At 45.1% G+C, this 144179-nt stretch overlaps 4 protein-coding genes across 12 annotated transcripts in view; 2 read left to right on the top strand and 2 right to left on the bottom strand.

Annotated features, from left to right (window-relative positions):
• LOC144944455 (stannin-like) overlaps positions 1-46364 on the top strand; it is a 50242-nt gene extending 3878 nt beyond the window's left edge. The window contains exon 2 of one of the 2 annotated variants that reach the window (XM_078872607.1): positions 35418-46364. In XM_078872607.1, the coding sequence (XP_078728733.1) occupies positions 35744-36073 (330 nt within the window). In that variant the 5' untranslated portion in view covers positions 35418-35743 and the 3' untranslated portion in view covers positions 36074-46364. Of the gene's footprint in view, positions 1-35414 lie in introns of both variants that reach the window. The other variant, XM_078872606.1, reaches the window with a different exon arrangement.
• An 18717-nt stretch (positions 46365-65081) lies between these two features.
• On the bottom strand, positions 65082-95023 carry RSAD1 (radical S-adenosyl methionine domain containing 1). 2 transcript variants are annotated; one of them, XM_078872604.1, is made up of 9 exons: positions 94202-95023; positions 89111-89244; positions 88411-88615; positions 84883-85257; positions 78703-78766; positions 76496-76643; positions 74177-74231; positions 70182-70282; positions 65082-67612 (listed from the first exon to the last, which is right to left on the bottom strand). In XM_078872604.1, the coding sequence occupies exons 1-9, from the start codon at positions 94418-94420 to the stop codon at positions 67414-67416; spliced, it is 1500 nt and encodes a 499-aa protein (XP_078728730.1). In that variant the 5' UTR covers positions 94421-95023; the 3' UTR covers positions 65082-67413. The 2 variants fall into 2 exon arrangements, with proteins under 2 accessions (XP_078728730.1, XP_078728731.1); XM_078872605.1 differs by lacking the exon at positions 74177-74231 and having other exon boundaries at positions 67532-67612.
• A 489-nt stretch (positions 95024-95512) lies between these two features.
• On the top strand, positions 95513-115848 carry MRPL38 (mitochondrial ribosomal protein L38). 3 transcript variants are annotated; one of them, XR_013639592.1, is made up of 12 exons: positions 95514-95657; positions 96977-97156; positions 98162-98320; positions 100164-100375; positions 101001-101073; positions 101559-101604; positions 102863-103021; positions 103393-103529; positions 107747-107899; positions 109946-110126; positions 114507-114590; positions 115288-115848. XR_013639592.1 is itself a non-coding variant. In XM_078872601.1 (10 exons), exons 1-9 carry the CDS (start codon positions 95576-95578, stop codon positions 107881-107883), a joined length of 1185 nt encoding a protein of 394 aa, XP_078728727.1. In that variant the 5' UTR covers positions 95514-95575; the 3' UTR covers positions 107884-107899; positions 109946-110293. The 3 variants fall into 3 exon arrangements, 2 of the variants coding, with proteins under 2 accessions (XP_078728728.1, XP_078728727.1); XM_078872601.1 differs by lacking the exons at positions 114507-114590; positions 115288-115848 and having other exon boundaries at positions 109946-110293; XM_078872602.1 differs by lacking the exons at positions 114507-114590; positions 115288-115848 and having other exon boundaries at positions 95513-95657; positions 107747-110205.
• FBF1 (Fas binding factor 1) lies at positions 111199-141896 on the bottom strand. Of its 5 annotated transcripts, none has more exons than XM_078872596.1 (23): positions 141610-141896; positions 140247-140381; positions 138931-139078; positions 137644-137768; positions 137083-137197; positions 134711-135220; positions 133373-133462; positions 132160-132236; positions 131308-131586; positions 130249-130301; positions 129476-129556; positions 128206-128306; positions 125066-125272; positions 122675-122782; positions 118438-118577; positions 117697-117815; positions 116160-116282; positions 115108-115293; positions 114426-114602; positions 113796-113933; positions 113255-113384; positions 111982-112085; positions 111199-111368 (listed from the first exon to the last, which is right to left on the bottom strand). In XM_078872596.1, the coding sequence occupies exons 1-23, from the start codon at positions 141737-141739 to the stop codon at positions 111285-111287; spliced, it is 3360 nt and encodes a 1119-aa protein (XP_078728722.1). In that variant the 5' UTR covers positions 141740-141896; the 3' UTR covers positions 111199-111284. The 5 variants fall into 5 exon arrangements, with proteins under 5 accessions (XP_078728722.1, XP_078728724.1, XP_078728725.1 ...); XM_078872598.1 differs by having other exon boundaries at positions 129476-129550; XM_078872599.1 differs by having other exon boundaries at positions 131308-131427.
• Positions 141897-144179: the final 2283 nt, after the last annotated feature.

Here is a 144179-nt window from a genome sequence, read left to right as displayed (position 1 = left end):
AAATATTACAGCAGACTGCCAACATCAACAGGGTTGGCAAGTATGCAATCTCCTAGTTTACACACTAAATATATATCTCTCATTTAAGGAAGAGCACGTCTGAATGTAAAGCGTAATCATCGGAGAGCACTTAAACAACCTGCGAGCAATCACAACGTCTGCTGCACGTTGCCATGGAAGGGGCAGACATCACCTGGCCTCATCTACTGGGCTCGACGGCAGCAAAATGCAATAATGTCAGGTGATTGGGGACGTGGTTAACATTGAGATTTACAAAACGACCCAAGTGGACCCCATTAATTGACCGGAATGAGAAAACATTTCAAAGATGGCTATTTTGTTAATGATCAGTCATGTTTCCAAAAAATTAATATTTAAGTTGCTATGTTGAAATATAAAGTGTTTGGCCTCAAATGAGGTAAAATTTAAAAGTGGGATATGTTGTACTTAAATTCATAAACATGAATACAAAATATGAATATTCATGGTAATTTTTTTATATTAACATTTTTGAAATTCATGATATTATCAATATCTGTATCATATATTTCACCCGAATGAGGTGAAATTTGAATATTATCGATCTTATTGGTCGTATTCGTATCAAGAAAGCGCAGATGCTATGCATTGTGTAGTAGCTCTCGTCCACAGACAGCAAAATAAGAATTAGCCTGAGGCACTCACCCAGTAATAATCTGTTTTGATATTTTGGTTGGAGTGCAGGGAAGAGAGAGTGGGAGGGTGGACTGGGGGTTCGAGGCTACTTAACAAGTCACATTTGCAGCCGTTGAACTCTGGTACATATTTCCATTATCACCTTTCCCTTTATACCCTGAAATGGCATCGCAGAAGAAAAACAAATTCTCAGTTCTCCAAGTTCCACGAATGGATGAGGCACTCCCCATGACATCCATTGATGGTATCCCAGGACTATTTTGATATTACTTTCCACTGATTTTAGCTGCATCTAGGAATCAGACTCAGGTCCATGCGTTCATAGCGACTGCACCGCCACTCCCTATCATTGCAGGCATATGTGGAAAAACTATGCCTATAGTTTTTTTATGGAATTGTCTTTTCATTGGCTTAAAATCACAATCCATTGTTTACAATAACAAAAAATCTAAATGTGTCCTTGCAATGTTCATAGTAGGTCCATGCTCACAAGGAAATTAAGTTATTGATGTACATTATTAAATTATTAATGGCCCTAGAAATAATAACTTTTTTCAGGAGGGTTCTCAAAAAAGGTAATACCTGTTTTGGGTATCTTATTACTCGGAATTACAGCGCTTTCCATTCACACCACAGAGCAATTTTAAAATCGGCAAATTAGCATGAAATCACAATTTGTAATAATAGTGCTTTAGCATTTAAAAGGTCATCGCAGCAGTTAAGAGGTTGCCTTGGTAATTAGTGTTTTTTTCCGTGCCAATGTAGGATGTGTCAAATGTGTCCGGGCATTCCGTGTGAAGCGGTGGTGGTACGATAGCGTCTCTGTCTGTGTGCGGCCCGTTCCTTACCCATGGCAATGTGATGCCAGCTGTACAGTCGTGCGGTGTGCATTCCACGCTTGTCGCACACGTACGAATTGTATTACATCGTGGGTGCACACAAGTACTCCACAAACATGTATTTTGTGCGCAAAGACAATAAATTGCAAACTCATTCATTAATTATTTTTAGATTTGTGGTTCTGTACTGTATTTGAGATGTATTTGTTTGTAAACGAGTACCATTGAGGTAATGATCAGTCAAATACAGCATTGTTCAGTTTTCCCTGTTATAGTATTGGAATGGTGGCACAGTGGTTAGCGCACTGAGAAACGATCCCAGCGACCTGAGTTCAATTCCGCATCGTACCCAACATCAGTGGCAAGCGATATCTGAATTGGTCTTTCCCCCCCTCCCATTTTCACCAACTTGCATTGACCAGCAAGGTGAAGTATGGTCAAACCCCCATGGCAGGCACAGAATCTTGCAGTGGAGTTTTCTTAACCCGTAATTAATATTATTATTGATTAATCATAACACATATGTAACCTGAATTTGGGCAGTTTGTATGCCATAATATACATTAACTATGTTAACCTGTTTTCAGGTGCTAAAGTAAAATATACAAATTAATCATCACGAAAATGTGTGACCTAACAATATTTTATTTACTTTTGTTGACGAGCATATTGTAACATTTCATTTTGCAATATTAACTGTCCATTGCATTGATCTTGTGATGTGCACCATTAATAAGGCAGGTTGAACTTCCCTGTTATAAACAAATATAACCTTTACATTATTATGAATTAATTTTCTGGTCTGTACGAGAAGCCATACCAAATAAACATACCAATGTTCCTACGGAGAAGCGTTTTTAATCAGTGCAGATTACCTGCCATGTGGTACCCCTAGTTCAGGCCACACGAGCAGCTGATTAGAGTAGAAGAGAAACGTGGATACTCGTTGAATGAGCCAGACTCTCGCCAAGCACGTTCTCCGGGGAGGATGCGTGGTTATTTTTTGGGCTGGAAAACGCGAGGTGGATTCCACTGCCAACCTGGACCTGGAGTTACTACACATGACAGTCACCTGACCCTCGGATCGGGTAACAAATCACCATGAATAGATTTGCTCTAGCAATGTGTAATGGCTTCCAGACTCGTTGGTTCTTTCGGTAAAGTCACGTAGTTAGAAATAAAATAAAACAAATCACGACGTTTCGATCGCAACACAAGCGGTCGTCATCAGGCAAATAAGGGGGAACCCATGGGGGGGTACCTTCATTTTGTTTGTAGAAAGTACCATTCCAGGTGAAGTAAGTGTTGGTAAGACAATGCATAACCAGAGCAGGTACATCAGAATTCAGTCCATGTTAGACGAAATCTTTAATTATTGCTTAGGTGTCAGGTCCAGGAACCTTGGTGAACAGAGAAACTACATCAAAGCTGACAAGCAAATCATCTGGGGACAGTGAAATGCCCTTGATTAGAGAGACCAAGTGAGCTGAGTTACGTACTGCCGAGGTCGTCTTGCCCGTGAATGGAAGCAAGGTATCAGACAGAAAACGGGCCAGTTTGTAGGGAGGTGAGTTGATAGTGGAAACGATGGGCCGAAGTGGAGTGCCTTCTTTATGGATTTTTGGAAGACCATAGAATCTGGGTGGTCTAGTAGCAGAAGGTTTTAGGGAGAGCCGTTTGCATGGTTCGATTAGTTGTTTTTGTAGCCAGGCTGTTAGTAGGCTCTTTGTTGATTTTGGTGTAGCTGCCATCATTAATAAAGCCCTGGATTTTGTTGTTGTTGTTTTATGTGGTTTTATCCATGATGACAGTAGCATTGCCCTTGTCGGTTGAGAGGATGACTATGTCCTCTCTCTTTTTCAATTTGGCGAGTTCAGAGCACTCGTCTTTGCTGATGTTACTAATGGGTTTCTTAGCATTTTTAAGGATGGTGGCAATTTCAGATCTTGCCACGTCTGTCGGGATGTGTCCCAAGCCTTTGAGGGCTACATCTACCTGGGCAATTATATCATCCACTGGGATGTGTTTGGGGGTGACAGCAAAATTCAGTCCTCTAGCTAGTACCGATTTTAGGCTATCGGGGGTTGTGCTGTTTCTCTGATTGATAGTATGGATTCCTGCAGTCACGAAAGCTTCAAATCAAGATTGTAATGTCTTCTTGGTTCTTTCGGTAAAGTCACGTAGAAGGGAAGTAATAAAATAATAATAAAAAATGTAAAACATAATAAAATAATTCTCACGACGTTTCGGCCACAACACAAGCAGCCGTCCTCAGGTGAAAACCAGGTCTGTCGAGGCGACAGCGTCTGAATTCTTATTTTTTAATTTTATTATTTTATTACTTCCCTTCTACGTGACTTTACCGAAAGAACCAATAAGATGAATCCCTGCAGTCACGAAAGCTTTAAATCGAAATTTAAGATTGTAATGGCTTCGTTGTAAGCCTCATTTACATATAAAAAGCATAAGCTTTGCCACGATAGAAGTGACTACACTACATTTAAATGCAAAGCAATATAAGTAAGCCTCCATCAGTGGCAGTGCGAGGCCGAAGTAAACCAAGCCACAGCTTAGATCCCCCAGGAGCTCAGGGGGGCCCAGATTTATGAAGAAAACAAAATACCGGGTCAAATAAAAATTCAAATAAACATGAGCCAATGAATGTAAACATCAAAACCGCTAATATCTATAATGTCTGTATCTCCTCTCACGTTACTCCCTATTTATTGTTGTCCACATTAATTTTCGATCACTACATATCTATCTTTTGTCCATGTCTCTTCTGTCCATTCACTTTGCATTTTAAACGTTGAAAGGGGGCCGCCAAAATTTTACGTTTTTCGGGCCATCAATTGGCTACTACCATCATTACAACTTGGGCATGCATACGACATTTACAAATACCACTGCCTACAAAACATATCTTGACCAGCCCTTGTATTCCAAGTCTTCTTCTTTCGTATGGCTGATGTAGATGCAGAGCAACTACAATTTCACGTTCAGGTGGTCAAACCAGCAACGACGTCAGGAGCAGCGGAGTGTATTGCTGTGATGACTCATTCGTATCTGTAGATTGGGCATTGTGTTGTTATACGTTGTATCTTCTGTCCTGGATGACCAGGCGCACACTGGAGAGTTTTTAATGTTCAATTTGTGCATCAGGTATCCGCGGATGCGGTTTAGGGTGGACTATGAGCTTCGTGGAAGATCAAATCCAGGGATCTTCTGCCTTGGGTATTTCCCAAGGTGGTGTTTGAGAGTTCTTTTGAACTCCATTCAGCTCTCCAAGCTTCATCGGGGTTGAATTTGAATCGTTGAAGATTTAGCGCATGGGTCCAAAACGGCTTGCGTGACTTCAAGCGATGATGAGGGCCGTTAGTAGAGGTCTTAATGAATTGCAAGTGGCACACTCAAACTCGGTGGTATCAAAGTGGTCGCGAGGAATGGTCCACCCAAAATATTCATAAATACTTTCAAACTCCGACCCCACCGATTGTCTCCCTGGCTTAGAGCTGACGTGCCGGTCATGGGGCCTTGCTTAACAGCAGTTTCAACTGTGACAGACACGTGGTATATGGAAAGCCACGGCACTCGAGATGGAACGCGTCGCTTCACCGTCGCCACACACCCATTGCACTCGCAACGCTCCCGCTCTGCAAGCAGAAGCGTAAGTTGGTAAAACTCACGCAGCTACCGTCATCAGCATCACCGGTCATGATCTATCCTCTGCTGGGTGAAGGTCTCTCCACGTCTTTGCTGTCCCTTACTCTCTTGCGATAGCATGGTCCATCTCGTTCCTGCGCTACAGCTTACAGGATCGCTCTATATCCATCGTGGTTGTCTTAGGCACATTCTCTTCTTGGGCCACCATTCCATTACTGGTTTTGTCCATGGGCCATAATCCCCATTCTTCAATGGGTTGTTCTTCCAACGTCCAATAATTGTATTGCAGTGAAGACTATGTCCGAGTTTTTTTTTTATCCTCGATATAATTCTAAGCATGCATCACCACACTTCCTTGCATAATATTCAGCTTTTGTAACATTTTCTCCATCAGTTTCCATGTTACATCAGGGAAAAGCACTAAAACACAGGCCCCCCAAGCCTTTTAGGCTCCACCAGCCATAGCAGCTCTGGTAAGGGAAGACACTTTAGAGCGCTCACTGTTCAAGTTGCGTGACTTAAATACTTAACCACGGATGGGACGCGGAAGACAAGTCCCAGCCACAGCACCGGACTGCAGTTCACACAAATGTCTCCCCATGTGAAATCGCTTTGGAATATACAAACACACACATAGAGTAAACTCATCCTCAGCACATCTAAATATTCACCAGTGGTTTCTCAGAATGCTGAATAACCGAGGTAAAAAAGTGTAAGCATTTATTGAATAGAATACAATGTATACATTGAGGCAGCTTGGTAGCACTGTGGCTAGTGTCCGACTCGTAGAAGATTGCGTGGTGTTCAAATCTGTTCCACTAAGCCCATCACACATTTAGGGAGAGGGGGGGGAGATGATGAAATGAGTACCACTTAATTGAATATAACATTTCGTGGGAACTCATCGATGGTAGTCCCATTTCAAAACTGACTTCCTGCCATGGGATTGTGGAATTTCCATCACAGGCACAGGCCCATCAATGAAGAGCAGCACCGCACTGTTGTTCCTATAGGTAGGGCGAATATAGATGTTAAGATGACATGGGGTGAGAACACATCGAGTGAGACGGACGAGGGACGAACCATGAGTTACGAAGGCAAGGTCCTGTGTTTTGGATGTAAACTGGAAGAGGGAACTTTTAGTGCAGAGACACAATAGGGGGAGAGAGAGACAATAGGGGGAGAAAAATTCAACTATCCCAGGCAGCAGTCAGCAGAGAAGGAACGATCTCTCATTGAACCTATTTTTAAAATGGGGGAGGGCGGAGTTGGTGAAGTGGTTAGCACACTACGCTAAGAACCCGGCGACCCAAGTTAGCTTCCCGCTCACGACCAACATTGGTGACAAACATCAGTTTTGGGGAGACAAAGGCGGTCGGGCGTGCTGCTGGAAACTAACCCCCACGTGTGTCGTGTGCCAGCTTTCATAGGTGCTCACTAACAGCAATTTTATTGTCATTCCCCCGCACCTCCGATTAGCACGTTTGGCTACGTACGGTGTGAATGAAGTTCAACATACATACGTACTGTACTTGCCCCAACAGTCTTTTAAAGGCCATACGTGAGAACTTTGTCTTTGTGTTGAGAGGAGGCAGTGGGTGTGATTGAGCAATATAGGAGCGATGAGGTTAGAGGCACGAAGGGAGGGATCTGGAGGGTCACTGAGAACAAAGTCAATCTCGTTAGAATGCACATGGCAGTTTGGTGTTGCGATAAAAAAACATTTAGAAGGCGAGTAGCTACGTATTTCACAAAAATATAAACTCAACATATTCGTCAATAACACCGTGCATGGCATTAAAATAGAAATGTATCATCATCGCCGTGTTGGGCAGTGGCCCCCCTCGTTCCCAGCACTGAGGCCAGAGTGATGAGAGTTGACAAGGGTGAGAGACTGCACTTTACACCATGGGGCCTGATGAGAATGACATTTGTTTTTAATCATGTTTCCTGACGACTCGTTTTTAAAATCGGCTTAAGAATAGTGACATATATAGTAGCTAATGGGTAGCTACTTATCGCTGTGGTTGTGCAATGAATGCCATGAAAAAAGGGCCAATGCCTGAAATGTCGGTAATAAGATGCTTTTTTAATTTGAATGCCAGTGTTATTGATCAAGGTGGAGTTTTTTGTTTATTGTGCCCGTGCACCACTGCCAATGAAGCGTCACCAAATAATACATTTGTAGTGGCTAATCGAGTAGTCTTTGTGAAGTGAATCTTTGAGTATATACAAGTAACCTTTAAAACCTGGATGAACTAGATCTCGAAATGACCCATGTGATAAAAGGACCACGGGCCAGAGGAATTGAATTGTCTGTCGTGTCAACATGTCAGGTTGTGGTTGGATGTAAAAGATTCTCAATTTCAGGAATTACTGTGAATCTGTGATAAAACAGCTGTCCAGCACAGCGAATGTCTATCACCATAATCCATATCTACATATGCGATGTTACCCTTCTTATGCCGAGCCTGCCAAGAATGAAATGCTTCCTAATCTGTAGAACCGTGAATAGTGTAAGACTCCACTATTACCGACTCCCTAGTCAAAATAAGCGTTGGGTGACACTCATCTCCATTTGATCAGTGCCAATGGTGAAAATGCCACATTACCATGTTGGAAACCAGCCTCTCTTACATAGTCCTACCCAACTTCCCACAAAGCGGAATTTGTTTTGTGGTTGCTGAAGGGATGATGGGCAGAGGGATTCCACCGAGACCACTGTGGGAGCCATCCACCAGGCAGATTGACGGCTGTATACCGTTTGAATCAGGTAAGGGTTGTTTTCTGTGGTGTTCTGTTGTGGGTATAGCAGTCTCAGACGTCTGGGTAGTTTTACGTTTTTGGTGCGCAAACCAGGCAATTTATGCCGATTGTCACAAAACTAGGCATGCAACCTGTAAATGATTAGTATAGAGTCATCACTGCCAACACAATATCATTTCAACAACCTAAGAGAACAATGCATTGCAGTTTTCCCAGCTGGTACACGTCAGACACTACAATCTAGTGTAGCGAGTCGGTGGCGAAGTTAATCCTGTTCATCAATGATCGCAATAAAAAATAAATGATAATGGTGATTTTCAAATAATTTAGCCTAGCTCATCTAATGTGCTCAATAGATATTGTTTGCTTTTACAAATACATAAGTGGTAAAGACTCCCCTTCTCAGAGCCTGAAGCAGTGGCGTCCCGTGGTGGGCGAGAGCGAACTATCGACACCAAAAGGGCATCTGAAGTGTCGTCTTCAACACTCATTCCCCGATGTCATGTGATGCTCGTTTGGCTGCGACATCTGGCAGGACTTTTATTCTAGAATAAAAAAAGCAACAGCAACGATCCCTGCCTGACCGTATCAGTGCAAGGGCGAGCTTGGGTCATTTCATGAACAGACTCAGGACAATTTTGTTTTCTAATTAGCAATAAACAGACTCGTGTGCATTGTATGAGGTAGCAAATTTGTTCCAATTGTTTATTTTATTATATTTAATGTATTTACATTTCTTTGTACAGTATGTGGTTCTTGTATTTATTAGATTTGTGGGCATTTGGTCCACATTAAACGAGTATACAAGTGTAGTGGTGATACGCGCTGGGGTAGGGATCGTGTGCCAGCGCGTAGTGATTGGCTGTGTGTGTTGGTGACGCGCGCTGACGGTGAAGGATCAGGGGTCAGCGCGGGGTCGGGGGTTATGAGGCAGTGATTGATTGGGTATCAGTGACGCGCGCTGACAGCGATGGGATCCTGGGGCAAGCGCGCGGGGATTGGTCAACTAAGGGGGATGCTCACGTCGAGGTCCGCATACGCGCTCCGTCTCCCGTGAGCGGGGGCTATATAAGGTGGTGCGCACAGGCGCACGGGGAGCGAGTGACCAGCGAAGACTGAAGACGGAGGAGGAAGAGATAGGGCCCTGCGGTACCTAGTCCCGCTGTCCTGTAGGGGCTGGGGCTCTGTGTGACCCAGAGGCGGAACCCTGGGACCCGGGGCCGAGCGTCCATGAGAGGGCCGGCCCTTGGGACTCAGAGGTTGTGGCCCACGCCCAAGCTGGGGTGGGCCTGTAGGCTCCACGGACGTTACGGGGCGGAGTGCAGTGTGAGCATGCAGTGTGAGCCATAGTAACTACACGTGTCAAGTGAAGTGTGTGTAGTCAGAGGCATAGTAACTACACGTGTCAAGTGAAGTGTGTGTAGTCAGAGGAATGTGACCACACGTGTCAAGTGAAGTGTGTGTAGTCAGAGGAATAGTGACCACACGTTGTATCGTGACAAGTCAAGGTTTAATAAAAAGTGTGCTACCCGTCAAGTGGTTTCCTGCCGTCATTCCAATACTTGAACTGGCGTCAGAAGTGAAACAGTCTTCCAGGCATGGATACAAGGAAGACCCGTCGGACTCACGGGATTGACCGCGAGGATAACCTTGACGACTCGGGCCAGCTGGCATCGGGGGTAGAGGACGAAGAAATGCCGACGCCGCAGGATCTGCCGAGGGCGCCGGACGAGCGACTGGGGACCGATGCCGTACTCCGCGAGGCGCACTCCCGTCTGGCAGAGCTGCTGCTCGCCGCCGCGTCCATCCTGGCGGAAATCAGCACGTCAGGAGGAGCGGGGACGTCGGCGGACATTCAACAGGGTCGCCCCGTAGATTCCCGCCAAAATGACTGGGCGATTCCCGCCATTTCAACTGCGCGGACATCTTTTGGCGGGAACGGCGAGCACCACGTGGCGGCGGTTCTCCAAGCACGCCCGCTTACGTCATCAACGCGCGCTGCGGACCGCCATCAGCCACCCGCCATTGGGGCCGCCATCTCGCACACCGACGGTGCGGCGGAGAGGAACCACGAGGCAGAGGACGACTTCATCTTTCAACAGCGCCTTCCCACATTGTCAGCCTTCAAGGCGGAAGGCGGGGACTGGGGCGCATTCCAGCGCAGGTTTCTGGCGCATCAGGAAATGTCCGCCTGGTCCGACGCTACGGCGCTGCGGGCACTGCCTGCCATATTGGACGACAACACGCTCGCGGCCTTCACGTCCGCACAGAGGTCGGACCGCTCCACGCTTAAGGCTGCGCTGGGTCTCATGGCCAAGGTCTACGGACCTCCCTCGGCGTGTCGCCATCACTTTTACGCCCGGCGGAAGGCGGACACGGAGACCGCGCTCGCCTACCGCACGGCGTTGTTGGCTCTCGCCAACGCCGGGTTCCCTCGTATGGACGAGGAGGGCCAGGACGCGATGGTTTTGGAGCAACTGCTCAAGTTGGCGCAGGACCTGGGGGTCCCCATCAACACGGCCGACGAGGTCGATATTTCTTCTTTGCGGGTCGCAACAAGTATACAGGCGCACGAGGTCCTCCAGCGTAAACAGGGGGTCGTCTGCAATGCTGCCGTGGCCTCAGCTCCGGGCCCGGTGGTCACCGAGCCCCAAGTCGTCAGCCCACGAGAGGAGGCGTTCACCGCGGGACGACCGGGGGACTGGAGGTCGGGGGGTCGTTCGCCTCTGCGATCGGCCCGCAAGCTGGAGCAACCGAGATCTCCGACGACCCTCATCACGTGTTACAACTGCGGCCTCCGGGGCCACGTGGCGTCCGGTTGCCGCGCTCCACATCAGCGCGCCATGGGACCTCGGCTGGACGACGACCAAGACCCCAAGTCATCCCTACTAACCCCGGCAAGTCGCGGCGCTTCACATGCTCGGCCTACATGCACGACACACATGGGCCGTCGCGTTGCGGCGGAGGAGAGCCGGTTAGGGATCGGGGATTCGGTTCGGCGAGGGGGGTTCGTGCGGAACCGAGGGGACATTAAATGGTCGGAGTTGGGGCACAGTATAGTGGCTGCGTCGGCGGGATCATCGGTCGTTACGGGATTCATTGACGGGGTCGAGGTCAGGGTGTTAGTGGACACGGGGGCGTCGGCGACTATTATATCGGACCTCATTTACAACATTCTCCCCGTCCAATGTCGACCTCTGCTCCCGGTGGACGTGCCATTTTACGCGGCTAATGGGGGCTCGTTGGGCATTGTCGGTCAGATTAGGGCGTCCATTTGCATTGGAGATATCAAATTGTCGGGACCCGTTTTCGTTTCTTCTTCCTTGGCGGTTCCTTGTCTGTTGGGCACAGATTTTTTGGCTAAAATGCCCATAAAAATTCTCATCGATCAGCGTTGCATTGAACTACCATCGGGTCGCCGTATTTCATTTTTGACGAACCCTACCGAAATTCGGACGGCGTGCACTACGATACAAGCGCTGGCGACACAGACCGCGCACGTGCCCCCGGGTTCACAGATGTTAATTCCCCTCCGGTTGAGGAAACCATGGGTGGGGGAGACCTCGGAACAGAGCATGCTTTTGGGTCCACACTTTGGTTCGGGCTGACAAGGACCCGTTCGTGATGGTTTTAAACGCTGGGTCGCGGCCGGCCGTTATTCAGCAGGGCACTGTGCTAGCTCACGCGGCACGGGTGCCTGCGGAAGAGCGGCTGGTTGCGCATGTTGATCCAAGCCCGATGCAGAACAATCCAGTGAGGGAGGACCTTGAATGGGTCGATTCGCTGTGCGCGGACTCGAACGATTTGTCAACGGTACAGTTGGGTGCGCTGCGTGCGTTGCTGATAGAATTTTCTGATGTGTTCAGTAAGCATAAATATGACATTGGGTGCACGGACCTGTTGCGCCACCATATTGAAACAGGCGATGCGGCACCGGTCAGGCTAAATCCCTTCCGGCTGAGTCCTGCTGAGAAGGAACACGTTCAGTCGGCCGTCAACGATATGCTGGCGGCCGACATTATTTCGCCTTCTTCCAGTCCTTGGGGAGCACCTATTGTGCTGGTTAAAAAGCAAGACGGGTCCTTGCGATTTTGCGTAGATTTCCGTCGCCTGAATAAAATCTCCGTGGCTGACGCGTATCCGCTCCCCAGAATGGACGAGTCCCTCGATGCATTGTCTGGTGCGCGATATTTTTCTACTCTTGATTTATTATCGGGATTCTGGCAGCTGCCACTCGACGACGAGTCTAAACCTAAGACAGCATTTCGGACTCCAGGGGGCCTATTCCAGTTTAACCGGTTACCCATGGGACTTCACTCCGCTCCCGCGACGTTTCAGCGCCTTATGGAATTGGTTTTGTCGGGCTTGCAATGGGATACTTGCTTGATTTACCTTGACGATGTCATTGTTTTCAGTAAAACGTTTGAGGAACACCTCCAGCGATTGAGAGGGGTGTTCTTGCGAATGCGATCGGCTAAATTAAAGTTTAAACCGGCCAAATGCCACCTTCTTCATAAGTCCGTGAGATACTTGGGCCACATTGTCGATTCTTCGGGGATCTCTACCGATCCCGCGAAGACGGACTGTGTCAGTTCATGGCCAACGCCCACGTCGGTTTCGGACGTGCGCAGTTTCATCGGTTTTGCTTCTTACTACCGCCGATTCGTTGAGCATTTCGCCACCATTGCAAAACCCTTGCACGCTCTAACGGCAAAAGGAGTCAAGTTCCGATGGGGACCAGAGGAGGAGGCCGCGTTCTGCTCCCTCCGGGACGCCTTGGTGGGTGCCCCGCCCTTGCGTTATCCTGACTTTACAAGTCCCTTCTTGCTAGACACGGATGCTAGCAACACGGGCATTGGGGGGGTGCTCTCACAGGTCGTTGGGGGAGTCGAAAGGGTGGTCGCCTATGGTAGCAGGGTCTTGTCGCCGGCGGAGCAGCGCTACTGCGTCACCCGTCGCGAGTTGCTTGCTATTGTTTTTTTTGTACAGCAATTTAGACCGTATCTCTATGGCCGTCACTTTACGGTCCGGACGGACCACGCGGCGCTTCAGTATTCATTGAGGGTCGCCCAACCCTCGGGCCAATTGTCACGGTGGTTGGAAATCCTCCAGGACTATCAGTTCACGACCACATACCGTAAGGGGTTGCGCCACACTAACGCCGATGCCCTGTCGCGATTGTCGCCTTGTCACAAATGTGCGTGCTTAATGGGATCGGCGCGCTGTAAACCGCCAGCTGCGGAAAGTATGGGGGCGTTGGCTGCGACCGCGGATGCACCAATCCGGGATGTTCCCGCTACCCCTGAGGGAGAGGACTCGCTGCTCTCACTGTCGCTGATTGAGTGGGGCCGTCTCCAAATGGCTGACAGCTCCCTGCTAGCGTTGCGCCGCAGGGTGGGGGATCCCGAGGAGGGCCGGGAGCGAACTGGCTCCTGGGTACTTAAGCAGGGCCTGTTAATGAGATGGGACAATTTGTCCCGGCGGCACGCACTCGTGGTGCATTCCGCTGTGCGGGGGAAAGTTGTCCTGGCCGCACATGAACGCCTCTTGCATTTGGGAGTAAACAAAACGCTTGCTCTGCTTCAGCGTGACTATTATTGGCCGGGGATGGGGAGTGATGTGGTGAATATTCTAAAGGGGTGTGTTGATTGCGCCAGACGGAAACCGCCGCCCATGGCATCAAATCCACCGCTGCAATCTATTCAGGTCTCGCGCACTAACGAGCTCGTTGCGCTCGATATTTTGGGGCCTTTTCCAGTCACGCCTAGGGGTAATAAGTACCTGTTGGTTGGTGTCGAATACTTTACCCGTTGGCCTATGGCATGGCCACTCGCCAACCAGTCGGCGGCGGCTGTGACGGACGCCTTTGTCCAGGGCTACGTCCTGGACAAGGGGGCTCCCTAACGCTTGCTGACCGACCAAGGGAAAAAATTTTCAAGTAAATTGCTGCAAGAGGTGTGCGACCTATTGGGTACTAAGAAGGTGCGTACCTCCCCGTACCACCCACAGACAGACGGGATGGTGGAGCGACTCCACAGGACTTTGACTTCTATGCTGTGCCAGCAGGTGTGTGAGGCACATGTTGATTGGGACCTGCAGGTCCCGGGGGTCCTCGCCGCGTATAGAATGGCCCCCCATGCAGCAACGGGATTTTCCCCATTCTATCTGATGTATGGTCGGGAAGCCGACCCGCCCATGGAAACGCAGCTGGGACTGTCCGCACCACGAACAAATTCAAAATTGGCAGAACATATTAAATTTAACATTCATAAGCTGACCGAGGCACGGGAGGCCGCACGGCTTAATTCGCGGGCTCGCCAAATTGCCAACGAGCGGTTGCGTGCACGGAAGGTGTCCGTGCACAACTGGAAACCAGGCGATAGTGCCTGGCTGCACTGCCCTCAGGCACCTTTGGCTACGTCGCCTAAATTGTTGAAGCCATGGCGGAGACCCGTGGAGGTCGTGCGGGTTGCACGCCCCCAGTGTGTTCAAATAAAATGGGGAAAGCGCCCTTGGTACGTCCACCCCTCCCGACTGAAACCGTTCTCGCCTCCATATGGCCTCCCTTTGTGTCGTGAGGGCCGAGCATGTGACGTGACCGACGACCCAAGGGTGGAAATGTCTCCGCCTGATCCTCACATGTCTCCGCCTGATCCGCTCCCAGGTGTCTCGGAACTGACAGCTGCCGACCACCGGCGGCCGGATCCTCACGGCGCGGCCGGTCCTTCCAGGCCCGATCCGCGCCGTCCAGGGCTGCCGGAGCCACCGGACGGTCGTCAGCGTCCCGTCCCATACGATGGACCGGCCAGGCGGACTCGCGCTAAGTCGCGCTACTTTTCATGACCAACCGAATGAGGAGCCGATGCGGCCGGAGCGCCTCGTCACTGCGTTCCTCATCCGCTCGACCGCTCTATCACCCCGGTGGAGGAGCGAGCGGAGGGGGGAGGGATCAATAGTCACAGAGACACTGGACACGTTCATTTTCTGGGATTTGCTTTTAGTGTGTTGTTCGTCGGGCTGTACATAGCTTGTTGTCTAGGTGTTGTGTGTTGTTGTTGACTTTTATTGTGTTGGTTGTCGGTTTGTACATAGGTTGTTGTCGGGTGTTGTGTCGTTGTGTTGTTGTTGTTGCGTTACGGGGCACACTGGGGGGTGGGGTTTTTGTTGTGTTGACGTTGTGTTGTGTTGTTTAGCAGCCGGGCCGGCTGCGAGCTATGTGGGAGGGGGTGATGTAGTGGTGATACGCGCTGGGGTAGGGATCGTGTGCCAGCGCGTAGTGATTGGCTGTGTGTGTTGGTGACGCGCGCTGACGGTGAAGGATCAGGGGTCAGCGCGGGTTCGGGGGTTATGAGGCAGTGATTGATTGAGTATCAGTGACGCGCGCTGACAGCGATGGGATCCTGGGGCAAGCGCGCGGGGATTGGTCAACTAAGGGGGATGCTCACGTCGAGGTCCGCATACGCGCTCCGTCTCCCGTGAGCGGGGGCTATATAAGGTGGTGCGCACAGGCGCACGGGGAGCGAGTGACCAGCGAAGACTGAAGACGGAGGAGGAAGAGATAGGGCCCTGCGGTACCTAGTCCCGCTGTCCTGTAGGGGCCGGGGCTCTGTGTGACCCAGAGGCGGAACCCTGGGACCCAGGGCCGAGCGTCCATGAGAGGGCCGGCCCTTGGGACTCAGAGGTTGTGGCCCACGCCCAAGCTGGGGTGGGCCTGTAGGCTCCACGGACGTTACGGGGCGGAGTGCAGTGTGAGCATGCAGTGTGAGCCATAGTAACTACACGTGTCAAGTGAAGTGTGTGTAGTCAGAGGAATAGTGACCACACGTGTCAAGTGAAGTGTGTGTAGTCAGAGGAATAGTGACCACACGTTGTATCGTGATAAGTCAAGGTTTAATAAAAAGTGTGCTACCCGTCAAGTGGTTTCCTGCCGTCATTCCAATACTTCACAAGTACTTATATGATGCATTATAAAATATAAAAATGGCGACGATGAATATGATTGGTGATAAAATTGAAAACACAGTTTAAACAGTTGAATTCCTGAACATTAATGCGTGTATCCGGTGTGTTTCGTGCTCGTTTACTTCGTTGAGATCCAGCTCCAGTTCAGATACCGCTCACTGTAGATGCTGTAGATCACAACCAGGGAGACATACCTGAATTCACAAGAATGCAGCGCATTGCGTGCCCTATCATGCCAGAATAACAAGCACATTCGATTCCCAGTAGCTCATCAGCGGGTGTACCTTACAGAGTTTCCTTCCTTGCCTCTCTAGCTATACGCTGTCGAAAGCAATTGGCGCATTGCCAAATCCAGCTCACATTTTTTCAAGATCCAACTGGAGTGGAGGAGGATGGGTGGGATCTACAGCATGGTAAAAAAATCATTGTACATTTGCTTGTTGCTTAAATATTGTGTGAATTTCCAATCTTAAGCCAATGGAATTCTGACTTTATTTGGGGGGAGATTTAGAAAAAAGAACCTCTCCATTGAAACGTAGCGCCTGCCTCTCGCCTGTGTCGCGTTTCAACACGCGGAGGAGCAAGGTGCGTGCACCGCTATAGGCCTCCTTGTGCAATACCATGACCAGCGGCTTGGCTCTAGTACGTGCATGTCCCGTTTACATCTGCACATAAAAGTGCCAAGTCCTCAGTCAATTAGGACGCATATTTAAATCGAAACCTATAGCGAATGATACGATTCTGCATGTTAAAAAGATGAGCAATTTAATATAATAAAAATAAGAATTGCCTCCCCCCTCCAAATGACCCTTTCGTACGTCACGTTTCTGCATGCCTCATTAGGATGAAATTTGCGCGTTTCAAATCGTCCGAGATTAATACACGAATATAATGGGGTAGCGAAATGTAATGCTCCAGGCAGTGTGGTGTTGTGCTTTGCTCCTCTGTAGTAGATTATACTGCTATGTATGATTGCCTCCAAAACATGCTTGGATGATGCGATAATATGAAAACGATAGCATTCCACTCTTAATGAAATGTAACTCAGAATTTTCACATTTCAAAAGCAATGCAATATTTAGTTTTAAAAAGCTTCAATATATCAGTTTCATGTAATGACATTGCATGTGTAATATATTCATCATCCGTGCAATCACAGACATCACGATGGGTCAGATATCACTCGCCAGTCATTGTAGCTGTGATTGGGAATCAAACTTGGATCACCGGATTCATATAACAGGCCGCAAACCACTGCCACTACAGACACTGTTCCACCCCAAAGGTGTTTAATAATTGCAGTTATTTGTATCTTGGTCACATGATTTAAAATGTGAAATAGTTTTTTTTTAAGATTAAAGTATTGTATGCTCACTGTGTTGTGTCATTTACATTGTTTTTGCTTCTGTGTAACCTTTCATCCCCATTGCCAGAGAGACTGTTTGTCTCAACGATCTCCTACCCGATTCTATGCGTCATTAATTTACAACAATTGTGCACAGTGCCCAATACGAGCGTGCATACGGGACATGCACACACGCAAGCGCCGCACGAGAAACAACAGTGAATGCCACAAAGAGCACAGGCACTTGGCAATTAGTGTCGCACTGCCACAAGAGACGAGGCCCTCCCAGTCTTGGAGGCACGTGGAGCGACGGGGCTTGCGGGGAGACGGCGCACGCAGGCTACGAACACAGGCGAACACTTAAGCTTGTAAATGGGAGCGTGTGTTTCACACAATATTCAGCCATTGTGTTGAGGAGTCAGCCAAGCTAACACGCACACGCGCGCTCATTTTTCAGTGCATCACTTGAAAATATAATTCATCGGCCCCGCGGCATTCTGGGAGTGCAAGTTCCTTGCCTGTAACATCTGGCACTTCTCCATCATTGGTTCAAGCGAGGGGGAGGGTTAAAATTTCACTTGCGACTGCTGGCCAAGAATTGAATTCAGGTCAGTGTTCACAGCGGATTACTGGTCACCGCGCTAGTCACTGCATGACAAAAATCACCACGCATGATACAATATGAACTGCACAATGCATAAACTCACTGCCATAATGCTTTACCGTGTATTTTAGACAAAAATAACTACAACAGCAATGAAGTGAATTAGCTTTCATCCAAACTGAAAATGTCATGTAAACAAAAAAACGAATCATCTATGTATGTATATTCATTTACGGACTACAAATTTGCTTGTTTTACAAGACCACGTTGCCAGCCTGGGGGAAAAATTGTTGCTTGTTACCCCTTAAATGAACGTCCGCCAGCAAGGTTCTCGTGTTATTAAAGAAGAGCAACGAGACGCGCTTTGACACGTCCACGCGGCGAAGCCCAAAGGCGCGGACTCGTAAAGCGCGTTTGTGCACAAAGGCCGTCTAGACAGATGGACCCTAATCCTGATCCTCTGACCAATACTTTGCCTCCTGGTAGGCACTTAGATAGCAGAGGGATTTACCACCGTGGTGGCGAGACAATCTATCAGTGACGCATTTCACGATTAAATATAAAACATTTTTTAAGGGACTGCGTTTTCACAATTGCTGCACTTCCCTTCCATGCTTTTGTCACATGTAATTTCAGTGCAGCCATATCCACTTGAAAACAACAACACACCCAGCCAAACAATGGACAAATGGGAAACAGGATGAGATTTTACTTTAAAAATACAAAAATTGCCTACATAGACTGTTGGGGTAGATGCTGTTAGTGAGCACCTATTTAGACAAATACAGCAGATGGGGGTGCTGTGACCAGCAGCATGCCTGGCCAGCTTTGTCTTCCCGATGCTGACGTTTATATACTGCATCAGATAATAATTTGAGGCCGAGTTGACACAGGGGAGTCCCAGGACCGATTCAGATAATTGCCACCAATGATCACTATGTCGCCGGGAATCAAACAGGTCAGCGGAGTTTTAGCAAACCACAATGCCATTGCCACTATACTATCATCTCGCAGGCATGCAGGAAAACACACGAGCACACATTCACATCCGTGCATCATTCCGTGCTTAATTGTTTGGCTGCTGAAATGTTGATGTCATCCTCGCCATCAGCTGGTCTAGCGGCAATAATTACGGGCAGAAAAAGAAAAGAACAGGCGAGCTTGGGGAGAGGCAGTAAGCCAACGCTTTAAATCATAATCTGACCACTATGGCAACCGCCTGTGAAAATACGTCTGTCAGCAGCAGGGAACTGGTAAAGCACAGTCCAGGCCAGGGTAAAACAACAGCGACGAAATAACACATCTCTTATTTCGGCTCATCCTTGACCAAATTGCTCAGAGCGTTCCCGATCTTATCAGTTCTCCAAAACCAAAGCAGGGCCGCGCCTGGAGAGTTGTTTGGGATGGCGGTGACCGCCATGCTGGTCGATTGTGCTGTACTTTCTATGGTGCCACGTTTATGCTCCACTCCAATCTGTGGATTACAAGTGGAATATGCTAATCATTACATCACTGCAGTCATCGCATTGCTAAGGAGACAGAGACACGATGCTGCCAGCTGGTATTTGTTCCACAGTCCGGCACACAAGGTTTGAGGTTGGAGGAGGTAGCCCAGTACCGCGTGTTGTTCAGCACGAAGTTTGAAATTTCGCAAAACAGAATTGACATTCCAAGTTGGTTAAAAATCTCGCAAAAACACTGACAATTACCTCTATGTCGTTCAATCGAGTTTATGAAGAAGCTCTTAGCAACATGGAGTGAAACGTCGGACACCGTGCCAAACCAGGAAACACATCGGAGAGCCGTGTAGGGCAACTGTGGAAGAAACCCAACGCCGATGCGGCGGTCATGCAGTGCGAGGTAATGCCTCCGCACTGCACTGTATATGCCACTGCAAATAACAGAAGTGGAGAAAAATAACATAAATGTCCCACGCATGACTGACAATGGGGGGGGGAGGCGGCCTCATTCCCAGACACTCCAGCATTCACATCCACAGCTGTTTCCTCAGTCGTGTCACGTGTCACAAAATTCACAGTGGTATTACTGCGAGATTATTGCTTTTTTTTCATGATTTCATTCATTTTTCTTTCAGAAGCACCAAACGGAGTGCCAAATAGACTCCATGTTGCGAACGAGATGGCACATGCCACCGATACAGTGGTGTTACATGTGATGAGACCAGTCGGCCAAATTGGACCGAACATTTGATCCTAATGGCGATACCCCGGGGTACCAAATAATACAAAATGCCCGAGGCAATAACATTTTATTTCTGGGACACTTTTTTCCAGGGGTGTACTTAACTCCGCGACTAAGGTACCAATCAATCCACAATCAGTGCTACTCCGCGATGTTGAAACGCCAAACATTACCATAAAAAATCCGTTATCGAAAAATTCAACTTTGAATAGTGCATCGTGCACAGCTCGTCGAGATGAGTATCTTGCCGCATCGCCGACCATCAACAGACTAAAAACGACTGCATCACGGACATTATGCGAGAGCCGGGGTACTATGGTACCCGGTGGTACCGCCATAAGGTTCATTTCACTCCTGATTAAAATGTGGGCGATTGTGTACGCATCCGTGCGATGCTTACTAAAGACTCTACGTATTTCATTACGCAGTGTTTATTGTTATAATAATACCTCCAGGTAATTGATCGTCAGATGTACATTTTTTAGAGGGATTTATTTGTGTGAAAGATAAAAGGAGCAGCCCTGGTGATTGCTCGCTCGCGCTGCTGGTGCCGGAGGGGTTCCCACTCGAGGTAGTTCTAGACAGCCTCTCTATACGGTGGAGTTTGACCTCTTCTCTGGTGGTCGGATGTCTTGGAAGAGGTAGCAGTACCCACGTTTTACCCCACCACATGCAACCCAACGATCGACTAAGTGGTAAACCCTTTTTATACTGCTGGGTCGCGAGAGGCAGGGGAATTTAATAAAAATCCACTATGGTTTCAACTGTCACACTGGAATATCAACCCAGACGCCTCTGTTTATAAGTGATATTAAAAACAATAATCTGGATGTGCAGACAAAGAAACGGAGTTGCCACTTTTGTTTAAATTTGTAGTGGGTTCAACTGAGACGTACTCTTCAACTCAGAGGCAGCGTATTTTATTCTTGAACACAACAGGACAACTTAACACAACAACCTAGGGTGGTGACCACCCTGGCTAACTACGTAACAACTGCTAATTTGGGCCGGGGATAACAGCATACTGCCCGGACCACGTGCTTGAAGACTCGCGGACCGTAGAACGTAGACGAAGGGTTTCTTCCCCGGGATGGACAGCCCAGAGCCCTCTCGGTGTTCGGCTTATATTCTCTCCACCCCTGGCCACGCCTCCCTTCCAGAACCTTCCCGAGGAACCTCAGTTTCATCACGTGACTCTCAGTGTCCACCCGGGTCAACTAGACTGTCATGGCCTTACCCAACCTTCCCTTCGGGTCGGCGCCCACCCTGCCCGCTATGGCCGGTACTGTTCTGACAGCCTGGTGACATCCCTTGATGTCATTACCCGCATGCCGTGCCCCCCTAGGGCCGGTACTGCACCCACAGCATGGTGACATTTATGAAGTCACTGCACATTTACACGCAAAATGTTACTCTTTTTAAATTTAAGATGACGCCTCTCACGAGTAATTTGTACACAGATTACATCTGGTGGGATAAACCATAATTGGCTTGTGGCTTCTGCTGAACAGAATGGTAGGACTATTTCCTGTGTGGCAGCGTGACTTTCTTCAAATGGAAAAAAGTGTTTTTGAGATAGGTTAAACATCTGTTATTGTACAGATCAGAGTACTGGAGAACTTAGCTGAGCAACCAGAGAAGAAGAGTCTTACATTTCAAAAGAGGCGTATGCTGGAAATTTAATGGCAAGATAGTGTACAGAGGTTTGGAAAATAATTTGGTGGAAAAGTGTCGACAGATATATGGAATCGGGAAGAGGAGATTTTCATGGATGGCACGGGTTGCCATTTCTGAGGATACAAGAAAACTGGGACATAATGTGGGACGAGGAATATCTTACAATACCAGAAAAGCGGGAGAGCGACGTGTGGTGTATTGGTGTTACACAACAAACAAAGACTTACAGATGTCATAAAACAGCCACCTCAATAAGAGGATGTCCTGGGATAGGGACAAGCTTGGGTTAGACACGCAGTGTGCAGGTTGGCGCAGGCCAGGTTACAGAAACAGTTATTGGAGTGGTACCCGAGGTTGCAATTAAAGGAATGACTGGCACCTACGTGTTGGTTGTGGCAGAGCAGACCTTGAGGGCCAGGTGTTGACTGTGCAACACTTTCCAAGACCCACTGGAAAGGAAGCATTGGCATTTTACTAAAGACTTTATGAATATTGTTAATTCAAAGTTTCAAGCAGTCAGAAATATAGTCTTATTACGAACCAAATTAATTATAAACTGTTGCCGTCTTCATCATAGACTGGGCCTTTACACGAGGGAATGTGGAATTGCCACCCATGGCTCAGGGATGCCCACTGAAGTGAGCACTGCAGAACACCCATTGGAGCAGGGACACGTTGACATTGATGCGAGACGCATGGTAGAGCGATGATTACAACCAATTGTAACTGCTAACTGGTACTAAAGTTGTTTGTACACAGTTCTATGACGCTGGCGATACGAGTTTCATTCCCAGCCATGGCTCATAGTATCTGAACCACTCCCAAACACCATTCACCAAAAGCACCAACATTGACCGGTATAGGTCAATCAATCCCCGTAAACAACCTGCCATTGGGGAGGCTTTCATGTTAGGCAGTATATTTACAAAAGGAATGTAAACTATTTAATGTTTAACAATAAAGCCGTAAAAAGAGTCTGTTCAGACATGAACAGAGAGACTGAAATGACACCGATGACCGGTAATTTATGTAAGTGGTGACCTGTGATGAGCCTTTCAAAATTTGTGAAATCCTGACGATTACAAATCCACAACAATAACAAATTACATTTGTCACAGCGCTCCTACTCGCTTAGTGCCAGATAAAGTGCACCCGCATGACCACACGAAAGCTATTCTCTGATTATTTCGGGGCGAGTGACAATTAATGACTAGATCTGCTGGTCGAGCTGAAACATATCAAAGCGAACGTTGCACAATTTCGCTCTCTGCGGTGCTGTTAATTTTGCCACTCTTTGACGGCGATTCCGGGGATGAAAATGTAATAAGTGACCGTGCATCGATCATTTCCATTTTTTGTGCACCCAAATTGGTTGCAAGCACTAAGTGCCAATTAAAGGGCGTGCAAGCTGTGCACTGTACTCTGTGCTCAGAGCCCAGAGCCATGTGCAATGAAGACCGAAAGGGGATTTTACGGATGATCCTTCCTGTGACTTAATCAGTGTGAGCTATACGCATGCACACATTTAGATGTGTTTGTGTGTGTGTGTATATACCTCGTGGTATCTTTACTCACGGGTGCTTCTATTTGCATTAGCAGGACTTCACTTCTCATGCAATGTTCATGATGCAAGGTTTCCTACCCTCGTAACCCTCCCAGGGTTATTGAGCTTGGAAATATTTTCCAAAGCTCAGCCTTGGACAACTCCAGCTGAAATTAAGCCCTGGGCATAATGGATACTGGTATAAATTAAGTGTTTTTTTTATTTTAAACACTACAGTAGCATAGGTATTCTAATTTGATGTTTTGTTTTCTATTACTAGAGGAGTCAGTCATACGATAGAATACACTATGAGTGTTTAAAATGCTGTGCATTCAGGACTCGTAGATCGTGAAACTTCAATGTAGTTGATGCGTAAATAATCATAGAGTCTATTCACCGAGGGGATACCTACCGAGGCTCATCTTCAGGAGGGGGCTGCATTGTGTGATTTTGCTTAATGTGGAAGGGAGGCGATGGGGGCACCCAGAGATACCCCACGATTCATTCGAGCGGCTAACACTAAATTCACAAGGCTACTCTTCTATTTAAGTCTCATTTAAAATCATTTTTGTTCACCACGCCCGTTAATTGGGTTTGCGATATTTCTTGCGAGGGGCAATATAAAAATGTTTGCTGCCATCTTGTAGAGCATTGTGAGATGCAATTTAGCATAAACTATTCTTTATAAAATTGTATTATTATTACTCTTGTGCTTTTTGTAGCATCTACAAAAATATATATTTTTTAATTTTATAGCGAAAGTCAAATCATCGGTAAGTGAGAGAGATGTTGAGTCTTTGGCAGGGAATCAACATCACGGATGGCTGGGAGAAGGGAGTTCCAGACTCGGGGTGTGGAGGAGAATAAGCAACCTCTCTGTTATTGCAAGTTGAAAACGGACTTTAAGAGGAACCCTCCCAGCTTAGCTGCTGGAGCTGAGCGTGTGTCGACGGGGGAAGGGGGAAGAGGGAGATGAGAGGCGAGAGGTAGGAGAGTGTACGGAGAGGAGTAGAGCAAAATTAGACAAGGAGACGTGTGGTAATCTTGAAGGTGGTGGGTGCAATCTGGAAATAGTGTTCTTTTAGCAAGATGTATTGCACACATCGACGGAAATAGTAAAATTGAAACGCCGTGTTTCACTCGCCGAAAAAACCTCTTCGACCTTTCAACAGAGATGCTTTCAATCAGCACCATTTGAGATACAGGAACACTTTGCTTCATTAGCCAACCAGCCATGCCTAGCAAAGAGCAGACTGCCAAAAGCAGTATATTCCAAAGTGTTATATGGCTGAGGGAGTGCACGACAACTATTGTAGGTTTCTGAACGCGACAATGGTCATCAATAGGGTTTTCGTTCCTCCGTGAGGTTTATAAAACAAAGCGATTCGGTCAAATATAGAACATGGTAAAGTTTCTCAAGTCAGGTGCTCGGGTTTGTAATTAACTTTGTATATATTTGGCTAAGTACCATTCATTGACATGCTCATCTCTCACAATACAATGGCCACCTCCACAGCTTCGTCATGGAGCTCCGCTCTCCGATCTTACATTTACATGCAAATTTCATCTTTAGCCCCGCCCACTTCGCTTATGACCCTTGGGCTACACCCATCTCCAACCTTTATAACACCCTGCCTCAGCAGCGCTCCAAGTATATATTTTTCCTGCCTCAGTAGCTCTCCCGCTATATTTTTCACCTGATGACGATTACTTGTGTTGCGATCGAAACGTCGTGATATTTTATTATTTTTTATTATTATTTTTCTTATTATTTGGTTCTTTCGGTTAAGTCACGTCTAAAGATAAAATAATAAATTAAATCAAATAATAGAACACGACGTTTCGATTGCAACACAAGCAATCATCATCAGGTATAATGAAATAGCGACATAAAATCTAACCAGAAAACTATAGACAGACATATTAGCAGACAGATATCACCAAGATACATAGCGGGAGCAACACAGGTGACAGAGAGGGGTGATCGTCTCTGTGGGGTGGCCTTAAATAGACAGAGGGGGGGCGGAGGCAGAGAGAGGGAGGGGGGTTAGAGAAAAAATTAGCATATCAATGAGTGGTCAACAGACGTGGTGCTGCACGGCAAGTAAGCCTGAAAATCAGGAGGACACACTAAAATTAAATAACCTAGTAAAATATCGAAATGTAATGTAATACAACACAGAGGGTCGGTCAACACACAATTAACGCATAGCCTGGTTGATTACGTATTTCAAAGATTGCTAAGTTAGAATTTAAGTGTGAACATTCTAAAGAGGACACAGGCAGAGAAAACAAGTCGCCAGAGCGAGAGAAAAAAGATAAGCTTAAAACTTCCCCGTAGAAGTGGTTCAATCTTAATTTTAGAACTTTCGTGACTGCAGGAATTATTATTTGGTTCTTTCGGTTAAGTCACGTCTAAAGATAAAATTGTGTGTTGACCGACCCTCTGTGTTGTATTACATTACATTTCGATATTTTACTAGGTTATTTAATTTTAGTGTGTCCTCCTGATTTTCAGGCTTACTTGCCGTGCAGCACCACGTCTGTTGACCACTCATTGATATGCTAATTTTTTCTCTAACCCCCCTCCCTCTCTCTGCCTCCGCCCCCCCTCTGTCTATTTAAGGCCACCCCACAGAGACGATCACCCCTCTCTGTTACCTGTGTTGCTCCCGCTATGTATCTTGGTGATATCTGTCTGCTAATATGTCTGTCTATAGTTTTCTGGTTAGATTTTATGTCGCTATTTCATTATACCTGATGATGATTGCTTGTGTTGCAATCGAAACGTCGTATTCTATTATTTAGTTTAATTTATTATTTTATCTTTAGACGTGACTTAACCGAAAGAACCAAATAATAATTCCTGCAGTCACGAAAGTTCTAAAATTATTATTTTTCTATCTACGTGGCTTTAATCGAAAGATCCAAAGAATATGAATACAACTCTTCGCATTCGCAAATAGGATAAAAATACACGAGTCTTAATTTTTTTTGCTGAATAAATGCATTTATAGGATTTGTCGAGTTAAGGTGTTTGTTGTCCTTCCCCCCACACCTCCGATTAGTGTGGTTGGCTACGTATGGTGAAAAAGAAGTTCAACATGCATACAAGATATTAATAAGCTACACGTGTCAGATGCCATGCAATTAGAGCATAATAAATTAGGATGTCACTGTGACAACAGTGCATACATCACATCACACAATGCTAGTGTGGTGGGGAATTGTCAGGCGTAATACGCCGCCACCACTACGGGAAAATATGTACCTCCAGTCAGGGCCCAACAGGGGGCAAGAGCGGGTCCGGTCTGTATTAAGTAGGACTCGTGGGTCAGGCAATCTGGGGGGCGGTTAGGAACCGGAGGGGGACACCCCAGCCCCCCAGTGGCGGCTGGAGGATTGCGCAACAATCTAGGTCCCTCCAGAAGGTTCCAGAGAGTGGGCGTGGCCAGGGGCGAAGTGACCCTGGGAGCCCCGTGAAAGCCGGACCCCCCAGAGCGGCTCCAGCAGTCAGCGTCAAGCCGAAGACCCAAGAGGTCGCCTGAAGATAGGACCCCTGGACTCCAAGCTCCGCCGTTCTTCTAAGGGTCGGAGCTCAGTGAGGCCAGTGATCAGAGGGCTAGGACCCTGAGGATCCCCAGACACGACGTCCTTCTCAGGGCCAGGTCTGAGTGGGCCAGTGGTCGAGATCCGAGGACCTTGGCTGGGTCGGGTCAGCCTCCCTTAGGTCCCGTTAGCCGGAGAGCTAAGAGTCGGTGGTCCCAGTGGTTCGAGCACGTTAACCCGGAGGCTATACCTCCTCAGGTCGTTGGGTAGAAGGGGCCATTACCCCATTCGTGTTAGGGACCCCGTGTGTTATTGTTAAATAAATATGTGTTGCCTCCTAAGAAGACTCCGTCTCCATACAACCCACTACACTAGTAGTGGCGGTTATCAAAGAGAAAGTTACATTTTGGAAAACAATTACTCAACTTATTTCGAATAAAAAAAAATGGGTAAGTGTGATTCAAACAAGATGCAATATTTATCCTGCTTATTAAAAGGTAACCCAGTTAGTGTGGGACCAGTGGTGGATGTTGTTGTACATTCCTGTGACAAACGCTGTTCACTCTAAAAAAACAAGCACTGGTTAAACTCAATTCATCAACCCCAGATGTGCAGCCCTTTGTCAATCCACTGCTGGTCGATGTCCTCCCCACATACACGCTGTGAGACGTGGGTTTTATTTGACCATACTTCAGGGGCACAGATGTACAATACAATGCATTTCACTACATTTTATTTCGCTTCCCATAATGTAGCTACTATTATGCATGGTGGTCACCTGTTCAGGTCCTATCCAAGCTCAAACGTGCTTAGCTTCTGAGATAGTGAGATTGGGCACATTTCAGGTGATTTTCCCACAGACTGAAAGCCGATGAAGACTGCTATATTTTTTAGACAGCATTTATATTTTTTAATTTTCTTCAGATATTCTTCAGCAGACTGGCCATGGAGAAAGTCAAGGCAGTAGTGTACTTACGGTCTATACAAGTTCACTGGACACCCCAACAAATGACTGCTGTATAGGTGCTTTGGAGACTCGTTGTGCATACACTGCCCTCAGTCATTTTATTAATCCATTTGCCATCATCTTTATTCATGTGAGGCTCCGGTACATATTGGCAGTTCCCCTGTAAAACTGTGAGCTGAGCCAAAGAGAAATGAGCCCTGTTGTTGTACTGCTCCAGGGCTCCACCGGCGTCACAGGTGATGAATGGATCCTCTAATACAATTCTAATTTGCTGTTACCTTTTGTCCATGTCCTGCAGTCTAGTTTGGTTACAATGACTGATGCCACATGTGTAATTGATGGCCTTTTCACTACCAACAAATGACGATGTCATTCACTTTAGCCTTTTACCCCCCTCCTCCACCTTTTCTCGCAGCACTATTTTTCCGGCGTATTTACACGTGCTTCGTCATCTTGGTTGCGGGTTTGCCTGTCCCACAGATTTCACGGTTCTGTCCTCCACGGAATGACTTTGGCAGGGTGACCGAGCCTAATTTATTTTCAGCCTTGGTGGCACAGACAGTGGCAGAGCAGGACTTAAATTCGCGTGAAAGAGCAATATGACAAGCTGCCCGTGTTTGCAGCTGCTGCAAATGTCCGTGAAATAAGGAAAAGAAAGCGGGAATCTCCACTGGTGCTGCCGCACCTTGCCGTCGCTTCTTACCGTGTGCGAGGTCCCACAGCCGTGGCGCGGTGTTCACCCAACCTCAAGGCCCACACCTACAAGGTCCCTGCACCTGCAAAGGTCCTATCACCTGCCATTCATTCACTGGTATCCGAATGTTGCTACATGGCGTGCCCCTGCTTCCTCCAGCACACATCCCCCTCTCATCACAGCGTCAGCTTGGAGAGTACATCTACCATGGATTTTTTTTGCCACATTATTCCAGACCTCCAAGTTGCTTATCCTATCCTGCTATGACATTCCTAATATTATGCGGATACACCGATATTCAAAGGCCAGAAGCCATTTTCTTTTTCAAGTCCAACTGTCAAATGAACACAAACTTTACCCAGAGGCGGAGCCAGGATTTTCAGGTAGGGGGGGGGCAACCCCTCCAGAAATAAAAAATGATAGTTGTTAGTAAGTAAGGACTTGTCCCTTGCTCTTTATTTGACGCGTGTGCGGCGATGGCGCATGGCCTGGAAATATGACATGATTTGATAGTTCGTCACCGTCGCAGCAGTCTCTCTTTTTCGACATGGCGTCATTGAGGTAGTCGGAGCCCACTGCGGTGCGCAAACGCGTCTTGATGATTTTCAGGACGCTGAAGACCAGAGGTGTGGACTCGAGTCATGTGACTTGGACTCGAGTCAGACTCGAGTCATGAATTTGATGACTTGCGACTCGACTTGGACTTGCATAACAATGACTTTGTCCCACCTCTGAGATGTGGACTCGAGTCATGTGACTTGGACTCGAGTCAGACTCGAGTCATGAATTTGATGACTTGCGACTCGACTTGGACTTGCATAACAATGACTTTGTCCCACCTCTGCTGAAGACGCGCTAGACCATGGCCGTCGCCACCGACAACGTCAGTATCAGCCGCAGCAATCAGTATACAAGGTGGTAGCCGGCCATGGCCCGGCCGGTCTGCACCAGCATGACCGAAAGTTCAGGGAGCGTGCCCACATTCTTCAATAGCTCGTCCTTTTCTATCTCCCTGCCAAAGTGGACCAGCTGCTGATCGAGAAGCATTAGGTCGACGTCAGGAAAGTCGATCATGTAGAACTTGCGCGCCAGCTCCACGAGCTTGTCGACATTTAACGAGGCAAACTGCTTGCGTGGAGAGATACATGCTGCTAGGCGGAGCATCTCCATCGACTCGGCGCTGAATCTGTTGGCGAACTCAGCCAGCATCTTGTCGATCGCTGCGTACAACAGGTCGACACAGAAAACATGATCATTAGTGTTTATGTGCCCATCGCGACGAGGCCGGCCAGGTCGAAGTTGGCGGTCATATTGAGCACCTCGATCTTGTGGGTCTCACAGAACTGCTGCACCTTGTAGAGCAGGTCGTCGTAACCGATAACGCGCATCTCCATCAGCGCTTCGACGATGCCACACTCACGCCAGTCTTGATCTCAACGAAGCGGTTAACGACGGCCAGTTGCTCCTTCTGGCTCGCATCGCGCGTCTCGTCCGCCATTATGCAGTAGAAGGCGTCGGCTTGTTCATCATCGAGGAGTTTTGGGACAATCTGGGCGTAGGCGTGGCTGATGTCCTTCTGGATGTCGGGACTAGTCATGATGGCGTTCTGCGGGGCATTGTCAAGCGCGACGTGGGCCAGCTCGACGTCGCGTTTGCACAGGAACTGAAGCAGCTCGAGGAAGTTGCCGTGGTTGAGCGACTCGTCCGACTCATTGTGGCCCCGGCAGGCCAGCACCTTATTCATCAGGAATCGAATCACATCGACTGACCCCTCCAACCGAGTCGATTGTCGGCGATCACCTGGGCCATCTGCTTCTCCAGGCCGTGCTTGCCCGTGATGATGTGCATCTCCGTGTTCATCATGTCTCTGGCCTTCTGTACCGCCTGGTTGTGGAGCGACTACACGCCGCCTTTATGTTGGAGAAGGCAGCAATTGCGGCCGCCCATCTTATTCCAGGCCGAGAACCCATTCGAGACGAACGCGTCCGAGCGATTGCGGGACAGGAAAGTGTGCTTGGGCAGGACACATCACTCAAGGGATGAAAGCGGATGGATAAGAGTGGTGATGGAATGACAGCCGGAGAAGGTGGAGCAGTGATATGCGTATAGTTGCGGAAGTGAGATGGATTGTGGCATCGTAGGACTGAAAGATGGTGATGGCATGAGGCTACCTTCATCAAGTGGTGGAGAGGGAAAAGCTGATGATAATAATGATAAATCCACGTTGATAATCTTAAAAACAATGTCTTCCCTTTTCAGAATATTTGGAAGATATGTCTTGCCTACAGCAGTCACAAGTCATGTCTACTAAATTACTATAAACACATCTCTTCGCGATGGCGAAGATTATATTATAGTTCAGGCATACAAGATTACCACCATAATAGCCAGCCAATGGCAAAACAAGTAATTGTGAAAAAATATAATTGTTGCCAATAAAACCACCTGTGCATGGACACTTCAGAAGTATTGCACATCTATGTGCTGGTCTTATCAATGCTGATACAGAATAATTGAAAAAAAGTATTCAACATTTTCAATAAACTCACATTTCGAAAGCTCCTGGGAGCAATGTTAAAATATTCGTTGAATCTTTTGAATTCTGTCCCATATAAATGTTGCATTTTTTACGGGTGGCTTGCTTCCTTTGGTAAATAGCCCCACGGGCTGCTGGGAAATGCACTTTGCCCGTTGATGTTATTTTCAGATGGTTTCAAGTTGACCCACAGCTGCACTAAAAGGCAGAGTCAAGCGCGGACATTAAGCTAGTGAACTTAAAAATACATGGGCACGACATCAAAATACATACTTCGCGCCACCAATTGGAGTTAAGGAGAGTGTGAAAAACCGTCACAGTAGAAGTGTTTTAAGGTCACATAAAATTAAGACTCTGTAACATTTGGATCTTTCATCCTTATAGGAAATAGTTCTGCAAAGTGAATGTTAATTTTTATACACAAAAAAATCATAGCATCAGCCATAGTTATGATGCGTGCTTAAAAATCATAGAATATTATTCAATAAGTACGAGTCTTTTTGTAGGTGTATACGTTCCCGGTCTATTTTTGGTTTTCCTCACTGTATCACTTAACTTTGAGCAAACAAACATTACCGTTTGCGAATTTGTAGAAATGTGTTATACAGCCACACAAAAAATATACATTAACTCTCCTGATGGGTCTTTCGGTTGTACCTCGTGGTGTCGGGCACAATGCCACGCCTCTCGCTGCACGTGCTAGTAGCTTCAGGAACTGGGCAGCATAATCATGAAAATCTACACCGCAGCAGTATTAATGCTGAACTTCTTTCACACCGTATGTAGCCAATCATGCTAATCGGAGATGCGCGGGAAGGAGAAACTAAAAGAGAAATGGGTTCCAAAGACATTACTTTTCAAGCTAGATTAAAAGCAGATAGCTCCAGTGGCTTCCTAATATTGGAAGCGCGTTCTAAGATGGCCGCAGAAACGCATCTGAATGCGCGCAATGCAATCACCACCGTCTTTGTAAGTTGGCTAGCCAAATGCTGCTGCTGCGAGGATGACTGGAGGTCGCGGAATTTGTTATGCTCCTTAACGAGATCTGCAAGGTACTGTGGTCACTACTATGAGACATCTCCTTTACCAGTGGCAAAATATAGTAATAGGTTTTTACCCTTTCAACCTGGTACAAAAACTGATACCTTTATACAAGGGATCATGTTTGCAATAACCACAATACAAGCAGTCAAAATGCAAACAAAAAGAAACAACTCTGATAATGAGTTGTTTCTTGTGCAAACAAAAAGAAACAACTCTGATAATGAGTTGTTTCTTTTTGTTTGCACTTTGACTGCTTGTGTTGTGGTTATTGCAAACATGATCCCTTGTATAAAGGTATCAGTTTTTGTGCCAGTTGAAAGGGTAAAAACCTATTACTGTATCGTGGTTAATTTGTGCCAAGCACTTTGTGTTTAATGAGTGCGACTTTATAATGCGGTGTTTTTCACTAATTTTCAGAGGGAGGCCGCCACACATTTGAAACCATTGGGTTTGACAGCACGGCGATGGGGTGTTTTGACATTTGTGTATTGTCGGGGCCGCACGTCAGGTATCGCTCTAAAGGCCACCAGCGGCCTGCGGGCTTTGCAATGAAGAATACTTATGTATTTGTTCGGCATGCCTTCTAAATTACTCTGCACTTCTGCCAATGTAAAAATATACATTGGCATAAGCGCAAAGGATTTTGCATTTCACTGAATTTTGGGAACGGGTTCAGAGAGGGCACGCACAGCATTCTTCTTGACTTTAATGAACACGATTTGGGCGAAAGCTTTTCAGTTGGCTGCATTTAGGCAGAGAGCATTATTTGAGCCCAGCAAAATGGAATATAAATTTCGATTTAAAGCTTTCGTGACTGCAGGGATTCATCTTCTTGGTTCTTTCGGTAAAGTCACGTAGAAGGGAAGTAATAAAATAATACAAATAAAACATAATAAAATAATTCTCACGACGTTTCGGCTACAACGCAAGCAGCCGTCTTCAGGTGAAGAATGAGACACTACCAAGCTAGGAGCTTATATATAAGCTGGGTTGGAGGTGGAAGAGCGCCTTAACAAAAACAATGTGCATATGAAGAGGAATTTAGCATATTCATGGGAAATGCGTAGGAGGTGGGTGGGGGGGGTTTCAAAGTCATATTATGCCCATGCATTATGCAGGATCAGCAGCACCAAGGGGGGGTGCAGGGAGTAGCATTAACAAAGGAAAGGAATGTTAATGATATGTAGCTGCAGTTACTAAACAACCACGTAGAAAACTAAAGTATAAACTACATAAAAAACTGAAGTTTAAACTGCATAGCACCATCAGTATACTTACTACACTCTACAATAAACTGAGTTACTAACAGCAAGTAATACATTACACTTCTACATCGTAAAAATTATATAATATGCTTCCATCTAAACTTTATTCTCTTACACCACACGAGCATATACCGTACTATATACTGCCATCGATAAACCCAACATTAAATTATATACTGTATTGCTATAAACCACCCTATACCTTATACATTTTAATATAACACTATGTATTATTCTACCCACCCTAATGTGTATCGAAATGGTTTATTACGTCCTTCCAATGATTGCTAAGCCAGAATCCATCTTCTCGGTTAAAATTGTCTCTGTGTTTGTATATGTGGATCGCCTCATGAACGAATCTCTCATGATAGCCAGATGGCTTGCAGAGAACCTCTGTCTTGGAGAAGTCAATGTCATGTGAGCCCACTGAGTTGTAACAGTGATCTGCCACGGCTGAGGTGTTTGTCCTACCGTGTTTCAGGTCAGCTTTATGTTCACGGATGCGGTCCGAGACATGTCGTTTGGTTTCCCCAATGTAACTGCTACCACAGAGGCAACTTAGTTTGTAGACGCCAGGGTACTGTATGTCTGGAACCACATCTTTTACAGACGGTACCAGATCACGGATTTTATGTACTGTGTTGAATCGGACCTGGATCTTGTGTTTAATCAGGATTTTGGAGATGTTTTTTGTGACCCCAGCAATGTAGGGTAAGGTGATGGTCTTGAAAGGCTCCTCAACAGGATCCTTCTTGATGGTTGGAGTGATGGCTTTGCGGATTGTGTAGTCGGAGTAACCATTAACCTTAAGAGCTTGGCGTACGTGTTTGAGTTCACTGGAAATGTGTTCATGGTCGGAGATGCATTGGGCTCTATGATATAGAGTCTTGATGAGGGAATTCTTCTGGGATGGATGGTGGTGGGAATCCGGTTTTAGGTAAGCATCCGTATGGGTGGCTTTCCTGTAGACAGAGTGGCTCATTGAACCATCAGGTCTCCTTTTGATTAGGACATCCAAAAAGGGTAGCTTGCCATCTTTTTCGACTTCCATGGTGAATCTGGTGGCTGGGTGTATGGAATTGATGTGGTCGAGAAATTGGTCTAGAGCAGGCCGGCCATGTGGCCAGATGTAAGAGAATAAAGTTTAGATGGAAGCATATTATATAATTTTTACGATGTAGAAGTGTAATGTATTACTTGCTGTTAGTAACTCAGCTTATTGTAGAGTATAGTAAGTATACTGATGGTGCTATGCAGTTTAAAAACTTTAGTTTTTTATGTAGTTTATACTTTAGTTTTCTACGTGGTTGTTTAGTAACTGCAGCTACATATCATTAACATTCCTTTCCTTTGTTAATGCTACTCCCTGCACCCCCCCTTGGTGCTGCTGATCCTGCATAATGCATGGGCATAATATGACTTTGAAACCCCCCCCACCCACCTCCTACGCATTTCCCATGAATATGCTAAATTCCTCTTCATATGCACATTATTTTTGTTAAGGCGCTCTTCCACCTCCAACCCAGCTTATATATAAGCTCCTAGCTTGGTAGTGTCTCATTTTTCACCTGAAGACGGCTGCTTGCGTTGTAGCCGAAACGTCGTGAGAATTATTTTATTTTATTATGTTTTATTTTTATTATTTTATTACTTCCCTTCTACATGACTTTACCGAAAGAACCAAGAAGAAAAATTGAATATATTTGGATAGGAGGCACAACAAATACAATACAAAACGATTTAGATTCATGTCACGTCCAAATGCAACCGCATCTCAAAAAGCTGTGCAGAGCAGTGGGGACATGAGCATTCTGCGGAAAGGAAGCAAATTCACTAATGTATTTATAAACATAAAAACACAGTCTAGTCCTAGGAAGAGATGAAGGTCTCGACTCGAAATTGAACAGGGGTGACGAGTTAAACACACAGATGGCTGCTGGGTCAAGGGACTGCCAAACTCATGGAGTAAATGATTCAAGAAGGTATTGTTTTCTTGTATCTGACTGCACAAGAAAAACCGCTGTATGCCAAGCAGCTATTTGCACAACATGACTAACAGTGAAATTTTTTTTATGTCTTTCAGGAGGAGGAGAAGCCAGAAGTAATCATCCAAAAACAATGACCTTGTGCCATTCCTCTATTCCTCGACTACATCACAGTAAACACATATTTAAATTTTAGACTTCATCGCGCAAAACATCAGCAAACAAAAAACAAACGATGCTGATAATGGACTTGTCGAAGACTGCCATGCGTAAATAAAAGACGTGGAGAAATACAGCAGACAACTACCAAGGAATTGGTCGGTAGTTCTCCTGAAAACAAACGGAGGGGGCACAGCGTCTTTCGCAATACAGCCTCAGCCTCACTCACTCTCCTCACTAGCCCACGCCACCTGCTAACCCTGACGCGATGCTGCCCATGGACCACAGCCCCACGACTGGCGTGGTGACGGTCATTGTCATCTTGATAGCCATCGCGGCTCTCGGCGCGCTCATCTGCGGCTGCTGGTGCTACCTGCGCCTGCAGCGAGCATCGTGTCCCTCCGAGGACCAGGAGAGCATGGTGGTGGAGCCGGGCCGGTACGAGGGAGGCCTCAACGCCGGCGGTGGCGGTGTTGGGGGAGGACTGGGCAAAGGCAGCAGCCGTGAACCTTTCCTCATGGTGCAAATGCCGGCCAAGGGGCCGTGTCCGGAGCGCCAGGCCATCCTCATCTCCGACCAGACAGGTGGTGGCGGCTAGACAACATCGTTTTACGACGGTGGCCCAAAACGACCGTTACAACTACCGCTTTGGAAACGTGCGACGCCTAAAGTAAAAAACCACCAAACCAACCGCTTATTATAAAGTAGCATATCCAGTCCCCACCGTGCTGTCGTACACACTGTAGAATCTCTTTGCAGAATTAAAAAACCCGTAATGCTTCAACAACCACATTCAAATGACATGAGAGGAAACTTCAAGTGCATCTATATTTAAATCGGAATCTACAAGACATCTAGCACAAATACCGATCAGAGCTCAATAGACCATAATGATCAGAATGACCAAGATAAATTCATGAACAGAATTCAACTGGACCTTATGTTATTCCTACCCAATTTACGAAATTTAAATTGTAACATTTCTCCGATTGCCGTCAACAAGTAGTGAACAAAATTGAAAATGCATTTGACTGTACGATATTGCCACTTCCGTGCGGCGGTGAGGAGCTGCTGCTGGAATCATATTTTGGGTGGCTCAACGTTGTTGGTTTCTCTCATGCCCACACAGGTGGGGTGGGGGGGACCTATCACGTGTGAAAACATTCTGATTGCGCAGTGTATTTGCTGCTTCAGTATTGAGGTTCGCTTCGGCAAACGCTCTGCAATGACTCTTGTCGAAAACAACAATGGGGGTTGTCTCCACGTCACACCGTGGAATGCAACACCGTGGATCACTGGCGCTCGAAGAAAGCCGCTTCACTTTTGTTGTACTACTCAGCTTGCGAGGATGAGACGAGCCCGTGCCGTCTCGCTCTACGTTCATTGCCTCCCTCAAGCCCAAGGGACTGCTCCTTAAAAATAAATGGCTCACTTTGTGGCGCGGTAAGGCTGATTAGAAAACCGTGGCTCGAGATGTCACCTTTCTGAGATCAACACTTGACGTGGTATATTAATTACTCTCCAGCTTCCCAAATTTCATGACGATGCAAGACTACAAAATTAACTGGATCCTTGATTATAAAAAAAGTAACGTGGATCAATATTCGAAGACTGTTCTCCGTTCAAGTAGCAGACTTTCCAGGGCAATTAAAACAAAATAACACCTGCACTTGGTGGATGGAAGACTGGAACCCGCCATTGGGAGGTTTACTGTGGTACATGCTGTTGCGTGTAACTTCTACTGGAAGTGAAACGCAACATTCAAGGGACCAATTTGGCAGTGGTCTACAAGAGCAGATCAGATTGAAACTCACAACTTGTTCAGTGAAACCGCCTCATACCAGGAAAATGCACAAGTGGGCAACGACTGTGCTGGAGCATTTCTTCGCGGTGGTGAGATGTTAACTCCTTCGCTGGTATGCAGAGGATTGTGGGTTCGATCCCCACCCCGACGCCTGTATATTTGGAGTTTGCGTGTTCTCCCCGTGGTTGCATGGAATTTTCTCTGGGTCCTCCGGTTTTTCCCTCCAGATTTAGAAACATGCATTTGGGGTATTTGGCCGCTATAAATTTCCATGTGATAAGCCACTCTTTTGAGCTATCATTTGTGACCAGGTCTGAAAAAGAGCTATTTAGCTCGGTAGGTCTTCCCTGGTAAAATAAAGAGAGAAAATTTGTTTTGGTCTGGGCAGGGGCCCAGTGTCCCAGTGTCCAAGACGTTACCCTCTGTGTGTTTCTGTATAATGCAGCATTGACGGAGGTGGAAAGAGTATTTTTTCAATGCGTGTCCTTGTACTCGAATACATTATTGAGACGGCTCCAGTTATGGCCGAATTGTGTTCCGACTGAGGCCAGCGGTGATTGCTTGTTGACTCCACTGTGGAGACAGACGTATGATCTATAGCTGATGACCAAGGGGGATGCCACAGCGCCGAGACAAGGCCCAAGTTTTCCATATTTATCACCCAGCTCTGGTATGGAGTTTTACGGCAACACAAGTAATGCATTTAAAAAAGGAAGCTATCTACTGCACCCGGGCTGCCAGAGCCATGATTGGTAATTGATAATTGCAAATAATTGCCATCCTCAAAAAGTATGAAGAAATCTATTTTCATCTCTCGTGAGGAGAGCTTGGAATGTAGGATATATAAAAAAAGAGTGGATTCATTTGATAGTTGGAATCGAGTGCGGTATTGCAATGTAACAATGTCTTCTGTCTGTTACAAGTTTATTTTGCAGTTATTTAATATATATAGTGGGGGAGATACGTTTAAGCAATGAGAAAGTTTTAATTATAATTCTTAAAAGCCTGCGTTAATAATTATAGCACTTAGACACAGCGTCCCTTGTGAGAGGCCTGGGTAAGGAGCCAACTGAAAAATGAAACCAGGTGGTTGACTGGATATTGACCAATAGTGAAACTGTTCTTAGTCTACAGACCCACAAATTTTCACAAATAGACAACTTAACATAGGACAAAGGTCTTCCCCCGTCCGCCTTTTCAGGCTGTTGTGACTAGTGCCGTTCACGAGCAACTATGAAGGCAAACAGACACACACACATTCAAACATTCACATTGCTAAGTTGTATGTCGGATATAAGTTAAGTGCTTTTGGTTTGTAATTAGCAAGGCCATAATGGGCCATTATGGGAGTGCATAAGTGTAAAAAATACATTTGTTTAAAGTGCAGTGACGTGGCATATTGTTTGCTTATTTATTTAGTTACGTATATTCTCCACAACAACGCCGATTAGTAGTGTGGCATGTACAGTATTATATGATTGTGTCGAACAAGGACCCATATTTTATAATCTGACAGTTCACCAGCACCGTTTCAAGCAAAACCGGTCCAGAGTTTTGCTTGTATTGTATCAATGCTGCTGAAATTATGCACTCCCACAGGTCGTTGTGGTTGATGGCAAGTGTAAAAAAAAGATTTCATTTTGTACGTGGAAGGACAGCTATATATGAAGGAGATGCACTATATTGTGTGCTTATTTACTCTGTCGTCTCCCAGGTGTTGTTTACACACTGCACTAGGCACTCATTTAAACCCAAATTGACCTTTTCAAGGCCTTGAATAGGTTGGAATTGAATCCAGACCTCTGGTATTGCAATGCAGCACAGTGTGTGCAATACTACGTGCCCACTCCATACCACAAATACAAAGATCGACGTGAATGCACACGTGTGGTGTGAAGGGCGAGGGAAGGAGTATATGTGGGTGGAGAGAGGAAGGGGACGTTTTCTGCTGCGAGTTTGACTGCCATGCCGCACAAAAGCGTGTTGGTGTCCTATCATCGTTCTGCCGCGCTTCAGGTCTCCCCTCTTGTCGATTCGTCCATGCGATGGGAGAATTCATATTTGATGCATAATTGCTCGGCGCACGCCATCTGCCACAAATTATAGGATTCAGGAAAACAAACAACAATGGCTGCCGTTATGTGAGAAAAGGACCGGGCCAACAGACTTCACCTGCAGCTGCAAACGTGGGTCTGAGTAAGTACGAAATTAATACCACAAATCGTTTTAGGATTCTGAAATACCTACATGGAACTTAAATGGAGTAGGATCGTAATAAAGGATAGTATCCACAGTGATCGTGTAGTTTTGTTCGGGTAACCAAGCTTAAAATTATGCTATTTGCACATTGTTAGATACTTTCCATGAGTCCTGGAAATATCTATGACCAAATCACCGAGAATATGTCTAATATTGTAAGGCACATTTAGCTAGGTCACCGACCCTTTGGTGATCCTAGGGCTTGCCAGGTGTTTGTTGTTTAGAGGCGGCAAGGTGGCCAGGAGATGGCAGTGCTGAGTGTCACCCCCTCGTTTGCGTTGTGGTGCGTGTCTCTGGGGCACTCCAGTTTCTCCTCACATGGTCAAACATCCCAATTTTCAGGACTCTGCTGGAAAAGTATTGAGACTTGCTGAGGCCGTCATTGGTAAATATTTAGTTTTCTTATTACAACATTCTCATTTACGATCCTTTATTTTTATAATGTGATGCACAACAAGGGTGGGGAAGGTCAGTTATCTGCAATAATCTAGTTCTCAGTTAAGTGCAAGAGAGCATTTCAAATTATTTACAGTATAACCTCTGGTCAAGAAATCTGTCACCAAAACAGAAGCACAATACAAGAATAAGTCTTACAACAGGTCAGAGATCTATTTAAAGCCCATGCTATTGACATTAATTGTATATGTTCTTGAAAATACAGCAGTAACGTATTAAATTGGGTCCCTGTTCCATACTGTTGCCATTTATAGTATGTTGAAACAATCCACTGTCGTAGTAATAAAACACCCAGGAAAACAACAAGATACCTTAATGGCCTAGCTCTAAGATCGTTTGTTAGAAAATTACACCAATATATGATGCTGAAATTCTGCACAGATAAATCAGAAATTCACGTATGCATGTTTAACTTCTTCCGCATCGTATGTAGCCAACCACCCGCGAGGTAGACGCTGCAACACACATTGCTGCTCCCGTCTCTTGAGTGGCCCACCAACCCTGCCTCTAAGTTAGCGGGCTACAGCTGCCAATTGTAGAACACACCTTGAGTAGGGCATTTAAACCAATATGTCGGGGAGGTGGGGGGGGGGAATAATAAAGATATTTTATTAGAAATATTAAGTCTTCATCAGAACAATACATTTAGTAAAACTATAATTGTTTATGAAGCCAACAGTGTTTTTGCTCTGAGTTGACAATGAATCGGCAACTTCAAGTGACTAAATACTGTTGTGAGAGGTTAGATATTATCACCAGAACTCATTGAAAGCTCGCTTACCCGACCTGATTCTTCTATGTGGAGACAAATACGGCAAGGAGGAATATTCATATTCTTGGGTATTTTCGTTAAAGCCACGTGGCTTTACCGAAATACCCAAGAATATGAATTCCTGCAGCCACGAAAGCTTTAAATCAAGATTTGTGGAGGAATATTGTCTGCTTATTTATGTTGTTGAATTCAAATATTAATTTGCTAACGACTGTGAATTATCAGAAATAAAAATCGCATTCCAAGGGTCTTCAGCCTGGCAGGGCAATTGCTCAATAACTTTTCCAAACGCAATTGGAAATGTCAGATCTCGCGAGTTATTCAAGTTTTGTTCTGAACCAGAGTCTACAGCAACAAACACCACCGATATATATTAACAAGGACAAAAGGAATGCATTCCACACTCGCCATCATGACCACAAACGTCTTCACATGGCACGTGTTCGACTTGTTACAAACACTAAAAAGGTAGTTGAAAGTCAGTCTTCAAATTAAGCAGTGCCTGGGCATTGAGACATGGCAGTGTACACATTTTGTGCATTGCCACATGCGAGTTATAACATAAAAACTACGTCCAGAAATTCTAACAAATCGGCTCATTAAAACGTTGAGGCCCTTTTTGCAGATATGGCAACATTGTAAGTAGAAACAAAGAGTTCAGGTTTCTCTCTGCAGTCAAAGACGTTAAAATGCGTTATTTTACAATCAAGCATAAAAGCATTTTAATTTGAAGCTTAAGAGATGATTATATTGCACTTCTGCGGGACCAGAACACTACAGATACTTACTGCAGACGTTTCTGCGATGACTCACAACGCAAACATTGGCATTGCATGTTTGCCCCCATTCTGAGTCCTGCTTGATCAAGAATAAGAATTTAACTTATCAATTCCAATACTGTTGAGTCAAGTCCATTGGACTCAATAAGGTCACTTCGAAGCAAATCCATCAATCAGATAACAGATATTCAAGCTTTAACTGCGTATTCTTCATGGATATAATCCATTGGATGGACCTTGCACTTGGATGATTTAAACATGGGTTGGGGGTAGCCCTTCCCACAATGCTCCATTCTCAATTGAACGTTGGGCAGAGCTCAACTGCATTACGGCACCAGGCATTTCTCATTCCCATGGTGGGGTTGGGTCCATCCATTTTACAAGTACATTGCTATTTCCCAAGCCGTGCTACCTCTTTCCATATGATTGGGCAAGTCATCTCACAGCTAAAAATCTACCAAAGTGATGCAATTCACGCATTTCAAGTGTCAATTGATAATTTACAAAACTAAAACGTTGCAACCGCCAGTCGCTTCACTCTGCATCTATTCAAGCCACGTTCATAGCATTGTTTCCCAGTGTTCATAATACACCAATGCTTACATTGGTGCCGTGAAAATACGAACGGCATGTTTTATAAAACAATGCGATGGAATAAATACAACAGTACGCATTAGAAATGGCTTCAATAGTGCGCCGTGAACGCGATTGGATTTGCTGTGAGCGTTATGAATGCGAAGGTCGGTGCGCTGCACCACGAACGTTCGTTTAGCGGCCGTTCAGGTGACAGCAGCAATGGTGCTTTTAGAGAAATGTCAACACGCAGCAGGCGGATGGCGGATGGCTCAGATGATGTATCTTTTAACTCCGTTCACAGCACAGGACCGATGTGATATTAGCACGTTGTCATGGAGAATTTTTTTTGCGAAAGGCGAGGAGTTGATCTGCGGCGTTTATGCTGCGCTCACGTCGAGGTTGGCTAGCGAGTGCAGTCGCCTCGCGGTGGAGACCTGAAACGCCGCCGCCAGTGACGCTTCTGTGTGGTCCACGGTGTGAAATTGGCGACCGCACTGTGGGTTATTCTTAATCGTGCATTGGTGCTGTGCATTGTTTTGACGCGGTTCAATACGGATTGTGTGCAGGGTACTTAGTAATGTGGGTACACACACTCAAAATATATGTAGAATATGTATACATGTGCACACACACAAATAAGTGAATTACTGTACAGTTAGCTGGCCTTGAAAAAAAACAGTTTTGAAATCCGATTTTGTATTTAAAGATTACCTGCCCAAATGCGAGGGTCAAAAAATTGCCTTCGGCAGGAGCGTTTAACCTAAAATGGTATCAAATTGTGAGAGGAATTGCGTTCGGTGGTGAAAACCCTGCAATATTTACAAATGCACATTTTAAATAGCGACGCATAAAGTTTGAAGCTACCGAATTGTCGCTAATGAATCTAAGTAACGATGACAAGGCATTTGTACATCGATTTAAAAGCGTAATTGCGCGTTGTATATGGATCCTTATTTAACGCAGCAAGCAAGGCTTTGGTTCTCATCGGCATGGCGGTCGATGGAGGCGACGTAGAGACGAGCGACGAATGTGTGACGAGGTGTGACGAGGTGTGCACTTGTCATCAAGGACACGTCGTGCTCCTTTAATCATTTCATTGGCCGATTTATATTGGGCAGTATTCTCCAACGCTAGATGGAAGCACCTTATGACTACCTACGCATATTGTAGACATGCTTTGTACATTTGTAGCAAAACACGTGTCATTTCCTTTAGACAAATGGCACCAGAGCTTACCAACTTAAACGTTAACGTAAAACGTTTTAGAAAACGCAGAAAATAGTGACAATTTGTAATTAGAATATTAAATGTAAGATCACTAATTCAGAAGCAATATGCTGGTATAACTCCATATGAGTTCATTTAAATATTCAAGTGTACTATTATTGTATGTATTTAGAAATACCTAATAATGTACACGGTAGCTTCGATTTCTTCGCGTCGGTAGCGTTAGCAAAGTAGTTACGCCGAGACAGAACACTATGCTGTGAAAAATTTGCACAATATGATAAATGTGACTTTTCGTTTGATGTTCGCCTTTGGTGGTCTAGAGTAGAATAAGAGGCAAGTGCCGCTGCTACGCTCGCGTGGGATGAGACGCTTTGGGATGAGACGCTTTGGGATGAGACGCTCTCTTGGGATGAAAATGAGGCGGGGGGAGGAGGCACTTTAGAGTCTGCGCTCGCCAGGGCCTTTACACAGCGCATGACAGGACAAAAAGTACAACAACCCTGAAATTAACCATTTGGAACAAAACTCGCATCTTTGGTTTAAACGTGCGCAAACGTGAGCCATTCAAACGCAACACTTTCTGTAAATGGTGAGAAAGGCTAGCACAAAAATAAATTGTGCGCGAGGCTGGAAAACGAACAGGCTGAACATCAACACAAATGTGTTGCTGCTCGCAAACAGCAGGAAGAAGGTTCGACTGCCATCACGAGGCTTGGGCAAGGCTGAGAGCAGCATTGTGCATGCAATGTGGCAGGTCACGTGATATGCACACAAGGTGTGATAGGAATTGTGCTTGCCTGTTGTTGAGAGCAGCACACGTTTGAGCTTTTAAATGTAAAATGTGAAAGAAAATGGCAGTATTTTTGCGCAATTCCAAAAATGCATGGCCCTTTTATTTGCTTTTAGCACCAATCTTACTAATTTTAGCTAAAGCATTGCAATAAATGTGACTATTATTTCGACATTGTACATGTTTTACTTGCAGCATTTGTACATTTTCTGAATTGATATGAAATCGTAATGTATACAATATAGATTCCCCTTAAACATTGTTACATTATAACGCCTTATTCAATATTGTAAATACATAATAAAACATGCCAAATTTATAATATTAATCAGTTAATAAATTTCAGTGGAATTATTAGATACTACAGTACATTTTTTGACATCCTACAATGTGTTTTTCTAAAACATGCACGTGAAAAAAACCTCCAAACAAACAAGAAAAGACATGTTAAATTTCGGACACTATTTTAATTCATGTTTGGACAATACTGCTATTTTAAAAAATTCACCTACACGAGCTCGTTAAGCTAAATCCCATGGCATGTGTTTTAGTACAGCACTATTCTATAATAAACAGTAAGACCTCATTCACAACACCTACCACCCCAGCCTCTTTTTCTGGAAAGGTTAAAGGTTATGCACGATTTTGCCACCGAGCAGAGCGACGCACTTCGTTTCCCTTGCACTCCTGAAAGCGCCACAGCAGGCACCGCTGTTTGGTGCAGATGACGGAGGCAACATTTTCTATCAGCGCCAGATATTCTCCCCAAATACCTCTCTTCCACTGTACCAAGCGAGCCGCACCAGGGTCACGTGGAACCAAGCCCGGCGTGGGCTAGGAGGCGCCCGATTGTTTTTCCATTGCAGAATCCATGCTGTGTCTCACCGATGTCGCACGCAAAATTAAAGAATAGAGACGTATATAGATGACGCCGTATTTGATTTGTACTGACAAGTCACATGCGTTAAAGGTTCGTTAGCTCCAAGCGTGGCCCTCCTTGGACCCGAGCCAGATTCAGATGACTTTTGATGCAAGCACAGCACCGTTTGATTCCAACAGTGCAATAACCTAAACTACGAGGGCAACCACGCTGGCTCGGCTCAAATGTGCCAGTGGAAAAGGGGTATAACGGTGTTCCACGATCTTTAAGAGCATAACATCTGTATTTATTCGTGGTACAACTCAGTGTCACATGCACACATGTATCTGTGTGTACACACACACATTACACACATCCTATTCACGCACAGTTCAAAAGTGGCGCAATTAAAGCATTTTAAGAGCAAGATACTAAAAATTGTCACGTCAAAACCTAACATTGCACTTAACTTTAGCGCCAAATTATTGCCAGCAAACAAAATATATGCCATATCAAAAGTTAAATCAGTGTCCCCATACGCATTTCGTGCAGTGCTCCGCTCTAATAGTATTCGAGAACCAAAAATGGAAATCCCATATTGCAATGACAGATAACAGTTTCTCCACAGTACCGACTTCGCAGGAAGTGGTGGAAATTGACCGTGCAATGCTCATTTTATGAGCTCTGCATGATGATGATGATGGGGCCGACTTGGCACCGACTGAGACTCGACCTTACGACCTCTTGATTGGGAGCTCTGCTGTTCTAGCCAAGTGAGCAAAATACACCCTTTTATATTGGTGCACGAATCATGTTGCGAGTGCAGCAACGTCAGAGCTTGCACTATTGTATATCCTGGGCATACTTTTTAATATCTTGCACTCAAAATGTATGATTGCTGCTCTAAAATATTGTAATGTATATATGCCTGCATATAAGCATCGTGTCAAGTACAAGACTGTCTCTATTAGCACTGGCTAATGAAAATGCCAATCGTTATTACCTCCGTCAGCTTGGTATTGTGTATTAAGTATTTTTTTTTTATCAAATAACCAATGTCACGATCACGAAGGAACTCATTTCACTGTTAAGAATCTTCCTGCCGCCCGGATTAAATAAAAGATCATAAGGTTCAACCAAATACAACTCTTGTGTCGTAATGATCAAACATGTGGCAGATGATTGCAGTAGCACAGCTTTTAGAGTTTGTGCAGGGAGTGCAAATGAACCGGGGCCAGACCACAGGCCAGATGGGCCCAGGATCCAGGTTGTGAAGACAATGGCAAGGCCATTGACGGTACGTCGCTGGATGGTTGCTCATCTCAATATGCTGCAGGTACTCTTTGGGTCTTTCGGTAAAGTCACGTAGGTAGATCACTGTGATCACTGATCTAGATCACAGCGATCTATTATATTTCTACCTACGTGACTTTACCGAAAGACCCAAAGAGTATGTATTCCTGCAGTCACGAAAGCTTCAAATCAAGATTCTGCAGATACTTTACCACTGTTGCCATTGCCCACAGTGTGGCCAATGCGATGGACAGCCGAAAAAGACCGAAAAAATTTGTATAAGCTAAAAATGCGCTAAAAGCTACTGTTTAGCATTGTCCTATTCTAGAATGACCATTATCCACTGCCAAAAACATTTAAAAGCCAGTGTTTGTATTTAATCAAGTTGTTGATCTACTGTTTTTGGCCTGCACTTGTTCACTATAGATATTTGTGTCCATTGGTGCTCCTAAGCTACTGGTGGACATTCCTCGTTATTATGGTAGGGACCAGTCTGTAGAATAGAGTGAGGTTAAGTTAAGTACAACGGTTTGTGCAGTCGCTGGAAATAAATTTCAAATGTCCTTTCTGGTTTTACACGAATTTCCTGTCATTCTACGAGGATGTTACAATTCCAGCGGCCAATGCCGATATTAATCTTGGAAGCTATATTATTATAATATGGACTGCCATACTTGAAATCCTAATTCATTACGCTGTGGGAAATTTAATTGAATTCCTGGTAGCATGGAAATTACAAATGAAATGCAATGGCACATTTCTCAGTCTTTTTTGGTGCTAATCAATTTGGCCACCTTTACTGGCATACCATGCCAATGGTGTGATGGGAAGCAGGGACAGGTGTCGACATGCCCGAGCAGATACAGTACATTATCGCGGACTGTAGAGTTCGCACAGACGAGCCCCGGCAACGCACTTGCACAGCACTCCGTGTTCTCGAACACTGTCCCCAGGCCTTACAGAGGCCAGCTCTCAGGTTGTCCTTGTCAATGGGTTCACGGAACAACATGCATGCAACCTTCATCGTGAACAAGAGGGGCAAACCTATGTTTTCGTTCTGTACGCGTAACTAAATGTTTTCCAAGAGCACCAAGGCAATGGTGGTTGATGTATTTTGCTCTGCATGATATGTATGTGGAACTTATTTCGCACCGTATGTAGCCAACCGCACTAATCGGAGGCGTGGGGGAAGGACAAACTAAACAAAAAAGCAGTTCTAAATAATTGAGTTTTGAATCTAGATTTTAAAATGCATAGCTCCAGTGGCTTCCTAATATCGGAAGAGCATTCCAGACGGCTGCAGAAGCGCATCTGAAAGCGTGCAATGTAGTGACAGTCTTGGTTCGATGGCTCGCCCAAATCTTTTGCGAGAATGCTCTAAGCTGCGGTGAGAATTTAAAATCTGCCTCTGGAGAGAACATCCAGAGTAGGCACTGCCAGTAGGAGTCTAACGGGACAGCAAAGCATCAATTAAAATAGATTCTTACATTTGTAGTGACACAGCGCCGACTGCTGTCCAGCAGCGGCAACTGCGGTGGATAGTTAGTGCACACACCGTCGAGCGTACACACGGTGTGTGCGCCGGCAGGGCGGAGGAACTGGGGCAAGGGTCACGGAAGACCTCATCGGAGGCCCCTAGAACCCGCTAGTGGGTTCGAGAAGGGAGGCGTGGCCAGGGCGAATCAAAGCAGCGAAGAGCTCCGGGCTGCTGGTTCTGGGAGTGGTCTCGTCGCTGTCGCTGTCATCTTCGCCACCGCCAACTTCGCCCGATCATTGCACGGTTGGACGGTAGTTGGCCGTCTCGGTCGACACCGTCGGTGCAACACGGTCAGGGTTATGTCTAGGCGGGCTGTACGGCAAAGTAGTCGAGAGAGGAGGCGATTCGTGTGAGTGAGAACGGCCGGAGTTGCTGCAATGGAAATAAAAGAGAAGGTGCCTCCAGTTACTACCTCGTTTCCGACTGAGTGTGCGCTACACTCACACACGAGGAGGACACTACACATTTACAATACACGCATTGATTTGTGTACGCATGAATGGATTATGTATATCTCTCAGCCGATGGAGACGTAGGTTGATCGGCCGTGCAGAGTTGTGAGACTTCCCAAGGTCATTCTCTTTGGTTTTTTCGGTAAAGTGACGTAGGTGAAAACAAAATAAAATAGAAATAAAACTACTAAATTAAATCACGACGTTTCGGAAGCAACGCAAGCATCCGTCATCAGGTGTGACTGCTCCAGCAAAATTACTGTAGCGTATGAAGAGAGCTATTTTAGAGACACGTGTTTATATAGGGGACTAGGGGGGGGGGGGAGCCAAGGGATCGGGGGGGGGGGGCATGCGGCAGGCCGTGTGGCGTCGCGGGCGGTTGGGCAGGGGATTAGCTGAGTTAAGCCGATAGAGAACCATCTTTTTTTTTGTGATGCCAGGGGAGGTGTACGTCAGATGTGGCGGTGGGGGAAACGGGGAAGAGTAGGATTGGGGGGACAATTTTTTGCGCTATTGAAACACTGTTGTACATCAACATTTCTTAGTGAAGGTGGTGTATCAGGCTGGGAGTAAAAGACTGGAAATATGAATATGGCTGTAAAATTATTGCGATGCCAGGGGAGGGGAGGGTGAGTGCGAGTACGGTGTCTGTACGACGAATGCGGTGGGGGGGGGGGGGAACGGGGGGGAAAAGGGGGGGGGGGGTAATTTCTTCAAATCTAGAACTTCCCAAGGTCACTTGGAAGTAAAGTGCCAGGAGATAGCAGTATGCGTTGCGAGTTTTCTTCAGGTACTCCCAGAACCTCCTCACAAGAAAAACAACGATTTGGCCAGACTCCGAATGCAGGATGCTCCCAAAGGAGGAGTTTGCAAGACTCAGTGCAGCTTTCATCGAGAAGAAATTTATTGATTATTAAAATAATGTACAAGTTGTGCATTAATGGGAAAGACCACTTGAAGAGAAACCCAAGAATGGATAACAGAAACAGCACTTAGACACTTTGAGTAGACAATAAGAAGTGGTGGAGCAATGCATGTGACATGGAAAACCAAACTGTGGCAGAGGTAACTCGATTTCCTACCTCTGGTACCTGAAGCACGGTGACCGAGCATTCAATACGCGGTTCAGACACAAGTTCGTCAGACAAGAACACAATCTACGCAGCCTTCCATCCATAACAAAACACAAAGCAATTCTCATTTAGCATCTGCCAAGCTCATTCCTACTGCATGGGACATGGCCAACTGTAGCCCAAGCGTTTGGCCAAGCATTAGCAATGAGGAGGCCCCAGCTGTGGATTACCGAGCAGTCACTGCAGGAATCGCGAATAAACTGCAATCATCAAGCTCGGGGTGCCCTGTTGTAATGTCGGAGGAGTCCAGCACACTGCAGAGGTGCATGCTCATATCGATGGGCATGTTTCCAGTTTCTTATGGTTCTTTTTGCAAAGAACGTTGCTGGCTGCCATTACACTTTAACTGTTATCCAGACATATTTATGCATGGGTGGCAACCACCCAAATAAATGGAAAGGATTTAAACATTCTTCAGTTTGTGGTGCACTTTAGAATAAACTATCAGACTTTGGGGAGGAGACTCGCTGCCAAAAGTAAGCAATCACTCTCAATCACATTGGTTTGTTTAATCTGGACTAACATAATACACTTTATAGCTTGAAATACGCATTGCACCACGATTGGTTAAAGGAAAAGCATGTGATCTGCATGCCCTTGCCGCATGTATCAGACCATTTGGTTGTTTTACATTTAAGTCCATGCACGTGAACAAACAGTCTGGGCAACACAGAGGGTTGTGCGTTTGGTTTGATTGCCGTGGGCACTGCAGAAGCATATAACCAACACGGTAAATGCTCTCTTTAGTTGGGCGAGTTAGCAAAGCCGCCTGATTCTTCACGGCGCGGTGGTGAGCAACAGAAGGAAGACGGCTGCAGAGGAACTGCCCAACAATGCCACGGATGTCTGCATGGGTAGAAGATTGATTCACGCAGCAGATGTTGTTTTATTCCCATGTTTTTTTTATCAGGATAACAGAAGGGAAATGTGGAAGCAATTCCTGTCCAATCAGCACAGGCAACGTTTTTCTCCCCAGCACAACAATGGCCATTGGCGTGGTACTCATTTTCATTTGGCAGCCCAGAGGCAGCAGTGGAAATTCCAAATTGCTGTGGCAGGAGCCAGTTTTTCAATCAACATTTCACAAAGCGTTTCAGCAGAGCACCATAACAGTGTGTAGTGACATAGAACGGTCACTACTGTGTCGGCCCGTACGGGGTGCCTGGGGGGTCACGTGGTGGAGGGATCCGGACCTTCCCAGAGGTGGGGGAAGTGAGGCGTGTCCTGGGAAGGGAGGCGTGGCCTGGAGAGAGCCAGCCACGCCTGGGCGGAGCCGGCCACGCCAAAGCAGATATAAGCGTGGTGTGAACGTAGAGCGAGGCTGTTGTACTGTACTCCGAAGAGTGAAGACACCATCGGTCGTCAAGTCCCGAGTCGTCGTCCTGGGCCAGGCAGGCCGTTGCCTGCCTGGTCCAGTCTGTGTCGCGTTCCAGAGTGTTAGTGAGTTGAGGAAGGTGGTCACCACCTCATGTACAGTGTTATATTACTTACCGTTAATAAATAGTGTTGCCTCCAAGCTGCGTGTGTGTGCACCTAATTCGAACCCACTACAAGTGTATGAAGATGGCGGGCTGCCAGTGGCGTAGTGACGACATTATCAGCTCAGGCAGTGCGGCTCGTTACGCTACTGGGGGTTGCCACCTCTAACCAGGTACAAAAAACCGGGGGCAGATCATGGGAAGGAGGTGTTGAACTATACGTACAACTGACAAAAACCGGGACTCAATGTTTAACGTTTTGGGAAGCGCTACGGATTTCCCAGGACAGTTTACTCTAAAAAGAGGATGATCCTGAGGAAACCAGGACACGTAGCAACCCTAGTGTCGAGTGAAGTGATTAAAATAAAATCTTGTTTATGTTATCAAATGTCACACGTGGATGTACGAGATAGCATGGCTCATTTCACAGCAAGTCGTACAACCAAGTTCACGTCACTTCACCCCCTCCCTTTCTCGTGTCTTGCTCCTCCCTCCCCCAAAATAATGTCGTAACAAGTGTGTGTTGGCACCGTCAATTGTAATGAAACCACCGGCCACATTCAGTTGAGAACGAGGGCGTGTGAGATCAATACTGGAGTAGAGATGCCCAACCATACTGGTTGCATTTCACTAAACAGCCCTTTGTGAATTAATCGAGCAATGCATCCACACACAGCTCTCCTTAGCTCAAGGCAAAGTGCTCATGTGAAAAATATGTCTCTTGGTAAATCTGATACTGAAATAATTATTTAGATCGTTCATACAAACTCACATGCATGGTTATTGTAGCGCAAATGCTGTGGCTTGGAATTCACTCCCACCAGATTAACGAGATAAAATTTCAGTAATAGTATTTTAATTCATCATTACGCGTCTTCATTTTTAACTGCCATTAACCAGCCTCGTGGGACTGTGGTTCGTATACGGGACCCACTGGCACAAGAATGCCAGTTCAGATCCCGGATTAGGGGTCAACATCAACATCTCTACGGGGTCAATATGAAGGGATACCCACTTTGTGGGAAGTTCATGTTACGTCCTGTGGATAATCTGACCCCTGCCAGAAGACTGTCATTTTTTACCACTGGCTCAGGGTCACCAACAGACATGAACACTTGTTACCTCATTGCTCGTTTGAACAGACAGGAATATTTTACTTTTATTCAGAATGTTTTAGTCAACACAAACATCAGCTGCCCTTTGAAATACTGTACAGTATTACACACCTATGTTGCTTCCAGAAATATGGTGCCTGGGCACATGTTCGTGGTAAGCGAATGCTTTACAATGGTACTGTATCATTCCATATATTCCCATACCGCTTAATATATCACATCAGATGAGATCGTAGCTATAATCTGTGCTGCTCATATACGTTACTCAATTGGGATTACACGAAGTAATCACCCCCACTCTCCGCCTCCCCCCCCCACACCGAGTCACCTTGTACCCAGAGGGCCAGCTGCCACTGGGGTGCCCTACAAATATAGGGAGATGCGATTAGATGTAGAGCCTCAGAGATGCCTCCGTGTATAGGGCATTATATATAAACGCAATGGCCACCGATTATTGGCGTGAGCTCTGTGTGCGACTGTCGGGAGGCCTTGGTGTATAAAACAGGGTCTGAAACTACAGTCACAATACCATGCTTGGTCAGACGACCTCTGAGATTACCTGTACACAGTTGTTCATGAGCAGGAATCTAACTCAGGGCACCGGGTTCAGAGAGCAGCGCTCTAACCGCTAACCTACCGCAACGTACAGAACAAACACGGTCATGCAATTTCATCAGAGCTCTGCCAAATAATCTACAGGGGTCCACTTAAACCAGCTTGGAAAAGAGTTCTGAGCACCCTTGTAATTACACAATATCTGTCAAGTGCTACCAACGCATCACAGAGCGTGAGCTAATGGCCAACATACGAGATGCTAAGCGAGTGAGCAAGCATTCGCAGGTTTGGCCCTAGGAGCAGCGAGTCAATCAGCAATGTTCCCGTTGTCAAGTCATGCTGACATTCAAGTTTAAATTAATGTTTTGTGTTCAGAAAAAATTGAAAAGTTTCCAGTGCAGGGCTTGCTGCTTATTTTCCAGTATACGCAGCAAATGCCACCGTTGCTTCTGGGTTTGCAACTGCTGCATCAGTTGTTATTTTTATTTTATCTTGGAGTATTGCAACCAGTTTTTTCTCAAAATGTCCCTCGATATTTTTAAGGTGCCTGTGTACAGGTGGCGTCTTGCGAATGCCTGTGTTAAAGTGTCAGAAACAATTGTTGGAAAGCCTTCTTTGGTTCTTTTCGGTTAAGTCACGTCTAAAAATAAAATAATAAATCAAAATAAAACACCACATTACGACGTTTCGATTGCAACACAAGCAATCATCATCAGGCATAAAAGAAATAGCAACAAAAATCTAACTAGAAAACTATAGACCGACATACAAGCAGACAGACATCACAACGGCACACATAGAGAGGAGTATACAGGCACACGAAAATTAAATAACCTAGTAAAATATTGAAATGTGATGTAATACAACACAGAGAGTCGGTTAACACACAATTAACGCATGGCCTGGTTGACTACGTGTTTCAAAATTTGCTAAGTTAGAATTTTAAGTGTGAGCAACAAATATCTAACTAGAAAACTATAGACAGACATACAAGCAGACAGACATCACAACGGCACACAGAGAGAGGACACAAATCGGCTGTGCCGTTGTGATGTCTGTCTGCTTGTATGTCTGTCTATAGTTTTCTAGTTAGATATTTGTTGCTCACACTTAAAATTCTAACTTAGCAAATTTTGAAACACGTAGTCAACCAGGCCATGCGTTAATTGTGTGTTAACCGACTCTCTGTGTTGTATTACATCACATTTCAATATTTTACTAGGTTATTTAATTTTCGTGTGCCTGTATACTCCTCTCTATGTGTGCCGTTGTGATGTCTGTCTGCTTGTATGTCGGTCTATAGTTTTCTAGTTAGATTTTTGTTGCTATTTATTTTATGCCTGATGATGATTGCTTGTGTTGCAATCGAAACGTCGTAATGTGCTGTTTTATTTTGATTTATTATTTTATTTTTAGACGTGACTTAACCGAAAAGAACCAAAGAATAATTCCTGCAGTCACGAAAGCTCCCAAATTAATGTTGGAAAGCCTGGTTAAAATAGCCATCAAGTCCCCAACATTTGCTTAAAATATTCAGTCCTGCAAATTAGCTGGCTGCAAAACAAAACGCTACATATCCCGTTGATTAAGACATTTAAAATGATGCTGTAATGCAACGAATTACAATATTTATTGTCTTTTATTTACGCCGTATGGAATCCCAAAAACACTTGCATTTACACTACAAAGGAAAATTTATATCTTGTTAAAGTATATCAAAGCATTTGTAATGGAGTTTTAAATTAATATATTTCAATGACCAAAGAGTAACATTTTTACGAGCTAGAATACATCGTAGGTGTTAAGATATTTGAACCGACTTAATGGTAATTTGAAAGTTAGCAGATGCATTCGTTTGTTTAAACCTACGTTTACCCAAACCACACCTACACTGTTTAACTGCTTGTAGAATGAATACATCCTCCACCTCAGTTGCTCGTTAAAAGCAATAATACGCACACAAAACTAAAAGGACAATCAAAGGGAAGAAATGTAAGTTGATGTATGTAAATTTGGTTTAGGCTGTGAAGTGTATGCTGCAGTGTAGTACTGGGATTTTAACTTACTTTGGTGAGAGCCACCTTCTGTTTGACGTCATCTCTCGGCACAAAAAAAGGTCTGTTGAAGCATAGCGAACGATGAACGACACTCGAATACAACTTCACCAGCACGAAGGCCTGCGTGTAACTTCTACGCGGAACCAAGGGCTTTCTCAACTCATAGAACAAAGCTTCGAGAACTCGAGCAGTGCTTATACACTGCCACTCCACCCAGCAGATGTCTACAATCAAGCGACATGTGTGACAATGGGCGTTTGCCTCATTTGCGTGTGAATTGAGAAAAGTATGCACCTGGATTATATTAACCATGGCATTGATTGTTTGGAAAATAACATTGTCATCATTCTTGTGAACTGTGTGCTGGGGCATTATCCTCATTGGTGGCTCTGAGCAAGATGCAGGAAATGGTCCACCCGAACCCGCATCCGTACACACCATGGCAGATGCGAACATTAAAAACTCTCCCGTGTGCGACTGTGGTCATCCACCATATAACGACGCAATGCCCGATCCACAAATACGAAGGCGACGTCACGTCGATACACTTTGCTGCTCCTGACGCATTTATCTGATTTGACCACCTGAATATGAAATTGTAGTTGATGCTCTGCATCTATGTCAGCAGCCGTGTGAAAGAAGTAGATCTGAGCAGTGCATTTCTGCTCAAATGACAATGTAGTGTTGGTGGTGATAATGCCTCTCTCCATTGTTTCCCCGTGACAAAATTGTGCACATTCCACGCTACCACAAAAGGGACCGAACTGTAACATCCAAGCGACAACCGCTGGTGACGTCCCACACCGTGGCAGTGCTCTCCTTTTATTGACCCCCCCCCCCGGGGGGACGATAAACTGAGTTGACCGCTCTGATTGGGATTTCTAAAAATATTTTATTTTTCATGCGAAAGCCATTACAAGACATCGATTGATCTAAACTTGAACTGAGTGAAAACCGCTGGGGATCTGTGCGGCGTTCTATTGATTAATGCTGCTCGCTCAGCCAGGAGGTGTAATTCAGAGTTGATTGCCCTGGACTTTAATAGCATTTGTGTGTGCGCTTTGTGTCTTTATAATGCTGCCCTGTCACTGCCAATTATATGAAATGGCAATCAGATTTCTTACAGATAAATGTGTTTTGTGATCTGAACGTTGTTACAAGCTGGCAAGGAATTAGATTGTACAAATAATTTTCGAAATGCAAGAAAATAAAACGATTCCCCATATCGCCTTCCACATACCGTTGGGAAAGTGCTGTTTGCGAGCACTTATGAAGAGCAGAATGGCACACAAAGGGTTGGGTGGCCAACACCACGCTCGGCCGCCTTTATTTATTCAGTGGTAATGTTTAAACAACGCACCAGGTACTCATTTAAGAGTCGACCTAGGTAAGGTCCAGGACTGGTTCAAATACTATATTCGCCGCTGTTGTTGGTCGTGAACGGGAATCGAACTCAGGTGGCCAGGTTAGTAGTGGTACTGTGGTGCGCTAACCACAGCGCCACGGCTCCCCGCACGTGCTCACACACAAACGCACGTGTGTTCTAACTCCGAATATCATAAGTGTGTCATCTTGAGTGGTAAGTTTTATTCAGATTGTTTGTGAAGTGTCTTTCGATGAATGGACGGACGTATTTAGTATACAGCCTCTCAGCTCTCTTTCACAGTAGGGCATATTAATACCTTTGCATGCTAAACCTGGCAGTGCATATGCATGTGTATATACAGATAAAATATTAATTTACTTTTGTTACGAATGCCAAACCTTATCCTAAATCCTTGAATGATGTAGGAACTATCATTTAACGAAAGTAAACGTAAAGCAAAGGCTTTCATTTGAGGCGGAGAGCCTTTGAGACTCATTACCTCTTTATCAAATGGAAGCAGCAAACAACCGATCATAACAACCACACGCTATAAATATGGCATGCGTGCGTGTGTGTGTGATTATCAAAGATAAGGTGACTACAAAGGTAAGATGATATAACCCCACGTGTACAACATCCGCATGCTGTTGAACACTAATGATGTACGGCAGTGGTTCTCAACATTTTTGGTCAGGTCGCCCACTAATAACGTGGCAGTGACGTTCTCCGCACTTATTCAACATATCCCTTGCACGGCATCCATGCCGCAGGCTGCCCCCCCTCCACAAACCCCGCCCCTCCTCCACCAACCTCCTCCCTACCCCCCCCCGAAAGGCTTTCGCGACGTACGCATTGAGAGCCACTGCTGAATGGACATGTGAACATTTTTAAAGGTCTCGAGTCACATTGGTGGTCGAGATGGCAGCATGGTGCTTCGACAACCTCGTTGGAAAAAAAGTGGTCATGGAACATAATGGATGGAACACGACGGTGAACATACATCACTGCTAACCTAAGAACATACATTACTGCTACTGAAATGTTCAATGTTATTGTAACCTTAAACGTGTTTTAACTATATAAACAAGAAAAATATAAACATGCAAAATAAGTTCATTCATTGTTTGTTCTCCCATATTCTACGTTACACTTGCAAGGAGAATTGCAATTTCAATATTCACCTGCAGATAAATGACTGTGCACGAGCACGTCATTTTCAGAGATGCTTTTGCAATTAATAAAGAAATGTGGAAAATTGGTGAGTATAAATAAGCCATCGCACCATTGTACGTGGAAAATAATTGCAAACGAGTTTAATTAGATGGGGGCTTATTGCTCACAAGATGGCTCTGGCCAGGGAATTGAGCAGTCAAAGCAGTAAATTTTTTTATTTTATTTTTGGTTTGCGTTCACATTATTGCCTTATTATTGATATTAATAGATTCAGAGACTCAGAGTAGGCCAATACATTTGCGATGATTGTATTTACGTACCACCCATACGTCTCTGTGTTACCTTGAGAGTCGAAGTCAAAACGTTTTCTTATTCCGGAGGGCTCTACTTTCAGATGTTTGATCAAACAGATCCTTTATGCGATGTTTGAATACAGTCTATATATTTTCGGTCTCTTCACCCCTGTTTGTTCCAATGATGCTATCGCTCGCCATCACGTAACGAGACGAAGGATCAATTCGGAAATGTTGCAGGGCGTTTCATCAACCTGGCGTGTCAAAGGATCCTGAAAGAGGTCGTTCTCCAAATACAATCGTCACGCAGCCTCTTTACCCTGGAGAGAGCAGTGGTTGCTATTTCCCCATGCAAGCTGCTATGAGACAGTGGTTCACTGGTTAACTGGGCTGAGACCATGAACGAACTGCACTTGAAAACCGGTTTAATAACAGGTGGCTGCCCAGATTCGAGCCCAGGCCCTCAACGTTGCAGGTTCACGCTTGAGACACCTGGCACCTTCTCGTCTTCATTGATTTGTGAGGAACCCACGGTGCAAACACTCTCAGCCTCATCGCACTAGCGGCATTGATGGGTTTTTGTCTGCTGTAATATTACGATCCTTGAACAACGTGTGTGAAACACACATCTATTTGGGCCATACTGGTGTGCGATTATTGAGATTATTTTGCTGCTATAACATGTCCACATTATGATAAGCCACTTCGTTGAGCTGTCATTTGTGGCAATATCGCTTCTGAAAAATAAGTTAATCGCTCAGTGGGCCTTACCTGGTAAGATAAAAAAAAAACTACTGTAGTTTTTTTGTACATTTTATATGGTTTCTTTACATTTTCTATACTTTGCACTCCTATCGTATTTTTGTATTGTTTGTGAAAACAAGCTTTATGGTTCATCAGATTCCTCCAGTATAAATATTCTGATTCTGATATGGTGTAGACAAGATTAGATGCTGACAATTGTCTTCTTATATTAATGGGTTTTTCAGGGAATCTGTTTCAGATATTTAAAAAAACTATTGGTCTTCCACAAAAAAATAAAGACTCGGTGAGATCTTAATGGATTCACTCTTCGATGAGCATGCGATACGAACCTTGATGAAGATGAATACGTTTTCATTGTAAAATGGGAGGCTACCTCACAAGACATTCAGGAAGGCACTACTACATTCAGATGTTTGGTGATATCCTTTTAAGGTTTGTTTTTCATGTGGAAGGAAACTGGAGTGCCTGGAGAAAACCCAGGCATATGAGGAGAAAATCCTGAAGGTATGCCTAGGCAGGTTCACATAGAGCCAATCGGTGTGATTTTATAAGATACCATCAGAGCAGAACTTGGATAATGGCTCCTAATCTGACAAAACAGTGGGTTTCAATGGCGGTGGTTCAAACCTGATTTGAAGCTTTCGTGACTGCAGGAATTACTCTTTGGTTATTTCGGTAAAGTCACGTAGAAAGAAAATAAATTAAATAGAATATGACGTTTCGATTGCAACACAAGCAGTCGTCATCAGGTAGAACTAAATTTGAGAGAGGCAAAACACAGACACGGAGACACACATACAGACACACCAGCAGAGAGAGACAACACAGAGACACACAGAGAGAGACACACAACATAGACACACAGAGAGGCGGTGGTTGTGATGGTCAGCATTGGAATATCATAAGTTATTAACTTTGTCCGGTGGTGCTGTAGCAGAATATTGGACCCAATCACATGCGAGTTCAAATCCCAACCAAGATGTCAACAGATGTCCTATAGACAGGGTGACCCCATCAAGAATGTGGAATTTCCACCACTGGCTCAGGATGCCAATGAATATGAGAACAGTCCTAGGCTCTCTCACTGGAGCAGGGAAACACGTTGACCTCTGATTAACCTTCTACCACAACTTCTGCAAAAGTAGTGCTTCATAACACACTAATAGCTAATTTATCACCACAGAAATAGTGTACGTAAAATAGCAGCAGCTCCGAGTGTGAAAAACAAATATGCCAGATCACATTAACCACTCAGAGAGAACGTTGATCAATTTTTATTACAAAAATAGCGCCTAAATTACTTCGAACAAAAAAGGGACCGTTTTTAAATTGTGGATATAAAAATGGGGTCAAGTCGTCTTCCCCATGCAAAGTGTGGCCTAAACTCTCCAGTGTGCGACTGTGGTCATCCAGAACAGACCTTACAACATATCACGACAATGCCTGATCCACAAAAACGACGGAGACATCACAGCCATTCACTCCGCTACTCCTGACGCTGCTGTCTGGCTTCACCGCATTAATGTGAAATTGTTGTTGTGGCTCTGCCCAATGATCACACTGGCATCCACCATGGGAATATGGAATTTCCATCGCTGGCTCAGGTTCATCAAAGGAAAAGATTACCACCGCCAACGCAGTATTCATTTGTTCAGACAGTTTCTTTATCTCTGACTTCCACCGTGTCAAATCAGGCAGAACTGCTTTTTGTGTTAACTTTTTTGTCCTTGCCCTGCACTTCCGATTAGCGTGGTTGGCTACGTACGGGGCGAAAGAAGTTCAACATGCATACATACAGGCAGTGTGATGATGGACTTTAACCGAGTACTTAGATTTAGATATTTAACATCTTTCCTCTTTTTATTGCCCTGTACAGTCCAACCTGTCTAAGTAACACGGCTAACATCAATGGCGAGTAATATCTGCATCGGTGCTGACCCCCCACCTCTGCACTAACCTGCAATGAGCAGCGTGGTGCAGTATGGTCAAACAACACCCATATTTGGCACAGCATGAGAAGGCCTTCATCCAATAGCGGATTGATGAAGTTAATTAAAGTATTAATATTATATCAACCAAACACATCCTAATATCCAGGGAAAACTATCTCAGCTGTTAACACAGATCATTTCCGTGCTCTTCACAACAAAGGTTTGCTTGCAGCCCGTTTGCACGAAGGTCAGCTCAGAACAATGAGGCCTTCCTCCGAGTCTTCACATTTACCTCTTCACTGCAGTGCACGGAAGGCAAATCAAGCCAACGTAACCACACTCCATTATCACTCGACAAAGCTAAAATTCCACCATCGCAAGCCAGGGGACGTCATTTCCTGCAGCGAGACGTGGGGCGCCACGTTGGCGAGGAGATGTTAACGGCCTCGCCTGCTATGCAGGAGTTCGTGGGTTTTATCCAGACCCTGACCCCTGTATATTTGGAGTTTGCATATCTCTCTCCCCATGGTCGCGTGTATTTTTCTTCTCCACATTTAGAATCGACATGCGTTTATAGTATTTGGTTGCTCTTCATTTCCACTTGATAAGCCACTTCGTTAAGCTATAATTTGTGGGCGGGTCGCCTCTGAAAAAGAGCTACATACAGTGAGGGAAAAAAGTATTTGATCCCCTGCTGATTTTGTACGTTTGCCCACTGACAAAGAAATGATCAGTCTAAAATTTTAATGGTAGGTTTATTTGAATAGTGAGAGACAGAATAACAACAAAAACATCCAGAAAAACGCAGGTCAAAAAATTGATTTGCATTTTAATTAGGGAAATAAGTATTTGACCCCCTCTCAATCAGAAATATTTCTGGCTCCCAGGTGTCTTTTATACAGGTAACGAGCTGAGATTAGGAGCACACTCTTAAAGGGAGTGCTCCTAATCTCAGCTGGTTACCTGTATAAAAGACACCTGTTCACAGAAGCAATCAATCAATGAGATTCCAAACTCTCCACCATGGCCAAGACCAAAGAGCTCTCCAAGGATGTCAGGGACAAGATTGTAGACCTACACAAGGCTGGAATGGGCTACAAGACCATCGCCAAGCAGCTTGGTGAGAAGGTGACAACAGTTGGTGCGATTATTCGCAAATGGAAGAAACACAAAAGAACTGTCAATCTCCCTCGGCCTGGGGCTCCATGCAAGATCTCACCTCGTGGAGTTGCAATGATCATGAGACGGTGAGGAATCAGCCCAAAACTACACGGGAAGATCTGGTCAATGACCTCAAGGCAGCTGGGACCATAGTCACTAATAAAACAGTTGGTAACACACTACACCGTGAAGGACTGAAATCCTGCAGCGCCCGCAAGGTCCCCCTGCTCAAGAAAGCACATATACATGTCCGTCTGAAGTTTGCCAATGAACATCTGAATGATTCAGAGGACAACTGGGTGAAAGTGTTGTGGTCAGATGAGACCAAAATGAAGCTCTTTGGCATCAACTCAACTCGCCGTGTTTAGAGGAGGAGGAATGCTGCCTATGACCCCAAGAACACCATCCCCACCGTCAAACATGGACGTGGAAACATTATGCTTTGGGGGTGTTTTTCTGCTAAGGGGACAGGACAACTTCACCGCATCAAAGGGACGATGGACGGGGCCATGTACCGTCAAATCTTGGGTGAGAACCTCCTTCCCTCAACCAGGGCATTGAAAATGGGTCGTGGATGGGTATTCCAGCATGACAATGACCCAAAACACACGGCCAAGGCAACAAAGGAGTGGCTCAAGAAGAAGCACATTAAGGTCCTGGAGTGGCCTAGCCAGTCTCCAGACCTTAATCCCATAGAAAATCTGTGGAGGGAGCTGAAGGTTCGAGTTGCCAAACGTCAACCTCGAAACCTTAATGACTTGGAGATCTGCAAAGAGGAATGGGACAAAATCCCTACTGAGATGTGTGCAAACCTGGTGGCCAACTACAAGAAACGTCTGACCTCTGTGATTGCCAACAAGGGTTTTGCCACCAAGGGTTTTGCCACCAAGTACTAAGTCATGTTTTTCAGAGGATCAAATACTTATTTCCCTCATTAAAATGCAAATCAATTTATAACATTTTGACATGCGTTTTTCTGGATTTTTTATTGTTATTCTGTCTCTCACTGTTCAAATAAATCTACCATTAAAATTAGAGAGTGATCATTTCTTTGTCAGTGGGCAAACGTACAAAATCAGCAGGGGATCAAATACGTTTTTCCCTCACTGTAGGAATATCGAAATCTGTGTAATAAGTGGAGGTCGCCATGCATTAGCACGACGACATAAAAAAAATTGCTGATGATGATGAATGGAAAAGGCATCAGGGTGTTTTTAGGAATTGGACAGAAAATTCACAACCAGAGTGCCACTCTTCCTCAATTCAACAAATGTGTAGTGAGTCCAACTGAGTCGCAGACGTTCTTTAGAGGCAACACTTTTATTCTAACATCAACCCGTTAACACAAAGGGGTAACTGCCTCTTCACCAGATACAGCCTAGGGTGGTTACCACCCAGCTAACTACTCTATACATAGGAGTTACAGCTATGAAGGATCAGACCCTCACTCGGGTCCCCGACCAGCTTGGAGCTTCCAGCTTGTAGAATGCAGCGACCTCGGTCCCTCTCAGGAACCCACCTTATATCCTCCCAGGTCGGGGCCACCCGCCCTTGGCCCCGCCCACCTTCTTGAGCGTTCTAGCTCCCTCCCGATCCCTCTCGAGAGCTCTCCCCGGACACGTGATCACCCCCTAGGCCCCCCCCCCCCCCCAACCTGGGACCCTCTCTGTGGACACTCCGGATCGCGTGTCTACGGGGGATCAACCAAAGTGCCATGGCCCGGGGCAACCCTGCTCCTGGGCTGACACTCTCCCACTCCCCCTGGTGGGAGCCCGCACTACACGCTATGCGTGGTGCCCGCGCTATCTCAGCACTCAGCAAGCCCCGCTAGGGCTGTTACTACACCCGCCTACGGGGTGTACGCGATGACAGTGCATCGCACGCCGTGCTGTGCTAGAGCCGGCCTCACACAGCAATCCACACAGTGCTGTCCGCAATGTAGGGACATCCCTGATGTCACTACAAATGTATTAACTCATTGATTACACCTTTAACAGTGCTGCTTGTTGCTGGCCACTTGGCATTTTGGCCCTTTGCTCGGCAACTGAAATTTAAATCCCTGAAACTGTGCAAAAGGTAAATAATAATATTTCACGAGTGGCAGCTGGGAGAAAAACATGGCCCAAGCAGCTCAAAACAAAGTCACGATACATTTCCCTGAGCATGAAAACATGAGAAAATGCAAGGAACTTGTTGGTCACAGCTCCTGCGGTGACGGCACAGATGGGCGTTTTGGGACGGCCATTTTGTTTTGCATTAACCCCAATGCTTTGGTCAATGTGTAGTGACTGTGGTTGTCACTGTATGGTGCCGGGGCTTCAGAAGCGACGGCGGATAATGTGTTGTCATTATGGGCAGCCCAGGTTACGGGGTGTAGTACCAGCCCTAGTGGGGCTTGGGTGAGCGCTGGTTAGCGCGGAGGCACCGCGAGCAGTGTGCGATGCGGGCTCCCGGTGAGGGAGCGTCAGCCAGCCAGGGTTACGTTGGGGCATGATACGCTGGTTGACCTGCTGACATGTGACCGGATGATATTGGAGGGGGGCCACTAGTGGAGGGGGGCTGCGGGGCGGTCACGTGGTCCAAAAGAGCTCTCGGGAACCTTTGAGAAAGAGCTCGAGAGACCTGGAAGGTGGGCGGGGCGAAGGGGGGAGCCAGCCCCAGCCCAGGGCCCCGTGAGGAGCTCGAGGTTCTTCGTGTGCTGCTGTTATGAAGATCCACGTCGGGCAGAAGAAGCCTCTAGCCACGTGGTCCGGGACCCAGCTCGTGGTCCGGACCGGGATAGCGAACCGTGTCTAGTTCTGCCGTAGCGTGGTTAGATGGGCATTCGAGACCCGAGTGTAGATCGTGTTATATTGTGTGCTGTTGTATAATAGTGTTGCTCCCAAGATAACGTCTGCGACTCAGTTGGACTCACTACAAATGTAACAGCGACACTCCTTTGATGTACCCACTTATACTAATCAGTGTTCTATGTTGACAAGTACAGTATTAATGACTTAAATGGCAAAGTAAGAAAATATTTGCTGCCCCAGAAGGACTATTAAGTCCTGTTAATAACCAATATTCTAGACTATTGGTTCCATTTTCAAAGATTTATATTTATAAACCCTTATTTCTTTGAACAAAGTAATTTTTGCTCCAGTCGAGATATGCATTTTCAAGAAAACCCTTAATTTTAATAAAAGTTGCTTTCCAAAAACTGAAGTTTTACTTTCTCATGTTTGATGATTAGTTCTACCCAATGTCGCTAACCTCCCCTAAAGTAAATACGTGTTCGCCTGGTGATGTTGCATAACAAATATTTCCTGGTGGGAATAAATACCCCATTCGCTGAAGGTACAAATATTACCCAAATATTTGTTCCTGAGGGAATCAATATTTGGGGGGAGCCAATATTAGTTTAGATCGGCAAGAAGATATTGATTTAAAACCCCGGTCGAATGATATATGCACTCCTGCGAGCAGCTCGAGAGACGGAGGGCTGAAGCCTGCAACTTGACGTGGATTCACGCACAAGTTGAACAACAACAACACAACTATTGCCTCGCTCTCTTCCTGGAATTGAGCCATGCGCTTCTGGCTTGTGACCAAAGCCAGCCTGGTGTTACGTAAAAAAGCAAAAAAAGTTGATGTTGAACTTTATCTCTGAGCTACTGTTGATGTGGAAAACGAATAACAGTCAATTCATAGCATAACAAAAAATTATCCGCAAGGGAAGTGATGTCTGCTGATAGGAAGTGCTCTATTTAGAGTCTTCCTGTCATCCGTTTATTCATTAAGTGTCAACGCAGCAGGGCTCATCTATTTTAGTGGGACGGAGCCAGTGATGGAAATTCCACATTCCCATGGTGGTGGCCAGTGTATTTACAATCTCAATACACTATGTGTTACAGTTATATTAGAGGTTATCACAACAAAACAATCGGAGCATAAAAAATGCGGTCAGTGTTGTTTGTTTCATTTTATGGAATTAGTTTCAGTTCGTTTACAGTTATATACCAGTTCTGACAAAAATTTGTTTTTGTTCTCATTCCTATGAACTAAATGCATAGCTCTCACAGTCTCTATTTCCCGTGAACGATAACAATGCTTACTATAGTTTGAAGTTCTTTATTACCACCCACTAATGAAGGACCCTTTCAAAAGAAGCATTTCATTTAATTGGATGCAGTTCCCACAACCTGATAACGTGAACGCGTCCACCACATTACCAGACTGTCCGATTTTATATTTCTGTATACAACCTACTGTTCGAAACATGTATGTTTTATAATACACGATATTTCACAATTCCGTACATTGTGGCAATGCTTGCACAGCATTTCAATGAAGTTCTTCATGAACGATTGTTGCTATTGTCGCTTGCGTCATACCGCATAACTGAGAAAAATAATAATCATTCTTAGTCGGACGTAAAATAAAGTTGAAACTGTCTAACAGTTATAATGCAAAACTTACAATGGAATAGTCTGTCAGAGAGAAGCTACCGTTCACTGGGTGTTTGTAGATAGACAAGCAGCAAGAAGCTGCAGCCTGGTGCCGTGGCTGATAATGCCAGCGCTTCCAAGCGTGGAAAATGACGCGTTAATGCAGTCACGCGGTTGGCCTTAAATCAGGGCATTAGAAAGATACCTGCCAACTGGTCCGCCGTGATAGAGGGCGGCCTTGTGTGCGGTGGGGACCATGCAGCAACAATAATTATCTCGCGATTGATGAGAACAGGAGGGGTGTCGGCTGAATGCACTGTACCGGATGAAATTGAGCTGTATTTTAATTGAGAGCCACTTCCGAGCTTGTGTTTGCTTGCCATATGTAGTGCCTGAATGGAGCACAATGTGGGGGGGACGTGTTTTTAAATGAGCACCGTGACATTAGCGCTAAATAAATAAAAAAGTGAGCGAGCGGGTGTGTGAGCAGGAGGGAGGGGAGGATTTGGTAAAACATTATGCTCACGGGGCAATTTAAGCGAATGACGCAAGCGCTAGACATGAATCATTATTCATCAGCGAAAAGCCTTCAGGCTCCGACACTATCCGTAGGCGGCAGCGATCCCATGACCCTGACATCCACCGTCCCGCTCAGCTTTATTTTCGCTCCACAGATGGAACCAGTGGGAGTTAACATTGATTAAAGGCAATCTTGCTTTTTTTGGAAACGCAACATATGAGAAGCATAGGTTACTGTGGTTAAATGACGCTTCAGCTTTTAGCAGAAAATTTTAACACGTCAAACAAAAACGCAATAAAGTGAGCCGTTGTTTTCCCTCGTGGGCAATGGTTTTTATGTGGTCGATTTTAATCTTACTTCTCGCACCGCTCTGATTGTGCTCTGTGCATAGCGAGGTTCCATTCTACTTGGTCTTCTCCCAGACTAAGCAAATGAACAACATCGAAGTGCCTATGTCAGACACCAGCAGCAGGCAGCAACGCAAGGTAATCAAGGTAGAAACATCAGCTGCTCAGATTGCTCTCTAAAGAAGCTATTAACGATGTAAATATTTTTATTAAACCAGATAAGGCCAACTGAGCCAGTTTAACACGAAGGCTTTCGCGACCAATATCATCCATAATAGATCACGTAAATATATAAATGTGTCGTTAAAACCTGCCACCACCCGACACAGCCAACTAGTAAGGGTTGTCACGTAAACAGAACATGCCAATTCGTCACTAGTACAGCACACCAATGTGTTGGAGAGCCAAGCCACAACATTTACAAACTGAGCACGACGTTTCGCCAGTAATTACAACTGGCTTCATCAGGCAACAGCCAGATTTTTTTCTCCTCCGCAACTGAGCCAATAGCTCTTTTTCAGAAGCGACCTGGCCACAAATGATAGCGCAATGAATGGTTTATCACGTGGAAATTTATATCAGCCAAATAATGTAAACGCATGTCCATTCTAAATGCGGAGAAGAAAAATCCTCGCGACCACAGGGAGAGAGATATGCAAACTCCAAATATACAGGCGTCAGGGTCTGCATCGAACCCACGAACTCCTGCATAGCAGGCGAGGCAGTTAACATCTTGCAACCGTGGCGCTCCCGGCACTAAGAGCAGAACGTCGGACATCACGCTGAACAACGCGAGGTACAACGTTGGAGCTATACGGTTGTCCCGTCTCCTAAACCGGCTGTCCCGTACACATGTCCTGCTTCTCCACCTCCCTGGGCCCTTCCCACCCTCTGCCCCCCTTGGTGCTGGGGTAGAGCGAGCGGCCAGTGGTGACGCTGCAGGGCAAGCAGGAGGTCCGGGAGCATTGCGTCCAGCACTGCGATGCCTTCCCACGAAGCCCGCACACCCCTGTCATCTCGGCAAGCAAGCACGCACGTTCGCACACGACAAGCGGGCATGCGCAGGGTGATCAGTCAATGCAGGTGAGATGCATACAACTGGATAATGGAGCTGTAGAGCAAGTAAATTTGTTTTGGGCTGAGCTTATACAATTGTCCAATGCTACACCACAGTGACACGTGGCTGGATAAGTTGACAACACTCAAGATCGTCGAGAATTTCTCAGGTGGTCCATACTTTGTTATTTCATTATGAATTCTACATTTAGGCCGAAAGCATAACACACAACTGTACAAACTAGGCATATGAAACAACAAAAATACAAACAATACAGGCAACCTGGATAAAAAAGAATACGTAATTTAATCGAATAATTTACTCACTGTGGGGGGGGAGCTGCAGGCAGCAGCGCAACTATGGCTGGGGGTATATGGCGGTGTGATGCAACTATGGCTGGGGGTATAGGGCGGTGTGATGCAACTATGGTTGGGGGTATATGGCGGTGTGATGTAATTATGGTTGGGGGCATATGGCGGTGTGATGCAACTATGGCTGGGGGCATATGGCGGTGTGATGCAACTATGGTTGGGGGTATATGGCGGTGTGATGCAACTATGGCTAGGGGTATATGGCGGTGTGATGCAACTATGGTTGGGGGCATATGGCGGTGTGATGCAACGAATAGGGGCCCAGTCTGCCACAAGGGGGTCCCGAACAGATAAACAAGTAACAACGATGTTAAGAAAAAAATATTAGGAATAATTAATTATTATTACCTGCAAAATAGCATGGACCAAGCCCAATTAGCACATCTGGCTATCGTATCAATAGAGGAGCATAAAGTTGTGCGATCCACCCCCTTTGAAGAAATCCTAGACCCATGGGCCGCTATGCAAGCAAGACCCACAATAAGTTAATTGTGAGAACATCTGTAGCTATTTCAGTAAAAATTAGTCGGGAGAAAGGAGGGGGCGACCCACAGTCGTACCTTGCATAGCCCCCCCCCCCCCCAGACCTTTCGTTTAAATAGCTGGAGGAGAAGGGGCGGGGGTGTTATAATGATACCACCATTTGACGCTACGACAGTGAAAATGTTTGCTAAGCACACACAAGGTGCGCACGTGCGTGGTGGTCAGGCACATCTGCAGACCCGCAGTGCACGCGCTCGCGTCACGGAGATTACTTTGCGATACCGTGCACATGGAGATTACGGTGGGCGTGTGCACCGCACGACTCGCTCTGTGCGCACGTACATACACGGACGCACGGAGCGAGGCCAGGAAAGCGGCACGAAGCCGAGGGAGCAGCAATAATGGTTTGCACTAAATGAGCTGCTCAGATTAATGGCCATCTGCTACGGCGGAGGCTGCAACGGGGAATTGTGAGCTTCTCACTACTCCAGAGCGCAATTCGTCGGTGTTTGCAGGGTTGTATTTACGCACGAGCCATTCCCGCAGCAATCTGAAGGCATTCACACGCACACCATCCACGTAACTAAACTATTAAACTATTTTTCTTTTCCTAGGTAAGGCCCACTGAGCAATATAGCTCTTTTATCAGAAGTGACCTGGCCACAAATGACAGCTCAACGAAGTGGCTTATCACGTGTAAATTTATAGCAGCAGCCAAATACACTAAACGCATGTTTATTCTAAATGTGGAGGGAAAACCCGAAAGACCTGGATAAAAATCCACGCGAACATGGTGAGAGAGACACGCAAACTCCAAATATAGAAGCGTCATTGTTAGGATCGAAGCCACAATCCCCTGTAAACGAGGCGAGGTAGTTAACGTCTCGTCACCGTGGTGCCTCAGTATATTTCAGATCTTACACGAGCCACACAATGTTCTGTGCCTTGTTCTGATGATCAAATGACAGTGCATGCTGCCAACTTTGAGCCGTCAAGGGAAAAGTTCCATTTTCCATGGTAAGAACCGGTATATTTATTCGTGGCAAGTGTAACGCAACATCAAATCATTGATCTATATTTATTAGGCTCATGATACATGCATCTAATCGCATGTGTAAAGAGTTAATGTGTTTTTTTGATCCTTATATGTTTATGTAATGAGTTCACGTGGATCTTGCAGCCACTAGTGGCCGCTATGTTCACCATCATGTGAAAAAAAAGATAAAGATGATTTAGTCTGTGACTCTGAACCGCAACAATTAATGAAATTGCGCGAGCATTTCGTCCTGTGATCATGACACCTCTACAACTGAGAGTCAAATACAATTGATTTCATACCAAATGGCAGAGGGGGACTGATGTGAATGCCAACTGAAATTTGAATGATTGACATTACAACCATGAACTCTGACCTCTGCCAAGTTATCCACACTGACCATGAAATGCAAATTATAACGCAGGGTTAAACGTCATAAACAGTCATCATCATCAGAGCACGAGTGCTACCCACACTCATTTGAACATGGGGTTTCTCCGACATTTGACTTAAGCTTTGAGGCGGAATGGTGCAGCATTACCAAACACAACAACAACCCTCACCCACAGGGACACAGGAATGTAAAAAGTGCTCACGGTCCAACGCGATTTACCTCCCGTCAACCACTCACCTCTCATCCAGCATCAAGAGTCCCTCGTCTTGAAACCGCTGGACCTCCGGGCTTGCGAGCGCTTCGTGTAGCCCAACGTCTCCAGAGAACCGAGCCCAGTGCTGCAAAATTGAAGCACAGCAAGGCAATTTCCTAACACGACCACAAAACAGCCTGTTAACCTATCTTAGCTTCGTACGTGGACACCTTCACGAAAGGAAAGTTTTTTTCCGTCACAGTTGCTAAGCAGAGCCCCTAGCCTAGGCTTATGAGCCTAGGCTAGGGGCTGATAATGAAAAGCGGCATTCCAGCAATAGACAAGAGCGAAGTGTAGCGAGTGAGAGGTTGTGGTAACGAGGTGGGAAAGGCAGATGGAGGAAGTCCCGAAGCCAGGCTGTGTGAGGAGGATGATATCCCAATCAAATTTAGGATGAGATCCGAATGAAGGATGCGATTTAGGATCCTTTATTCAGTGATGCAATTTTCTCCGGCCGAAGTTGTCCTTGGAATATTAAAATCCGAATAATGCCACTGGGCATTTAAGTCTATTTCATACCAGATGGTGCACTTTGGTAATGCCCCAAGAAATACGCTGGCCAGCTCGGAATAAAAGGATCAATGTGCCAAGACAAAATGGTTCCCACTGGAGAACCCACTAAACATTTGTCTATCCAGCTCCACACGTGGTAACACACTTTCATATCTGTGTTAAAGTTCCAGCCTCAGCAGATGTATGGCGCCGCTGTGGTGAGATGTTAACTATCTCGCCTGGAATACAAGAGGTCGTGGGTTCGATCCCGATCCTGACACCTGCATATTTGAAGTGTGCATGTTCTCCCTGTGGTCATGTGAATTTTTCTCCGGGTCCTCCGGCTTTTCCCTCCACATTTAGGAACATGCATTGAGAGTATTTAGCTGCACAGGCAGTCCCTGGGCTATGGAAGATCCGACTTTACGGAATTGACTGTCCGGCTTTACGGAATTGCTTCCATAAACCATGAAAACATTTAATATGTGGAAATGTTTGCGTTTGTTATGTAAGCACAGGTAGTGCAGCGCGGTGAGCTGGCGGATGAATACCGCGGAGCGAGGCGTAAGCCCCTCCTCATGCCTCGTTCCACCAAAGCGCCTTCACTGAGCCCGAGCTTCACGACGATTAAGGTAAATATTACTTTTTGTAGCGTTAAGTAATTATTTTCCTTTTGTAGCATTACATAATTGTTTGTTTCTATGCTTAGACCAATCTTTTTTTCCCATGTTTCTCTTGCTAAGTTTCTTTCTTTTAAGTTTATTTAACGAGTTATTTACTGTATGTGCTGTGTGCATGTGTGTATGTGTGTATATGTATGTGTATATATGTGTGGAGGAGTTTGAGGCGCTGCTTCTGAACCTGAGGTGTGCCACTAAGAGGTGGGGTATGACCATCAGCCCCACCAAAACTCAGCATCTGCCTGGGTATTATTTTGTGCCACCAAACACTCCACCACCTCAGCTCCCCATTGGTGATGGAGCAGTTGTGGAGAGAGTGGAAAGTTTCTTATACCTGGGCAGTGTGCGTATGACCAGCTCCGGTTTTACAGCAGAGATCTCACGGATCTTCAGGGGATCTGGGCACATTCCCATCGGTGGGCTCCAGCAGGCAAGGCTGCGTTAGCTGGGTCATGTAGCCCACATGCCCAGCCAACGCATAGCCGGGCAGCTTATGTTTGGCCGCATAGAGTGGGCTAGGCGGGCATGACATGGGCTGGAGAAGAGATGGATTGATGCGGTGCAGGAGGATGTGGAGCCGAGTGGACTTGCCGACGACTGATACCAGCGGTGTCAAGATCGGCCTCTATGGAGGAGGCTCGTGAGGGACGCTACTGGGTATTTGGAGGCATTCACCCTCCAACAACAACTGAGGGCAGAGGAGCAGAGTGCCCGCGGCTAAAATGCAGTAGGTTGGCACATAAGGGGGTGCAGCTGGTGCATCTACCGGTCACCTCAGTCAGCCAACCCATGGCACCTGGGTCTGTCTCGAGACCTCCTGTCAGCGAGCCTTCGACACTTCACGTGGTCTCAAAGTGCACCTGGCCTGGCACATGCGCCGTGGTGATGTCACCATAACTTAGTGGCGTATGGCGGGTATTGGTATTGGGGTGTGCGTGTGTGTCTTTGTAGACGAGCCTATTCCACCTTTGTCTTTGTGTGCGTGTATGGGTGTGTATGTGAAGTCTAGGCCTAGCCTAATGCACGGTAAATGAGCATTCAGAAGTGACTGCTTTCTACTAACAATTAAAATTCATATGTTTCGTGGTATTCATGAACAATTTGATACAATATATGCTCATTTAGTTTAATATTAATGGGTAGTGTTAGGGTAAATATTATATTAAATGAAAGAATAGGAAATGCAGAGCGCATGTCCAGCGATACAATGCAGGTAGCGATAGAAAACGGACGACAGCGGGATGCGGTACTGAGAGAAAATGGTAGGGGAGGCACAGCTATTTCCGGCTGTGAGATTTTATCGTTGACTTTAGGGGAAAATTGTTCACTTTTCGAAAAAGGGAAAACCCTTCCGTAACCCAGGGACTACCTGTAATACATTTCCACATGATAGGCCACTTCGTTGAGCTATCATTTGTGGTCAGGTCACTTCTGAATAGGAGCTATATAGCTCAGTGGCCTTACCTGGCGAATTGTTTTTTTACATTTAAATGTTTCATGAAAATACAGCGGAATGCTATTGAACCGATTTGATGAGCGGTGGGCACGGGAGACAGCTCCTATTATCCGTGTCTATCCATCGCGTTTCATGTCTTTCATCCGAGTGCTAAAGTGCGGATGAATACAGAGAATTAAATACATTTTCCGCAATTCCTCTGATCTGCATGAATGCTCGGATATTAGGATTAAATTCAGCTTTCAGAGACCATGTCTGGGTGAACCATGTGACAAAGCCTCGGATAACAGAAGGAATCTGTCATCACTTCGAGGTCACTACTTTAACTCGAGCAAAGACTCCGATAAAATAGGAAGTATATTAACTCACTATAACTTGCTTCTTGCAATGAACGGGACCCCATCGTTGAGAGAAAGTGCTCTGGCTAATAACATATGACAACTGAGCAGCATTTATATAACAAGTCTGACTCCGCTGATAAGACCCTGAAGGTCGAAACCTTCCAGAATTTTCATTTTTAAACAAATGATTCTGGTTAACATTGGTCTTGATAACCGAGAGGCTTAACTAAATATATATTTGTATTTGTATGTGGAGACAAAGGATGGAGCTCAGTTTACAACGCATAATAGGAATAATCAGCCGCACTGTTAATAGGAGCATGTATGGATATATTAGGGCATGCAGATAGTGGGGAGAATGGATAATTGGCATACAGATAATTATTAACTATTTTAATTTGCCAGGTAAGGCCCAATGAGCTATATCGCTTTTTTCAGAAGCAAATTGGCCTCAAGAGGAGTATCACTATAAATGTTCACATTCCACAAACATCTAGAATCGCAGAGTTCGCAATTGTCCTTTTAATATTACTACGTGCTAATATACGAACATTATTTGTCATTGAGCTATCTTGCCTATACCCAATTCTCAATCGCAGTGAGTGCTGTAGTAAGTGGCCACTGCTGCTTGTGTAAAAGTAATATGACGTTTGCGAAAGCGCTTTACCAAATAATGTGACGGTAATCGCATTATCTCAGTGGGTTGTAACCGAGTCATAAATAAAGGATGTCATTAAATTATATGAAATGGCCTCGAACTGCATGACACATGCTGCGCTATTACTGGCGGCATCAATGATATCGTCTCAGGTGCTACTGGTGGCACGTTGAGCTACAGGACGTGACTTCAGGCCCTTATCTTCCTGCAAACGTGGCAATGTGCGTGCGTGCTATGGCGTACGCAGACAGCAAGACGAATTGCGATCCTAGGCACTGGGTGGCACTGACGTCCGCGCGGAGAGGCCAACATCTGGCACTGGACGGAGCGAATAATGATGGATGACACTCACCTCGTGGGTAATCCCTCTGTTCATCCTCAGTCCCATTACCAATACTTCTTCTAGCCTGTAAAAACAATGATATTGATAAAATGGTAAAAGCGCAGTCCTGAAATTGCTTGTTCACGCCACTGGCGGCAGAAGGGCTTCCAATAGAGGGAGCCCAAGAGAGCCCCTCTTAGAGAGTATTTGCCCAAATCTTTTACGGTGAAAAAACGTCTTTGGAAGAGGTGGGAGTACCCACACTTGATCCCACCACACGACACCATCCCATCGATCGTGTGTACACATTTTTCGGCTGGCTGAACACAGGTGAGAGAAATTGAAGAAATTGGCCCCATTGTTTCAACTGTCACAACGAGAGATCTAACCAGCGACTTCTGGATTGCAAGTCCAGTGTGCAAACCATAACACCGTGGCAACATCCGTCAATGATAGGAACAGTCCTCGACTTATGAACGGATTCGGTTCCTGTAACATGTTCATAAGTCGAACAGCTCGTTAAGTCGGTGTTCGTAAGTCGAGGTCTGCCAGTACACTTTATCCAGAAAAGCCTCATTGAGTTTCGCTCAATACCAACCCTCATCTTATAGAGAACGCTGCATGGCCAGTTTCCTTTTTGGCCATTTGTGTGTCTATGCTGAACCTGGCACCTGGAGACAAGCCACACTGCAAACTTGGGAGGAGTAATGAAACTCTGCACAGATGACTACGCAACCCACTTACCAAAATTTAGAAACATGCGTTTAGAGTATTTGGCTGCTATTAATGTCCACACGATAAGCCACTGTGTTGAACAATCATTTGTGGCAAGGTCGCTTCTGAAAAAGAGCCATATTGCTCAATGTTCCTTACCTGGTAAAAAATATTTATAAATCTATAAATAATAACACTGCCTCATATAGGAAACCCTCCAAAACCCTACCAAACTATTTGCATTATTTTAACTTTCATGCAATGTCGACCCTCAGACTACAGCATCAATGAATGAGTTTTATAAAAACTTAAACTGTATGAAATATTTCATAGCAGCTCATAAGTTTGCTTCATAATAAAAGCAGCCTTTATTCCTGATAACTTTTGCCTTTGCGTAACTTTGCTATTGGCAAGATGGCAATCTTGGTCCGTGACAAAAGCACAGATTCTCTGTGACACATGGTGAAATGCCTTTAATTATCTGCCGGCTATGTTGATATGCACTAATGACCGAATGAAAGAGCATCTGAGTTGACAAACACATGTACCTGATGCCCTTAAGCACAGCGTCGTGCCGTGAATTTAAATTCTGCAGTGCTGCATTCACAGGCAGACACTGTTATATATAAAATGTTCACATTTATAACCACGTCAAAGCCACCGTATGCAATACGATGGTTTTGTCAGTGCCTTTATTGAAACAACAGCTGATTTGTATTTATATGAATGCATTATATCATACTAATTCATTTGTATTCCTTTTACCCAATTAAATTCCCATATTGCTATCAGTGTTATTCAACGAGGTAGATTTGCCTTCGGAACTGCCACAACTAACAGTAGACCACTCTGTGTTAGAGAACAATCCTGGAGGGCGATGTCACAGAAACACTTATTAAGTAATTAGTAATAGGCCCCTTTATCCGTGCTAAGTGCATACCTTTTGCATTCTCTGCAGAGAGTTTAGCACATATCAATTCGAACCTCCGATTAGCACGGTTGGCCACGTAGGGCGTGAAAGAAGTTCAGCAAACATACAATTCTCAAAGCTGGAATAAAGAAAATATATAAAAAAAATATTGTCGACGAACAACAAACCACACAAAAGCCAGAGATGGCTGGGGGTCTTGTTTAAACAGCCAGGGCAGCATATTGAACTGGTGACCTAAGGATCGCAGCTCCAATGTGCTAACTATTATACCAAGGCAGCATAATACAATATAAGCAAATGTAAACAGGTCATACCCAACCACTGACGGCCAATTATCGTGCCGTTTACTTTGCTTGCTGCTGAGCCCCTTACTATGGCTTTCAATTTCCTGCAGCTAACCAGAAAATATGGACAAGGAGTTATGGTCCTTTCTCTGGTCAAATCTTCCAGGTCCGTGTTGAAAAAAATAGATATTGATATTTCGAGTGCTCCTGCCCGGTCCTCGGTGAAGAAAGTGAGCGATTCATCTTTCCCGTGCGCTGGACCATTACACAACAGCAGTATGTCAAAATTGTATCACATTATAACCGCACAGCATTATCATTTGATGTCCTTCCCCCGCACCTCCAATTAACATGGTTGGCTACGTACGGTGCGAAAGAAGTTCAACACACATACATATAATTGTACTGTAAACGACGTACACTTCAGGCGGGGAGAGGGGCTTCCTCCTCCGGGTGCCGTGTCCGTGCCGCTCCACCTCGCGCATCCAGTACTCGGGCTCCAGCGTCTGGACCCTCGCCTCCCGCTGTGCCGCACCCTCTCCTCGCGCCACAAACCTCCCATGAGCACCTGCGCAGGGCCCGGGTTAGTGAGGGGGGTGACGAGGGCAGGAGAGGAGGCCGATAATGGGACCAGCGGCGAGGTCCTGTCAGCGCTCGGCATCGTCACGGTGCTACTGTCCCTTGACTCGCGACCTGCACTTCTGTGGCCGTCTGGGACGCTCTTCCGATATTAGGAAGCCACTGGGGCAGTGCACTTTTAAATCATCCAGATTGAAAACTAACTTTTTTAGAACTGCTTTGGTGTTTACTTTGTTGTCCTTCCCCCGCACCTCAAATTAGCACGGTTGGCTACGTACGGTGCGAAAGAAGTTCAACATACATACGAAGTTCACCAACATACAAACTGTCTGGCAGATCGAGAGCTGTGGACATCTCCATGGTTATACTGACTGGAATGATCGAGATTTGCCTAAAGTCGGATTTAATTCACGGTCATTTTGATCAGCCGGCGAAAGTGAATGGTTGTTTAGGAGATATTTTATCTTCTTAAGGAATGTGGCACCAGAGACAGGAGTCGAACTTTACTTGAGGGCTACGTCACAATGAGAACCCGGCAGAAAGGCCTTGAGGTTGGCTCGTAATGTCCAGAAGACACCCCTACTCCAGGTGCTCATTATACTGCTGAGCTGCACTGCACCAGGCACGGAACAAGAGGCTAAACAAACATCAACCACCATTATCTCCAAAACAGGAGGATAGATTGCAAGGTCTCCACCGTCTCACAAAAGAGAGAGAGAGCACTTCTCTTTCTATGGAAAAGATCCAACAATGAAAATTATTAATTCGTATATATTGCTCCATTAATAACACGAGTATATGAGTGGTCTGCTTTGGGAGGAGAGACGCAAAGAGGAGAAGGGGGGGCGAGACAAAGGGCCCAGAATGAGCAAAATGGCCAGAAGAGGTTCCAGAGGTTGGCTGGAGCCCAGCGAGCGGCCGGAGGGGCCAAAGAGGCAGGGTGAGCCCTGGGGTGTCCGTGCTGGCCGGGTAGGTAGAGTGTGCTCGCCCTGCACCTGTGAGGCCGCTCTCGATCCACGTTGCGAGTTGCACGAGAACGGCAGAAACGCCGATTGACTACTCAGAGGTATAGTGGGAAAGCAGTGGATTTCAAGATTTTACAGTTGTTGACTAGAGCCGATACATACGGCAAGTTAGATTAAGCAGAGTCAAAGCGAGCATTGCAGAAGAAATATTGAGTGGAAAAAGAGAAGACATTTGGCGACTGGAGAAGGAAAGGCATTCCTTTTGAGAAGGAAGAGAAGTTAACGTAGCACAGAAACACGTGCTGCTGGGTCACGTGCCGTGGGTCACATGAGCTAAATAAAAAGTGACTGTAATCCAAGAAGTCCGTCAATAATCATCACGGTGAAGATGCGTCTGTACATCGGACGTCGAAGAAACAAGAACAGTATCACAATTGTTCTACATGTCGTCGAGACCCTACAACACACCTGGCTGCTGCTGCTGCTAACTGTGTCGTCACCCATCAAGCTGCTGTCTGCGCCGTTCGAGAGACACCACCGCATGTGACGAGTTCTCATTCACCAGCACAGAAGACTTCTACATGTTTGCCGTATCACCTTCTCAACGCGAGCGTGAGAAACCATCTGTTACAGACCGTGAAGTTTAATTTGTGTAGCAATATCGAGTATTCTTTGGACCGAATGTCAGTTGCATATTTGATGACTGGTACCCTGACCTTTAATAAATAAGACACTTGTTTGTATTAAAAAATGTCTCTGTGTGTGTGGTTGAACAGTGTGTCAAATCCATCCGTTACATGCGAGACATCAAAGAATCTGGACAATAAGGTTGGCTTCTGTCATTGTGTAAAATGAATCGATCATGCCCTAGACAAATCAAAGATTACAATACATTTAATATACCTGCCAGAACGACACAACACCACAATCATTTGATCGACATGGGAGGTATGACCAGTTATGTCAATTCCCGATCAAGTACATCGACAACTCTAACCGGATGACCACCAGGCCAGAATGTGGCTAAGTGCAAGGGGCGTGTGAGGCAGGCGGGGGGGAGGGGGCATGTAGACAGTGACTCACCCGGTCCCACTCCGATGTACGGCTTCCCCAGCCAGTAGCTTTGGTTGTGTGCAGATGCGGCTCCCTGGTAGGAAAGATGACAAGCGGACGTGTGTCACACGCATCGCATCCGCGCTCTCAAATGCCCCGCGCTCATCGATCAATAGATGCATTCCATTATTTAGAATCATGCTGGCATTGAGAGACGACCAAAATTGGCAACGAACGTTATTTATTTATTTATACCGCAGGAGGAATCCGGTGAGCTATAAACCTCTTTTCCACAGATGTCCAGTTGGGGTGGAATGAAGACAAAAGAGATGAAGAAGGAACCGTTATGACGTAAATCAAAATAACGAGTTAAAAATGTATCATGTACAACTGAAAAGAGTTAGACGAACGAGAAAATTAGTTTAGAGATTTCTAAATTCCAATAAGATTGAGTCAAAAATATCACTCATAGGTTTTTTTTACCTTGTTCAAAGGCCACAGGTCGTACATAGATCATCATTAATACTATCAGTTGCTCGGTGCTTTGGGTCAGAATGAGCCTTTCGTTAACTCTGCACAGGGAACATTACCAAAGTTCCGTGACAAACACTCACAGGTGCACAGATAAAGTTTACAGTGGTTTTGCTGCACGGGAGCAATGGGAAGTTGCCAATCATGCATGCAGATGTCTAGCCACGTTACAGAAGGGACATAATTCGTGAATTGGTCATTGCCGCTAAATGGCCAAATTGGTCTGTGACATCAACACACAATGGGCTTAGTGTTCAGATTGAAGCAGCAGGGGTGGTAATGGTTCCATTGCACCCAATGACGTGCACCGAGGCATTGCAGGGCTATTGGTGGCCCGCAAAGTGTCAGTGCCAAATGCACGCGCCAAGCACAGCTGAATATAGGAGACGTTAATGACACCCAATGCACGGTGTAATTCAAATTCTTAATGTGCTTTCCTTGCCGATTATAGGGAATAAGAAATATGTAAATATAATGAAACGATGCATTCATTAATATCAATTCTCAAGTTCACCAAGATACAGGTATCAGACAATGTGCCACAATGGATGTTTATTATGCGTACGTTGTATGCAATGGGTCCATGTCACCTCTGCAACCACCCGAAGCACAACCATGCACCGCAATATAAAAAAAGGAATGAAATCTGCAATTAAATAATGACCCTCAATTGTGGCACTGCATCCACCACTAGTAAATATACAGGTTAATATGTGGATCTAAAATGTATTTACTTTTGCCTTACCCACACTCCACCCCAAGAGCATATCACTAAGTTGTAGAATGTTGATCTACTGCAAGAAATATGACTTTGCGTTCCACAGCGCTTGTGAATGCCTCTTGCCTACACGGCAGGGAAGCCATAGGCATGTATTTTATAGGCCAAAACATGCTGAAACCATGTCAGCATTTGTTCAGAGCTTCAACAAAATCGGCTGGAAAGCAATGGGTCTATGGCTTCGATTACCGGTAATTCAATAAAATTTTGCTCCGACTATGTCGCTCTCCTCCGTGCTAATTTATTAATTTCGTATGCAGCGTCCTATTCCCGGCCACATGAGTGGCGTGACGCAACTCCTGTGATTTGGGAAACGGAAAAAATGACGGGTGACGCTCGCTCACTCTCTCTGTTGTGGCGATTGTGCAGGAACGATCAGTCCCTGATGAGAGGCATAAAACATTACTCCACTCCTTCACGCGCTCGCAGCTATAATTGGGCACCAGAGCAATAAATCTGCAACTCCAGGAGGGATACGCGAATACAGCAGATGTCCGCTCACCCGGCCCAGATAATGCGGATCGCCCATTAACCCGGACAGGGTTCAGCTATTAAATAAAACACGAGTGAACATCGTATGAAAACAATGAATGTGTTGCCAATGTGCTTATGCTTTTCAATTACAATTGATACAATTTGCAGTCAATATGCTGCGCTTAAAAATATTATTGTATTTTTCTATTCTATTTTGGATTTATAAAGCGCCTTTCACCAAGGCGCTTGATACTGCTTACCGACTACAGTACAAAATAGCAAGATAAGGGATGGGGATCGGGTAGTGACTCGAGTGGAGGGAGCGAGGTGGAGGCTGCGGCGGTGGAGGCGTTAGGTGCGTAAGGTGGTGCTGGTTGAGGTGGCGGAAGAGGAAGGGAAAAGTCAAGAGAGAAGAAATGGGACCTGAGGGCAGTGCGAACAATGGGAAGTGAGGGGCAGAGTCGGATGTGGAAAAGAAGATTGTTCCAGTGTAAGGGGGCAAGCAGAGAGAAGGAGCGAAAGTGAGATTTGGCGCAGGGTGGAGCAGGGACGGCAAGAAGAAAGGCAGCTTGTGACTGGAGTAGGCGTGATGGGACGTATAAGGAAATGAGAGAAGAGAGGTCAGGGGGGCCAGTCTGTGCAAAGCTTTGAAAACTAAGGTGAGCAATTTAAAGAGGCAGCAGTTATTGGTAGGAAGCCAGTGAAGTTGTTGAAGGAGAGGGGAGCAATGACTGGTGAAGGGGAGGTTAAAGACGGCGGTGCGTGCAGCCGAGTTTTTTTTATTTATTGTCGAGGGGCAAGGGCGTAGGCAGGGAGACCAACCAGAAGCGAGTTACAATAATAATCCAGATGAGTGGAGACAAGGGAGTGCACAAGAAGTTTGGCAGCGGTGATGTTGACGAGGGGGCGAATTTTCCTGATAATGAAAATATGGAAGCGGCACGTGCGAGTGGTGTTGGCGATGGGGAACGTGAAGGAAAATGAGGAATCAAAGGTGATGCCAATAATTTCCCTGCTCCAATACGGCAACACCCATCTCCTATGATGGCACGGAACTGGTGGTGGAAATGGCACAGCCACATGGCAGGGGACCAAACATCCACAAAACAAACATGTTTGGCTCACCACAAAGTAGTTACCATTTTATCGAGTTTGGAAGGATGATTGGCCAAGTCGACCTACGAGCGAAATTCGAACGAGTGACCTTCGGACTTTTTTTAGTCAAAAATCCTGACCACATCATCGTTTCATTTAGTTGTTTTCGTTTTTTTTACCTACGTGACATTACCGAAAAAACAAAGAGTATACATCATTGTTTCTACAGTGTTATGGCTCGATCTGCTGCCGTGCCACAGTTGGTACCTTTGCACATTTTTTTGCAGCTTTACTTCACCGCTCATCTATGTGGAATGCTCCCAAACCTCATTCACCAGGTTCACACAATGGCTATAAATGACCACGGCAGTTGCAAATTCCAAATTGACAACGATATGCAAGGATCAAGTGAAAGAGGGAACACGTGGGATCCTGGAGCCACGCTGCGTACAGTGATCACAGTGCGTGTGCACTGTGGCACGACATGTCGTGCCATTATTAGTTGTTGGATTTTGCTCCACAATTTATATGAAAACAAGGGTCTCATCCCAATTCATCCAGGTTAGTGAAAGCAAAGTGTAGTTTCAACAGCGGTGCAGCCAAATCCGAAGCCGAATAGGTAAATGCACATTTACAGTCCTCTGGTCAATCCACTGCTGGATGAGGGCATCCCAATGCCGTGCAGAACACGGGGCGTAATTTGCCCATATTTCACCAAGCTTGTCAGGACAGGTTGGTGAATGTGAGCTTAAGCAGAAGGAAGGACGCGATGACAAGGTGTGGAGAAAACAAAGGCATTTTTCACGATGACTCCTCTATAGTTTCCCAAAATGGGGTTATTTTTTCCACTGACTTGTTATCTGTGGATAAGCACAGATAATAGGAAGGTGGCTAAGCATTCAGGAGTACTTTATAGTTTCATTATCAGACACAATACCTGGAAAAACTGTAGTTGAGAAATACAGAACGGCGTAATTCAACCTGAAAAACACGCCGCTTTATATCAAGCAGAAATTCAGCTGACAACAGATGTAAGTCGTGCACATGTGCCAGCTAAGGGCAGCTCGCTTTAGCCCCATTGTTTTTAATGGAGGGCAAAATGTAAATGCGCCAAAAACCGCCACTTTAGATGAACCGTTTAATGGGGTGCCAACTGCATGGTGAATGCTGCACACACAATCCCACCAGGGGGGCAGAGCGTGCAGAGCCCTGGAGGTAAACAGTTCACCTCCCGGAAACAACTTTTTCTTAGAATGCTAAAATAAATTCACAGATATCACAAAGGTCCTTCTCCACTGGAAAGCTGTCCACTTATTTAACGATTAAAGGTGCAGCTCTGTAATTTCTTTTGCACACCACTGCTGGTAGAAGGGCTTTCACTCGAGGGAGATTTAGAGAGCTCATCTAGAGGGTGGATATTTTGGCCTACTCTGTTATGGTCGACAGACATCTTGGAAGAAATGGGAGTACCCACACTATCTGATCACAAACAGCGTGCCAATCATTTACCCATTTAAACTGCCGGACAGAGGTGGTTGAGGGGGGGGGCGTGATTTGAGTATAGTGGTGGCGATTTGGTTGGCAGATGTGTGCCAGAAATGCGCCACGTCTTTAAGCAAAAAAAACATTTAATTGACTTGATTTAAGAAATTAACAATTGTTTCAATTGCTGCGCACTGGGTGGTCAAACCGGCCACCTCCAGATAATAAGTCCAGTGCGATGACCATTACACCCCTCGGCGGCCATCCACTCAATGTGTTTGTTGTGCGGCATTTAGCGATGCGTGGAGAAGTGCCCTTGTCAGGATAATTTTGTCAATGGTTTCACGGCAAAGTGTTCGGCTTCACCTGCGATCTGCAAAGACCGCACTTGCGAGCTATTAAACTTATTTTTTTATTTCACGCGGTAAGGCCCACTGAGCTATATAGAAGTGACGTGGCCCTCGCAAATAATAGCTCAACGTGACTTATCAAGCGGAAATGTATAAGCAGCCAAATACTCTGAAGGCATGTTGATTCTAAATGTGGAGGGAAAAACTATAAGACTCAGAAGAAATCGACAGGACCACGAGGAAAACATGCAAACTCCAAATATACAGCAGGCGTCAGGGTTGAGATCGAACCCACGACCTCCTGTATACCGGGCGAGGTAGTTAACATCTCCGAGCCAACGTGGGCACCACGGTGGTGAGCGTTCCGCTAAACCCTGTCCCGGTTGGGTGCGGGCAACCGAAGTGAATGTGCATTTCCTGGAAGATAATTAATCATTTAGAGCCCCGTTGGCTGAAGTAAAATGTAAAGAAAACGTATTTTTATATCTATCTCAAGAATGAAATCAAACGTAACTGGGTTAGTGGGTGTCTCAGGGGGGCCTAGTGCTGGAGTTAGGTCAGTAGGGCTGTGTCTTTGAGGTCATGTATGCAAGCTCCCTGGTTGTGTGGACGGCTTCAGTAAGTCACCAATAACAAGGGGAGCAGCCTCTGTGGGTGTCTGGACACCCACACATTATAGATGGACACCCACACATTATAGATGTGTGGGTGTCTGGACACGTGGCGAACAGGCAACGGCAAAAGATTGGACAAAAATCAAACTATTCAGAGTCTGCATTTTTCTCCCTTCAACAATATGACAAACATGCTGATTATGCTGTGACGGAACTTTGAAATACACAGGAGCGCACGAACGGCAGGCAGATCACTGAGTTTAGTTGCAAGTAGTTTGAGTATATGTAATACAATTATGGTGCAGTGGAACTCTTCTTATCTGTGGCGAAGTGAGGGAATGTGCGGGTCCTGTCTGTGACATCATCAATAACCCCAAAAGTGTGGCTGCACCCCTGATAATAACTCAACAAAACATTGAATCCTGGAGTGGACAGTCGATGCCATGAAGTTTGGAGTGTAAAAATGTCATCAGTAAACGGGGGGACAGATGCATGAGCAAGAGAGGCTCAATTTCTCGCATGGTGGTAAAAGTGGGGTTTTAACAGATGCCATTTAGATCGTCATGCGAACGAGACACTCGCTTGCGGAACTGTGAAGTGGCTAGATGGCAGTAGTTCAACTGGGTTTCTAGCCCATCTGTGCAGACTTTGGAGTGTAATCTCCGTATATGTTAATTTTCTCCATGTATTCATTACACCCTCCTTCAAAAGGAATAAGTAAAACATTGCATGGACTTCCAAAAAATGTCTCCAGACCCAATGAGGCTTTCTTAGAGACATTAATATTCGTAGTGAAAGGGAAGCACTCGATGAATTAACGAACGTGGAACACGCAGCAGCAGCACAACAAACAGTTCTGGCATCACCATTTGCACGTGGCACACACCTCCCTTGCAAAGTTGGACACCTCGTACTGGCGGAGTCCGGCCTGGGACAGGATTTCCCGGGCCGCGTTGTACATCTCGGCGCAGGCGTCTGCGTCAGGTAGGGCTAGCGGCTCCCCCCGTGCGGCACGGGCGAACAACTCCGTGCCGCGCTCCAGCGTTAGCTGGTAGAGGGACACGTGCCCCAGCGTCGAGGCCGACCCCAGCAACGCCCGTAGCTCCTGCTCCCAAGAGTCGGGATGCTGGCCCGGCCTCCCGAACATGAGGTCGGCCGACACGTGGCCTGGGAAGACGGCGCTTGCCGTAGCCAGCGCCTGTACGCCCTCCTCCGCCGTGTGGTCCCGCCCAAGCGTCTTTAGGTCAGCATCGCTTAGAGCCTGCAGGAGGCAGAGTCGCAGCTCATTCATTAAATCGTTTTTACAGTTACAATATAACGCCTCTTTATCCGTGTAGATATAATTGGTCGATCGTACCGTCTGTGGTATTACTCCTGTTGTTTGAAGCTCGATTTGCGGGAAAGGCTCGCAGATAATAGGGCCAGTTTTCTGACACTTATGGGACACTGGTAGGATTCGTTCGAAGGCTTGGATAATAGGATGCATTTGCCATCACTTAGGGCAAATTTTTTTTTTGTAATTTACCCATCCAGATGGTACCAACAAATGTCTGGCTAATAGATCAAGTAGGTATTCCTCTCACATGTGGAAAGGGTTGTATAAAATAATGTAGCGCTACCAGGATACCACTTCGAGGTGACTAATCCATGCAAAATCTCGAATAAGATGATGAATTTGCTGCCAAAACTCTGTAATATCCCCGTTCAGGGACTGTTTACCAATCCACGGTTATGCACTGCTTTGAGTGACTTCTGAATAACCATTTAGTTTCTTTTTCAAAGATGCTGTTCTCACAATTGGAGTAAAATTATGAAAAAGACGAAACCATTTCAAGGGACAGATGTGTTTTTCAGAAGGGCCCAGCATTGGGATGTTGGACCAATTCCTTTTTAGAGTGTTTTGCATGTGGGAGAAAACTGGAGAAAACCCAAAACGCATAGAATGAGATGACAATTATTTCTGCATGATATACGAGTTCATGAAGTTTTTTGCGTTACATCTCTTATTCACATCGCAGCCAGCTCTGGGAGTTTCACAAATCTTCACAAGTTCCGAACATAAATTCCCCACATAATATAACACTCTAGATTCTCAGGTTTCCTCCTCATATTTGTGGATCATCTTGAGATGTGGTTGCATATGGATGCAATATAAATCCAAACTGTAAGGGCATTATTACAGTATTTACTTTGCATATATGCACTTGCTGCTCGTTTTTAAACTTCAAAAATCTGGTTGCCATGTCACCGCACCTCCGATTAGCATGGTTGGCTACGTACGTTTGCGAAAGAAGTTCAACATACATACACACATAGAAATCACTCGATCCAGTTGTTTTCATCATATGCGGTTGAGATAGCGCTGAGGGACGACATCTCCTTTTCTAGAGACACCTGAGGCAATAAAATAATTCATTAATTTAGCAGATCCCCTGCTGCCACTTCTTATATGCTCAGCTTTCTATTGTGTACATCCTTCAGTAGCCCCTCTCCTCTATATGCAATTCTTCAAGAATGGACCTATTTGTCCCGCTTAACATTCACGGAATTTGTAGTATACGCCTGTCACATTGCATCCCAAAATAATCTATGTTTGCATCAATCATCGTCTTCTTCTTCTATGCCAAGGATTCCCGTTAAGACAATGCCACTGGGAAAGCCATTGCACTTTGAATATCAGTGACGCCTACCATCAAGGCTTCAAAAGTCTAATCAAGCCCGCAATTCCATGTCTTGCAGTTCACATTAGCCACGGATGCTGGCTGATGGGGCAGCAAACACCAAACTGTGCACAACTCAAGCCATTTAACTTAGGTTAGTCACGCAGTATAAGTGGGTACACCACAATAAGGTAATGTGTGATGTGGTAAGGTGTAGGTACTCCCACATCTTTGAAGATAGTTGGCCAGCATGGAAGAGTAGGCCAAATACCATTCCTCTAGCGAAGGCCCGTCCGTCAGCAATCGCAAAAGCAAGCTATTGCATGGCAGGCTGCAACTTTACCTTTTTAAAATGTATCCGAGGCTGTCTCTTGGTATACAGCGAGGCGTGCACTATGGAGGAATTGTCTTTGTGAAAAACACGTGCATGGCTTAGCGCAATTAATCTGTGATGCACACAAAGTGGTCAGTGTAACGTGTAACCGCAACCCCGCCAGAGTAGTTTTGGATCGAGCCTCTCAGCCGGGATCTTAGGAGCCTCTCGTCAGACTATGGACATCTTTAATTTGCTGCTCAGCCCCCCGTGGGAACGCAGCCCTATTTTCGGGCTGCTCATTTATAAACAGACAACACTTTTCCTGGAAGACCGAGCCGTGTCTGAAAAACTGTGGCAAATAAATCCCACCCTGGTGTTTGTTTACAAGGTGTCCATGTGTAGTGTCTTTAAAAACTACACTCACACCGACACGTAGTAAAAAGTCACCTGCTTACACTTTATTACTCCTGTTCACGCGCCAGTTGTAGGCACTCCTATATCTATCTTTACTGTCACATACACTTGACTTCTCCTCGCTCTCATCCATTCTGAACCTCACTTATCCTGCACCTAGCAACTCTGCACTCAGCAACTCTGCACTCAGCAACTCTGCACGCAGCAACTCCACACCCAGTGACTCTGCATGCAGCAAGCCTGCACTCAGCGACTCTTATAACTCTGCATCTCCACCACTGCCCTCATCTACGCTGCCTCATACCCACTCACCCGTCTGTCCCGGGCGGGGGGTTCAGCCAACACCTGCCCGGTGACGGCGTGAGGGTTGAGGCTTCGTTGACGGCTTGAGCGGCAGCGGCGAGATGTCTTCTCTCTTTGGTTCCCGGGCTACTCTCCTCCCGTTCACGCACACTCCCGCTTATATCCCCCTCCTCATTCCGAGTTCTCACGTGCTTGCCCTTAAGCCGCCGCCTGCCCGGAGCCTGGTGTCCTCATTAAATCCGTTTCAGTCATTGATGATCAGGCTGAGACCATGAATTCACTCCACTTAAAAAAACAGCTAAATCACATGCAGCATAAATCTGGATCCAACACATGCTTTTCCCTCGTTTGCCCCTCCTCCCCTCCTCTACCCTGTCCCCCCTTTTTCTCCAATATGTTAGCTATCTTTCCCCTACCCTTTTCCCCTTCACATATTAACTGTGATGCCCTCGCTCGTGGTCCCCACCTGAGCCCAATACTCCCCCTTGATTCAGCCCTGCCACTCCCAACTCGGCCTGCTGCTGTTGTTCGTGGCATTTTTGTTCCCCCTCCGTTCTGTGATCGGCGCTTTATACCGGGCTCGCATTGAATTTCAATAAAAGCAACAACAAAAATTATTCGATCCAACAACACAGGATCTCAGCTGTGTCTGCTCAGAGCTTCAACCTCTGAGCTAAGCAGCCACCTCTGTGTCCATGCATATCACACAAGCGGCACGTGCCTGCAGACCGAGCGAGATGCGGTTGACCCCAGCGGCGCGGAAGTCCACGAGCCTCTGCGTCGCAGCGGAGCAGGGGTTCGCCTCCATAGAAACCTCGGCTCCAGCAGGGACCAGCGCCAGCCGAGACGCTGCCTCCAGCACGGCCACCAGCGTCTGCGGCTCCGCCAGGCTTGGCGTGCCGCCCCCCACGAACACCGACGAGATCCTGCGACCGCGCAGAGCGGCCAAAACGTTCGGAAGGCCGCTGACTTCTAATTGGCGGTTGGGGACTGACTCGCCATGTCATCGTCTTTACTCTGTTGTTGAAACATTTCAAACTTTGTGTTGAAATTAACTGGGGTTTAACAAAGTAGAGACTCCGGCTAAAGTTTTTGTGGTTGTACTGTATAGCTCTCTGATGTGTTTTCAGGTTGTTCGAAAAAGCTCTTAGCACACAGAGTAAAATGTCGAACATCGTGCTGAACAACACAAGTAACAACCAGAAAACACACTGAAGGGCTAAAGTAGAGACTTATTTTAGAATTAATTACAAATGGCAGCATCTTCCCTATTGCTTGTAGGGGTAATGCAAACCTGTTACATAGGTAAAACCATTGTTTTCTACACACGGAATTAATTGATTAATGAAATAATTGTTCCCCCCCTGGTTTTCACATTGGTGGGTGCGTGGGCGCGTGGGCACATGAGTGCGTGGGCTCACGTTGTGACACCGCTTGCGAGAAGCAACGACTCCAGCTCACGCACCAGGCACTTGCGCATGCGTGCGTGGTCCACGGCACGCGACACGTATTTGTTGAAGTTGCAGTACGAGCATCGCCGCTGGCAGTAGGGCCACTTATCACGGGGGGAGCACAACGAGAGGCAAGCATGCAGGCATCATTATAAGCAGCATCAGTATCATTGTCATTGTGTCGGTTTAAAAAATATATATATCGTCCACTTGCAATTTCCTCAAACACAAAATCAACAAAACTGCAACGCAGTAGTGTCATCACACATGGTGATGCCATGAGTTTTAGCATTAAACACAATTTGGAAGGGTATGATTTTCAAAATCCCAGTTGGCACGTTGACTCAGCCTACATCTCTCCAGAATAAATAAAATGTAATTCCACTTTGTAGGAAGTGCAGTGTTCATTGATACATGAAATGTCCCTTGTTGCTGACTTGACAACCACCAACAGAGATATGTTGCCTCATTACTTGCTTGACACTTTGTGTGATGGTTGAAAACATCAACCATGCATGGTGGTACACACCTAAAAAACTAAACTATATATTTTTTATTTTATCAGGTAAGGCCCACTGAGCAATAGAGTTAATTTTCAGAAGCGACCTGGCCACATATGATACCTCAATGAAGTGGCTTATCATGTGGATATTTATAGCAGCCAAATACTCTCAAAGCGTGTTTGTAATGTGAGGGGGAAAATCGGAGGACCCGGAGAAAAATCCACACGACCACAGGGAGAACATGCAAACTCCAAATATACAGCAGGCGTCAGGATTGGAATCGAAAGCACGACCTCCTGTACACCAGGCGAGGGAGTCAACATCTTGCCACCGTGGCGCCTGTCATCAGTCTTTTGGGAAGCAGGACTGGTGTATCAAGTAAATAACAGTGTGAAACGCATGCGATGACAGTACAGCAAGCATCCTGCTTGACCCATCTGTATGGCTTTTTCAGTATTATCATGGGCTTGCGCCACATGTCTCTGGGTGCTTTCACTTTCCCACTTTTCAGTGCAAATAGAAGTGTGTGAATTGAAAAAGCTTGTTTTTTACCCACTTTTTTGACATTCAACTTCAAAAAGATGAACAATATAAACACATCCCATGTTAAACATACAGAGCATACTGCCCTTGTTGGCCAATCCAATCACATATGTACCTGTGCCTTCACACAGCACACGTTAACTGTACTGAGAAACTGCAGAAATATTTTATATGTATGCTTAAAAATGGAAATAGCTATCCCAGTCAAAATAAAAAAATGAAGAAAATCATGTTTACCATAGAAGTGGAAGCTGACAGAACTCAAACCATTTCTGGATATTCTGCTCGGACGAGGTCGAAATGGTAAAATAACACACGTGTTTACCGAAAGAAAACGCATACCGACGCCTATCTGAATGCAGAGTCACACCATCACCCTGCACAGAAATATTATCTAATCAAGACGCTCATTCGTCGGGCTAAGAAAGTGTCAGATGGTGACAGCCTGAGAAGTGAAATTAAACATGTTAAAGAAGCGCTGCAAATGAACAGTTACAATGATGCACAAATCAACAGGGCATTGAATGCCAAAACCAAACAAAATAACACGAGCATTGAAACTGCCCAAGTAATTAAAACGATAAAAATACCGTACATTGCGGGAGTAACTGATAAACTAGCCAGATGTTTGGAAAAACAGCACATCCGAGTTAGATTTGGCACAGTACATAACATACATAAATTAATATCTGGTACAAAAGATGAATTACCGAAGCTATCACCAGAAGGTGTGTACAGGATTAATTGCACTTGTGGCAAACGTTATGTTGGACAAACAGGACGAATGATCAGCACGAGACTAAAAGAACATCAGAGAAATATTAAATTCTCCCAAATACAACTGTCAGCAATAGCAGAACACGCGTGGCAACAAGGACACTCAATTTATTTTGATAACGTAGAAGTTCTGTTACTGGCCATGAAGAATTAGATAATCTATCAAAATTGAAAGAAATAAAAATAATTTTAACCGTTTGGATAGCTACCGACTTCGTGCTGCGTGGAAGCGAATCATCACATAATACATTGTTAAAATGCATGCCTATACAGGCCACCAGACTTCAATAGGGATTACCTTTGGTACGCTATTTTAATACACGCAATGGACAGGAAGGATAAGACCAAAGGGCTCGCATAATGCGCATGCAGAATGTGCCTTGCCTCAGTAATCACCCCCCACTTTGCGCAAGAGCGCAGAAGCGTGGTCACCACGTCTACGCCTCTATATAAGGAAGGAAACGGGTGGACTTCTCCACAAATCTGGCTGTCGCCTGATGAAGCTAGTTGTGATTACTGGCGAAACGTCGTACTCAGATTGTAAATGTTGTGGCTTGGCTCTCCAACACACCGGTGTGCTCCTGTACTAGTGACGAATTGGCACGTTCTGTTTACGTGACAACCCTTACTAGTTGGCTGTGTCGGGTGGTGGCGGGTTTAACGACACATTTATATATTTACGCGGTCTAACCCAAAAAAACCTCTGTTATAGAAAAAAGCGTCCATGTCTCATGAATGCAATTGAGACACCAGTGATTTACAGCAGGACTAATAACCTGCGTCGATATCAGGGATCACATGGCAGATTATATGATCTGTGGCATACCAGAGACGTGAATACGTGAAGATCTGCTAAGAAGATTGTGCACGCGGTGCGCCGTGGGATTTGAGAGGAACAAGCCACGCGACTCCACGAATCCCATCGATGTCTTACAGAAGCGCCGCGCGTCACTAACTACTCCATTATTCCGTGATAAATTCAAGGATTATAAACTATTTTGTTTCACATTCAAATCAAGCAAATGTGCCGGATCGGTTTTTGTTCAAAGACTTTCCATTGTTGTACTTGTTATCTCATTAAAAAAAAAGTCACTGGCTCCTTTGCAATGTGCAGCGTTAAAAAAAAAACAATCTCCGTCACAGAGGAATTAGCCGCTCACAAAATAGATCCAAAATCCACTCTTAAAATGTGGATTTTAGGAACTCTGGCACTTTTGAGTTATCATGAACCGTGGGGGTGCCCCAAATTAAAAGTGTTGTAATACTTTTAGAATTTGCAGATTTTTAAGACATTTGAGAATGTGTGTATTATATTATTGGAGTGCTGCTGATTATGATAGACGTGCTGCTGTACCGGCAAAGCAACATGTCCAATTCCATCCACGATGAATCGTAAAATAAACCAGCAGTCTCCTTCATACATCCATCCATAGTAAAGATATATAACTATTGTCGTTATTAAAGAGCCGTACAGTCGTCTGAGAGGGTCTACTTTGAGCATCATTGTTTCAGGACAAGCAAACGCGAGCTCGTTTTCGACGGCGTCTCATCAACAATCAGGGAAACTTGCGATCTTACGGGCAATGATCCTTTGTCGATATGGCTCCTATAGTTCGACGCAGATAGTCATTAGCACCGCTGTGGAGAATGTAAATAAAACAAAGAATCGGAAGATGTGTCTCCTTCACACATCTGTCTCCACGTTTTAATGCGATTTCTGCCACAACCGACCCACAGTTGCCTTCCAAGGTCGTCGCAATGGAGCCCCCTGCCGAAAGGGTTGAGTGGTGGGAGTGGAGCTGCCGTAAACACGTGGCGGTGAGACCGACTGCCGGGACAATTAAACATCAGCTGTTTGTTGGCATTACCGGTAACCGCACGGAGAGAAAATCGGGGAAACGTGGTTACCGCTTTGGAGCGCATATTGAAATGTATTTCAATAAACGCGTTTATCTTTTATCAGAAATTAAGAGTGATCGCGTGATGGTATAATTAGCACACTGGGACTTGCGATTCGGGTCGATTCCATCTCTGGGCACAGCAAATGAAGCAATGGGGCCACGTATCATACTACATCGTCGCGACCGCGTTTGTCCACCCAGCAGCAGTGTGGACGGGTGACCGCAGTTCATCGGCGTGAGTGGTGGGGTACAATGTGGGTATGCCCACCTCTCACTATTATACATTCACGGGGTTTGGGGCCGTCCATAAATGACGTCACGCGATTTTTGACCCCCCCCACCGCGTCACACGGCGTCACAAAAAGTCAGACCCCCCCCTCAAATATGACGTCACAAAGCTCTGCCCCCCCCCAAAACCATATTTCCATTTTGAAAACAAGACATGCTTCAAATCGCTTTAAACTATTGTCATTGTAGTGCGTATTCAATTGGTGTTGTTATAATAAATCTATATTCATTTAAAGTTGCACATTTTGATGTGACGTCACATTTCTCAAATCCCCCCCCCCCCCAGGCGCGTGACGTCATTTATGGACGGCCCCTTACCGCATCCTGATTTTCGGAACCGGTAATGGAATCTCGTGCAGCAGCAACCTTGATACAGTAATTACAATATAATTGTACGGCCCCTTTGACAATCCACTGCTGGATGAAGGCCTCCCCACGTCGTGCGGGTCGAGCGTGGTGGTCAGTGTGGGCTCACTGGCGAAAGCATAGAGAGCACAGTACAATAGTTTATCTGCATTGACCTCTGCTGCCCTAAACGTAGTTACTGCACTATTAAGTGCTTCTGGTAGTCATTGCCCTCAGCACGTCTGTCCCATTTCAACACCACTCCGTGTGGCAGGTTCCGTGGACTTCACCGCGTTCCACGAACAACCCACAGGGGTCAGCAAGAGGTCACTGCGGTGACCGCCACTGGAGGGCGATGGGACAGTCGGCGGTGTTTTAGTTTCTCCACAACCAGTCTTCAAACCGACCGAGCGTGGGACAGCCCCAGACACACAAGAGCCGAGGGCTGTGTATCTACTTCCGAAGAGCCGGTGGATTTTTAATGAGTTTTTATTCAATGTTGGCACAGGGCAGTGCAGGACAATTCACTGTTAAACTGTGCTGCTATGATGCCACGTCCGTGTGCTTTCTCACACTTCTACGGATGCACGTGGACATGAGCCGTTTCTTTTTAACAGACAGACCTTCCTCCCTCCAGCCCACAAAACCTTGTGGTATCTTCAACTTTAGTATGGAGTTGGTGGTGGTGGGGGGGGGTCACTCACGTGTACGTACAGAGTCGCCTCGTGGTCGTGCAGGTCGGGCGAGGCGGATTGCGGGGAACCTGAAGCCGGGGGGAGCTCACTCAGCCCTGGTGGCTCACAGCTCACAGATCGTGACCACCTCCAGAGCCCCCGAACAGAGTTCCTAAAAGCCGCTCCCTTGCGAGAAGCGATCTGTGATATTGGCCTACTGCGTGTGCAGGTTTGTGCAAGGCATGGCATGTTGGTTTTACTTTCTACTGCAGAGATACGTACGGAAAGATCCCGTCAGATTGGCTCTCGGTACTGTACGTCTACCTTTATAGAGACGTCACTGGACATACAAATAAAATGTACATCAAGCGGAAGCTCCTGACCTCTGGTTGTGACATGCGGAAATTGAAATGTCTAAGCATTAAAACAATGCCGTAAAAAATTGTGATTAGCCACTCGTGAAGATGGAAGAACATAAGACCAGGACGTCAACACTCCTCGCAGTCGTTAGAGGGGGGACGCCCTTTCCCAGCATCCCAGCAGTGTGTTGTAGAATTGTTGCTCGCTGCAAGCCATGCTAGTTACACGAGACCATTTGTAGGATTACTACAATGCAACGTAAATGTTTAAGGCTCCAACAGTAAAACTAAGGCAACATTATTTAAACACCCGCCCGACTCGTAGCGAGAGAATCGTCCTGCGGCCGCTCTGGAACGGTAATCGCGGCTTGAGGCCACACGAGGGAGCTACAGCAGCATCGCGTTTCACGTGGGGGCCACGTGAAACGCGTTTCCGTTTATGCGCCGCTCGGCCACCGTAGGTGAAAGGACCGGAACCAGTCTATGCAGCGATGTTATTAATACTATTCAACAACCGTCTATGAAGCAATTTCTAAGTTATAAAAATGCGTACCAGAACATATATTACAATGATAATGCTTATATTTTAAAGATATTGTACGATAATAAGGCGTTCGTAACAAGCGAGTTGCCGGAATAGTTTAAGTAGAATTTTGGTTGCAGTCAGGATCCTCAATGAGGGTGCATGTCCCTCCTATTGTATTCCATACACTAGAAAAGCACCTAGTCATTCATCCCATTGGCTCACCTGCGCAGTCACGTGCTTTGGCCTTCACCAATCGCGCGCCAGAATTCCACTCATGCGCTCTAACAAATCCGATAGCGCGTGCACATGGTCACATTTCACGGACAGGAATCGATTCAGCTGTCCTATAATTATCACGACTTATTAATCGATTCCTACATTTGGCGCAGCTGTTAAATCGGAATCGAATATAAAATGTGTTATCCATTCCAAACGTTGTCAGTGGGTGTGGGAATCGAGGTATCGATTAGATGGGCGGTAATCGACTCCACGGGGCGAATCGGTAACGAAGGCAAGGTCATGGCGGGGCTGGCGACGAGAGGCCGCTTCGCCTCGGCGGTGGCCAAGCAACTGGGACTCAGCCGCGCCTTGAGAACAACCGGTTCGTTTACTATCAACAACAGCAGCATTGGCAGCAATAGCATCACGATGGCCATTATCAGCATCACCACCACGAGTCTGATGTCACAACTGCCATCATTGACGGCCTTACCTATCAGCAGTAGGATGATCATCATCGTTAACAGCATCAACTTTCTGCGAACTTGGATTTGTATCATCATAGGCAGCAGGCAGAGTTGGTTTTGGTGTTAGCGTCAACATCTTGTGTCGAAATCATCACCATTATCACTCCCTCAATGCCACCACAGTATCCATCTGTATGTACGTTAAACTTCCTTCGCACCGTACGTAGCCAAGCCGTGCTAAGCAGTCATCACCACCAGTATCGGCGTCCTCGCTCGTGTCTCCTGTATATACTTAAACTCGGCGAAGGTTACGGAATCGGCGCAGGTGCACACTGGACGGTATTCGCAGGAGCAGGCCATCGTGTGCCGGCGTCAGGGTCCACATTTGAAAATTGCCCGCAAAATAACTAAATTGGGAAAGCAATAATTGCCCCTTACTGTCAGACTATTACCCCAGGTCACTTTTGAAAACGAGACTATCCTGGTGTTTTGAGATCTCTCCTCGTTAAACAAAATAAACATCGCGTCACCGGAATCATTTGAAACAAGCTGAGTCGCGATGTTGGCGAACACCCTGGACTCTCCAAAGTCTCAGTGCGAAGCGCGTCGCTTATGACGAAGCGTTAACGTGGACGCTAATCCAGTGTTCGTCACTCATTTTCAGAGGGGCCCCTTTCGCCAATAAGACATCAGTGTGGGGATCGCCACAATTGGAATCATTGAGGTTTGACAGCAATGGTGGGGGGGGGCGGTGTTTTTACTTTTCTGTATAGTCGGGGGCCGCACTAAAGGTCACCAGGGGCCCGCGGGCTTTGCGGTGAAGAACACTTCTCAAACCCCTGAATACTTCCAACCTCCAAGTGTTCATACGAAGAATTTTATCGCCCTAACTGCCGTCAGAAGTATGTAATAGTGGATAATACATTGATGAACGCCCTTTGCAACAACAACATCAAACGGTTGCACTGTTAGTACGTGTGTGCAGGATGTGGTTGGGCATTGGCGTTGTGTCCACGAATCGCGACAAAGAGGAAGAAGACCTCAGAGGAGATAGTGGGATGATTCGGCCAGGGGCAGATCTTGGAGGTCGCGTGTCTACTCTGCATTAGCTTCTGGTTCTGGAGGAGGGTAGAACACGTTAACCAGGTGCGGAGGAATCAACAGGCTTGCTCGTGATAACATCTTGATCTTAATTTATTGTGCGTGTCGAATTACCCTCTCCTTGCGCCGACAGCTTGTGCCGAGGGAAGGAGGGCCCCCTTGGGCCCAATGCCCAACGAGGACATCGATGTGCGGAAGCTGGACGAGTTGGAGAAGTACCGCAGCTACACTCCCTACTACAAGCGCGCAGAGGCTGAGCGAATTAAGCACAAGTGGTGGAAGACGTACCGCGACTTCATGCTCTACAACGGAGGTGTGTGGCAGTCTGGCCAAGAGATGCCGCACATCAATGTCCTCATTGGGCCGAAGGGGGCCCTCCTTCCCTCAGAACAAGCTGTCGATGCAGAGACAGGGTAATTCGACGTGCACAAATTAAGATCAAGATGTCATCACGACCAAACCCATTGATGCCACCGCACCTTCTCAACCCTTGCCTCCAAAGCAACTGACCACAGGCGAAGTGATATTACGCCACATCCTACTCCAGGGCTTGGCAGTCTAGCTAAAAGATGGCCACACTGCCAAGACCTTTAGATGACTAGACTGCCAAGAGATGGCCACACTGCCAAGCCCTATTCGGTTCTATTTAGGATGTATATAGCGCCCTTTCCAGTGCCTGTAATAGGATGTGGCGTAATATCGCTCGCCTGTGGTTAGTTGCTTTGGAGGCAAGGGTTTGTGAATCGCGCGGGTTTGTGAAACTCCAAAATCTAACTGGGCTGGATGGTGGACAGAAGATGGCAAACTGAATTTGTAAACCTGTCTTATGGACCTTCAAGTGTTAGCCCATCCCAATGTGTGGGATTATCTAGTTTCCTTCCAAAAGGCATGCACATGAATTAAATAGGCCAAACATCCCAATGTGGGTGGAACCCTCTGGACAAAGTCTTGGAACTATCGTTGCCATCTGTCCTGGTTATCCCAGGATCATACGTTTTTGAGGTAGCTGTCACACTGCCAAGGGCAGAATAACAAGAGCGTAGTTCTGCTCCAGTTTTTTGTACCTCAGAGGTGGTAACTTTAAGTGGGAATAGGAAAGGCATTCCTGGATAAAAGAAAATATGATTACATATGATGTCATAATATGTAATCATATTTTCACATGTAATCATTCGTATTTTTTTAACAAGATATGTAAGCATATATATTTTTTAAACTATAATTAAATATGATGTGAAGCTTTCATGCCTGCAGAAATCCATGTCATGTGATCATATATTTAAAAATCCAGAATGTAATCATTTATTATATTTTTCAGCAAAAGTGAAACCCGATGAGAATGGCTCAGGGCGGCCCGTCGACATCGGGCTACCGCACCTGCGCCCTGCACGCGCGGCAGAGAGGCTGGCGCGCAGGACCGTGCTGCGGGAGAACCGGAGGAATGCCGACCTGGAAAGGGCTGCCAGGATGCGAACACGTGAGCAGCCATGCACTGAAGCAGCAATGAAGTTGCTATAAGGTTGCACTCATTACACACAAAGTGCTTGCCACAAATTAACCACAGTACTTCGCTGATACTGTCAAGGAGCGTAAACCATCACACGAACTCCAGTCTTCCTCTCGGTGGCTTTTGGCTGCCCATCGAACAAAGGCGGTCACTGCATCGTGTGCTTTCAGATGTGCTTCTGCGGCCGTCTGCAATTCTCTTCCTGCTATTAGGAAGTCACTGGAGCTATGGACTTTTAAATCATCTAGATTGACAAACTAATTTCTTTTGAACTGCTTTTTGTGTTTATTTTGTTGTCCTTCCTCGTATCTCCAATTAGCACACGTGAATAGGATTACCACCCTGTCATAGTTTACCCAGAAGCGGGTCCTCTTATTAAGGTAGCTATCCTGAGAAATCTGTAAGTCTGTAACCCGCAAGACATTAAAAGTCACCGCTTTATTTAAGTTGCGTACATGTCATTCACCCCTCTTTTGGTACTGTGAGATATTTTCACAATATTATATCCCGGTTCTTGGTAGCTCAGAGGTGGTGTGACAACCCTGGGCACGGGTTATGCGGTCACAGCTCGGCAAGCAGATATTTAATTTACAATTGCCAGTGTGGCATTATGCCATGAGGTGAAGAACTCTCCTTTAAGGTACTTTGGCAAAAAGCAATGCACCATACGATGCTGCACCTGAATATGATGTCATAAAATTACTTCTGAAGACTTTAATTCGTCTCTTTATCTGTGCTTGGTACACGAGATTAGATGCCCTCTCATATGCCATTGGAACTAAAATAAAGTATGCTTAGAGTTTAAATAAGCCAAACAAAGGGAAAAAATAAAAGTTTCCTTTTTTTGTGTGTGCAGTCATTGGCGAGCAGGCTGAGATCATGAACTCACTACACTCGAGAACCCACTTGCATCATGTTTGAAACCACTCAGCAGTGCTGACTCAGTACTCTAGGTATTAAACCCCACCATAGTGTCATTTGAGTGTGATATATTTTGGGTGGCAAATATTAAGAATCATCATTCTCAGGTTATATAGTATAGTTTTCAAAGTGTTGAAAATGTATTGCAATCAGTGTTGTTAAAAGGAAACACTGTACAGGTAGTCTCCGAGTTACGATGGTCCGACTTACGATATTTCGATTTTAGGATGGCGATAGCGATACCACAAAATTGCCATCAACAACTTAACATCGTTCAAGTATGCAGACGACGGGCAGAATCTAGGCGAGTACAATACAATATGATACGTTACGATACTTTCAATGCATGTGTGATACGTAGCTTTAGCGATTTCATTTTAAGGTTACCACGATACGTTCAATGCATGTTCAAAGTTTTTATAGCAGATAGGATTGTTTCCTGAAAAAAATTTCTATTAAATTGCAGTTCATATAGGTAGGCTAAGAATTGACCTTGTTTTTTTACTTTACATTTTACTGTGCAATACAGTATCGTAATTAATAAATCCATACAGTATATAGTTTATACAGTACGGTACTGTAAATTGCTCTGTTTTGCTAAATAATCACTATTCTTTAAGACTCCTGGGTAGGCGAGGCCATCTTCGACTTACGATATTTTCGACTTACGATGGGGTCGTCGTAACGCATCTCCATCGTAAGTAGAGGACTACCTATATACCGCACGTCCTTTTGATTACAAATAATTAGATACTGAACTTCTATGCTGGTGTTATACAAATGACATCTGCTTGGGTTGGTGGTAAAGACACAATGTAAAATGTGGCACATTTAACATTGCACTTGACTTCGTGCCAAGACTCATCTCATTGTTTCCCTCTACTCTGCGCAGTGAAAATCCCACTGGACGAGGTGCGGGCTGACTGGGAGAAAACCACAGGGCCCCAGCACATCCATGGCATCGTCTCGCACTACGGCATCTACCGGGATATGTACAAAGGCGCCGAGTTCGTGCCGCGTGTGATGCTGCGCGTCGCGTACGCCCTGCCCAAAGAGGATGCCACTGCACCCGTCTACTACGGCAACGTGCTCATGCCCTTCGAGGTGGGAAGATGTGCGATGCCGCCCTCCTCCGGATTCCTTTACCATTTCAATCCAAGCTCAGCCACATGATTGTTTATTAGCCGAGCACAGAGTCTGTGACATAAATGGTCCCATTGCAATATATTCGCCTTTGCAATATATTCGAAATGTCATGAGCATAATTGTATAAATTGAGAGGGTGGTCTCCACGTTCTAACGAGCAATGGAACGATTGTCATCACCGTTGTCATTCCTGAGGCAGTGGCTGAAATTCCACATTTCCATGCCGGGGGCCAGTATGTTCATAGGGCCACTCTTGACCTTTCACAAAGTTATAATCATGGTATTGATCCTGTAGGGATGTTGCAGATTTGTTAATCTCTGATTCGGATTTGAACTTGCAGCCTTGCAACTGTTAGTCGAATGTTCTAACACAGCACCACCCAGCATACATTTTTCATTTGTGAATGCTTGAATAACGTATGCAGTGTGTGGGTAATTGGGAATGCCCCCTTTGTCATATAGATTTACAAATTACAATGAATTATTTCTAAAAAGTACAATTTAGTTAACCCCCACCAATAGTCTCTTTTGAGTATTTTTTAAACTTTAGTGAGCTTCACTGACCCGTTTGTCACACCCAAAGACGCAAGAGGCTCCAGAAGTAACTTTCGAAGCAAATGAAGATTCGCTCTGGACGCTCATCCTAACTAATCTCGGTACGACTTTTATCAACATGGAACCATTTCATTCCAGGGTGCTGCACACAAATATCCAACTTAAATTATGTCAATGTTACTATGTCAATTATATAATCTAAAATTACATGTTTTATAAACATTGTTAGAAATGTACAATTCATACATCTTTACAACAGGTAGAGTTAATGGTGTTTTATTAATCTGAATTTTTTTATGTTTATGCATTTTCGTATTATTTTTATGTGCCTAATTAATGTTTTTTTACTATTTAATCCAGTGGCATGTTAGACCTTTAATTCCGAGTAATTACGTTTAATAAAATAAAATGTTCTTGTAAATGTTCCAATTATGTTGATGCACAAATATATTACTATAATTTTGCGAAATTATACTGTATAACTGAAACTTTGATGTACTATGACGAATCATATTTTGTGAGTAGGGGTAATCAAGGGTTTCACATTGGATAAGTCCCAACAATGTTCTGATCTCGCCTGTTGCAGATGGCCACTTGCAGAATAACGAGTCAGAATACCTACATTGGTTTGTGTAAGTCTACACCGATACGACATGAGTGAAGATCAAATAATGTTGACGTTTTGCTCACCAGCATTGGTTGAATTAAATGCTGCTAAGATGTTGTATTTAAAAACTTATTTAAGTGGAAATATCAATAAGGGAATGAGTTATGTTCATTATTAACATTCTCCACAATCATGCTTGATTAGTTGGTGTTTATGCACAGTTTTTTTAACTGAAATTTATTCTTTTGTAATTGGATTAATACCCTAAACAGGTCAGGTTTTTTATGTATTCACTTTAATATTGAATTGTTCATGTATCAGCTTAATGTTATGGTTGTCTCAGGCATTGGTACGTATACATAAACATTTCATTTAAGCTGAAGCAACCTGATGAGTTATTAACAATTCTTTTTTACAGGTATCCAGCCCAAGCTGGTCAGCAATAGTGGAGATTTATAAAGGATCATACATAAACTCACACAAAAAACAGGATAATATAGAAACAAATTTAAGAGCAATACTTAACAATTTTACAAGTGTAAAAACTAAACTTGCAAATTCACAGCTGATGAGTACCTGGTGCAGTGTTTAAGTTTCAGCACTAGGGGAGGCAAAGAAAGGCAGGCAGGTGTGAAGTTGTCCACCCATTGGTGCCGTGTCTGTGTCAGTAGGGGATCACTATCAGCCTACGAAACTCTATTCTCTTTTGCCTTTGTCTCGGTCTTTATAAAGTAAACGAATGTGCCTCTTTCCACAGGAGACACACTGTATTATACGTCTTGGTGAGATGCGGTTGTATTTAGACCCCATATAAATACAAATTGTATGCCAAAAAGAGGGGATATCTGTCCTGATATAGTGTATGGGGGTGGAGTAGTGCCTACAGTAAACCTGGCCATATTAGTTTGATTCCCAGCTCACACAAGTGGCAATTGATATCTGAACCGGTCCTGTCCATCAAACCTTCAACATCTCACGCTGATTAGTATGGAGTTGGTCAAAAAACACCCATGGTCACGGGTCGACAACCAAAATATTTCAAGAGCCGCAATGCATGTGAATACGAGAGACTGTGGTCCTGAATAACTAACGTCGTGAAGCAGGCCTTGAATAGCCGTACGCAGCTCTGGAACTGCAGGTTGCCAACCCCTACCCATTATCGACATGGCATGGATTGTCTTTCAACCATTGGCGGATGAGAAAGACTGGAATTGTTATAGTATATAGATGGTGCACACACGTGAAATTAGACATGACCTTGACACAGTGCGTGTGCGTTCCAGCGGGAACATACCGGGAGGCCGGGTGTCAATGGGACAGACTGTGTGCCACTATCTGACACCGTTCCCGGCAAAGGGGACCGGCTATCACCGTCTCGTGTTCCTCCTCTACAAGCAGGAGCACCTCCTCGATTTTGGCACAGAGATTCGGCCAGAGCCATGGTGAGGGCTGATGCAGCACATGCACCGAAGATCCCCTCCCACCTGTTACGTTCATTCACTCGTGTGTCAATGCGACTCGCCACCATCGTCAACGATGAAAGCTTCCCCCCTCCCCATGCCATCGCGGTCCCTTACAATCTAGCGATGCAGCAATCCATCTATCTCCTGAGGTGATTTTAATTCTCCATCTCCATGGTAGACATTCTCCCGGGTATGTTCACTCTTTCATTAGTCTTAACCACCGGCCTCATCCCTTCTAGTGCCATGGCCTATCCAAGTCCACGTTTTTTAATAGTAATAATGATGTCTTTAACTTACATTTGTTCTCAAACCCATGTGTTCCTCTTTCCGTCTCCTTATTTTTTCTACAGTCGCAGCCTGAAAGAGCGCACATTCCAGACATTTGACTTCTATAAGAAGCATGAGGATGACTTGACTCCGGCCGGGATCGCATTCTTCCAGAGCCACTGGGACGAGTCTGTCACAGATATCTTCCACAACACACTCGGTGAGGAACATGCAGTTGCAACACAAAGCCCAAAGGACCAGCATTCATTCAATACAACGTAATGTTTTGTCATTCCACTACTGGATGAGGGCCTCCCCACACGTGTGAGTCGTGGCGAATTTATTTGATCACACTTCACTGTGGGTTGGCGAAGGTAGGGAGCATAGAAGTATTGTCCAACAATACATATTGCTGTGCTGCCCACAATGTCGCCCTGCAACAGTCTATAACAACTTTTTTGTGCATGGTGGTCACCAATCGAAGCACTAAGTTCAACCCTGCTTAGATTCTAAGATCTGATGACGTCGGGCTCTTTCTGCGGATGGTTTTGTAATATCCATAATAGAGGTTTTTTTTGGGTTAGATCGCGTAAATATATAAATGTGTCATTAAACCGGCCACCACCCGACAGCCAACTAGTCAGGGTTGTCACGTAAACAGAACGTGCCAATTCGTCACTAGCACAGCACACCAGTATGTTGGAGAGCAAAGCCACAACATTTACAATCTGAGTACGACGTTTCGCCAGTAATTACAACTAGCTTCATCAGGCGACAGCCAGATTTGTGGAGAAGTCCAGCTGTTTCCTTCCTTATATAGAGGCGGAGATGTGGTGACCATGCTTCTGCGCTCTTGCACAAAGTGGGGGGAGGGGGTGGATTCATGATTCAACTCACATTATGCATGCGCACAATGTGAGCTCTTTGATCTTGCCCTTCCTGTCCATTGCGTGTATTAAAATAGCCGTACCAACGGTTATCCCTAATCAAGTATTGTGGCCTATATAGGCATGCATTTAAACAATGTATTATATTCTTAGGTTTTTTTGGTAAAGTCACGTAGGTAAAACATCAAAATTAATGAAAATAAAATAAAATAAAAACAAAAATCACGACGTTTCGGAGGCAACACAAGTCTCCGTCATCAGGTGGGACCGTCACAGCCGAATTAGCTGCATCAAGTGAGGCAATGATTCAAGAAGTAATCCCTTATAAGCAAGTTGAAGGGGGGAGGAGAGGGGGGGGGGGAGCTCATCAGAATGTGGTAGCCAATGAATGGAACGCATCGGGAGGGAGGGGGGCGGGGCTCAAAGACAGCACGGAGCGCTAAGCACAACGCATCGGGAGGGGCGGGGCCAAAACAATGGACGACGGCTTGGACGCGGCTGCCGCTGCACACGCCAACACAATGGACAGAGAGGGGGGAGGGGAGGTCTGATACACATGATAGACAAAAGAACGAAAATGCCCACGTTTACTTTACCGAGTGTTAACATCCCCAGTTATTTTTTGGCATATCAGTTACTCCCACAATGTACGGTATTTTGATATTCTTTGGGTCTTTCGGTAAAGCCACGTAGATAGAAAAATAATAAAAAAATATCACGACGTTTCGATCGCAACACAAACAATCGTCATCAGGTGAAAAGAATATAGCGGGAGAGCTGCAGAAGCAGGATGTTTATAGGTTTGAGATGGGTGTAGCCCAAGGGTAAGGGAGTGGGGCTAGAGATGGAATTTGCATGTAAATGTAGGATCGGAGAGCTGATATACCTCCACGACGACGCAGCTGTGGAGGTGGCCATTGTATTGTGAGAGATTAGCATGTCAATGTAAGCGAACCACCGCAACGGTGGCTGTGCTAGTGAGACATCCAGCTCCGATCTTACATTCACATGCAAATTCCATCTCTAGCCCCACCCCCTTACCCTTGGGCTAAACCCATCTCAAACCTATAAACAACCTGCTTCTGCAGCTCTCCCACTATATTGTTTTCACCTGATGACGATTGTTTGTGTTGCGATCGAAACGTCGTGATATTTTTATTATTTTTATATTTACGTGGCTTTCCCGAAAGACCCAAAGAATATGAATTCCTGCAGTCACGAAAGCTTTAAATCAAGGTATTTTAATAGTTTTAAATACTTGGGTAGTTTCAATGCTCTTGTTATTTCATTTGGTTTTGGCATTCAATGCCCTGTTATTTGTGCATCGTAACCGTTCATTTGCAGCGCTTCTTTAACATGTTTAATTTCACTTCTCAGACTGTCACCATCTGACACTTTCTTAGCTCGATGAATGAGCGTCTTGATAAGAGCAGATTTCTGTGCGGGGTGATGGTGTGACTTTGCATTCAGATAGGCGTCCGTATGCGTTTTCTTTCGGTAAACGCTGTGTTATTTTACCATTTCGACCCCGTCGAAATTAATTTCTCATACAAAAGATGTATTACCAAAGTTATCACCAGAAGGTGTGTACAGGATTAACTGCACTTGTGGCAAATGCTATGTTGGGCAAACAGGATGAATGATCAGCACGAGACTAAAAGAGCATCAAAGAAATTTTAAATGCTCCCAAATACAACTGTCAGTAGTAGCAGAACACGCGTGCCAACAAGGACACTCAATTGATGTTGATAATGTTGAAGTGCTGTGCAAAACTAGCTACTACTGGCCAAGACTAATTAGAGAATCTATCGAAATTGAAATAAAAATAATTTTAACCGTTCGCATAGCTACCGAGTTAATGCTGCGTGGTAGTGAATCATCAAATAATACCTTGTTTAAATTCATGCCTATACGGGCCACCATACTTATGTAGAGTAGAGATGTACGCAGTGCACGCAGTTGAGCAGGTGCAATCGAGGACGAGCAGGTGTGCGCGCTGGGGCAGGAGGTTGGCGCCGGACAGACGGGAGTTGGGGGTGATGATAAGGGATTAATGAGTGCGACAGGCGAAGGCGACAGCTTAAGTGGGAAGCACGTGAGGACTCGGAATGAGGAGGGGTATAGAAGCAGGAGCGTGCGCGAGCTGAGTTGAGTTGTTCACGGACCAAAAAAGAAGACTTCTCGCCGCTGCCGCTCGAGCCGTCAACGGGACCTCGCCCCTCACGCCGTCGCCGGGCGGTGTTGGCTGAACCCCCCGCCCGTGACAGACGGGTGAGTGGGTACGGGACAGCGTAGGAGAGGGCAGCAGCTGATATGCAGAGGAGGTGAGGTGCAGAGTAGGTGAGGTGCGGAGTAGATGAGAGCGGGTAGTAGGAGAAGCAGAGTGTTTGGTGACAGTGGAAGGCAGTCATAGGAGTGCCTACAACTGGTGCAGGGATGACCGTTGGTACGCTCTTTTAATACGCACAATGGGCAGGAAGGACAAGATGAAACGGCTCGCATAATGCGCATGCATAATGTACGTTGACTCATTAATCCCCCCCCCACTTTGCGCAAGAGCACAGAAGTGTGGTCGCCACATCTATGCCTCTATATATGGAACGAAACAGGTGGACTTCTCCACAAATCTGGCTGTCGCCTGTTGAAGCTAGTTGTAATTACTGGCGAAACGTCGTACTCAGATTGTAAATTTTGTGACTTGGCTCTCCAACACACCGGTGTGCTGTACTTGAGACGAATTGGCACGTTCTGTTTACGTGACAACCCTTACTAATTGGCTGTGTCGGGTAGTGGCGGGTTTAACGACACATTTATATAATTACGCGATCTAACCCAAAAAAACCTCTATTATGGATATTGGTCGCGAAAGCCTACGTGTTAAGCTGGTTTTGTAATAGGCATGTTTTGTCATAGGCACATGTTCACATACCGGCCGGTAGTGAGCATCCTTCAATGGTGGGTTACCGAAACTGCCATTTGAATGAGTGCCTATCGGCTGGCAGCTTAGGGGAAGAGCTGAAGCCAAGATGGTGATGGTCATGAGGAAACGAAGCAATGGGGAGAGGTATCGTAACATCAGCAGCATTGGATATGCTCATCTTCACTGAGACATTACATTTTTAAAAAATACTGCAATTGTGCACATGTGTTGTAATGATACAATTCTGCATTCGTGTTGAATGCAATTAACTCTGCACATTCTGCAGTGAATATTAGTTTCTGCTTCGTAGTACTTTTTTTAATTGTGAAAACTTTTCTAGTTAGAGCCCTGTGTAATACAATTTAGCTGAAATAGTTTTCCTTAATGAGCCACCATTATGATTAGAACACTCCATTGCAATAATACAAAATAATAATAAAAAAAATCTGGGAAAAAATACAATGCACATTTCTGATAAATCCAATTATTAATGCCAAGTCAAAGCAATATTACGAGTTATTAGTAAAGGCATTAGAGCAAGTTTAAGAGGACATTTGCGAGGATCCATCAACGAGCCAAAATTATCTATTGTGCACTTAAAACACTCGGTGTCATTGTGTTAATTTTCAGATATGCGTGAGCCAGTGTTTGAGTACGACTGGCCCAAGCCATACCACCCACCGCAAGTCAAGTACCCACACAAGAAGACTCTTCGCTACCTGGACCTGTACCGGGAAAGCAATGAGCCCACCTACGGGAATCATTGAGCAAAAGGACGAGACGGTAAAGTGCTGATTCCTGCACGAACATGGGATGAGCAAGGGTTCGCCCCACTCGACACGTTGCGATTGCTGCTGCTGCAGAGCGCGCACAGTTCATCCACGCTGTGTGCAGCCCACTCATTGTTCACTGTGCTCATGTGAAGGGTTACCTAACCACATCGAACTTTTGCAGTGTCTCCAAACAATCAATGGGATGGCACTGCTTTGTTATTGGTGACCCTGACCCAGGGGAGAAAATGTAACATTCCCATGACCGGCCAGTTTTTCCATAAGACGGCCACTGGTTTTTTACAGTGGTCCCTCGGTTTACGATGCCATCGATTAACGATATTTCGATTAACGGCAAATCTGAGCACTCCTAAGTGGACTCAGCAGACCTCAGCCAATCAGCGATGCCCTCTCATGAGTGTTTTGATAGTAACTGGCTAGCTTTGCAATGTTTAATGTATGTTGCTTATGGAAACAGCTCTCTTGAATACCTTGTTTTTTACTTAAAAGTTAAATAAGATCAATCACAAAGGCCCCTAAAATGCATATGTAGACAAGTGAAGAAAACAATTGGTGTGCAAATTAATCAGGAAATTATTGAAAAACACGAAATAGGTGTAAAAACAAGTGCTCTGGTTAGTGAATATGGCCTGCCCCAATTCACCATTTTCACAACTATTCAGCAGGACAAATTCAAAGGTTTCAATGTGAAGGATGCCTCGACCAGGGTTTATAAAGGTAGATAAATTGTGTATTTCCTATATTCTATTAACGATCATTTCTATTGACGATGATTTTCATGGAACCAATTAATATTGTTAACCCGAGGGGGGCCACTGTCATTTTAACTATGCAGCAACAATGTGTGTAGTCAACCACTGGCCGTCATTTGAACTTGTAACCTTACAACTTCAAGCAAAGAGCTTTGCAAAAAATATGACCGCATTTCACCTGATGTTTGAGGTTAGTAACAGACGTTAAGGCTTGATTTTCTATTGATGGTCCATTTCCTTTAACAACAAAGTTATTTGAAGCGAATGCGCATTTATTTCTCTCCACATGTAATTTTTTTTAATGAACCAAAGTTGCCATTTTCTTGTAAGCATCATGTAAAGAAGTAAACTACACGTGAAAACTTCTAAATGTGTGTGATCTGAATGGATGAGTGCTGGCAAAGCAACAGGGAGGAAAACCATCAGTCTTTCACCGTGAACGCACTCAGCAGGTGGTGCTGAACTGAAGAGCTGAAGGCCCCCCATGTGGCTACATCTGCATCATTCACCAAGGGAATTCTCCCCTTTGTACCGAGGCAGCAGCTCCACCCGTGCTTATGCTTGAACTCCATTCGGCAAAGCCCCCCCAGCCAGCTTATTATACTCCAGTTGAATGTAGACACATTTGGCATGTTTTATAATGAGAGAGAGACGGTCATTCATAGGCAAAGTAAAAATGGAGTCTTGAGTGTGGGCTTGAACAGGAGCAGGGAGTTGACAGCATGCTCTGCTGGAGGAAGATAACTAAACACTTAAACATTAAGCCACTGGAGTAATTTGATGTGTGTATTACACTTGACTTTGTTGACGCATTTCATCTGCTGCTTCTCTAGTGGTTGGAAGTACCCTTCTCTGGTTCCACATCCTCCAGCTTTAAGGGTGATCCCAGGGACAGTGTGAGCGGTGACTATGCGGAGCTTCTAAAACTACACCGTGGATGTTATAATGCTTCACTGTGTAATGACAATCTTGATTTGAAGCTTAACTCTTTGGTTCTTTGGTAAAGTCACGTAGGTAGAAAAATAATAGATCGCGACGTTTCGATCGCAACACAAGCAATCGTCATCAGGTGGGACAACCACAGCAAGAAAAAACTGCTGAAGTAGGCCTACGGGTTTTTCTTGCTGTGGTTGTCCCACCCCTGATGACGATTGCATTGTGTTGCGATCTATTGGTTCCCCAGGGACGGGCTAATGATGATTAATGAGACGAGCATTGACAGGGTCACGTGTGGGGGAGCACGGGATCCAATGGCGGTAAAGTGTAATAATGGCGGTGATCGGCAGGGCCAGGTGCGGAGAGAAGAATTCTGGAATCATGGCGTGGCCAGAGCGGGCGAAGATCAGCAGCAGCGCGGGCGGAGGCTTGGGGCGGAGGCTTGGGGCGGCTTGGTGTGGGGAGCTGCCGTCGAGGTCGTCGCCTCCTTGGATCGAGTCGTCTCCGTCGTCTGCGAGTTGTCTTGAGATTGTAAGCTACGTTGTCTCAGAATGTGTCACTACCCAAGTGTACAGAGTCACTCGCGGTTACGTGTGGAGTTGTCATTGGACTTTATTCTTAATAAATATACAGAAGACAAGGCGGCGTCTCTGAGAGCTGCATTACAACTGTATAGATTTTAAAGCCTCAGTCGAGCTTCTTACACTAAACTACGTGGCACACTTCACGACATCAAGTTTGTTAAACAATGCTGCGTTTGATTGCATTGGTTTATATAAAATGTATTCCAAAACAAAGCATTGGTGTATTTTATTATTTTCATACAAGTGACATGACTGTCCTGCATAGCATGAGAGTGCAAATGTGTTCACTGAGGTAAACAAACCCACGTAGCCTATAAACGCAGAACAACATTCGAAAAATATAAAAAAAAACAATTGTGTGGATTTGCTGAATTTGAATACAAACCTTTACAAGTTAGCATTTAAAACATTTAACATTGCCATAATTTCCTAGTGTATACTGCAGTTGTCCAAACTTTAGTCCTCGCTACCCACCACGACGTCTTCCATGTTCACCAATAGCCGCGATTCAAATACGAAGTCTTTTCAGGCAGCACATCATTTGAATATGCCCTCTACAGAATTTGCAATATGTTCTCTCTCATCCGTGATATGCAATGTGCAACAGGAATGTATTTTAACGCGGAAGGTTGCGAGGACTGGAATTTTAGGAAATTAGGGTTTAGTTATAACAAAAAATACATTAGACTGATCAAAGTGACACATCTATTTGGGTGATTGCTTAGGTCTCATGTTAATCCCCGCATTGTAAATCTGTATAAAAACAAATTATAGCATTCGCCCCTACACCCTTGTCTCCTATTACTGACCTCTGTACATGGTTTTCCCTTGCCTATAGCAAACCATTACGTTTCACGGAGCGAATGCTGCACTCACGTTCCTATCCATGGGGGGCACATTTTAGAGTTTCCTAAAATAGCCCTGCTCATTCTGGCTTCCTAAAGACTGATGCAAAAAAGTTGTTAACTTCTACGGGGAAAGCGGGAATCTAATAAACGGAGCTTAATACGGGTGAGACATTCCCGCACGTTAAACATAACAAGTCGTTGGGTGCTCAGCTGTGGTGGTACTGTACGGAGCACGCAGTGACAGCTCCTGGTGAGGATCAGGCAAAGGAGAGTGAGGACTGGTTTGAAGACTTCTTCAGGCTGCGCAGGAAATGTTCCTCGTCTTCCAGGAAGTCGCGATCCTTGTTAGATAAACAAAAAAATTGTATAACTAATCGTCCTTTGTCAATCCATTGCTAGAAGAAGGCCTCCCTCTCCATGCCACTTCACCAAGGGGGGTTACATGGGGTTACATGACCATATTTTATATCTCCACTGACCAACGCGGGTTGGCGACGGTGTGGCAAAGACCAGTTCAGACATTAGCTCATGCTAGCCATGGCTAGCAATCGAATTGGGAGAACGTTCACAGTGCAACACGCTGTGAACGAACCGCTGCCACGATATTCCTACATTTCTCAGTGACTCGAGACCTTTCAGGAGGCATTGAATAACTATTGTACATGACTACATGGTCCAGTCATTGGATCATTGTGACTTCAAAATGTAATACACAAGTGCCCTAACTATTTACAATGACATAGATAAAGATATGATTGAGATTTCAGCTGATTTGACTTCTGCAGGAACATTTAACGTTTACTTAATCTGTTAATGATATCTATTAAGATGACAATAATGCATGTTAAGCATTAAATGAAGGGTCACGAAGACTGGACTTTAATCAACACTTTCTCATAAGAAAATTGAGTTACCATGTGACATCTGGGTGAAACAGAACGTGTAGCATCATACCTGACTGGCTGTGTGCTTGAAAAGTGTGAGCTTTGCATGCAGCTCAGCTGCAGCAGAGGATGTGAGGGACTGCACGAGAGCACTCTGAAAGTTTGCTCCAGATGCTACAGAAGGAAATAAAAAAACCTGTGACATCTGTCCCGTGAATGCACAAAATCACTGAATAAACCAGAAAAAATATCTTCATCGTCCATGTCCTAAATCAACGGTAAAGTAAGGCGTAGCCATGTTGAAATTAGCACACTGAGTACTGCTTCCTCATCGACCTTGGTGGCCCCAAGCCAGTGGCAAAAGTATTGCATCCACATGGCATGGGCCAGTCTCCCCCCAAAACAACCCCTGTTAAATGGTGAAACTAATTTGTTAGTCCAACAGTGTATCAATCTAATTTAAACTACATTAACTTAATTTATAATTGCAGATAATTCAAATTCTCACCTAACAATGCATAAAAAATATATGTATCTTGCCCAGGACCAGGCAAAAGCTCATAACATAGCACCCTCCTTCGATATTCAGTCACAGCGCAGAGCAACACTGGACAAAGCCAACGTCCCAACAAGAGCCTCATCACCGATCCCACCCCGGAACCCACCAGGATGGCCCTACCAAGGAAAACGTCATCTCCTCTTAACCGCATCCGAATATCACATGGCAGGTGTGGCGGTCGCCTATGAATCTGGTGGAAGATGAGAAGCAGCCCCCCCCCCCCCCTGCATTGCGACAGTGGCTATTAAAACCAAACCATTGAACATATCGTCCGACAATGCCCAAATATGTCGCTGGCGACATTTCAGAAATTCACAACATTTATCCCGGGCCCTCAACCAGCTCACCAGCCTCAACATCATCAGAGCGCATTGCTAAGCACCCTGCCACACGAAAGAAGAAGAGGAAATTACAAAAACTTTCAACAAAAACTAAACAATCTTTCATTTTACCAGGTAGGGCACATTGAGATATATAGGTCTTTTACAGAAGTGACCTGGCCACAAATGATAGCTCATCGAAGTGACATCAAGTGGAAATGTATAGCAGCCAAATACTCTTAAACACATGTTTTTAAATGTGGAGGAAAAAAATATGAGGACTCGGGGGGGAAAAATCCACGCGACCACGGGGAGAGAGACACGCAAACTCCAAATATGCAGGTGTCAGGGTTGGGATTGAACTCACGACCTCCATGTATGCCAGGCGAGGTAGTTAACATCTCGCCATCATGGCACCCATTCAAGTGATCCTGCATGTAACAAGCCATAAGTGGTGCACTTACTACTGGGCGGGAGGGACGTATTGCAATGAGTGTCCGTGTGTCGGAGTCGATATTTGCTGTGTAGTTTTGGAGTGGGGGTTCCTGGCAGATGGCCCATGTTTCGTCGTTCCTGGGCCATCGAGGATTTCTCCTGAGCAATGCAATGGGAAATACACACTTTGTTAGATGCTATATCAATCCACATTGTATTGTATGTGATTGTAAATATGTGCGTGCATGTTCACACTCATATCTCTGTACACGTGTCCAAGTGTGCACGTCTGCATTCATGTGCATCACGTGTACGTGTGTGTGGTCTGTTTCGTGACCTGCCAGCGGGCCTTCCACACTTTACATGGCCTCAAAGTGCACTTAGCATGGCACAAACGCTGTAGTGACGTTACTGCCACTTTGCGGAGAACCGAGATTGATGTTGTTGTGTGCCTGTGTGCATATGGGTACACGTATGGTAATGTGTCTTGTGTACGTGCACGCGTATGCGGGTGCACGCTTCGAGCGCGTGCGTGTGCGTGTAGACGTTTATAGGTGCGAGTGGGCAAACCTGCACCACGCGCTGCTCATGCTCGCGCAGGGCTTCCATCTGGTGGTGGATGTTGTCGAGGCGGGACTGATGCTCCCCCTCGATGTGCCGAGCCTGGCGCAGCGCCCGCTCCCCATCCGCGTACTTCTCCGAAGAGGCCTACGCGCCGACCAGTGCAGCTGTGTCACCTGCTCTGCTTGCGTCGCACTTTCAAGTGCTAAAACTGTTAAATTAATCTACAGCGGGGGGGGAGGGGGGTGGTAACCTACAGCCCATGCAGTGGTTGTGAGGCAGGGTGGTGCAGTGGTAACACTTGTGCCTCAAAGCAAGTCGTGACATGAGTGCCTTTGTGAAGTTTCTATTGTCACCAACTGTTTTGCATGGGTTTCCTCCAGGCTCTCTGGTTTCCTGCCATACATAAATAATAATAAATGAGTATGAAACTGGTATTGGCCAAGCATCCTAATGCTGAAACATGACCTGAAAATTACTCAATTGGGTTTACACAAAGCAACATCGCCTCCTACTGTGATAACTTGGCAGGTTCCACCTGGAAGAGAGTCATGTGACTCGGTGAGGCCTCCCTAGAGAAAAAAGTGTAGAAAAAAATAATAATGAAAATATGCATCTGGTATGCCCGTGTTCCACAACCTTCATCATGGAGTCCAGCTCTTGTGCCTGAAGATTCAACGACTGTGCCAGAGCGTTGAGCTTTTCCCTCTCTCTCTGCAGCTCCTGCCTCTCTCTCTCCAGGACCTGCCTCTCCCTGTTCAGCTGATCTTCCCGAGATTTCAAATCGCCAGCTCTCACCGTCAGGTCAGCCTGGCTCTGTAAATACAGGAAAACAATGCATAATAATAATGATGCGACTTAGCTGAGATCTCATTTTCAGGAGTGCTAAATTTTTCAATGTGGAGCAAATCAGTGTCAGGAGAAAACCCAATCTTATCAGAGACTAGTGATGAATGTTGGCACCTTCATGATCTGCAGCAGGTCTCTCTCAGGCTCCATCTCAGCCATGATCCACCAACCCCACTGTCATGTTGATACCAATGATAATGTAATACTAATGACGATGAATAGGTGACGATAATAAAGATAATTAGGATGATAATTTTGATGACAATTATGATTAAAATTACATTGGTAACGATGCTACAGGTGAAGATACTGAAGAAAAAGATGATGACTAAAATGAAGATAACACTAATGATGCTGCTGCTGATGATGAGGAAAATTACACTGTTAACATAGGCCCTGTTCAGCTACTGGATCATGCTTTGGCAACTCCGCACGTTCGCCAGCGGACGCACATACACACGCGCGTTCACACCTGTGCTAGTTTGATGACGGCGGCTTCCCGCTGGGCGTCACGTTCCGCTTTGCGTGCCGCCTCTCGCTCGGCGCCGTCTGCCTGGCGTGCACGCCATTCCTGCGCCTCGGCGCTCTCCGCCGCTAGGCGCTTGCGCTCCTCCCCGCACCGGGCCATCACTGCCTCCTGCTCCTTCAACAGCAACGTCTGCCGTGACACAAAAACGCGCCGGCCCACCGCTCGCCGGAGCACCCGGAGAAAACCCGCACGTGCTAGGGACGAACTCTCAAGCTCCACACGGGTAAGTCAGAAGCCTACTTACTGTATTGCATCTTATGGTTACCGCCTCTGTGTTGTGCAGGCAGGGGTTTCACACAGACTACGTCTCTATGTGATCCAGCAATCCTCAACTCAAAATTGCTGGATTATGCACCTTCGTGCACGGTAGAGTCTCGGGACCCTGGGAGAGACACGATCAACAATAGCAGGGCCAGGACAGTGGCCTTAGGTGACAGCGGGGGACCCTAACCATAACTCCCAACATTCAGGGGTCCCTGTGTGGTTGTGTCACTTGCCTCCAGCCAGGTGGCACTAATAAGAGCAGTCAGGGTTTGGCTCAGACCATCATTGCTCCTGAGTAAGTAAGAACGTGTGTGCCACTGGAAAAAACGACGGTTGTCCTATAAAGACTGGTACCCAACAGAGGAATGTGAAATTTCTACGAGCAGCTCGAGACATTCATGAGCACCACCCCACACTCGTTTAAGCAGGGAGCAACTTTGACCTGTCATTTACACTTGACTTGTAGAGGGACCCTGACAGCCGTGGCCAGCAGCAGCCGCACCAACTGCATCATTGTTTAGGACATCTTTCCCACCTTAACTAAACGGCCAAAACAAATAATTTCACAGATTTTACCCCTTTGTTGGCAATAGAGACATCGGCATTTTTTAATATGAAAAAATCCGACAGAGAAATTAACAATAATCAAGATGGGAATGCTATCATATATGCGACCGTGGTCGCACCTGGCGTGTGCGTACGCTGGGTTTACGCATTTGTGCGCTACTCACCTTGGCACGGTCGAGCTCCTCCCTCTCCAGGTTGAGCTGCTGCATCACCACTCTCCGCTCCTCCTCCAGCCCACGCTGCAGCGACTCCATCTTACACTGCTCCGACTTCACCTTCCAGCGTTCCTGCAGCGACACCGCTTCGTCAGTTCACTGCCGTTAAAACTCTGGGCGTCTGCCAAAAACACAAGCAAGCTGTAGCGTGTGCAAAATTCTATGGCGCATGTCGTGACGGGTACTGCAAGATCCGACCGTGTCCTTCTAGTGCTTGCCGAGCTGCATTGGCTTCCGGTTGTCGAATACATCATAAGGTCGCACTCATTACACACAAAGTGCTTGCCACAAATGAACCACAATACCTCGCTGATCTCGGCAAGGAGCATAAACCATCACGCAAACTCCAGTCATCCTCGCAGCAGCTTTTGGCTAACCATCGAACAAAGTCGGTCACTGCATCGCATGCTTTCAGATATGCTTCTGCGGCTGTCTATAACGCTCTGCTTTATGATATTAGGAAGCTATTGGAGCTATGCACATTTTAATATTTATTGAAAACAAATTTCTTAAGATCTGCTTTTTGTGTTCGGTTTGTTGTCCTTCCCCCGCACCTCCAATTATCATGGTTGGCTGCGCACAGTGTGAAAGAATTTCAACAAACATCCATACAAATTAACCTGATAACAGTGTGCACTCGCATAAACAAATTTCGATACACAATAGGCATTTCATGATTTATTTCCTCGTGGATTAAATTTGATTCTTATATTCATGTGGATCAAGTGGTGTATGTAAGAATCAATGTTTTACCGGTCATGTGCTCCTACAGCACTCCCCAACCCTGCTGGCCAGGCAAGGTGCTAATGAGCTATTGCCTAAAAGAAATGATGTGCAACCCAAAAGACTAACAGCTCTAATCCTGTAGATAAGTACTTGAGCTATATGCACTGGGTTGTCCAACAAGAATGTAAAGCTTTATCATTCATAAAAAAAAACACAAGTCAGGATCAAGCACCTTATTATTGCAAATTTGTGACATTACTGTGACATCCTTCCCATAGGCATAGTCATGGCACTTGCATGTTAATCCAGAGCCTTGACAGTGCTGTGATTGCTTGTTATTTAAAAGTATTTTTTTCTCATTTATGAAATAGTAAACGTGCATCGGACAGCCTGGGACACATAATATAGACATGTATCTACAAGATTAAATATTAGTTTTTTGAGTTGTGTCTCCCTTTAAGAGTGAGGCATGATTTCCCCCTCTTCAAATTCTACTTTGTATTCTGGGTTCTTGAATAAAAAGTAAAAAATAAATGCGGTAGGACAATTCTTACCGCGTTTCCTTTCCGCAACGCGAGCAAGTCAGGCCTAACCCAGCCTTCCTTAGGCTCGTGCGAAACACAGCCAATGCGGGCACAACGGCTCTTGGATATGGTGCCCACAGGTGTTGCTCAGTGCTCGTGTCAGCGGAATCCATGACTGTGTACCCTGCAGGACGAACGCGTTCATGTTGCGATGCTTCGGCTTCTGCAGCCCTCACCTGCTCTAGCTGGCGCGTCTGCTCGCCAAGTCTAGCCTCCATCTTGGAGATGACATCCTGCAAGCGAGCTCGCTCTTCCTCCATGTCCCTGTGCTGCCGGTCCAAGCGATCCTTCAGCTCTGCGGCACAGACAAAAAGACAGATATACCCGTTGTGTTCCAAACTACTGACAAGTATGTGTCGGCAACACAGACTGTTAGGGAGAATGCGGTTATCATCAGTAGACTGATATACAAAATGACCGGCCACGAGCTGAACATTATTTTTTCTCAATGGACTCTCACCTTTGAAAACATGATAGTCACCGTATGTGCGCATTACTGAATATGATCAAATTATCTGGCTGCTGGACTATGTACAGATATTACGAGAACTTCAGTCTGAGGACAATGGAACTCACAGGGCATAAAATAAAATGCATAAGTGTCGGTCTCCCCTGAGAAAATGCAAAAACACAGATGTGTGGCTCCTAGTCAACTGAGAACAAAACAACCATTGGTGCCATGCACATCTCCATTTTATGTACGTTGAACTTCTTTCGCACCATACGTAGTCAACCGTGCTAATCGGAGGATGGACAACAAACTAAACACAAAAAAACATTCCATTAGCAGCCCCAAACCAGTGATGGGGACCAGTTCCCAGAACGTGGTGATATTCATTGGATTAACTCCAGTGGGGTGACCTTCTGACTGCGAGCCAAATGCTCTGACCACAGCGCCACCGGAGTTATGCGCGTACCGTGCAGCTGTGCATTCCTGCTCCGCGCCTCCATCTCCAGCTCATGCGTGCTGCTGTGGTGCGTGCTTTCTACGCGGTTCGTCAGCTCGCCCATGCGGCCCGACAGCGACTCCATCTGCTCGATCACTCCATTCAGGGACCTGGGAAGGCATCAGAAAGGACAGGCAATGTTCGCGCACATCCTTGCACTGACAGCATTCAGCAGGGATGGGGTAGAATACATTCAAATTACAAATTACTGGAGGAAACGTGATTAGATACAAAGTGGCAACTAAGCGTTGTCACGTGTAATTTATATACAAATTACAAATGTAATGAAATTACATATTTAAATTGTAGTTTAGATACTGCTCATCTCTGCATAGAGGACACTAGTGTATTTAATCTTGATTTGAAGCTTTCGTGACTGCAGGAATCCATACTCTTTGGTTCTTTCGGTAAAGTCACGTAGGTAGAAAAATAATACAATTCAATTAAACAAAAAATTATATATCACGACGTTTCGATCGCAACACGAGAGGTCGTTCTCAGGCAGAAAAAATAATCCAGCAGTGGAACTGCTGAACCAGCGAGAGAGCTGTTACAAACAAGAGGTTATTTACGTGGCGATGGGCAAGCAAGCGGGGTCTGAGCTGGAAAGGAATTCCATCCCCGGACGTGAGCATGTCAGTTGTGTTAATGGGGGAGATTAGGAAGAAAGAGATTAGGGAGAGAGATTAGAGTACTCATGTATTTCACAAGGAAATGCTATTTGGCACTCACTTTATGGGTATAAAATACAATAACATGTGGATATACATTGCATTTAAATGCAACCGTGTATCAAGATGCTGTACTGACAAAGTGGGCATATTTATTTATAGATAGACGTAGTCGGTCATAGTCACAGGGCAAAAGGAAGGTTCTGAACCGTGAATTAAACAAGGAGTCGACAGTACAGATGGCGGGAGGAAGGTGATTCCAGACGATGCAAGCAGCAGCTGAGAATAGTGACTTTCCACTGAGTAAAGGACTTGCATAGGAGTCTTAGTTGCTGGAGAAAAGAATGTGTGTTAGTGGAAAGAGGAAAGGTAGGCAGAGGCGAGTGCATGGAGGATCTTGAAATGAATCCTGGATTGGACTTGGGAGATTGGGAACCAGTGGAAAAATTGAGCACCAGTGGGAATTACATTACGGTGATGTGACAAGGGCACAATAACAATGTGTTTGGCGCTGTCTGCCATAACATTGAGGCAAGAAAGTTTCACAAGAGGGCAGCATGGACAGTGATTGGTATGCATATGTAGTGGCATCGTGCTGACTGCTGGCGAAAAAGAAGAACTGCGGTGTATGGCAGCATTGAAGTCAGCAGGCCACGGTAGACACTCGAGGGGGACATCGAGGGGGAAGGTCACAGAGGCCACGGTAGACACTCGAGGGGGACATCGAGGGGGAAGGTCACAGAGGCCACGGTAGACACTCGAGGGGGACATCGAGGGGGAAGGTCACAGAGGCCACGGTAGACACTCGAGGGGGACATCGAGGGGCAATGTCACAGAGGCGGGCCTATCGGCAAGCCTCGAGAACCGGCGAGTAGGAAACTGCACATACAAACAAAAGTAAATATAAAGTATACACTACATATACTTTTTCTCGCGAAAATATTCTTCCAAAAATAAAGACATAAATGATAAAAAAAAAGTCCAAGAGAGAAAGGGCATAGAGGTCACCAGCATAAACACACGTGTTAATCTTTCAGTGACCACACACGCAAACAGGTCTGCTTGACACAAGCCTTACGAGTTTGCAAGAGCAACCACATATTGTGTAGGTGCAATGTCCTATGGGTAGCCCACTCACCCTATCTTGCAAACTCTCCAACGTTTCGACGGACAGGCTTGACAAGAGGTGACTAGTGGAGGTTTCCCACCAAAGCCTCGTGCCTAATGAATGTTCCGCCTTATTCAAAATGTAAGTACCCATGTACACTACATATTCATACTAAATTCCCACAATTATAATCATAATATATATTTATACTGGAGGAATCCGATGAGCTATAAAGCACTTTTTCACAGATATCCAGCACAACTGGGGTCCTGTCCCAAAGTGCATCTCAGCTCAGCCTTTCTCCTCGATCCCTGCCATCCTCTCTCTCCCTTCTATCCAATGTTTGGGGGACACGAGGATATTTTATATTTAACGAGGGCCAATAAAATGCATATATATTGTGGTTGTCCAATGGCGAGATGGGCTTATGCAATCTCAAGCTAATCTACTATTTATTTTCTGAATGTCTTGAAAAAAACAGTCCTGAAGCTGACCTACACGAGAGATGTCATTAATGGCACGTGCCTTTTGCACTTTGACCTTGTGACATCACCGCTGCTTGAGAGGGCTCCCGTCACACTGCAAGCCATGTGGCGCAGACAAAACGAGCCACGTGTCTCGGTACAGCACGCAGGCTGCTGTGGAAATCTGGGATATAAGTAATAAGTAGTAATTTAATAAGTAGTAATAAGGATATAAGTAGTAATTTTCAACCAGTGGACAACAGTCAGATCCACTTTTTCAAACTAAATTTTACGTCTTGAGTTAAAGCTTTCATGACTGCAGGAGTTCATATTCTTGGGTCTTTCGTGCCTTTACCGAAAGACCCAAAGAATATAAAATTGTATGTATTATGATTAGTTTGGTTTCAAAACTAAAGGTTCACTAATGCCTATGGTTATATCAATTTCTTTAAATGTATATGGCCATTTAAAGAAATGTTCTGTTAGGATGGCATTTTTATTCAACAACAGATTTTTTTTTTTAAACACTTTGGTGAATATAGCAGCCTCTAGTGTCTGGAGAGGTCACATGAACTCATCACATGCAACATGTAAAAGTCAAAAAAACATTGATCCTTTTTAATGCGATTCAATGCACGTATCGTTTAGCTAAGGAATGAATATTCATTTATGATTCAATGCAATGTAACACCTCTAAAGATGAGCGCTGCCCAAATTCATGTCCGAGTAACGACACATTTATATATTTAAGCGATCTAACCCAAAAGACCTCTATTATGGATGATATTGGTCGCAAAAGCCAACGTGTTAAACTAGACACATAGTTTAAGTTTTAGTCCGTGACATTTGATTCTCGTGCTAAGAATGTAGGATATAAATTAATAGCATTATTTGGAGGAGTGGTCTCACTTACAACTGTAGTTAAAACAAAACCAACTTGACTTTAAGAATTTAAAAAATAAACCTTACTCGTCCATATACACGTACGAGGCATGAAGGTGCACAACCCACTCACGAATGTCTAAAAACAAGTAGCAGACCAGTGTGACATGCAATGACAAGCCTTCCAAACAAACAAGCGATAAGCGATCAAGCTTGTGTGATCATTACTGTGCCTGTGGTGGCAGCACTGCAGAGGAACCTTACCAACACAAAGACTGCACTTTGTAACCTTTGCAGCTACATTACTTTCCATGTATTTGCAGTCAAGTTCAATGTTTGCAAGCTTTGCATGGCAATTTCCCCCAATTACGTATGTTGGTTTCTATGCACTGTTTAAAACAATTAAATACTTCTAAATACTAAAATGTAAACAAAAACGTAAACATTATTTTACAATAAAACGAATTATATTCATATGACCATGTATCAATAATATGCATAAGGCTTAATCACCCACAATGTGATCCATCTTGGTGGATTTTGGAAGTTAAGCAGTTTTGAGCCTGGATAGTGCGTGGATTGGCGACCCCAATGCACAAGGAAGTGTTATAGGCTGCTACGCTGTGGGTAGCAGAAGGCAGTGCGGCAAAATCAACCGTTGCACTGACGAAGTAAGCCCACTGAGCTATACAGCTCTTTTTCAGAAGCGACCTGGCCACATATGATAGCTCAACGAAGTGGCTTATCATGCAGAAATGTATTACAACCAAATACTCTAAATGCATGTTTCTAAATGTGGAGGGAAAAACCAGAGAACCTGAAGAAAATCCACACGACCATGGGGAGAACATACAAACTTCAAATATACAGGCATCAGGGTCAGGATCAAACAACGCCCATGACCCAAAAGGCGGCGTGGGAAGGTCCACACCTAGCCTTTTATTGACAAAGGGCTGGACAGGTACATGTGCTGATAAATGTGTTTGGGTGTTACTGATAGTACTGTATGAATGATGCTACTGATAGCGATTAGCATGCCGATGATGATGTGTGCAGAACACAAGTGGGGAGCCACACGGCACCTGGTCTGTGAAGTCGCGCTGGTCACTGCATCAATCTCCTGATCCTTGAGCCTCTTGAGTCTTTGTATCTGTTCCTCGTGATCTCTTCTCATCTCCATGATGGAATGCCTTCCACAAAAAGATGTGGACAAGAATAATAATAAACATCTAAATGTAAGCAGTTTATAAATACAAATACATCTCAAATATGTAAAACATTAATAATATAAACGCCCAACTTTATCTTTGATGATGTGAAGCTTTCGTGACTGTAGGAATCCATACTCAGCAGCAGACATCGTTGCTGCTCGCAGCAGACACCGCGGCTGTCTCGATTTTCACCTGAAGACGGGCGCTTGTGTTGTGTTCGGAACGTCGTGATTTATTTTGTTTTATTTCTACCTATGTGACTTTACCGAAAGAACCAAAGAGTATTTATCTGTGATGAATACGATGAACGCTGCACTTCCCGTCGTTTTCATGCAGGGGACACTGCAAACCTACGCACCCCCTGCATGAACGACGGAGGCACAGGGACAGACGTTCGATTACGTTGGAATCGATCTGCAGATGGTGGTCTTCTCGCACGGCCAGCAGCTCCGTGTCGCCTTATCTCGATCCCACAATCCCATGAAGGTGAAAGTACGCATCGAACCGAACCCTCAGCAAGGACATCTACTTAACGACGAGAGAAAATTAACACGAAATGTCGTTTTCAATTAAGTCTTCCAGATGTAAATTGATTTTTATATATAAACAACTTTCTCTATCTGTCTATGATGAATATGATGAATGCTTGAGAGAGAGAGAGAGAACGAGGCGATTCGGTGTTGATTCCCAGAATCGACTTGGCCCCCACCGACACCACTTTGCCATTTGTTTTGCGACGACGGCAATTTCCCATTCTCCCCGCATACGCTATCACAATCAACAAGTGGCAGGGAGAGACGTTCCATTACGTTGGTAAGCGCACAACTTTATATTCTAGTGTAAATATACACAGCTAACACAACCTCCACACCGATGGTGCTCATCACGTTGCTCAGCAGTAATCTTGGTCATTAATATCATTACTAACACGTTCCTCATGAACATGTTGCTGCTTGTTATTCCTAAAGTTGTACTATCAGGGCATTTATAGCTCGGGGTGCGTAGGTACAACATAAAACAATAAAACAGGTGTTAAGATCCATAAAAGAGGTTTTTTGGGTTAGATCGTGCAAATATATAAATGTGTCGTTAAAACCCGCTACCACCCGACACAGCAAACTAGTAAGGGTTGTCACGTAAACAGAACTTGCCAATTCGTCACTAGTACAGCACTAACCGGTGTGTTGGAGAGCCAAGCCACAACATTTACAATCTGAGTACGACGTTTCGCCAGTAGTTACAACTACATCATGGTACTTTGCCAGTATCAAAATATAATAATAGGTTTTTCCCCTTTTTTCTGGCAACAAAACAGGTGTTAAGATGTTAAAACACCAAACTGAAACCTTTTACAAGGAATCATGTCTACATTAACCACAACACTTGTGGTCAGAATGCAAACAAAAAACATACTCTGATAATATATCCATTGTCCTTGAAACTAATTGGTCCACACCAATCAGTTTATGTTTTTTTTTATCAGAGTATGTTTTTTGTTTGCATTCTGACCACAAGTGTTGTGGTTAATGCAGACAGGATTCCTTGTAAAAGGTTTCAGTTTGGTGTTTGAATATCTTAACACCTGTTTTGTTGCCAGAAAGGGTAAAACCTCTTCTTATACTTTGATACTGGCAAGAAAGGGCCCATACTGTGCAATATCCCAAATATTTGTCTCATGCGCTTATTTTGAAGTGATGCAAATAGCAAACTAGGAAACTCCTTACAATGGGTCTCAAGACTATTTTAAGAGTAACGTTAATTGAAATGTTTGGCCAATTGCTGAATCAGAGTTTTGCATGTACCCAGAGAAAACCAATCAATATTGCAGGGTTAAATGATAAAACCACACAGATGGGCGAAGAATGCTATATCCTAGACAGCTCCAAATCCTGCAGGTTGGGAGTCTTATACGACACGGTGATTTCTGTATGATCCACCAATTGTATACCTCTGAAGAGACATTGCATTTAGATGCTTACTATGGACCATACAGAAAACCACTAAGTCTTCACTCCTTCATCGTAGGAAAATCAAATCTACATGCTCTCCTGAAGCCATAACACACCTTGACATTAGCATTGAGTTCCTGAATGTATTACCATCCTAAAGAAAATATAATATCTGTCCCGTCGTTCTCCCCTCTTCATTCAACCTTAAATATTCATCTTCCTGTGAGATGTCCCAGGTCTTTTGAGCCTCGGTGGCGGCAACCATAACCTCAATGGAGGAGCCAAACCAAACCGTGTGCGTGGGTCCACGTGCCTCTGCAGCTCGGCGAGTCGCTCGGCTTGCCGCATCGCCTCCTGCTCGGCGTCCGCCACTCGGCACTGCCACGCGGACGCGAGCCGCGTGCGCTCACTCTCGGCTTCGCGCTGCAGAGCCGAGTGGCGCCCCGCCACCTCCTCAAGCTCCCGCCGCAGGCTCGCCTCGCGCCGCTCCCACGAGTCCTGGAGCAGCCGCACGCGCTGCCTGCACGCGGCCAGAGAGGCGAGGGGGAGAGCTGGAGCGGAGGACCGAGTAAGCGCAGAAGCACGCAACTCAGAAATCGATGCCGGTAAAAGGTGGTTCACGCGATCTTAACGCACAGGCTCAAAATAGGAATATAGATGTGATGATGTCACTTGTGAGCCCTTCTTGTACGAAGTGAGGGGATTCATGAATGCATATAAATTACAATGGGTATTCATTACCGGTTGGTTTATTTATATGGTAATCAACGCACATTATGCATGCACAGTGTTCTTGTACCTCCTGTGTTTGTGTGCACTAAATAGCAGTGCCTCTTATTGTTGGCTCACAGGTTATGCCCATTGATGTATGGTGACCTGTATAGGCATGCATTTAAAGAATGTATTATTTGATGATTGGCTTCCAATCAGCACTAAGTCTGTAGCTATCCGAACGGTTAAAATTATTATTTCTCTCAATTTCGATAGATTATCTAATTAGTCTTGGTCAGTATTAACCAGAGGTGTGGACTCGAGTCATGTGACTTGGACTCGAGTCAGACTCGAGTCATGAATTTGATGACTTGCGACTCGACTTGGACTTGCATAACAATGACTTTGTCCCACCTCTGGTATTAACTAGTTTTGCACAGAACTTCAGCTTTATAAAAATAAATTGAGTATTCTTGTTGGTACGCGTGTTCTGCCACTGCCGACAGTTGTACTTTTGAGTATTTAATATTCCTTTGGTGTTCTGTTAGTCTCATGCTTATCATTCGTCCTGTCTGCCCAACATAGCATTTGCCACAAGATAAATTAATCTGGTACACACTTTCTGTTTATAACTTCGATAATACATTTTTAGTACCAGATATAAATTATTGTATTTTATGTATTGTGCCAAATCTGACTCGGATGTTTTGTTTTTTCAAACATCTGGCTAGTTTATCAGTTTCTCCTGCAATGTATGGTATTTTAATAGTTTGAATTACTTCGCCAGTTTCAACACTCATGTTATTTGCAATCACATGAGACAAAGGAGAGCCCATTGTTGCTCCTTCCTTTTATTTATAGAAATCACCAAGAAATAGGTGTTCTTTAGACAGTGGTCAGCTAGTCGTGGGATATCTTTGGATAAACTTGGGTTCGTTACCAGAGTATCGAGTAATTTAATTGACTCGTTGACCGGAACCCTCGTGAACAGGGAGTCACATCAAAATTTACGAGAATATCAAGGTTAGTTAAGCTTAATCTTTCATTATATTTGCAATATGTTATGAGTTTTTAATGAATGAAGAGGTCTACCGATGTTGGGATGTATTTGTTTCGTTACGTATTGTGCTAATAAGTATGTGGCAGAGCCTATTGTACTAACTATGGGTCTTAATGGGACATCAGGTTTGTGAATCTTTGGTAACCCATAAAGTCTTCGTGTTTTTGACACCCTTAGTTTGATCAGGTATTGCTTTTTCTTGGGAATTGATGACTTGGCAATGATTGTCATTGTCTTACGTTCCAAGGTGTTGGTTGGGTCTCATTTAATTTGATCGGCCCTTATCAGCATTGTAATTTATATGCATTCATTAAACCTCCCACCACTTCACACAAGAAGGGCTCACAAGTGACGTCATCACATCCGTTCGTCTATTCAAGGAACTAAATAGGAGGATTTCTCCACAAATCTGCCTGCCGCCTGATGATGCCGGGTGTAATTACTGGCGAAACGTCTTATTCCGATTGTAAATGTTGTGGATTTGCTCTCCAACACACCGGTGTGCTGGACGAATAACGAATTGGCATGCTCTGTTTACGTGACAAACCTTACTAATTAGCTGTGTCGGGTGGTGGTGAGTTTAATGACACATTCATATTTATGTTACTAACCCAAAAAAAACTGTATTATGGATGATATTGCTCACAAGAGCTTACGTGTTAAACTAAATAAATCACTTTTAAACATTCACAAATAAAACAAAACTATTTTTTATCTTACCAGGTAGGAAGCGGCCTGGCCACAAATGATAGCTCAACAAAGTGGCTTATCATGTGGAAATGTTTAGGAATATTTTCTAAACATGTAGATTGGAGGGTGTGTAGATTGGTAGGCAGAATAGTAAATAGAAAGGTAAATGGGCAGGGTAGTGAGTAGGTAGGTATTTAGGTAAATATATGGTTTGGTAGATTGGTAGGTGGATATGTAGATAAGTGGGTGGGCGGGTGGCAAGGTAGTTTGCTAGAAAAGTATATGGTAGATAGGTAGACAAGTGGATAGGTGGATGGCAGGTAGACAGATAGGTGAACAAGTAGGTAAGTAAGGTAATCAGCTGAGCATGTAGTTAAGGCATTACAATTTCATAGTTGCTGTATATGTGTAATGTAGCCCTAAGAGACACCGTCTTGTCTTTCCGTATATTTATTATGAATAAAGTCCACTGACTACTCAACGAGTAACCGCGAGTGACTCTGCACACTTGGGTAGTTAGACGACTCTATTCTGAGACGACGTAGCTTCTAGTCTCGAGACAACTCGAAGACGACGGAGACGACCCGTTCCAAGGCGACGACGACGACGGCGATTCCCCACAGCAGCAGCAGCAGCCCCCAGGTCCGGCTCGCGCCAGGCTCTTATCCCTCGCCCAGTCCGGCCACGCCCCTATTCTAGAAGTCTCCTCGCTGCACCTGGCTCTGTCAATCTCCGTCCTTATTGCACTTCCCGGCTATTGGATCCCGTGCTCCCCCTCACGCCACCCTGTCCAACGCTTGTCCCGTCAATCATCATTAGCACACCCATTAGTAACCATGGTTCCGGGGAACCATACCTTCCCTCTATCGCTCCGTACTGTCTTTACATATGTATGTTGTTGTATATGTATGCTGTACATAGCCAACCGTGCTAATCAGAGGTGCGGGGGAAGGCCATCAAAATAAATATATTTAGTGTGACTAAATACCCACTTGTGCCCTTCCTCCAAGATGTCCATGTCCTCCTTGTGTCTCTGCTGCACGGTGTCCAGGAGAGACTTGAGCTGGTCTCGCTCCATCTGCAGCCTTCGCATCTGCTGGGCACAAATGGTGACTGCAATACAGTGCTGCTGTGGCGGCTGTATTCATGTATGAAGCCGTAACAAAACCCCTGGCTGTTCTGTGCAATGTTTACATTTGTTACATCTGTAACACGAATTCTATCCGCAGATTTAAGAAGCTCACCTCTTAACATCATTAACGCTGCCTCATAATAATGAATCCCTTTATTAACCCCATGGTGACAGAAAGCATCCCCCACTCCATGTTGGCCAGTGCCAGTTGGTGCAGGGGGTACCCAGCACCGGTTCAGATATCGCTCGCCACTGATAGGAATCGAAATCAGGACGCAAAGGTTCATAGTGCAGTAATCAATGTGCCACCATTATAGTTGAAACATATATTTGACGCCTGGTTGAATAGGTTACAAGTTAAAATCCTGGTCGGGGGTTGACTAAGCTCATCATCTTTCTGGGGGTGAATAAAATTTGTACCACTTTGTAAAAAGTGAACAGTGGTGTTACTTGGTGCCCACCATGAAAATGTAGAATTTGCACTTTTAAATTAGTTTTATTCTAGTCCCAAATATAATTATGTAATTACTATATTTTGGCACGTACAAATTATCAATTAGTCAGCTCATGCAGATCCAGTGTAGCTAATGATTTCAGTGTTTTTAATGCTACTTTCACAATGTAAAAAATATATATTCAATCAAAAACAATATCCCTTTAACAAACAAAATGGAAAATGTAGGACTATTTACAAAGATGGTGATTCAAAGAAGATGCCAATTTCTTTGGAAATGAAAGCATCAGTAAATGTAAATTGTCATCATCTAGCCATTGACTAATGCTGAGCAGATGTGCACACATACTACATACATACATGTGTTTTTTGGTGGGACCACATGTTGTTTGGCACGATGTCTGACGTTTCGCTGAAAAAACTCCCAGCACATTGAGCGAAACTCCGCACATCATGCCAAAAAACACGCGGCACAACCCGATGACACACCAGAGAACGAATAATGCAGTTCATCGGAAGATATGAGTGGATGGATCTTTTAGGCTTACACTTTCATACCCTGTGCCTTATAACAGAAACCTGATGCACCGTAATGTGCTTTCATCCAGTTTAAATATAATGATCAGTGATTAAATTCATACTCAGAACCCACCAGAGTTAAATGCAGGCAGGTTACCTTTGTATCCAGCTCTATGGTGAAGGCCTGAGCTTGCTGTGATGAATCAGTCTGAATAAAGCTTTGACCGACAGCCTGTCCCTGCGAAAAAAGAACCCCCAGTTTATTATATTACAGTATTACTATTATGTATTACTATTATGTATTATTATGCTTATTCACCCAGAAAAGCCTCAGAGTCTCAAGCTTTGTTTTCAGGATGGTCCTGCCATGTTTTTCGCATTGGGGGTTGATGTTGCTCGGGGAGTAATCATGTTGCTTTGTGAGTAATTAACGATGTTACATTAATAAATTGCAGATACATTTTCAGCATTGAGATGTTTGGCCAATACCAGTTGCATTATATACATTATCTATGGGAGAAAACCAGATAATATATTAACTCCATGCAGAAAGGTGTCCGAGTCAGGAATTGAACCCAGTTAACCACATTATCTTCACACCAGTGGATACATTTATCATTCACACAATTTGAAATCTGAATTTACTGATGTGTAGAAATAATTTAATGATTCTCTCCCCTCGAGATAAAATGAGTCATAACGATTCAGGGTCAAAGATTGTTTAAGAATAGAAGTTTTTTTAACAGTGTTGAATTTATCACCTCTCGTAGCTGAAGGGGTAATACAAAACCATTACATACAACATATGAGTCGAAAATTATTCCTTCTCGTGGTGTGATGAATATATCATGCTCCAGAATCAAATTTAATTGATGAATCAGGGCATCGATTATTTGAAATGGTGACCAAGAAAATTACAGTTATTTGTACCAGTATAGCTTGTCCATGTGCTTGAGGTGTCATTAGATGTGCTGCTTGTTGACCTGTCAAATATCATTATTAAAGTAAGAGTATACAGAAGCATTGTTGTTTTATATAAAATAAAAAACACAGTTGTCACTTAGCCAAATGGGGAAGAATTAAAGTGAAAAAGGAGAAGTTCACAGAATAAAAAGAAAAAGTATACTCTTAGGTTTTTTCGGTAAGTCACGTAGGTAAAAAATAAAATTAATAAAAGTAAAATAAAAATCACGACGTTTCGGAGGCAACACAAGCTTCTGTCTTCAGGTGGAACCGTCACAGCACGATTGCTGTATCAAGTAAGAGTGAAAAAAATAAAGTGTTTCAGTTTCATTGAACCCTGCCCAAAGGCTACATTCTCCCTGAAAGAAAAAAATTCGACTGCATTTTCAATTTGGTAACAAAGAAAAGTGTGTTCAACATATGCATTAATAGCCTATTGCTCACATATTAAAGGCTATGACATGGACAAACCATAGGATTTTAACAACTCTCTGCAACGTGTGCATACACCAAATGCACGTGTTCATTCATGTTGTAGATATAAGATGCTAACACTGAGAAAAGTGGCTTCTACATTTATGAAAATGTTATTATCCATATGTATTAATTGCTTTTTTGCATAATAATTCTACACAGCATGGTGATTGCTATCAGACAAAGTGGTGCTTATGCAAATATACTGGAACACAGTATTCTAAGTTACAATATATTCCACTAAAAGTTCATAAAAAAGAGCTGCATTAACTAATATTACAGATATCTGCAGATTAATGTATAGAGCTATATGTGTTATCGTGATAAAATCATTATCATGCATGAGCGTTAACTTCTGCTCACACATTTCAATTAGAAATCACATGTGCACTGCTGCACTACTTCCCCAAGTCATTGTGATCGTCGCTTGAAGTAAACAGCATACAAATGCCAAATTTATCTGTGAATTCACCCGAAACGGTCAGTGTTTTTTTCTGTGTTTATGCACGAGCACGCATCGCGAGTGGCGTTAGTGCAGGGCGCACTACTCACACGGCTGGTAATAGGAGAGAGGGATGCCAGGAAAGAGAGATTGTGAGAGATGGCCTGGCCCAAGCTGTGGTTGGATCGCATGGTAGAAGCCGCTCTGCTCCATGGGCTGCCCGATAAGAGCTGGCGCGACAGGAGGATGCTCAGAGGGGTGGGAGACAGGAGGAGGTTCCTGAACTGCTACCAAAGAAAAAATTGTGGCCGGGTTGGTGGGGAGGCTCGGCTGAGTGGTTCGAGGGCAGGTGTGCGTTGCATGTTGTGGAACGGAAGGATCAGCTTTGTCTGTGGGAAGTCAGTCCCAGAAGAGTGATGAGAGAAATCAGAGATATTGGCGATGCAGGTGAAATAAAGGGAAATATAAAACAATGCCAAAGTTATTTGCAAATGTGAGGACTGTATTTGAATAAAAAACAACATATTCAATTGAAAGCAATTTTACATCTACCAACAAAACAGCTTTAAACTCTTTGGTTCTTTCGGTAAAGTCACGTGGGTAGAAAAATAATAATAGATCCTTATTATTATTATCTATTATTTTTCTACCTACGTGACTTTACCGAAAGAACCAAAGAGTATGGATTCCTGCAGTCACGAAAGCTTCAAATCAAGATTAAACAGCTTTATATTTCAATAAAATCTTAAGTAAACGAAATTTATGGAACGTCAATTATTTACTTTGGAATCAATAACTGAACCGAAAATAAATATTGCATTTTTTTGGCATATTGGCCCTCCATACGATACACTCTATCAATAAAAAGTATGAATGAGACAAAAAGCCCATAAAGAGGATGACACAGTGACACATGGATGGAAATAAACGTAATGCAAGATTAATCTCCGACGTCCACAAACCTGCAATGCGAGCATCATGACCGTTTAAATGCTCCCTCCTTGATGAGGACACCAGAGTAGGTGCAGCTGCATCGTTTCTGCGAAACATAAAGTTCCATGGCATAGTGAATCTAAAATCCCCCAATAGTGAGGACATGTAAACGTGTGTATCTGGACACAGTGAAGATATCGCATTTTCCCAGGCAGACATCACCATCCTCAGTGTTATTTTAACTCATACCGCAATCTCCGATTGAAAAAGTAATCCTGTAAAATGTCTGATATTCACGTGTATTTATCTGTTCATTATTTTGAGCATTGGGGCAGGATTGTCTTTCCATACACGTTTGTCCAAATTAATACTTAAAGGTATGGCCAATAGACACATGGAATGGGATTTATTCTGTCACGGTACTAATCACTTCAGTGACATTACACTTGTCTCCCTCCTCCCCACAACATAACTTAAGGAAAATTGACACTTGTCAACAGCAGTGCCTTAAGAGAAAAAACATTAATAAATATATAAATCGGCGACGCTTCGGGCAATGGTCCCTCCACATGTGCTCTGAGGGGGAGACATTGCTTAAAGGGTGACATATTTTTGATATTTTTAAGACAGTGTTGTTAAGGATTGTGTTTCGTTTTTCGTTGTGTGTACTTGTGCACCACTGGCAACTCAGCATCATTGAACAATATTACTCCTTCAGCTACCCCTGCTCATTACCATGACTAAAGTAATCCCATAGATCTCTGTACAGTCTCATCCTAATGCAGTGCGTTGCAGTGGATGGACCTTATAAATTAAGTGATTCGATCACGAAGGGAAGGCTAAGAGGTGACAATGTTGCAAGTATTAACTGTTAGCTGGAGACCCAATGGTAATTTAACATGAACGTTTACAATTCAGGTATCAGTCAGAGGCCAAATTTCAACACTGTAATGAGATAGATTTCAACATGACCTTATTTTTAAAAATCAACTAAATGCCTTATACAGGACACCTCAAATTCTTATCAGCCAGCCTGGAACACACAGCCCCAATGTGTAGCTACAAAAGAAGATCCACTTGTTCTTTGCAGATTGTTTCTTGCTTTTGCATTGTTTAAATGGCTCACAACGAAAGGAATGTATAAAGACAACCATTTATTCTATCCCACTCATCACAAAGGGACTCATATTGCAATACATTTTAAACTATTGTTAAACGTCGGTGTCTATATGTAAATTGAACCTGTGTATGTGGGTTGCTGCGAGTCTGTCTTCTGCGGAGGAACTCATCAGCAAGTCGTCATGCTGAGAGCTGGAAGTGATACCCGATTTGCTGTCAAGAAAAAAAACCACGATACGCAACCAGATACACGATGCAAGCAATGTACTAAACACTGCCGACACGAGATTCCAGATGAGAACCTGTAGAGGATCTATATCGACTTAACTCATTGAATAGCATGGCCTGGGCTGGTTTCATATAAGTCTAATTGACATTTGGCTCTGCTATTATTTTATGTATACAGAACAAACTCAAATGTTCCAAATTATATTTCATAACACTACCTACTATTGTTTGGGACCTTTTTGGATATTTATACGTTAACAACATGGTCATTAAAAAAGAGAAGACTGAAAAGTGTGCAATGAAGCAAACAGAGTTGCAAGCTTGAATTTGCATTCAGAATAAATAAAGAGGAACTCATTGATTGGTGAAAATATGCAGGCTAATTATTAGTAAGAAAAGTGGGCTGGGCAGGACACACTGTTATAAGAGATGATGGCAGATGGTCAAGAATAATCACAGTGGCAGCCAACGAATGGAATGCTCTTGAGAGTACAACTACCAAGGAAATCGAGCTGTGGAATCTGTGTGTGTGTAGTTGCTAAGTAGGTTACATCATGAGAGATGGTGGCGATTTGGGGAGACGTTTAAACAGCAGTGGATTGACCATGGCTGTGGGTTTTCTGTAGGTGCTTCAGTTTAAGTCTACATAAAAAAAACCTTGTTAAATGAAATTATCCAAACATCTCAATGTAGGACCTTCGTAAATGTGCAACATAACAAGAAAGCGCAATGGGTGGGGGCTGAGTTACGGGTCTCAATCTGGGGCCCGTAACTCCGCATTTACATACTTTTCTGCCTGCATAACAGGCCCATAATATTCTCTTTACATCTTTTTGGAACGAATTTCCTTTTTTATATACTCTTAAAGTTACATTAATTATTCTATGGGTCTTTTGGTAAAGCCACGTAGATATACAAATAATAAAAATATCACGACGTTTCGATCACAACACAAGCAATCGTCTTCAGGTGAGAGACCCATAAAATAGTTTCGTCAACAATAAATATTACTATTGTACAACATGCAATGCTATCAGATTACAAATGTGCTGAGTTATATTTTTAAAAAATATCTTACAAAAATGGGATTTTAATTTTATTATTTGTATTTCATTTAAAATTTTGTTGGATTTTTTGTTTTCTATTTACGTGACTTTACCGAAAGAACCAAGAATATTAAAAAATGTATCATCACCGCATCACAACACCACCCGCAGTTTTAAGCAAAGTTACCTGACACTTGCATCTACCCCGGATCCACGGAAGCCTGCAACCTTCTTATCGTCACCCACTGCAGAAGCCTGGCTCTTCTTTCTGGACAGACTCTTCAGAAGCCAATCCTCATCATCGTCTCCAATCACTGCCCCCGCGCCAGCATGCTCCGCAACGGTAGCACCCGGCTTACTGTCAAACAAGGAGAGTTTTCTTGAACTAGAGCCAATGGCACTGGGAGTAACAGCCATGGGTTCCAATGCTACAGCATTGTCGACACCGCCCATCTTCGATGTGCCCAGCTGAGTGTTCGGTTTCGACACTGGCTCCTTGGGATCATCAAAAGAGTCACCCTTGAGGCCCAGCCAGTCGGACGGCCCGCCGCGGGATGACTGTGTGGTTTGTGGTGGTGTGGCCAGGGTGGTTGGGGTGCCCGGTGTGGCCGACGTGGACAGCTTGCCTCCGCCGCTATCCAGGCCGCCCATGATGTCTGCTTCTTCAGTCTCTCTTTGGTTGTCGTCGCCATAAAACCTGATGCGCGGGAAGAGACATGGACATGTTCAGTCCGATTGTCAATCCACTGCTAGATGACTGCCTCCCCATTCAGTTCGGATGGCGGGGGTTATTTGGCCATATTTCACCATTCTGGTGAGTGTGGGCTAATGAAGTTGGGAAGCATCGAAGTAGAATACAACAATGGATTTAGCTGCATTGCCCTGTGCTGCCCACCACATATCGCTGCAAAGCCCTATAACAATCCGTTTGTGTGTGGTGGTCACCCATTCAAACACTATGCAGCCTCAACCCTGATTACGAGATCTGATGAGATCAGGAGCATTATGGATGATTTGGTCACAGGCCTTATTCCAACCACGTCTCCAAGTCCTTACGCAAACTGAGCTGAGGAAATTAGGCACGTCAGCTGGCATTTGCACAAATTTCTACACCAGGTCAATATATACAGAATGTAAAATTATTTTAAGATGGAATGTCCCCCCCCACAGAAGAGTGCCAGGAAGAACTCCCCTCTGATGAAAATTCCACATTATGTTGGTGTAAACCAGTCTTCCCATATAATTACTTCTGTTGACTTACTAAAATAGTACTTATTTTAACAACTATGTCAAAGACAGACTTGGATTAGAACTCAAAGCCACAGTCATGGATGGTCGCCTTAAACTTTGTTTCAGGTAAATAAGAATTTAAACAATGACGCTGATATGAATTTAGTCTGCCTTTGTAAAAGAACATCACATAGGCTTTCATATTCACTATGCTCTGGCTCCACAAATTTTATTACAATTGTGGTAAAGAGTGTCAACTAACCCAATCCACCAGTAATGACTCATTCCCCTATGACCACGCAAACCTGAATGCTTCAGATCTTATCAGATCTTAGAAGTTAGGCAGGCATTAGCTTTAAGTTAATCTGGCTGCGTTGGGTTTTCTCTTGATTACCTGGACGACAGACAGCCTGGAATTACCAGATGCTGAAGGCTTCCGCTGTGAGCTGGCCAGGAGATGGCAGTGTATTAAGTGGATTCTTAAATCCATCTGTGTGGAGCTTTGAGTGTTACTGCCATGCATGCAGTATGTGTCACTGCCATGTATGCAGTAACACTACCTTTTCTTCTCATATACCAAACACCCATTGATGAAATTGGCCAAACATCCCAATGCAGGACCCTTCTCAAAATGCATCCTTTTTTGACTGGCTTCTATGTGTAGCGTCAGATCGCGTATACAGACGTAGCGTCGGATCGCGTATGCACATACCGCCGGTATCCACTTACCTGCCGTTCGCCGTATACACTTATCTGCAGTTGCAGCCAGAGGTCGGTAGGGTGTGCCAGCGAGTACAAAGGGGATAGAGAGGGAGCTGGACTCAAGAGAGGCGGGGTTCCCCTCCCCTACCCCAGGTGGGGGGCTGGGAGAGGGCCTTCTAGGATCTTCTCGAAGGTTCCAGAAAGGGGGCGGTACCAGGGGCGGAGGGTCCCCTGAAGGTTTATAAAAGGGGCACCCCAGGCACAGCTCGGGGCAATGCTACGAAGACTGAAGACCAGTTGGACTAGGACACTGGGACCTCGAGCCTGATGCCCTTGTAAGGGCCGCGTCGAGCTTGGACCAGTGGTCGGGACCCGTACCTTGGCTGGGTCGGGTCAGATAGCCTCCCCTAGGCCACTGATAGTCGGAGGGCTAAGAGCCAGGTTACCAAGTGTGAGGTCACGTTAGCCCGGAGGCTGTACCTCCCTAGATAGTGGACGTTAAGGGGAGCCGTGTAATAGTTTAACAATAAACCGTGTTGCCTCTACGACAACGTCTCCGTCTCCATAAAGAAGTCACTACAGATGCATAATACATGAAAGCCAGTCTCATCATTAGTTATTACTCACCGAACAGATCTGCGTGAGGAAGGGCCTGACCGCCGGCCTTCAGCTGACGAGGCAGCGGAGGGCATGTAGGAACCGAATGTGAACTCCTCCTCTCCTAGTCCCTGGGAAGACCCTGCTGGATGTACAACCATGCTGAGCAAACAGACGCTCCTTTTCACGCGTAAACATGAATGCACATGCACTAAATTATCTCACACGTTGTTGCTTCAGTATCAAGTGTTGTGAGCCAATTACTAAATCGACCTGGGATGTGCCTGATCAAATCAGGCCTCGGAGGCGGAGGAATAAGCCTAGATATTGCTTGCCAGGGTGACCACCGATCACAAAAATCAGGTGTTGTAGATGTTGTGGGCAATAGAGAGGCATGCAGCAAAATCCATCATTCTGTACTCCTCCCCACCTTTAACAACTCACACTGACCAGTGTGGTGAGGTATGGTCATACAACCCTCACTGCCTGCATGGCATGGGGAGGCCTTCATCCAGCATCCAGGAATGCATGCACAAATGGGCTGTACAATACATGTATATCCAGTGTTGCGAGAGTAGTCCATCTGCAGACCTGGGGCTCTCTGCTGCTGAGCACTATCCTTCCTTTCTCCAGTGGCAGGTCTCTCCAGGAGTTTGCTGGCAGTGCCTCGGCCCAAGAGCTCATCAAACTTGGAGCGAGCCGGACGTCTGTCATCTCTGAAAAGGCGACCACACAGACAAGGCCACTGCTTAAGCCAGATCAATTTTTTTCCTAATCAAATGTCCAATGTGATGCTAATTTATGTTAGTGGCCCTGAGCCAGCGGTAGAAATTCTACATTTCCATGATGAGGACCAGTCTATCCATATTACAAGGTGTTGTTTTCCCCAAAAAAGTAGTCGTAGTTTTATTAAGGATAGGCTGAATTTAACCTCACCACGATGAAAGGACGTCTGTAAAAAATATACTTTTGTCAATTGACTACTTCAACATTTTGTTTGCTATTTAAAGGCTTGACATTCTGTAGCACGAGGTTTGTAAATGATGTGCCCTGACTTGTCCCACCAAGAATGTGCATGTTTACAGAGCATGGGTTAAACGAATGCTAACACAACTTCTTATTTATTTATCAAAGGTCCACTTCAATTAACACTTTGTTCTATAATCATGGATTGGTGCCAAAAGCAGTGTTGTGTAATCATGGAACTAAAACAAACAAAAGTAGGGTTTAATCATTCAGGCATCTGGGTTAATTTGAACTTTGTCTTTGCGCCTGGCGAGCATAATGTTTTTCTCTCATAAGAAACTAATGTGTAGCATTTTTGGCACATATCCTATCCATTTATATAAAAAAAAGTGTCCATCAATTAACTCTCCCTGCTACAACACAATGAATTGTCATAATTTGGGATCTCAATTCAATTCGAGAAGCAATTTGCACCATTAGCATGAAGGTAACATTTAAATATAATTTACTTAAATAGTAAGTGGCTGATTCTTACGTGCAGAAATGTATTGTCCATAACATGCCAATTTCCTATTAGCACAGCATGTCCGGTTTGTTGGAGAGTAAATGGTGTGGGTTTACTCTCCAACAGGTGTGCTGTACTCGTAACGAATTGCATGTTTTGTTTACGTGACAAACCTTACTAATTGGACGTGTCTGGTGGTGGCGGGTTTAATGATACATTTATATTTACGCGATCTAACCCAAAAACCTCTATTTTGGATATTGGTCGCGAAAGCCTCCATGTTAAATTTATTAACGTATTGTGAGTGTAAGAGTAAATATGAATCACGGAATGGATGCATTTTTGCATGCCTAGTTTATAACAAAACATAAGCACCTCCACAGTAACGCTCACAACAAACTGCTTACTCTTCTCTGCTAGCTTCCTTCTTCACTGGCTTGGGGCTGTCGGACATGCCCAATGCATCCACGAGGTCATTACCATCGTCGTCAAACGTGATCTCATCGTAACGTTTGGAAGTTCCGACGGGTCTTTTGCTACTCGCTGGTGAAGGAGCTGTGGATGGTACATCATACCATGGGCATGAGTGTAGTCGAGTTATACAACAGAATGCTATCTAAATCAGCTGTGGAGCGTGAATGTTCAATCAAGAGTTAATTATGGCTTTAACTTATGCACACCTCATGTAGCCAGTGTGAGTTCACCTGTGATTAATCACGCACATAAGTGTACACTCTGCTAATAGCTCCGGTTAGGCAGGAACGTTTTTTTAATTGTTATTTAAGTATGGTCAGTCCTCGCTTTATGAACCTAATTCGTTCCTGAGACTAGTTCGTAAGTCGGAACACAATAGTTCACTGTATTTAAATGCCCATACGGTTAGTGTTATGAAATGTATTACAGTTCAAGAAAAAGGGAAGCATTGTTAAACCCATAATTAAGAACAAATATTGTACATTTGCATGTAACTGTAAAAAATACTGAATGATAAATAAAATAGAAAAAAACTGTTAAATTATCACTTGATGGAGCTCGTAGTCGGAACTACACCACAATTTCACACACACACGTGGCACGCCAGCACTCGCGCACACACACACAAAGGCACACACATACCATAATGACAAGGATCCCCCATGTCGCCTTAACGGGCTGTAGAGGCAAGTTCTGTTAGCAAGCAGCGCCTATGAAGGCCGGCACGGCACACGAAGGGGTGAGTGGCCAGCGACGCGCCCGGCTGCCTTTGTCTCCCCAGTGGTGATGTTTACACACCACACCAGGTATTCATTTGAGGCTCAGTCGACCTAGAGGAGGCCTAGGTCCCATTCAGATCATCGTGACTGGTGTTGATCATGAGCGGGAATTGAACTTTTGGTCACCAGGTTGGTAGCACAACGCGATAACCGCGACGCTACCGCTCCCCACACACGTCCACACGTGCACCAATACCAACACCCGCCATTCGCCAGTAAGTGACGGTATTTTTATGGTCAATACACACCGCAGTATTAATCAGGTCAGGCTGTTGGATTCGAACCATAAATCACTGTATCAAGCTGCGAATGCGCTATGACTAGACCATGTAACCGCCTATTTGTTCAGTGTCTATGGTGAAAGAACAAAAAAGGCTTTGTCTGTAGATAACATAAATATACGTCACACAAAACTCTGCAGAATGCAGAAATAAAAATATGACCGCCTGCTAAATAGGATGCATTGCAACCTGTGTTATACTCGTTCTTTGCCGCGCTGTTATCACTGGGCTGCGATTTTGCCTTTTCAGTCTCAAGAGGCTTTTTTTCTTTCATATCTTTTGTTTCCTCTTCATCCGATAAAAGGCCATCCAGAGGGTCATCATCTATAAAAGAGTGGGAAACGGAATCAGAAACACGCCAGAGCAAACGGAAGGGTTTATACCACGTGATTAACTGTTTATTATAAAAATCCTCCTTAATTTTATTTTTATAAAGACAGCAGCCAAAAAGTAAAGTTATTCTCTTCTAAGTATGTATGCTGTGTTTCCTGGGCTGCCTGATGCAAGTTTCAAGCTTCATGATAAAAAAACGAATTCATGATCAGGTGCTCGTCGGCAGTACGACAGTGATGTCACTGCACCGGCCGACTAAACCACGTAGGAATGATGTCACAGTGATTTCACCAGAGCTTTAAGGTATTATTTTTGTCATTTGTGACGATTCAAACGTTTGTTGAGGCAGTTTCGAGTTATGCATCGAACAGATAGGGGTGATTTATGCTTAGTCCTGTATCTTCCTTTAAGTGGATCTCGAAAGACAAGTAGCTGTGATCATAATAGTGAAAATGACAACAAATTTGAGTAATCCTTTTTTTCGCAAAATTTCAAACATTGAGTCTAACTTACATTGCAGAGTGCATGCCTACATAGCTTGCATGTGTGTTGAAAATTGTATGTACTGTATATTGAACTTCTTTCGCATCGTACGAAGCCAACCATGCTATTCGGAGGTGTAGAGGAAGGACAACAAACTAAACACAAAAAGCAGTTCTAGAGAAACGAGTTTTCAATTAGATTTAAAAGTGCATAGCTCCAGTGGCTTCTTAATATCAAACTTGTGATAATAGAGTAGAAAGGCGAGTGTCGTAGCGAGTTCATCAAGATGTGTGTGGATTTAACTGGGCTCGCAATGCATAATTTCTTCTTCGTGTGGCTGGGAAGCAGTTATAGTTTTATGTTGAGGTTAGCAATCCATTCAACGGCTTCAGGTGTGCCAGAGTGAATGGTTGTGTAGGAGTGTCAGGGGAAAGATTCCCACCAATAGGTGGGTTAGTGGGAGGGGTGATCGAGGAGATATAAGGAGAGAACGGGCGGGAAGAGGGCGCCTTTGGCGGGAACGAGATTGGGACGGCTGGGGACAGGTGTGGATGGGAGAAAAGGATTAAAAGGCGAACCCCTGCAATCTTGTGTCGGCTCTCCTTTACAGTTGTGATGCCACCAGGAATGCCTCATTCAGGGCACAAATGACATTGCAACAGAATACTGTATTGCAATGTCCTCTTAAATGCATTTTAAAGGAAGCTTTGCAGATATAAGTGTATAATTTCCTTACCATTAAAACTTAATTTCTTGTATGGACGTGCAGCAATGGCAGGTGAACCAGAGATTCCCTTCTGACCGTCCTCAACCACTGTATTAATAACAACACAATGCAAATTACAGATACAAATACACACACGCATATCCTTAGCCTTATAGATTACACGTGCTGATAGGGATCCCCAACTAAGCTCGCCACAGCACAAGTTTGCATATCATAGCAAGAACAATGTCCAACTGCCCATGTCTCCCCACTGATGAAGTTTACATATCACACCAAATAGCTAATGAAGACTAATTTGACCAAGAAGAGGACCAGGCCTAGCTCTGATACCACTTGCCACTGACATTAGCCATGTGCAGGAATCAAACCGTAGTTGCTGCGTTCATAATGCAGGGCAATAACCACTGCGCCACAGTATTCCTCCTATGCTTTTGACTGCTGTGTACTAATAACACATGGGCTTATTCAGCTTTCCTTACTGTACACTCGTAGACAATGGCTAGTGGTGACTACTCTGCTGAGTTTTGTATTTCAAAACACGTCTTACATTGAACAATGTGCACAATGCCTAATTTTCATATTTAGTGAAATAGTATTGCATGACAATAAACTTTGCTTTTCGATTTAAAGCTTTCGTGACTGCAGGGATTCATCTTCTTGGTTCTTTCGGTAAAGTTACGTAGAAGGGACGTAATAAAATAATAAAAATAAAACATAATAAAATAATTCTCACGACGTTTCGTGAAGAACATGTCTGTGAATGACTCTGTCTTATCGACAGACATGTTCTTCACCTGAAGACGGCTGCTTGCGTTGTGGCCGAAACGTCATGAGAATTATTTTATTAGGTTTTATTTTTATTATTTTATTACTTCCCTTCTACGTGACTTTACCGAAAGAACCAAGAAGAATAAACTTTGCATTTCGTAAAAATTTGCCTTTTAATAATTCTTACCCATGTTCATACAATATCAAATTTCAATGGGCTTCAGTACATGTGTAATGACATAAATGGGCCGTTTTATGGCGACAGTGGGTGTACTATACACAAGGGCTCACGAGAGGGCAGATTCCGGATGTCACGGAGGTCGGGTCAGGACATGACAGTCTGGGTGAACCCGCGAGAGCACGTGACCGGACGAGGGGGCACGGGGGCCCCAAGAAGGGGGTAAGCGGACCACGTGATGTGGACCCAGACTCTTCACGAAGGATCGAGAAGGGGGCGTGACCAGGGGCGGAGCCCGGGCACGCCACAGGAAATATAAGCCGAGTGACAAGAGGGAGCGTGGCTGTTAAACCTGGAAAAGAAATCGTCCTCTTCGATCTTCGCTCTTAAGTACGTGACGACACGACGGCGTGTCGGCTGTTCTGGTTCAACCGTATAGGGAATCCGTTCAAGTGGTTAGGTGGTTAGGAACGGTGGCCACCACCTTACGTAGTTAACCTGTGATGTACACAGTCGCTCGCAGTGTGCATAGTTAACCTTGGAACGTTGAGTAGCGTTGGTTGTGCTCGAGAATAAAAGGTGTTGCCTTCCAGTCTTGGTGTGTGCCTGACTAGAACCCACTACAAATGCATGAAGAGTATTATTTTTCATTAACTATGGAGACACTCAATGAGTCTTAAGATTCATTATCGAGAGGATCCTGCCAGAGATATTGTGGCTACGTTGATGGCTCTCCAAACCCCGAAGATGGACTTTCTTTTCCCACGTCCAAACATTGTTGTGTTCCTCGGTGCGTTTGTTTATTCGTTGTGAGATGGCTTACACCACTCACTCGTCATATTATGTTGTTGTTCGTTGCTATAGTAGTGCAGCGGATTCTCTTCGATGCAGATGTGTTTTGTCATTCTGCCCTAATTGTTGAAAATGTTTCAAGTTCTTAGTATTAGCTGGGACGGCTACATTTTTAAAGGGGGGGGGGGGTTAAGTAATGACAGTGGAGTCAACCTACCGTGTGAGTGGACTAGTGGCCACGGGAGGTAATGACAGGGGAGTCAGCCTGCAGTACGAATGGACTGGTGGCTACGGGAATGATCGAGAATAGGAGCATGGCCAGGTGACGAAAGAGGACGGTAGAGTCTGCTGGGAGAGCGAGCGGTCTAGAACCAGTGAGAAGGTTCGGGAATGGGGCGTGGCCTCAGACCGTATATAAGGGACGTGCGCGGGAGACTCGGGACTGTTGCAGTGGGGTCTCCGCATGTTCAAGTGTGAGCACGTGGCTCCTTAATAAAATAAACCATCTCAAGACAAGTGTGTCGAAGTCGTCTTTACACTATTACAGGCAATCCACGACTTACGAACGCTGGACTTACAAACACCCCTACTTACGAACCAACTTCCATGAAATATAGAAATAAATAATAATGAAGTAAAACGCAAACTCGTAATTTCAGACTGAACCATGGAGCTATTTTGTTCAGAGGAGCGATCCTCAACTAGATGTAATGAGTCAGCCTCGCAATGGGAGTGAGTGTTTGCGTGTGTGTGCACGCGCACGTGTGTGTGAAAGTGCGAGTGTGTGGGGGTGTGACAAGGATGTCCTCTGGCTCCCACATTATTTAACATCTATTTCGAC

Source organism: Lampetra fluviatilis, chromosome 35 (genome assembly GCF_964198595.1).
Source record: "Lampetra fluviatilis chromosome 35, kcLamFluv1.1, whole genome shotgun sequence".
Classification (NCBI taxonomy): domain Eukaryota; kingdom Metazoa; phylum Chordata; class Hyperoartia; order Petromyzontiformes; family Petromyzontidae; genus Lampetra; species Lampetra fluviatilis.
This window is presented reverse-complemented; position numbering and strand designations above follow the sequence as displayed.

Excerpts from the sequence above, each read along its gene's own strand:
- RSAD1 (XM_078872604.1), bottom strand. The coding sequence starts at position 94,420 with ATGCCATGCCTTGCACAAACCTGCACACGCAGTAGGCCAATATCACAG. Across the intron at positions 88,616-89,110 it reads CTCGCAAGCGGTGTCACAAC|GATCTCGTCGGTGTTCGTGG; the intron begins GTGAGCCCACGC and ends GCGCGGTCGCAG. Across the intron at positions 67,613-70,181 it reads CTCTTGATGCTGGATGAGAG|GGGTGTGCGGGCTTCGTGGG; the intron begins GTGAGTGGTTGA and ends CCGAGATGACAG.
- MRPL38 (XM_078872601.1), top strand. The coding sequence starts at position 95,576 with ATGGCGGGGCTGGCGACGAGAGGCCGCTTCGCCTCGGCGGTGGCCAAG. Across the intron at positions 101,074-101,558 it reads GCTCATCCTAACTAATCTCG|ATGGCCACTTGCAGAATAAC; the intron begins GTACGACTTTTA and ends CGCCTGTTGCAG. Across the intron at positions 101,605-102,862 it reads GAATACCTACATTGGTTTGT|CGGGAACATACCGGGAGGCC; the intron begins GTAAGTCTACAC and ends TGTGCGTTCCAG.
- FBF1 (XM_078872596.1), bottom strand. The coding sequence starts at position 141,739 with ATGCGTGTGTGTATTTGTATCTGTAATTTGCATTGTGTTGTTATTAAT. Across the intron at positions 137,198-137,643 it reads TCAGCAGCAGAGAGCCCCAG|CAGGGTCTTCCCAGGGACTA; the intron begins GTCTGCAGATGG and ends TTGTACATCCAG. Across the intron at positions 131,587-132,159 it reads TCATGATGCTCGCATTGCAG|ACAAAGCTGATCCTTCCGTT; the intron begins GTTTGTGGACGT and ends GACTTCCCACAG.